This window comes from Mytilus trossulus, chromosome 8, assembly GCF_036588685.1.
Source record: "Mytilus trossulus isolate FHL-02 chromosome 8, PNRI_Mtr1.1.1.hap1, whole genome shotgun sequence".
NCBI lineage: Eukaryota > Metazoa > Mollusca > Bivalvia > Mytilida > Mytilidae > Mytilus > Mytilus trossulus.
This window is the reverse complement of record NC_086380.1, coordinates 30055466-30161832: the sequence shown is the minus strand read 5'-3', so window position 1 is coordinate 30161832 and position 106367 is coordinate 30055466. Positions and strand designations below refer to the sequence as shown.

Below are 106367 nucleotides of genomic sequence, written 5' to 3'. Positions count from 1 at the left end.
CTCTGCCATTTCTAGCCATTCTTTATTCGTTCAGTCTCTAAGAATTTGGAATCAAGTTATTTATTTTTAAAAATTCCCCCCTTTTCCATGCAAGTTAAATGATCGGTCGGACCCTAAACTAATGTTTTGGTCACAATTTCAACGCGTGATGTGTGGTTTGGGAGTTTGGAACTGCATCTAATTAAAGTTGTTACTTGTTTTTAAAAGCTTCAAGTTTGCAATAATGAAAAGTAAGAGAGCCTATCTTTTTATCTTTCTATGATTTTCTTATGGCATGTCCTGCCTTTATATTTCAGCCCTCCCCCTACAAATCAAACAGTCGTTTTCTACTCTAGGTGCTGGCCAGAATTTTTTACCAAAATCAGAATCAAAATATTTTGTTCTAAAAAATATACCCCCCTCCACTCCCAACAGAAAATGCTCAGAGACTGACGACGACTTATAAAATAAAAAGAATAAAATAGGCAGTAAGCGTATCAATCAATAAAAAAAATGCACTTATAATCAAAGCGAGATACTCATGAACAGTTAGGTATCCTAACTTGAAATTAATGATCCCGCTTCGTGTCATACGGCAAATTAGGTGATACGTTCGTGATTCGTACGTTATTCGTGGTCTCACCGGTTACCTCTACTAAGACTTAAATAAACCAAACATTATCAACGTAAAAAAATCGCAAACTTTTGCAAACAGATATTAAAAAGATGAATAAATGTAAAATATTTATATGTTATTTTTTAATTTTATTTGTCTTACTATAATGCCATTTGAACGTGTTATATACAAAATATATCTCTTAATGAATTTTTTATCTATTATTGGAGTGCATTATCATTATACCTACGTATCTATTTATACTACCACAGCTTATAAAAAAGAAGAAAAAAAAGGAAACTAACCTTAGAATTAAATCAAAGATGATGTAACGTTATATTCTCAGAAGGTGAAATGCGTATGTATAAATAAATGTATTAATGTAAAAGTTTCCAAGAAATATACTTATCAGGTTTCTGTAATCATATGAAATGAACCAGATATTGCACATGTTGAATTGGTTCAATCTCTACTTAGTCTATTATCACTAATACACAAGGACAGTAATTGGAAAGCAAATGGACGCAATTATAGATATGGACGTGTTTTAACGAATCACAAACGAAAAAGACAATGAATTGTATAGTTTGTTTAATTTTCATTTGACTATGGAATTATTCTTTTTTTTCGGCTTATGATTGTTGATTGTAACTGTATATATCGTGAGCCTCTTTTATTGCATAAATGTATTCACATATTTTTAAAAACTATTTCGTTTGGTTGAAAGATGATGCAGGTGCATTGATTAGAATTTAGATAATCAAACAAACAGCCCTTCACAAAGCACTTCAACTTGACGCTTTTCAGTCTCATCATATGTCAATTGTAGGTGAAGGATACTGAAAAATTCAGCCCGTGTCATTCCAAAACGTTTTTGGAACTAATTAAACTCATCATAGATACCAGGACTAAATTTTGTATATACGCCAGACGCGGCGCATTTCGTCTACAAAAGACTCATTAGTGACGCTCGAATCCAAAAAAAGTTAAAAAGGCCAAATAAAGTACGAAATTGTAGAGCACTTTGCACCAAAATTCCTAAAAGTTTTGCTAAATTCAGCTAAGGTATTCTATGCACGAGGTAAAAAAGACTTAGTATTTTAAAATTTCAATATTTTGTAAACAGTTAATTTATAAATGTAACCATATCAATGATAATTCATGTCAGCACAAAAAGTGCTGGCTACTGGGCTGGTTATACCCTCGGGGAAATAAATCTCCACAAGCAGTGGCATGCATGGCATGCATTGAAAAGCATACATCCAGATATCACAATTCTTTTAAAAAGTAGATATTGGGTGTCAAAGGGCTAAGCATAACTTCATTCAAAAGCAAAACCCGTTCTTACCAAGATGCATCAAGGTTTGTTTGATAAATTGCATACAGATGTTCTTTGTCCCCTTATGAAGAATTCACAATGTTATAAAAACATTTCATTAGTCATTGATTATTTCTAAGTAAATATGGTGTGAAATTTTTCCAATCAAAGCTGTTACTGCAAATAAATGATGTTATTTAATATACAGCATCAAGGCCATGTATGAAACCCTCCCAATATAGCATTATTACAACACATCTTATCATCCAAACACAGATAACAGATAGATAAGGACACGTGCTTCAGTGGTCATTTTTAACAAACTGTTACGACAACAGTACAAATATATCTTGAACAAAGTATTTCTCCTAACATACACGACGGTAAGAACATATGAATGTTAATGAAAATAGTTTTGCTAGACTTTTATGTCAAACAAAACATTAAAAGAACTATCTAATATAAAAGTCTTAAATTTTTTTACGCGAACTCCAAGGCACATTACAAAAGTGAAAGAACAACGTAACAGTTAAAATGTACCTTTTCGTATGTCGTGAGACAACTTATAATTCCCGTCAGTAGTTGGTTTCTGATCTTAGCCAATGATAATAGTAGAATCATGTTTAAAACATTGTTTTAAAAAGGGAGGGTTTCAAATAAAATATTTATCGAAAAAAAAATGTGTATCGCCTGGAAAAACAAACAGCTTAATAAAATATTTATCAAAAAAAAATGTGTATCGCCTGGAAAAACAAACAGCTTAGCAAATGTCGGTTTTCGTTTTAAGAATTTTTAATAATTGAATAGAATAAGTTGACCCAAGTAGAAATTGGATTTTTTTGTTAGTTTAAACAAAAACGTTATTTGTGGCAGTGTAGATAAATATGTTCAGATCACTCACTACAACTGTTTTAACTATATAAACCTTTTAAGAGGAAAGATACCGAAAAACTATTCACAAAAATAAAATACCACTTATTAGAATGTCCATTTCTAAAATGGCATGTAGATTCAAAACTAACACTGCATAAAATTTTTATTCTTTTATTTATTATTGTTATGCATTATTATTATACTTATACTACCATTGATTATAAAGATAAGAAAAAAAGGAAACTTACCTTAAAATCCAATCAATAATGACTCAATGTTAGCGTCTCAGTGTGTGAAACGCGTATGTATCAATGAATGTAAATATTTATATATATATGTCCACATATATATATATGTAGGAGAAATAAACTTATAAGGCTTTAATGTTAAGACGTCACCGATACGTATCAGCTTTCGAATTCATCTAATCATTTCTTAGTCTAATATCAGGAATGCTTAAGTCCAGGAATTAAAAAAAAATGACCGCGATTACGGATATGGACGAAGCATATGGCATATAAGTAGGACGAAAAAGTGAATATATCGTTGAGTTTTCTTTTGGCCATAGTATTGTTCTTAAAAATAACAAAATTCCCAACAAAATCAAAAAAGGGGAAGTCAGTAAAACACTTTTAATCAATGGAACAAATAAAATGTACTTTTACGTCGTTTATCTTTTAAGTTTGTCTTTGCTGATGTAAATTTTGAATGTTTGCCAGTACTAGATATTTTATTTTAAGCACCATAATAATAAGTGTATCCCATATTCATATTTGAAAAAAGAGTTGTAATAAAATAATTTATCGAAAAAGGTTGTTAATTGCATATAGATATTAACAGATTAACAACTTTGGAAGTTTCTTTTACGACGTCATTGATTGATTAAATAAGATGAAATTGCTATGTTGAACTAAAAAATACTGAAACGTTATCAACTTTCCAACAATATATGGCTTCTTATGAATAAATGTAAAAAAAATCAAAGAAATCGTGTAAGAAGGATTCAGTACTAGAAAGTAATCATCTGACATAAACCAGCTATTGAACATGTTGAACTGGTTCAATCTCTACTTACTCTATTATCACTAATACACAAGGAAAATAATTATATTGCAAATGGACGCGATTATAGATATAAAAAAGATGAATAGGACGACAAACTGTATAATTCGGTAAATTTTCTTTTGAAATGACATTCTTTTTTTTTCCTTCGGTTAATGATTGTTGGTTGTATCTGTGGATATCGTTTGCCTATTCTATAAGCTTCTGCCTATGGTCGTATTGCTATTTTTTTTAAATGTTATGTTGATATAAAATTAATCTGGAATGAAAAATAACAATAATCAACTTTTACGTACCAAATAATACCTTTTCAACTGTAATTAATGTTTATTGATACTGTGGTCTCAAATATGGTAAACACACGAAAATGAATGAAATGAAATAATTAAATTATGTTTCTTTCACAATCACAATCCTTTACTTTTTACAAATCTATATATAGATATCTATACAAATGAATAGCACTGATTCATAAACAGTTGCCCCTTCAATGTATCATAACACACAAATAATTAAAAGTCATCATAATAGGCTCGAATTCCTTATTTCTGTTTTTTTTGTTTTTTTTGTTAGACATATAAAGTAATGTTGTACAATTCGCTACAAAGAAACAATCTAAACTAAGACAAAAAAAAAGGTGTCAAAAGGTAAACGATTTTTTGGTACATTAATCAAACAAAACATACTATGCAATGACGTCACAATATAAGCAAATTAAAAAAATTTAAATAACAATAATTGCTATTAGAAAAGCTTATGGTGAGCATGTACTAAATAACACCAAATACGCAGTAATTATCCCTGAGTTGTTCTGTTTCGCATCCAAAACAGACTCAAATGTGATAAACAAAAAATAAGTAGAAAATATAGTGATTGCACATTATATATTATCTCCATTTTTCGTTTGATTGTTTGGCAACTTAAATCAAACATGAAAGTTCTGTTTTATTTTCTGAACACTTTTTACTTTTAGTCATGATAGGTTATGTATGGTTTCTAAACTTTGAGCAAAAACTACGCCTTTTCCCCTAATCCTTAATAATAAATAATGCTTGATTCGGGAGCTTACCTGTTTACAGAAAAACCTATACCAATAACACCCTGGTAATAAAAACTAACTTGTTAATAGCGTATTAAATGTGAGATACATAATGAATATGCAGGTGGGGATTGAATGTGTCCCCATATTTTTTTTAATTTCTTTTTACTGTTAATTAGTTCCCCATCGACCATTTCTGTTGATTTCAAGTCTTTATGAACATAACAAAGTATATTTATCTGCACCTGGTATCGTTTTCAAATGAAAAAGAAATAAATGAGAACTTTATATTCAACTATTGCGGATTGTTCAGGGCAAATCAATTATTCTAATAGTGGAGCATGATGGTAAAAGGTAATATCAGATTCTTTTTCATACGTTGTCAGAAACCTCTAATTGCAGTCTGTCAAATACTGAAGAAATTATGGTATTCATAGAAGTTTATATTGGCTGAATCTAAGAGCAATGGTATTTAAATTATAGCATTTGTTTGAGGTCCATGTAAGGGAAATTCGATCTGAAAGATATATTGTTAATCAAACAAAATTAAACAATGGTAGGCATCTCGTGAATGAGGATATCAACAGCTGAGAATTCAGCACTTCCTGCTAGGAATTAGGAATTATGGTCCTAAATGCTCTTCAACTTCGAACTTTTTTTACCCTTTTTAACTCTTTGGGATTCGAGCGTCACTGATGAGTCTTTTGTAGACAAAACGCGTGTCTGGTGTATATACTAAACTTAGTCCTGGTATCTATGATAAGATTATTTGATATGAAATATTAAAGACATGCGCATATAGTTTGTTCATTGAATTTTGAATTATTCAAATACTCAGGTTTGAGCTCCTGACATTTTTTACCTCGTCATATTTTAAACAATTGTTCGTTATTTAAGCCTTATAATACTCGTCAACTTCATATTTGTTTTGAATTTTAACTTTTTCATTTGAGTTCTGAGTCTTATGCCGAAAAAGTTCGTCTGAAGTAACAATTTATACGCCTAGTATACCAAACAGATTTTGTATTTACCTTTGAAAAATGTAAAAAAAAAGAAAAATATGTCCCTAGTTTACGGATGCCCCACTGTGGACCTTGAAATTGGGGTAAAAACTATAATCTGACATTATATTTGAAAGGTCATATCAAAGGGAACATGTGAACTAAATTTTAAGATTAGACTTCAACTTCACCAAAATCTACCATGACCAAAAACTTTAACCTGAAGCGGGACAGACACGCAGTTTTCATCAATAAAATCACTCATGCAGTATGTATATAAATGAAAAACTATCATTTATATTTAAATGACCTGTTAACTAATTATTTTTTCAAAACGGTTGTGATCAAATGTGATCATAGGGTGCATTTAAAACCAATACAATGTGTTATTTTGATTAGGAATAACTTAATTAGTATAGTATTCGGGTGTGTTAGTTTGTAGAACGAAAGTACTACAGTAGGTTATGTGTAAGGATATAGTCATATAACATGTATAAACACATGTATTTACATGCAGTTCATGGCAATAACACATGTCACGTCAATAACTAGATTTAACATCGCTGAGTCTTGTGTAGGCGAAACTTGTGTCTGGCAAGACAAATGTAGGCCTGATTACTCTGGTCAGTGTTCTGATATAAATTTTGAAACAATGTCTAGTTTGGTTTTTTTTGGCATTTAACTCAACTAAAATAACGCATTCATTATCAAGATCAATATTATTTTCATAATTCATAATTACCTACGTTTTTTGCACTTTATATTCATTTTTAACCACTTAAATGTGTTAAACTGCTACACTTTACCATTCGTAACTGTTATTTTGATTATTCATCTACAGATCAATATGTATGTATGTACTCGAGATTCTGCCAATTTAGACGCACCCTTTGATTGACTGCAACGGTACAGCGGATCCATGTACACTCCATAAGGAATAATGGAAATGTGTCCTTTACAATAATATCCCATCACCAGAACAATCCCCACCCAACACCGCCCAAGGGAGCGTGTAGGACATCGGGAAGTCTGTTATTAAGGTGGAGGAAGCCAAAGTACTCAGAGAGAACCACCGGTCCACTCGGTAGAAACAGACATACCAGAGATATATCAGAAGATTGATCTCCAGGTCAAAGTAGGGGACAACTTAGACTAACAGAGACCCTCAAAGTACCTATTCTAGTTTAACTCCAGTCTGGGTACCAGAGATGTGTGTGAGAGGATGAAAATTACCCTTCTGATGTACAGATATTTTTGGCATCCCGAGTGAGAATCGATCTCGGGACCTTCAGCACTGTAGCCATCGGTCTTAACCACTAGACCTCGAACTCACATATTTAACATTAAAGTATTTTATTTCATATCGGTTAAGAATAAGCTTCTATTATTGGATAAAAAGAGATCACATGACATTCATTTTTCTTCAGTAATAAATTCAATCGGTCATTAAAAGAACAAAACGAACAAGAAAACCAGTCGTTTACAAACTTTTACTTCATAATAACCGGTGGGGCGTGGTTTGCGTCTAATAATGACCGCTTGGGCGTTGTTCCGGTCTAATAATGACCGTTGTAGCGTGGTTGCTCTGGTAATGACCGGTGGGGCAGGGTTTCTCTGTTAAGAAGAGAGATGTCCCCTTGATAAAAAAAAATTCCTGCTTTCAATAATATATATAAGTTGTTGAATTGTTAATTAGATGTTTTCGTTAATTATAACATTATAGAGACCTTGATTTTAAAAAAGGATTTATAAACTGAGAATTGCACTAATATGAATAGCAGAATTACTAAAACTGGTCTTCACTCCTTGCCATAAAAATAAAACTAATCGAGTTTTCTTTATACATTTTGAAATTATGCGAATTTTCGAAAACATGGTTTCTCATTGAAATAAACATAATAGTTCTTGAAAAACTGGTCATAATCGTGAGACATGGACTGCCCGTATGACAGTGGTATTGACTCGTCTCAGTCATTATCACTATCTTAGTCAATACCACTGACCTGTGGGCACGATAATGACTGGTTTTTTTTAAAACTATTATACAAGTAATTATCTCTAATACAGGGCCATAATTGCAAATTTTAGTTAATTTAGAGCAATTTATATTTAATATTAGAATGCTGTCAAAGAAATTAATGCCAAAAGAAAACCATGTAACAATAATCTTTTACAGATTCATTCTTCTATCGGATTTCAAACAACAAATGCGATACAAAAAAAACTAAAAAACTTTTTGTTCATATGTATTTATTGACTTTGCAATTGATATCAAACAATTAAACAAATACATTTATTAATAGCTAGTAAATAGTAATGTCAACGTGCAAGACAAGGATCACCCACCACTCAATTAGTGAATGGTCAATCATCAACGGCTTGGATCTAAACTTATGATTTAATCCTGCAATAAACGACGGCTGTCTCTCAAGAACATTCGAATTCATCCCCGATTTTTAATAGAAAGATCATTGATCAACTTTTTTCAGCATAACAACTTTAGGAATATCATGTATCTGTCTGTTCTCCTGCAACTTATGAATTAATGCAAGCAAGTTTTCTATTTTATTTTTAAACACCATACTTATATTTGGATCCTATCATCCCTTTTGGAAAATACATGTTTTGCAATAAAATCTTTTCAAGATGTAAAAAAACCTAGCAAGTTTGAATGTTCGTTTGTTAGACTTTTTAACGACTGAAAGACGTTACAATATAGGCAAATTAAAAAAGATGGTTTGTCATTCAATGCTTCTTTTTTCCTACTATCTTCTTTGTTAGCGCCTTTTTACAAACTTTTTGAATGTTTGTCATTCAAAAACAGTAATTGTAAACTGATATGAAAAAAAATAATGAAAGAAGAGAAGGATAAGATAAAGTTTGTGTTTTCAGAACATAATGTCATGTTGACGGTTTATATACAAAAATGTCTCTACATTAAATTTCTATCCATTCTTTATGTGTTTATAAATTTTGTGCTGACATGCATTGTTATTGATATGGTTATATTTATAAACTAACTGTTAACAAAAGTTTGAATTTTTGAAATACTAAGGCTTTCCTACCTCAGGCATAGATTTAGCTGTATTTGGCAAAACTTTTAGAAATTTTGGTTTGTAATGCTCTTCAAGTTCGTACTTTACAATTTTGTTGGCCCTTTTAACATTTTTGGATTCGAGTGCATCGATGAGTCATTTGTAGACGAAACGCGCGTCGGCGTTTATGCAAAATTTAGTCCTGGTATCTATGATGAGTTAATTTACCAGTATACTTGCATATAAAAAAAGAAGATGTGGTATGATTGTCAATGAGACACCTCTTCACACTAAACCAAATTGACACAGAAACTAACAATTTTAGGTCACCGTACGACCTTCAACAATGTACAAAGCCCATACCGCATAGTCAGCTACACAAGGGTCCGAAATGACAATGTTGATAAACTCAGTATAGATACCAGGACTAAATTTAATATATACGCCAGACGCGCGTAGAACAATGCAAACGAGAAAACTAACGGCCTTATTTATGTACAACAAAATGAACGAATTACAAAAATGTAACACACAAACAAATGACATCATCTAAATTACAGGTCTACTTATATTACCACTGTTTATAAACATAAATAGGGAATAAATAAAACTAACCTTAAAAAAGAATCAATGATGATGCAAGGTAAGCCTCTCGGTATGTGAAGTGCATATGTATTAATGATTGTGAAAATATCTAAGAAATCGACTGATCTGGCTCCAGTGTTAAGACGTCATCACGTGATACGTTATTGTTTTAATCTTTACTTAGTCTATTATCACCATTGATAAATATATGAAAATTAATTAAAAAGATAATTCTATCATATTTATCCACAATCAAAAACAGACACTATCGATATAAAAATTTGCGGACAAAACTGTTACAGGTATGTATCATGAACACATAGATATCCTAAATGTATCATTTATACAATGAATCATTCCTTAATATTTAAGTGGACAAATATAGCTATGTTATACATACTGATCACCAACACTTCTTATAATTTAAATTTGGATGAAAGAAAGTGTAGCAGTTAGATAAATAAAACAGAAACCAAACAACTTAAAATAAACAAGACATTAAAGTACAGAGAGGTCGACAGAGGGTCTACTGCAATAAACGGTAGCTTGATCATTCGTTCCGATTTGTACCAACAAATTTGTCCCACGTTGCAAGGTCAGTTCGTACAAAAAAAAATCAAAATCTGATCAGTTCTTTCCGTCTTTTTCAAGAACAGTATTAAACAATATTAACTATCTAAATAGCCTTATTATTTTAATTTTGAATGCTGTAATTATATAAAATGTATATAGACCTAAATATATATCTAAAAAAATCTAAGGTTTATTAATTGGGAACAAAGATATTATGGGAATGATATATTGATAATTATCTCAATTATTTAGGTAAGTGTTTCATGACAATGTAATATTTTAAATATGAATAAAGTTCTAAGGTAGTGTTATTTTCAAAGAAATCGCTATCGTTATAATTTATTATTGTAATTCAATGATGAGCACATAATAGTTGTTTCATCAAAAAAATAATACAGAACATGGGTCAAAGCTTGGGTAATAAATGCTGATCCAAGGCTCCGTGTTGAAGGCCGTACTTTAACCTATAATGGTTTAATTTTTAAATTGTTATTTGGATGGAGAGTTGTCTCATTGGCACTCACACCACATCTTCCTATATCTATTGTAAATTATAATTGAAATCATCTCACATTTACTTTGTTTTTCTTACGTGTATCGTTAGAACTGATTTACACTAGTTGTGTATGTTTTACTATATGAAATTTTATTCAGTTTCCTCGTACGAAACCGTAAGAAAAGTAACTTCACAGAAAGATGGAAAACAAAAGAAACAAAAGTATGGGCTTGGAGATGTGGAATTATAGTACATATCTTTTCATATGTCAACTTCCTTCAAAACAAAGAGAAATAAATTTGGCAAAAAATATATTATAAAAGATTCCTTATTCCATATATTATTTTTATATTCCATCATGAAATCATCGTGTGTTTGGGAAACAAACAAAAATACCCTATGTGGTGCCATAAAGTTCAGATCTTTACCAACATTTAAAAACTCCAAAGATTGTGCATCTTAATTCTTCAGTCATCTGCTTTTCAAAAAGCTCAAATGGTTAAGATTAAATACTAAACATAGCATCATGTCCAATACCACTGCATACATATTTTTTTTTTAATTTCATTTGATAGTTCCTCACTTTCGTGTTGCTTTAGTGTTCTGTAATATGTCTTGTGTACTATTATTTGTCTGTTTGTCTTTCATTTTTTTCAGTCATGGTGTTGTCAGTTTATTTTTTTATCAATGAGTTTGAATGTCTCTCTGGCAACTTTCGTCCCACTTATGAGACGCATCAGTCATATTGGCCCAGATGTCTGTGTATGGTGTCAAGTTCTTAACAATTAAAGGCTATAAAAAGATATATATTTATATTTAACAGTGATTAGCCAAGAATTACCATCAACTCCATGGTTACAAAATCAGGGAGTTTAACTCTGATTGCTGAGATCACTAAAATTCATAGTACTTTCAATCAATAGGTATCCCCGGCTAATGACCATCTAATTATATCATCAAACTCATGCCATTGCAGTTAATTTAGATGACGTGTTTAAGTTTGAAAGAATTTGACTGCGTTATTTGCGTTTTACTTAATCATTACGAAACTAAATCCGTTCCTCGATAGCTACAATGAACCATTTTTAGATTTCTAATAGTACTGTGGATTCATTGATTTTCGTAGGTACCAAATTATGCGGATTAATAAAAACTGTTATGTTCGTAGAAGTTTTATATCGTGGTTTTGCCGATATCTGCATACATGCCTTAAACAAATATCATTCGTTGAACATTTAATTTCGAGGTTCACCTATAGCCACGAAATACAGAATCAGTCTCCAACGATGAATAATGAATCCACACTATCTTAAATGATTTTCCATGTTTGAAATTATTAATATCAGACCTTCGATAATGGCTATTTTTAAAAGGACTTTATGTTGTTTGGTATCATTGGTGTAAACGTTCTTTAACTAACAACTCCATTGTTATTTATAAAATAGGGAGATATGGTATGATTACTAACGAGTCAACTATCCAACCGAGTCCAAAGTATTTAATTATTATCAATTAATAAACTGTTGACAAAAAGATTTGTCTCACCTGTTTGAATAAAATATGAAAAGAGACAATATGATTGGCTGAAACATTGCTTATTAATGAAAGGCTACTGGATTATGACGTAGGGGACAGTGCTAGAAATAATCTAAAATCTAAAAAGTAGTGATAGTAATCCAATTTTTATTCAGCAATTTCAGGTATTGAGCTGGCACGTCATTAACCGGAAGTAATTATTTGATAATGTAAGTTGATCATTGTCATTTTCCATAGTTTTATTATCTTCTTACCTAGTCGAACATCAGACACGGATTTCTTTAAAACTGTGCGTGTTGTTATGTGTATTTTATTCTACATTGGCTAGATTTATGGGGAGGGTTGAGATCAAAAATCATGTTTAAACCCGCCGCATGTTTGTTTCTCACCACAGTCGGGAACCTCTGGCTGTTGCGTTTTTTTATTTTGGTTCATTTGTACATTTCTGAGTTTGGTGTGACGACCATTTTCGCTGAACTATTCATTTCTGTGTTATGGGGCTGGGTTGAATACATACTAATTGGTAGCAGTCGGCTCTTTGGTGGGCTTGTCGTCGTTTTGACTAAGCCCCATTTTCATTCTGAATCTTATATATTTAGTATAAATGATTGATCACAAGTATGTAGTTCCTATTAAACTAACTTAAACAGATAAAGGAGGGACGAAAGATACCAAAGGGACAGTCAAACTCATAAATCTTAAACAAACTGACAACGCCATTGCTAAAAATGAAAAAGACAAACAGAAAAACAATAGTACACATGACACAACATAGAAATCTAAAGAATAAACAACACGAACCCCAGATAACTTATCAATGAAAAGAGTAATTAATTCAAAGTCACAGCATCATGCCCTAGAGGACAAGACATAAAAAAAGGTCGGCAAACTGATATGCACTAATAGAAATGCAACTTAATATCAAATATCAATGATACATAAGATGAAGTTCCTATCAATGTGTATTCTTGTGATACTTGAGTCTTGATTAAATCTCATTCAGGAATATTTCCAAATATTTGATACAAAAAAGTAAAATCACAAAAATACCGAACTCAGAGGAAAATCAATTTGGAAAGTCCATAATCACATGGCAAAATCAAAACGCATCAAAAACGAATGGACAAGAACTGTCGTATTCCTGACTTGGTACAGGCATTTTCAAATGTAGAAAATGGTGGATTAAACCTGGTTCTATAGCGCTAACCCTCTCACTTTTATAACAGTCTCATCAAATTCCGCTACATTTACATGATGCGTTAAATAAACAGTCACAATTAATAAAATAGTCAAAATATGGGTACATCAGTCATCATCGTATAACAATTTTAAAAGGAACAATTTAACAGGACACAAAAATACAAGTGGAAATTATTAGAGAATTTTTTTTTTATTTAATAGAACTAAATTATTGGCTAAATTGTGTTCTTACAACAAGTGTTTTTTTTTAGTAATAAACTTTTCATATTTTATAACCAATCTGGATACCAAGAAATGATTTGATAGATGGTTGCTGCTCACAAGGAAGCTATTAAACCAAGAGCTCCAAATGGTGAACTTGAAATCATCCCTTCGTTAATTATACGGACGCCATCATGAGTTGGTTGACTGTTACAGAATAACAGAATCACAGATGATATCGGATATGTTCCTATGTCTTAACTACAATCAACTTCCCTTTTCACCATGCATGTGACCTACCGAATTAGACTATTTACAGAGTTTTAAATAATATGAGCACACGAAGAGTGTCACATGTGGAGCAGGATCTGCTTACTCTTCCGGAGCACCTGATACCATCAAGTTTTTGGTGACAATAGTGTTGCTTAGTCTTTAGTTTTTATGTTGCGTCTTTTGTACTTTTATTTGTCTGTATGTCTTGATTTTTTTTTTTGGCATGGCATTGTCAGGTTATTTTCTATCTATGAGTTTGACTGTCCCTCTGGTATCTTCCGCCCCTCCTTTAATTTGTCTTTATAATTATATATTTTACACTAAATTATATTCTGTTCTGTATATTCGCTCTTTACTAGCCCTTTATCATCCTCCTACTCAAATGTGACAATCATATACCACAATAAGTAGTTTTTGGTATTTAATTTATTAAAATATCACAGATTATGTTCATATCCATAAGGGTAATCATTCTATCTATTGGAATTGTGTCCATCTACATGATAATACAGTTCATTTGTTCTATCTCGACTGCTATTGCAACTACAAAGGTGGCTACTGAAAAATAAAAATATTCGTATCATAAAGCATAAGGAACAAACATATAATACTTTTGTCAGTTTTAAGAATCATACTAATTGTAATCTGTAAGACAATTTTTATACATTAATGATCTCTCGAAAAATAAATTAATTATGAATTGTTATTTTCATTCAAATGAATTATGCACTGTTCTGCCCAATGAATATAATGTTAATGTGGGTCATGTACCTGAAGGAGAAAACAAGCAGTCAACATAATACTATGTTCAACAACAATGTGTCCACAGTACATGGATGCCCCACTCGCACTTTCATTTTCTAGGTTTACTGGACCGTGAAATTGGAATAAATTCTCTAATTTGGCATTAAAATTAGAATGATCTAATCAAAGAAAACATGTGTACTAAGTTTTAAGTTGATTGGACTTCAACTTCATCAAAAACTACCTTGACCAAAAACTTTAACCTGAAGTGTAACAGACGGACAAACGAACAGACGGACGGACAGACGGACGAACGAACGAACGGACGACCGGACGCACAGACCAGAAAACATAATGCCCCTCTTCTATCCTAGGTGGGGCATAAAAATTCCAATTAAGCAAGACCAACTGAAAGCAGTGCAAATGCTTATTGACAATGCATGTATGTATTACTATAGGTTATGATGGCAAGTCAATTATTTTGATTTAACTTTATGTCTGATTATATGACAAAATGATATTAGAAACTAGCATTCAAACATTTTGAACAGTGCAACCAAACACATTAAACACAAACATCATATTTGTCACACCGAATGGAAATTAGATGCTTTATATATTAAATGTATTCATATCAGAAAGTACTATTCATTTGTAGTTTCAATCAAATTCGTATGAAAAGCAATAACAGGCCTACATCGCATTATACAATTAACTAACAGGTTTCATTAGCAAATCACTGTTTCAGGTAAATAATATGACAGTTGTTTTCCCATTTATTCCGTTAGTTAATAAAGTCTAACATTTTGTTTTTATGAAAGTTTATGGACTTTTCCCTTTTTTTGAATATACCTAGAAGTTGGTTTTTTCTTGTTAACACTTTTTATACTTAATTTATCATTTCATTGCATATTGTCAACTTTGGTAAGAATAGCAAAAATGTCAATATATTTCATATATAATATTATATATTCAGTCTTAAGTATTGAATGTATTTTTTGGGTGTATTTTTGTTTATTAAAAAAATCCTTACGTAAGAGCAATACTACTGAGTTCTTTATTGTCTTGGTAATCTTTGTGGACTTCTCCTGCTAACTTCTGAAAATCTTCATTCACTGGGACATCTAGTTCATTGCCTGTTTGTAAAATAAATTATCAATGTGTTCACATATTTTACATATAGACAAAGCAAAATATAGAGGCATGAACTGTTTTCCAGTAATCATCACTTTTGAACTATATTAACATTGATATGGACAAAATGTAAAATTCACTGTAAAAAAACAACGAGTTTATCGAAATACTAAGGATTCTCTACACTAGAGATAGATTATGTTATCTGTATTTGGCAATTCTTTTCGGCTATTGGGCCTTCGATGATCTTCAACTTCATTCTTTATTTCGTCCTTTTTCATTGGAGCGTTTCTGATGATTCTTTTGAAAATAAAACGCTCGACTGGCATACAAATATTTTAATCATTGGGCCTATGAAGAGTTGTTTACAACAAGACGTAGTTGGAATAAGTTATATGTAATTTTAAATTAAACCACGATTTGACGGTGTAAATGATAATAATAATTATAATACTGAAAGCCCTTTAAAAAATAAAGACATATCAAATATATCACATAATTCCTACATCAATGTACAACCAATAAAAAACCTGGCCTTGAAGAAAACAAAACAAAAAAAGTACATATCTCCATAGAAAAGTAAACTATACATTCTCTATTTGTTTTTAGCTTATTTAATTTTAAACATTTTGGCTACGAGCATAATTGAAAAATATTTCCTGTAGCAGTACTCATCTAGTGCGAAAAATCAATTCTGTTTAATGCCATTGATCAAATTTCAAACTTAAATTATTCTTTAATAGTAGGTTTAATGTGTTTAGAGTTCATAGAAGTTCTCATATAGTATCAAACTCTATCATGTTTATTAACTAAAAACGTGTACCTTCAATCCGATTAGATAATGTATCATATTTCAAAAAGCTTGTTGTTTCCATAAAACCCTGAAATAAAACGCAAAGATTATTCAACTCAGCAGGATATTAATAAAATAAACAAAATAAATCTATGATACCTTTTTCTAAAAAGACGACACTTGTTTCCGGATTAAACTTCATGAATAATGATAAAGATAACCTCACTGATTAAATAAAAACGTTATGGTAAAAACTGTTATGTTAAAGATGAGTTTTCTAATCACATAACATCATCTTCGTCATTTATATGTAAATATAGTTAACTGTTGTCCGGTTAGTTAACTATTGTCTGGTTAATATACTTATAATAAATGGAAGTATTAACGTACAAACAAACATTGTAATAAAAACAATCTCAATAATGACCCCATCTGGATTTAGACGTAGCGTGTAGACGACAAGGAAACATTTCCTGTTGCACAAACAACACTCGTTATATGATACTAAAGTATTGGTAATATACCGTCAGTAAGGTCAGTGATAGGAAGATGACAGGACCGGAAGTTATATTATACGACGAGTAGGGGAATATGAATACTAGTCTATGACAATTGAATAATCATTAGAAATTACGTAACTGTCACTATAACGATTAACTAGTTCCTGCAACCATTGTAAGTTTGTCTTCATAACCTTGTTAGATAATTTGTTGTGTTCGGACGTCACACCTGTTTGTGAAATTGCAAAATAATGAGACCGCATCAACTTAAATAGATAACAACACCAAAGGTTTTGGTTGATGGCTTTAATAACTCAAAACTTATAAAGGGAAAACTATTTAGTTATGTTGTTTGTCATGGGTCATTTTTTTAAAGTTCTCCATCTGAATCAATTAAAAAACTAGACCTTGAAATAAAGTTGGTCCTTTTTTTGTTTAATATATCAGGAATGACAGGCCAAAATAGTAGGGGGAACATATGAGTTTCATAGAAACCAGTAAAACTGTGAGCCATTGCTCACTTATGATACCATCCCCTAAGGGAAAGGATAAACAGGAAGTTGAGGAAAAATAAATCTAAATAAACATCACACGATTGCATATAACATATGAAGCCATACATTAATTTCAGTAAACATAAATTGGGTCGTCAGGTTTCTCGTTTGAATTGTTTTACATTGTCATTTCGGGGCCTTTTGAAGCTGACTATGCGGTATAGGCTTTGCACATTATTGAAGCCCGTACAATAACCTATTGTTGTTAATTTCTGTGTCATTTTGTCTTTTTGTTGAGAGTTGTGTCATCAGCAATTATACCACATTTCCTTTTTTTATATCAATTTCAGTAAGCTTTCATTTGTTCATAAACTGAGAATAAATGTTAAAATATATAATTTCTCAGTTTACGGGAAGTTGACGGTCGATGCACCATAAACCTAATCATACGATAGAGCATATTCAAATGACAATTGGTGACAAATTACAGGCATATCTGATCATAGTTCATAATAAAATGGATTGCAACGATATTTTACTGGGGGCACAGACATACTGACGGACGGAAAAACAGGCGCAAAAAAGTATACTTAAACCACCTCCTTTGGAGCAAGGATATTGGAAGGATCCTGGAGTAAAAGGACAACTTCAATATCTGAATTTTAAATCAATTACAGTTTCTGTATCTTTTTCTTGGTATCCATAATGCTTTGTAACAACTCTACTTCATGTTGGTTACAGATATTTCTTAGCAATGACACATAATAAGTACCCATAGGAAGATTGCCTGTTAGAACATCATTTAATCACACCTTGCAAATACGCTGTTCATAAAAAACTTCAACAATTTTAGTTATGTGTATTTATAATTAAAATCATTCAATGTGATTCCTAAATAGTAATATCATAAAAAAAATAGCAAGAAGAGCTGCAACACACCAAAACGAATGAATAACAACTGTTATATTCCTGACTTGGTACATTAATGTTCTTGTGTAGAAAAGAGTGGATTCAACCTGATATGCTAAACCTTTAACTAGTATGAAAGTCGCATAAAATTTCATCAAATTGACAAAGATGTGTGAATTAAACAAGCAGGAAAATACTGTGCATTCATTCATTTCCGTGGGCATCAATTTTCATGGATTAAGGAAAACTTGCATTTTCAGGGATATTTGATTTCGCGTTTTTGCCAATTTTTGTGTAAAAAGCCTGTAAAAATGTGTTATTCGTTGAACATTTAAATTTGTGGTTCACCGGTACCCATGAAACCTACGAATTTAGTATCAAACGAATAATAAAGAATCCACAGTAGGTAAAATAACAAGATAGGGGTACAGCAGTCAACATTTTGTTACAACAATTATCACATAAAAAACAAAGAAGCATGTAACAAAGATACAAAAAAGGAATATAAACAAAGCACATATAAGCAAAACATGAAAGACAAAAAATTACCGTAGCACAATAAGACAATGATGGTATGTATAAGTACCGAGTCACGTCAAATGGATATCACCAAAAATAGACTACACATTCAAAGCAATATTCAATATCTCAAATAAAAGAAGACTATAAAACGTTATAATGATTGTTAACAACGTCAGTACCCAGAATCTATAATTTATAGTGTATTATTTGTGAAGTAATATGGAATATTTGTCAATATGTCTTGGTACCTTCCGATGAACTTCTTTAGAAAAAGGACGACTTCATTTAACCTTGAAATCAGTATATATCTTTTATCTAATCTAGTTCAAACAAGATGAATCCAAGAAAAAACAGGCATTCATTTAGTGTATGCATGTGGAATATAGGCAAACAAAATGACAACTTTATGATGTAGATCTTGGTTTAGAGAAATAACTCTTTAATTCAGTGATGCGTTTGTGAAAGTCAAGTTTCATCAATACATTATAAACCTTTACCTGAAACAGATTGGAAATAATCTCTGTTACCTAGAAGCTTAGTACATATTGATAAAAATGGTTGACGTAAACGAACTGATGATTTTAAGAGTAATTGTCCTTAACCTAGATCTACCTTTTTAAGATAAGAAATAATTTATAAATTGAATAAAACATTACCTCATCTAGATGTTGTTCTACACTTTCTTTGACATAAAAATCGAGGTCAGCCAACTGAGGTAAAGCATCTTTCCACTGAAATTAAATAACGCTATGGTATATAATTAATGGAAAATATCTGATTTTTTTTAATTTTACGAAAAATAATGTGAAATAATGCGAATACAATTATATGCTCTTCAACTTTGTATTTGTTTGGTTTATAACTATTTTGATATGAGCGTCACTGATGAGTCTTAATGAGACGAAACGCGCGTCTGGTGTACTAAATTATAATCCTGGTACCTTTGATAACTATAGAAAAGGTATAAATAATATACAGATACAAAGAAATCAATAAGAAAACATGAAGATAGGTTACTTGTCGCTGACTGGAAATATTCCAAATCTACCTTTAAAAAGTAAATTCACAAAAATCAAAAAAATGAAAATACTGAACTTAGAAGAAAATCAATTCGGAAAGTCCATATTCACATGGCAAAATCAAATAAAAAAACACATCAAAAACGAACGGACAAGAACTGTAATATAAAACTCGATCTTCAAGCTTGGTATAATCCTGCGAATGCCTATGGAAGCAAAACGTTCGACAAAAACGATTGAAATGTTATTCATTATGATGATAAGTGCGTCCAATTATATAGGTTATCATATATTGACAACGGAAAATATTTTAAACTCATTCAGTCATTGGGCTGAAATGTAGCAAATATAAATAAAAAAAGGCATATGTAACAAAGTCATTCAGACTTAACATGCTAAAAGTTTAAAAATCAGAGTAACCTATCATTGCAGTGAAGCACACACAAACAATTGTTCAATCAACCATCTCCAATTGATATTTATTGTTTGTTTTTGTTGTGCTCCTGAACCACTGTCCGTATATTTTTTTTTGGCAATGATTTTGATTGTCCTTTTTCAAAAATCAATTTTCTTGTTAGGTTAGGAACAATTATAATATTGAAAATATCAACAAGATTTTGGAATCCCCATCAATTGATCTGGTAAATATCTAAACCTTGCATGGTTACGCGTTACTGTAGGTGAATATTTACCTACAGAAACACGTAATTTATCATTGAAACACTATTCTTAACTTATTATTTGATTGATGTCCGCCTAAATAAAATCGGCAACTTTTTCATATTCAAAGACGATTAATTATATGTTTTATATGAGATATAAATTAACCTTTATGGACGAATTCGGATATTTCGTAAATTTTTAACTTCCTTCGCTTATTTAAACATGTTATATGAAAAGAGATATCAATATATTTTAAATCGTGATTTTAGGGTAAATAAGTCGGTTTATAGTTTTATTTGAAGTATAAACTATCCAATTATCGCCCTGACTCCTTAATGCCACGCACATGGCGGATAAGCAGCAAATTATTATTTCCATTTTTTTATTGGTTTGACTGAGATCATGATAAAGAATAACAACGTAATAGTATAACACATACAATTGTCCTATCCTTTCTTTGCAACATATCGTGATGAACTACTTATTTCATTTAGTGACAAATCTGCTTTGCAACACCGTTTTCATCCAATTTGTCCATGTAAGTGATAAAAGGTCTAAATAAATTAATGAATCAAATATTCCCAAGCTTCGTAAATTACAATTTAATAATTTATGGATCTCTTTTAAAAAATGTTAACACGGTTTATCAGCATATAAACATTTAAATATCCTCAAAAAAATCAAAGCATCTTAAAATGTTTTTCATAATGACAATGCATGAGGTCTGTTTAATGTAAAGCGGAAAATGAAAGGCATAATAAAGACGAAAATATGTTAATGCAATATGAATAGGATAACTACTTTTTACTAGACACAAAGCTAGAATCTAAACACGCTATTTCACAAGGTTTATAACTATTTTGATCTTAGCGTCACTATTGAGTCTTATGTAGACGAAACACGCGTCTGCCAATTATTAAATTATAAGCCTGACACCGTTGATAGCTATTTACACATTACAAAAAGATATATCAACCTACCCCGACATATTATTCTAACTTCAGGCCAACCAGTGTTTGCTCTGGTTCTTATATGATATTTGAATGCTTATTTAATATTATTATCAGAATGTAAAAGCATTGACAAATGCAGATTTTATATGAAGTGCGGAAGCAGTAATATTCAAAATGTGCTAACGATCAATGCTTTTGCAATCCTATAAAATTCTTCTGTTAACATTTTTTCTGCGAAATAAATTGTTTAAAATTCATTAACTAAACAGGGGTACGGATAGTTCATGCAAGCATAGCTGTTATATTTTATACCGGGAAAATGATATTAGGGTGTATTGCGATTGTTGTCAGATAATCAAACTTACGATTTCTAATGAAACATATAAACCAATAAACCAATAACGTAACTTTTGCCGCGTGTTTAGTTCAGAAGCAGCAAATACCAAAGTCAGTATTTGGTTTTATTTGGATGGTGACAATGGTGGCTGTTAAAGGTCCACAGGCAATTTAATTCAAATAAAAAGATGTAAAATGGGTTACAATGAGACAACTCTCTATCCAAGGCACAGTGTATGAAACGTAAACAATTATAGGTCATTGTATGGTCTTTAATATATAGCCTTGGATCACACCGAAAGGCAAGATATACGGAGCTCCAAAATGACTAGTGAAAAACATTACATTCAGAACCACAAATATTTTACATTATTTTAATATATATAATTTTTTTATAAATGTTGTAAAAATATCAAACATGCCTGTTACTAGACCGATGACTAATGTTAATTCACCAGGTAACAGTCCTCAGGAAGACATGTCGCCCTATCTGAACACATGGTTCTGAGATAACAAAAGATCTCTCATCAATATCTCCAATGAGAGATTTGAAATATAATATTGCTTGCCAATGAAACCATATGTGATATGTGTACGACAGATGCAGATTGAACTTCTTGAAATTTGAAGCAATTGACAATTTACCAGTATATATATAATGGGATTAGCTTTTGGTACTGACTTTATCTACAACAGTATTCAGCGAGCCCGCTAGGGAAACTAATATATGTACTGTTGAAGTCAGTATCGGCAATTTGTTAAAACTGTATTTATTTCATGTGTTTTTGTTGAGAATATAAAGTAAAACTACTTTTAGTTGTATATAAATGAGGTTGCGTGGATTTTATTGATCAATAGAAGCGAATTGCTTTGAACAAGCGACGTACTGATACATGACGTCATCGACTAGTACTTTCGAGTACAAAGCCCTGTCCATGATCTTAAAAATATTAGGCAGTAAGATCAGATGGGAAATGTACAAATTGCCGATAAACTACATTTAGTCTTCAAAAACCAAACTGATCTTAAAATACTCACCAAAGAATGTACCACAGATTTGTCTCTTGAGATATCATTGTCCAGCAGAAGTATCATTGAGGTCTCACTAGACTGATTTGCAGCTTGACCCTGGATATAAAGGGTCATTTGGTATAAATCATCTTGTTGCGGGGTCCATAAATGATTGGTATCGGATTCATCATCTAGTCCTTGTGAACGCAGGGTAATACTTGACTGGAGAGATGAAGAGCCCGAGTTCTGCAAAGTACTTTGTAAGGAATTAGGCATGGAGTCAATTTCACCTAAATATCTCATTTTTCTATCTAAGCTTGGTCGTTTTAAATGTAAACTATATTCAGATGAGGATTCGTCTGCCGACGATTGAAAATCGAATCGTTCCTTTCGTCTGCTTGTTGATAAAGATGCAATATCGGAAAATGACCCATCCGTTTCTTCTTTACTTCCGGAATCATCAGAAACATTTTCAAACCCTGACTTGGATAATCCTGCTTCCCCATCAGATGAAACTCTCGATGAAAAACTAATATTTTCATTCTTAGTGTGTTGCTTTTTTATTCGTAAGTTCGGGTCGTTCTTATTATTTGCACTTACAGTATCACTCGTTCCCTCTGAATCAACAAATACTTCGTCATAATTTATATTATCTACATTAATGTTTTGTTCATCATCATTTTCATTTCTATACTTACTTTCATCGTTATCTTGTTTGAAATGAGTATTAATTCCTTTTGGAACATTTTGCGTATTTGATAATGTATAAGATTTGACTAAATTGAAATGTGAATCTGAGTTATTCTGAACAGGCATGCAGCCGCATGAACATTCATGTAAACAATCGACTTTAACATCCTGATTATTTGAAAACCCTATTGTATCCACTTCTGAAGTACCATGATTGTGTAGAGTGTCCTTCTCGTGACTTAATTTTCTTGGTTTAAATATATTTTGATTTGGTTGCTCATCTAAACTATCTTTAATATTGCTTCCCAGAGGCCGGTTATTGTCTATTTCCGAATTGTCGTCAGATATTTTCTCATGCATTGAGGATTTCTGTAAAGATCCATTTTCGTTCAAGTTACATTCCAAATGCCCACTATCATCATTTTCATGAACGCCAATAGTATGTATCGTGGCTTCAACAACTATTTTATTGTCAGTTGATTTATTTATAGAACTATCACTATGAACACCTTGAGATTTCATTACAACGTGACCATCCATAATATCGACGGTATGTTCAGGTTTTTCTAAAATACTTTTTTCTATACGTTCGTTGTAATGGCTACTCCCGTGATCACCATCTTCTAGATCGCTGATGGTTTCAATAATATCTTCCTTCCCAATAACAGAAAGTCTACGAGATTCATCCGACGATTCAGATTGCTCGTCATGTGTTTTCCACATTATAATATTTGTACTTAATCTATCATCTTTATGCTCAACAGAATGAATGTACGAGTCTAAAGTTTCTTTTTCAGGAATACTATCCATTACTTTATAAGGACTTGGAGACAGTTTAGTTTTAGGTACGTTCGATTTGTGTACCATACTATCATGCCATACAAATTGGGAAGGGTGATTATGTCTGTCACTGGGTTTGAAAGATTTGTCTATTTCTTTCAATTCGTCTTTCGTTAAGTAAACTGTGATCATACGCATGCTACGAGAGATGTCAAAATCTGAAATTTTATCAAAGATATAATTGAACTAGCCTAAAGAGAACAGATACGGAGCAAAATATAAAAAATAAAATTACTTCTAAATCAGATAAAAAATGGCACTGATCGATATGCATCCATATCTCGATTAACTTTTCCGTTGTTTAAGGAAATAGGAAGATATGTTTGGAGTTACGTTCTTTGCATCTTGGAAATCATTATACCTTCAAATATTAAAGCATGAACAAATAAATGCTGGATCTCTAGCCTATAATTCTTAAATCATATAAAGGTCATTCATTTTAATGTGTATGAAAATGAACAATTGTTGGCTTAACAATGGTTCCGAGTTAAATTTTAATGCATTATCTAGTGAAGAAACGAAACAGAACTCTGAATTGACTTGTTTTAATCATAATGCTGAATGGAGTTAACCTATTGGGAATGCAGAAGAAAAAGAGAGGTGATGCCAGATCGGTGATCGAACACATAAACTACCTAACAATAAACCAATTCTTCAATACTGTAATTCCTAATACAAAGAGTGACAATTTGAAAATAATGCAAGTAAGAAAAATACACCATTATAAAATAGAGGTAGATTTTATGAAATCTAAATTATTATCCATCAGATTTTTACAAAGTCTATACGGGTAATTATTTTGCAATGGCAATTGTCGCAACCAATGTAAATCTGTATTTTCTTCTTATGTAAAATATGAATTTTACTATAATGCTTAAAAACAAAAGTTTGATGATCGAACATATACACAGGAAGATTATTATAATATGCCAATTAAAGTCTCTCCAGTACTAGTTATAAAGTATAAGATATCGTTTCGGAATGTTATCAAATTAATACACTTCAAATTTGTAGTTTATTTGACTTTTCAATTGCTTTATCTCAAGGATGAATTTTATTACTACGAAACTAAATCTTAAATTTGGTATCTATGTTGAATGCATAGCCAAAACATTTCATCAAAGATTAAAAAGATATCAGACAGACCTCAAATCGGAGGAGGCACGTCCCCTGAAGCTTTAATTTGTTATTGTGCATAGTAATGGTTTTGAATAGTCAGCAGAAAAACAGCATCTATTACGACCGCTACACTGCGCTATGAAGCATTAATATGATTAAAACAGTTTACACAATTACTGAATGACATACCAGTTTTGATATTTTTCGACACAAAGGCTCTGTTAAGTACTGTTCATCAAGTTATATAGGCGTGAAGTCCATATTGAACAAGTTTATCATAAAAAAAACTTTTTATGAATCTTATTGGTCAATAAAAACCATTATTCTTTTTAAGCATTTGATTATTTTCTGGGTTAGAAGGCAAACTAGATATATATATATATTAATGTTGTTGCAAAAACTCACCTGTATTTAAATGAATACATGGTAGCTGCAAAGAGAACATATGGTTTAAATCAAATGATTTTGAAGAAAAATAATGCTTGAAAGGCCTTGTCAATATACAACAAATGCTAAAAATATAAACTTAAAATAAATCAATTTCCCAATTCCAACACTAAGAAAATGCAAAATTCCACTTATGAGTAATCATTATTACCATTACAAAACTGTCATTCATGTAAATTAGTACTATAAACTGTTATCACTGATATATGTCTCGCCTTTTTGTAATTTTCATAATGCAAATGTTGAAATCAGTGACGATAAAATAAAAATAAATAAAAAGGCCAAATAAAGTACGAAGTTGAAGAGCATTTAGGAACAATAATGCATAAAAGTTTTGCAAAATACAGCTAAAGTTAACTATTCTTGATGTCGAAAAGCCTTAGTACTTCAAACAATCAAAGTGTTGTTAACTGTTGATTTATAATTATGACCATACCAATGTGCTGTATAGTGTATTACCACCATTAATCAATGCAGTAGGCAGAGCAGGTAATTCTAATGTCAAGGAAGAGAAAAAAGAAGAAAAACCTAAACCATATTGTGAATGTATGATTTTAAGATGAAATTAATCGATACGCCTTAGGTAAAGGAACTTATCATGAACTCTCGACATGAATGATAATTATACGGTTGGAACAACTAAACTTTGAGTTATGTAACTAGCAGTCATCTTTAAGCCGTAATTATCATTAAAATCAGGGATTACCGTGTCATTTCGTGTTTTAATATTATCAAATTACAAGGAAAACAAGCTTCTAGAATGTCAAATGCTATTGAAGGTATAAATTTCAATGGAGATTAAAAATGTTTGAAAATTACCAAATGAAGTACATTCGATCTCAAGCTGATGAAAACTAAAACGCCACATACGACTTTGAATATCGGGCTTTCTTCTATCATTATAACTGGTGTGGTCATAATAATAAATTAACTGTTAACAAAACTTTGAATTTTTGAAATACACAGGCTTTTCTATCTCAGGAATAGATTACCGTAGCTGTATTTGGAACAACTTTACGGAATATTTGGTCTTCAATGCTCTTCAACTTCGTACTTTATTTGGCCGTTTTAAAAAAAAAATTCGAGCGTCATTGATGAATGAGTGTTTTATAGACGAAACACAAGTCTGTCGCAAAAATAAAATTTTAATCCTGAAACATATGATGAGTTTTTGTTATACTCTATCGAGCAACTAAGACCACTTGCTTAACTAAGCCATACACAAAATATAATTTCCAAAAGTCAAGTGATGCTTCTTCTCGTCAGCCTATCTAATGGAATTCTACTACAGTGTATTACATTTATTTCAAATGACTGGGCGTGGAATAATCGGTTCGCTTATCATTAATCTGTACATCTGTAAACTTATCAACAAAGTGTCTGGCTATTACAAATGATCTAGTTTAAATTTTCAATCACTATATTTGTATTCGCTATAAGGTTCACAATTTGACATGATCGTTGATATTCTTGTCACATTGTATTAGTTTGGTATAAATGTTAAACTGAGTATAACTATTACGATGGTAGTTGTAAAATATGCATATGCCTGTCGGTATTCTATATAATTTAAATAAACTTATTCATGAACGTATTTCTATTGGGCCGTGGAGGGATTTTAATTAGGAAATCGTACTTTTAATGTGTTGATTTCCTTTCTTAGACAGCAAAAATGTCCTTCAAAGGTTTTCCTTTAAGATATTATTGAACGCATATTAAAATGTAAGGGAAAATATAATGAAAATACAATTTTGTATTTTATTTTTCAAAAATGTTTCAACAACTCACCTAAAATATTGATCATGATCACAATTGGAAAGGTTTTGAACACTACAATGCAGTATCCAATATTACACTATAGCAAAAACAAATGCAAAAATATTTTGTTCGTTGTCCCATATCTTATAATCAGCTGTTTTGTATTGCTGTTTGGTGACTCTGATGCACGATAAATAAATAAGTTCATAACGGAAACCCTTCTTATCACGGACGTCCTTGAATATACGTTACTTATGCTAGATTAGCCTCATTAGTTGAAAAATTGATAATATATTTATAATGACATTGTTCATTATACATAAAAAAACATATTGCTAAATTCAAAGGCAAATGTAACTCATATGGTTGTTTGGGAAATCGTGATCATGAAACAAACTACATGTATTTAGGTCAAAGTCAGACTACATTTTAATTTGGTATATAGATATATACTAAAGGGTCAATAAAAATAAGTAAAATAAGAGACATTTATTTGGAGAGGAGTATAACACAGACGAAGAGCAAGTTTCGAATACTGACCAATGTCTTCGCACACTGCAATTGTCAATGATAATATATATATATATATATATATAGATAGATTATTGTGTCATTTTCTTTTTCTCTTCATTGTATTCATAAAGTTATACTTACCAAATCATTGTAATAATTTGAACAAAATTTAATTTGATTATTAGGTAATTGGCGTCTTTAATTGATGATGAAATATTAAACTTAAAATTGAAACACCGGGTATCACATTGTATCCATGAAATGCAATTCAATTGATATAATTAAACTCATCATATATACCAGGATTAAAATTTTAATATTTGCGACAGATTCATCGATGACGCTCGAATAAAAAAAATGTTAAAAAGGCCAAATCAAGTACGAAGTTGAAGAGCATTGAGCACCAAACATTTCTTAAAGTTTTGCCAAATACAGCTTAGGTAATCTTTTCCTGAGATATTATGCAATAAGTATATTTGTGCATAATATAATAAATTATGCATGTTAATGGTGCAAGAAAATTAGTACCGTTAATTTTATTACTACCACTGGGTCGATGCCTCTGAAGGTGGACTATTAGTTACCGAGGGTATCACCAGCCCAGTAGCCAGTACTTCGGTACTGGCATGAAAATACGATTTTTTTGTGTTATTAAAATTTGCTGTTACAAAATGATAGAAATTATTAGAAATTAAGGAATGTGCAAAGCTCTGATTACTTTCACGGATTTGGCAATACTTTTTGGACCTTTTGGATTAAAGCTCTTCATCTTTAATATAAGCTTTGGATTTCAAATATTTTGGCAACGAGCATCACTGAAGAGACATGTATCGTCGAAATGCGCATCTGGTGCACGAACATTAGTACCGTTAATTTTATTTATGGAAAATATAGATTTATTATTCGTCTTAATGTCAAGCATCCTGTAAACATCATTTGTATAGTTAAGGTTTATGTAAGGGGTAGAACATTTAATTATGAACATAACAACTCCACTAATGTTAAAGTCATATAGAAATATAACATCTATAATAATTACTTTTAAAGATCACAAATGGTCATTGTACTATGGTGTGGGTGAAATGAATTGGCGATGCTATGTATATCTTACAGTGAATGTGTATAATTAGGAATAACGAAGAATCCCTTGATATTTTCAGGAATAATTTATAATCACTGATGACTTAAAAGATTTTCAGGAATTATGCATAAGCATTATAAAAATGATTGTCAGGGATTTTACAAAATATCTGGAATGAAAAGACAATGAAGAAAAGTTAAATGTCTGGCAAAAAAAATCACATTCAAATCTTTAGAAATATAGATATCGAAATGTTAAGCCATTTAGATTAAAGATTTAACCCTTAATTTCAGTGTCTGCTTTTTTTATTACAACATCCAATTTAAAAAAAATAACGTATCCATAGTACAAGGATGCCCCACTCGTACTATAATGTTTATGCTCAAGGTATCGTATAATTGGGGTCAAAACTTTAACTTGGTATTTCAATTAGAAAGATCATGTTATAGGGAACATGAATACAAAGTTTCAAGTTGCCTGAACTTCAAAAACAGCTGCACCATGAGCGCATTATACGCCCGTCGCGTAATAATAAAGTTCAATAACTTCTAAATGTCATTTCAGAAATTTATAAAAAAAAAACTTAAAGGGCTTTATATTAATAGATATAAACCAGACACCAAAGTTTAATGAACATTTGTCAAAACACTGTAAAGGTATTGTCCAAAAACTGGAAAATCCCTCTTTTTTAATGAATAAAATCCTTAACTCGGAAACGTAAAATCAAACCTTTATCAAAATCTAAATAAAGGGATGCATATAAACAAGTATCCAAAGTTCCTTGCAAATTGGTAAAAGCATTGTTGAGTTCTTGTCCGAAACTTTTTTAATGAATAAAACCCCACGTCTAGGAAACCTAAAATCAAAAATTTATTTTATAAAACCCAAAAGGGAGCTCACGTCAACAGTTACAAATTTAAACAATTCACCAAAGTGTCATGCCAATTTTTAAAGCCTTTTTGAGTTTATGTCCGACATGTTGACAACGAACGGACAGACATATAGACAATTGTTTACCATTATACGTCTCGTAAACGAGCGTATCAAACTACCATGACGATATATACCTGAAGCAGAACAGTTTGATGAACGAACGGACGAACTAACAAACGGACACACAGACCGAAAAATATAATGCCCCTAGGTTCGGCATAGAAAACCTGTTCTTCTCATCGTGAATATGATTTTACTCCACGTTGAAGAGAAAATAAAATATGCATTACAAACTTCTGAGGGTGCCACAAAAGGGAATCAGCAAACTCAATTTGATTTCTTGTATATGATTTGATTAAAATTATAACAAGATCTGATACATTACATTCATGAGCAATGGTCATAATATATGTATTGAGGGAATCTAAATACCTTAATGTGGCACCTTCAGAGGCTTGTTAAAAGTATCTTGTTAAATGTATAAATAACGCAAATCATACCATATACTAGTATCACTTATCTGCCAGCACACAAGGGTAAAACATTCATGACAGAAAGAGAGAAAACTCAATTTCTATTAATAATTGTATAGTTGAATTATGTAATACCTTATATAAATTTTTGGTGTAAAAGTACTTGATGTCCGCCTTGTTTTACGTGATTAGAGAAAATATATCGTTATGAACTTCCAGTCATGTACCTAGAACCTGTTTGATAGCAATAACTATAGTCGAAGTCAGGATTTGCCGTGTTATAGCCATTTTGTTGTATTTAATTATGACATTCAGTTGGATAAAATATCACAGTAGTTATTAAATGATGTATCTCTCTACTATGTGACAAATAAGTGGCAGCCGATACAAAGGAGACAATAAAACAAATATAAGTTGACAGTGATATCAGGTATTTCATCGCAAACAATGTTATCAATATGTTTCTCCAGCTTGAGATCATTTCAAAGTTTCTCTGAATCCATTATAATTTTCAATTTGGTAGGCAAAAATAAAAAAGGGAAAATTTGTCATTTAATGACAATAACTCCTATAATAAGTCATCTGACAGTTTAGAGATGTATGGACAATTTGTAGAGCTCAACTTTTTAAACATTTTTGCTCTGTCAGATTTTCTCTCTTAATAATGGTTTTCAAATAATAGACACAACTTGCTTTTACCCCCTGTTCTATATTTAGCCAGGTTGGTCGTGATGGTTAGCAGATGGGACACACTTCTAAAACTAGATACACTTATGATGATTGGGGCCAAGTTTGGTTAAGTTTGTCCGAGTAGTTTCAGAGCAAAAGATTTTTGTAAATGATTACACAAATGTACGAGAAATTGTTAAAAATTGACCATAAAAATTTTAGTTCCGACTTTTCAGATGATGGTATGATCAAAATGACCAATTAAAACTAAATGTCATTTACCAGCGCCTATATCTATTGAATAATTGATTTATAATTTGTAGTGTCATACACATACGAATTTCTTCATTTAAGATTGTATAGAAACACTAAGACATTGTCTACGTTATAACACAAGAAAATGGCACACAAAAACTGATAGCAATGATCACTTGTCATTTTGAAAAAAAATACAATAAATGTCTAACAAACCTATTTAAAAAAAACATCTGGAAAAATCACTGAACCATATACCTATAGAATCATTTATATGATTAAGAAAAAATGATAGAGGCTCAGAGGCTTGTTTTTTGGCTACACAGCTTTCCCTCATACCGACATGATTTTCCTGTCATAGAGATGATGGGAAGAGTAATCATTAAAAACGTAAAAATCTTACTGATATCCTGTCATGAATCAATATGGTACAAACCAAATAACGATAATTGGAGGCAGTGATTTACCTGCACACATGAAAGATAAACAAGTACCAAACATGGATTAATCAATTCATAGATAATTTGTATGTTTAACTGCTTTTTAACAAAATAATTTGAAAATTGATAAGGATTTAATTAGTTTTGTCAAAATGAAATCAAAAGTCATTAAATTGAAAAATTATAAATAGGTTCCTAGATTTTGGTCTTTTCATCAATATTGATATAGATAGACGAAATTAAAACACTAAACTGACAAATGTGATGATTTCAACTCTCCAATTATTAACTTCCCATTTCTCAGCAGTAATATACAATATGCCCCATTAATACTGACTCTGCATACCTCAATTGATATGTTATGCTAGTTCACTCCATACAATGTACATCATTAACAGGTGTGAGCTACTTTGACAAAAAAAAACACTCTGCATTGAACAGAGTAAAGAGGAAATACTACTTCAATCAAAACTATAAAATTTTAACGTTACAATGCAGATTGGTTGACCAATATGATCTGTCTGTCAAATTTCAGATTTAACATTCTTGTCTTTCATTGTTGCTATGCGTTTTGTCTATATGCCTTTTTTTTCTTTGTTACATATATGATGTGGCTCTGTACTTATACATTCCATCATTGTCTTATTGTACTCATTTTTGCTAATATGCTTGCTTGGTCTATATCCCATTTTGTGCTTCTTTGTTACATATTTGATAGTGATTAAGATTATAACACAATGTTGATTGCTGTACCCACATTGATGGATTTTAACCTACTATGTCTGTTTTGGTTTTTTTTACACATTATTGTCAATATAATGAAATTTGATGTGACTGTCATACAAGTTAGAGGTTTAGCTAGCTATAAAACCAGGTTGAATCAACCATTTTCTACATAAGAAGATGTCTGTACCAAGAAATATGGCAGTTGTAATCCATTTGTTAGATGTGTTCAAGCTTTTTGATTTTGCCATTTGATTAGAGAATTTCTGTTTTGAATTTTCCTTGGAGTTCAGTATTTTTGTTATTTCACTTTTCACTAGCAACATGTTTTTGCAGTCTAAGATCTCTCTACACCAGAATAATCGTCTCATCTATAATTTTCATATTTGTGTCCTATTCCTGATTAAAAAATTTTGATTGGGTGCAGATTCCCATGGCACGTTATGCATGCATAGATAAAGATGCTTACTGTAACAAAACGTCCATTTTGCTCCCTTTAGAGTTCATGCAATGTCCTTAATTTTTGTTTCAAACTTTATTTCATATGTCTTTTTTTTTTTTAAAGATTTAGGATATTTCTGTATTGGTAATTACACTACCGTTGCTGACATTTGAGAGAAAAAAGCTGTTAGACAGACATGAAATTTAGATATGCATACAAAAGCTTGAAAATTGATAAATTATGTTCTGTGACCTATCTTATGTTCATATTTTCTATTTGAAGAAAGAAACATGATATGAACTATAAAATCAAATAAAGGGAAGCTTGACAAAATATACAAGATCTGACAAATTTCCCTAAACTCCCGGTCAAGTCAACATCCTGATTAGGAAAAAACTAGTAACAGCCAATTGCTTTGCGTGTCTAGGTAAAGGTAATATCTTTGGTTATGGTTCTTGCTAGCTGAAGTGTGAAGTCATTTTTAGGTAAGGTAAACTACCCTCCTTTAAAAGAGTAGACAAGTCTGACAGATAACCAATATATCTGTCTGTAGGACTAGACAACTTTGAAAGGGTATACCTTACATAATAATCACTTCACAGTTCGGCAAGCAAGCAAGATAACCAAAGATAACACCTTTACCTACACACTCAATGCAATCAGCTGTAACTTTCTTATCATAATACTGTTGAAGGAGTTATAAAGAGTATCGGTATAAGGACATCATTCGTAATTATAGCTCAACATGCAGACTTCTGGTACGTTTAAGTATTTCACATCCAATTTTTTATGGAAATATTCTTTATAAAGCACACTAAATGTCAGTATTCACAGCAGAAACTAACAAAATCTTTAAATAGACTTATTAAGAAGGGATATTGTTATGATACTGTTGTCAGGTCATCAAAGATTGCATATTTTGGCGTTAATATTGATTCACTTATAGGGTCTTTGCATCGGAACTAAACACATTTATTCAAAAAACAGTTGTTGGCACGACACGGTTATGTTCTTCTCATATATGTTATGATGGTATGATACTAAACCCCTAACGGGAAGGATTGTGCCTGATATTCATCTGATGAAATCATAATCTTTCATAAGTTTAATTGAAGTCTGGAGCTGGCATGTCAGTTGACTGCTAGTAGTCTGTTGTTATTTATGTATAATTGTCATTTTGTTTATTTTCTTTGGTTACATCTTTTGACATCAGACTCGAACTTCTCTTGAATTGAATTTTAAATGTACGTATTGTTATGCTTTTACTTTTCTACATTGGCTAGAGGTATAGGGGGAGGGTTGAGATCATGTTTAATCCTGCCACATTTTTGCGCCTGTCCCAAGTCAGGAGCCTCTGGTCTTTTTTAGTCTTTTATTATTTTAATTTTAGTTTCTTGTGAACAATTTGGAAATTAGTATGGCGTTCATTATTACTGAACTAGTATATATTTGTTTAGGGGCCAGCTGAAGGACGCCTCCGGCTGCGGGAATTTCTCGTTACATTGAAGACCTGTTGGTGACTTTCTGCTGTTGTTTTTTCTATGGTCGAGTTGTTGTCTCTTTTATACATTCCCCATGTCCATTCTTAATTTTATTGCCCATGCAAGCCTTGGTATCACTCTTAGATATAGCAGTAACTATATAAATGTTTGAGTCACTTTCCCTTTTGGTGTTCATACTGATGCATGTGTTTTCCTTAGTTTAAGATCCTTCAAAAATTTATTTGATAGATGTCAAACTTTATTTTACTCAAGGATGGAACCATTTTACTTTCAAAATCATATTTTACTGATATCTATTTTATGGATTTTCGGTACAATCTAACAGTATTTATATTAATTTATACATTCTCTTATAACTAAAATACATTGTTATTTGAACACAGGTTTATTTAGGTACTGCCACTAGCATAATAAACTGATATAATACTATCATAAAATCTTCTAAACTATTAAAAAATATTACTTTTGCTTTTAACTTCAAATTGTAGAGAAAAAACGAATTCTTAACATGAATCAGCAGACACCACTTTAAAACTAAGGCAGTTATTTTTTTTTAATTAAGGCATCAAATTTTGAGCAGATGTTTTATATGATACATTTTCTGCTTCTGTCTATAAAACATATATGTTATGATTACATAAAATAAGGGGTTGCAGTATGATGGCTAATGAGATGGCTTTTAACAACAATAGGTCGCATACAGCCTTCAAAAGCTAGGTGAGCAAACTCTGAACCCCATTGCAAGCAATATAACCTCAAGACACAATAATGTCAAACAATGGACAAAAGTATGCATATAAGATTCGAATTCAGAATTCTGTCTCAAATTTGTAGTCATCCATGGTGACAAAAAGAGCAAATAAAAATATTAAAAGACTAACCTCAGGTTTAACAAGAATCAGTTTACGAGTGAGCTCAGGGGGCATTTGAGTACATAACACTCTGAAAAAAATGTTAATAATTAATGAATGTTGTATTTGTCACAAATGTAGCATTTTAAAACAAGAGGCTTCTGTGAGCCCATATAAGTCATCTGGCTTCTGCAGGCCCTTATTGAGCCTATATCAGTTACCCAGCTTCTGCAAGGCTAATGGTTGATAGCAGTCTTCTGGCTTTGTGATTAATAAGATTTAAACAGCAAGAAAAGTGTGCAATTCAAAATAATTAAAATTAAAACAGTTTGCTCATGTTAGTACAAACTTGTTATAAATCTAAATGGTAATGTCATAAATGACGAAATGTAGATGGGATTATGAATACCCCAATCATAACATATATGTCATCATTTGTATAAGTCAACAATACACCTGGTAATGTTTTTATAATGAATGGTTTCAATCAGATATCTAGACTGTTTAATGTAAGGCTTCAACATTTTCCTTATTTAAAAAAGAAGATGTGGTATGATTGCCAATGAGACAACTATCCACAAAAGACCAAACTGACACAGACATTAACAACTAAGCCCAAACCGCATAGTCAGCTATGAAAGGCCCTGATAAGACAATGTAAAACAGTTCAAAGAGAAAACTTACAACCTAGTTTATGTAAAAAAATGAATGAATTGCTACGGTTACATGGAAATGTTACAATAATAAAAATATTATTGTTACATTGAAGACTAATTGCCAGAATGCAAAGTTGGGTAAGGAACTGATTAATTACGAGTGTAACAATAATTATTGAGGCTACGGTTACATTGCGTTATTGTCACATGAAAAATAATGAATCATATACAGTATGCCTATTTTCAATTCTGTCACCTTTTCATGAAGCAAATACGTGAGATTTTGGCCAAAAATAGTAAAGATAACAAAACAATAGATAAAAGAAAAAAGCAGTCAAATAAGTATGAAAATATAAGAGTTTCACAAGTAAGAGACTTGGCAGCCCTGCAGTTTGTTCCATGTGTAACTTTTTGTCATGATGTTCTGAATTTCATTGAATATGTTATTATCTCTCCTTTTTAATCAAGATTTTTTATAAATACTAATTAAGGCTTTTTGTTAATATTTGTTAAGTTCAATCTTTTACTCACTTGTTTTTGTAAAGTATAGCACCAACATGTACTCCAGGTCTTCTTTGACTAGATTGTAAAATATATGATGCTTGACAAAACAGGTCACTTCCACTCTGAAAATATAAAATATATCTGTAGTAGCGTGTAGCCTTACGTTAATTTTCTCTGTTAATGATATGAAGTCGAAACCAGTCAGATTTTTCTATTCAAATACACAATCTAACCACTAGCTTTTCCAATGTTTTTTCTCCGGTTTTTCGCTAAATTTAGTTTTCTTTGAAATTAGCAAAAAACAGAGACTAAATTGAATTCATGATAAAAATTGAGTCATTTTGTAATGAAATAACATGCCTGTACAGACTTCAGGTGAATTATTTAATTTTACTTTTCATTCATCAAAACACAAAAATGTATATATTACTTCTGAACTGGTATAGATAAAGTATATTTTTTTCAATTCCAAGTGAAAAATTTCTGTTACATCAGTAGACATTGCTCAAAATAAAGTTTTAGTTTTATTGAAAGTGCCTAAAAGTAATGAAGGGATAAAGAAGCATTTCATTATGCATCTGCTGATTTTTACGAAGACATGGAAGATGTGCAATAAATTTTACTATAGATGATTATCAGTTTTAACCACCTCCCCCCTTTTTTTTTTTAATTTTAAACATTTTTAATCGAAAGCTTTTCATATTAATAACATTTGTATCATTGCAAACAAAGGTGAAAATCAAGGTACTTTCTTTCACACTCATGTTATTTGTTTTCTTAAAAAATACATTAAAAATTACAGCACTTTCAGATGTGTTATATATTAAACAACTGTACTAAGCAGTCTTATTATCACTGAACTAGTATATATTTGTTTAGGGGCCAGCTGAAAAACACCTCCAGGTGCAGGAATTTTTCGCTACATTAAAGACCTGTTGGTGACCTTCTGTTGTGGTTTTTTTCTTTGGTTGGGTTGTTGTCTCTTTGACACATTCCCCATTTCCATTCTAAATAATTTTTTTATTTCGTTTCAAACCGTGGGGTAAATTACTGAATCATTTTCACACTATTTCCTTTTTTATATGCTTACCTTGGGTAGGTGTACGGTTGGAACTATCTGAAATACTTGACTTATAAAGTTGTTATAGAAACAACCTGATGAATAAAGAACATCCCATATCTTCTGTAGTGCATCTGCGAATCCTGCATTATCATTCTCAAATTGCTGAAAACAAAAAACAAAATTTTAAAACTTAGCCATATATAGATATAAAAAAATAGTTGGAAAGTTACTCCCTTTGAAGTTGCAACATATAAAACTTTGATACAAATTAAGTTATAAATTTGAACAAAAGAAACTGAAAAGGAAATAGCCCATCCAAATAAAGTGCTTGTTTTTCTTCTTCAAACCATTTTTTATATGTCTGTATTTTAGAAGGCAGTGAAAATCCATTTTTATTTGTAGTATATTTATTAGTTAACTATGGTTAAAAAAATGAAATTTGTATTCCATCAATATCTCGCCTTCAAAAACCAATCTAAACAATTTGAAGATGAATCCAGGTCAAACTTGTATTGAATATTTTTTTTTGCATAATTGTATTACATAATAATATTTCCAACTTATTATAATCATTTACAGATTCTAAGTTCATTTTTATTATTTTAAGGTGGTACCCAACACTTTAACTAAAATTAATTTGGCTCGTTTAATTTTCTTGAAATTTTGACAAAATATTTACATTGACCCTTTGACAAAAATATAAAAAATCTAAAAAATTTGAACCAACCGCTTTATCAGAAAAATTACACTGGTTATATAGCAGTTTGACAAACACTTATTTGATCATTGAGAAGCTTAATATTCCGTTAACAATACGATGTGATTAAAACATTTAGCTGATTTTACAGAGTTATCTCCCTGTAGTGATAGGTACCACCTTAATATCAACAAATTTAGTATGAGTTATTTCCCTTGATCACCAATCAAGAGGGTAAATGGTTGATATTCTAATATGATCAACTAAAATGAAACATGCAGTACAAACAAGTATATGATAAAAGACATACCCGTAGCCAGGGGGTTTCTGGGGGTCCGATTGAACCCCCTGTTAAAAACAAATAGGCACTGTTAAAGTCAATGTTCTGTTCGAATTGTGACTGTTAAAGTTGAGTTTGTGAGTCCAACGAACGGAAAATAGTATTTCAATTACCTGTACTATATTTTGAATACTTCCACAGAACATTACAAATGAATCATGTAAGAAATTCAACTGTTTCTTCATATGAAAGTCGCTGTCATTTAATGATCCTTCTAATCCCTGTAAAAACAAGAATGAAAATGAAGGTGATGACAGGCTTTTGAGATACAACATGTATAGGAAATAGTGGCTAAAAAGGGTAGAAATTTGAGGGGAAAAGGCAACAAAGTGAGACGTGGGAATACTTTTTAAAGCAGGATTTAAGAAACGAACACTCCCATGCCAACTTCCTGGATAAGATAACCTTAAAAAATGTGTGTTGATTTTGTTTGTTTTTTTCACTTTCCCTGCATAATTTTTTTTTATAATTTTTTTTTTTTATTCATGGATTAACAGGCATTTACATAAATTATCTATAGTGGCACATAATAAAGCAAGCAAGAAAAATAAGCATAATCAAGCAAAAAAGAGTAAACAAAAATAAATAACTAATAATACGATATGATATAAATATGGATGAAGTAAAACATTTTCATCAAAAAATATATAGTGATAATGGAAATAACATTTCAGGCACATCTATATAAAATAGTTCAATATTAAATTAATTAATGATTTTATCCCAGGGGTTCCAGTACATGTTATAATCTTTCACACTCATATTTTTTAAGGAAATATGTTTTTCTAAAATCAAATTTTCTTTGATATAGTTTTTAAGTCCCTCTATATGAGGTTTTTCCTCTCGCATCTTTGATCTGTATATAAAATACTTTACTAGTAAAATGACTTTATTTTTTATAAAATTTAGTTTATAGTTATCATAAAGACCAAACATGACTATATCTATATTAAGTGGAATTTCAATATGTGTTGTTTCAAAAATCCAGGCATTCAGATGGTGCCAAATGTCTGCTACAATATGACAGCCCCACAATAAGTGTTCTATGGTTTCTGGTTCTTCCTTGCAAAATGTACATAAATTACACTGTACACGGTTCATCTTTAAAAGTAAAGTATTAGTACCTAAAATACGGTGAATAATTCGGTATTGAAACCAACAGAGCTTGGTATTTTTTGAAATTTTAGTGACACAGTTATGGATTTTTTTCCAATCCCCTATAACTTTATTTAATATACCCTCCCATTTTCCCTGCATAATTAAGTGACATGATACTAATACTGTATGTTGTTTTGTTTTTTACTTGGTTTTAGTTTCATTGACATATATACATGCATTATATTCAAATAAATATAGGTACCAGTAACTGTTTCACCAATATTTAGTTTAACCATTAATATTAGCTTAGAAATATATAATAAGGGATAATCTTCTCTACCATGTAAAATAATGATCCTCTAAGCATAACATAAAATAAGTTTTACAAAATTGAATATTGCCCAAGTTCATTAAGTTTTAAAATAGGATGAACATTACAAAAACATGTCTAAGAATAATACATTCTGAGCATTTTTGAAAAAGGAACTAGTTTATCACAAAACAGATGTGAATGGAAAATAAGATAGCTTATCTCTATGGCTAAGCATACATTCATATTTAATTATGTTTCAATTCTTAACTGTTAAAAATATTTACCATAGTGTAGCTACCAACTCTTTTTAAGCAATACTTCTCATTTTGTAATTTGAAGAAAGTTGGAACAGACTCGCTGATTGTAGCCTGTAGGAATTCAGACAAACCCATCAACTGTCCACACAGGGCACATTGTTCATCTGCATTTGTCTGCAATATTGTAGAACATTTAAAAGTTACAATAATTTAAGAGTTAGACTATTTAAGATCATGTACTCAATAAATAAACAAATCTATTTTATAAAAGTTTTTGGGGGTTGTCAAACAAAACATTGTCAAAAATAGCCAAACACTGTTTCCAAAATCACTATATAAAATACAATTGACATTGTGAATTTTGTTTTTGTTGAAACAAACAAGGCCAGTAAAAAAATTAAAGACTTTATTTACAACAACACAAATGTATATATATGCATGACAAAACAAGATAAATGTAGTTTATACAAGAATTTCTTTGAATTATATTAATGTCTTAACATAATACCAACTGTAAATGTATATGCAATGTTTCCTTTTGCCTCGAATCACTTTTTGAAGTTAATGGGAACACATCAAACAAAGACACATATATATTGATAAGGCTGCTTGAAAAATTAAAACACATATAAAACATAAATCCCAACAATCATATACTAGTATACAATAATAAATACAAACAGGACCATGAATACATGGAGTATAATTTATGTCATACTTCATCATGTTCATATGTTAGCTTTCTGTGATCCATTGCTTGTTTTTCAATGAACATTTTGTATTATACTCACAATTATTGGATAGAAATAGACAATCGCATCTTTCAAATCATCTTCTTCTTTTTTAAGTTTGTTGTGATCATAAATAAAGAATTTTCCCATGCCATTTTTCCTGCGAACAGATTATTGTATATATACATGATATACATGTATATATAAAAAAAAAAAGCAGAACTGCATGAGAATATATATCATTGTATATGAAACTGAAACATGGCAGAAAATCAGAAATTCAGAAGAGACGCATTCAAATCTACAAGCTAATTTAAACTAGAGGCTCCAAAGAGCCTGTGTCGCTCACCTTGGTCTATGTGAATATTTAACAAAAGAGACTGATGGATTTATGACAAAATTGTGTTTTGGTGATGGTGATGTGTTTGTAGATCTTTCTTTTCTAAACATTCTTGCTGCTTTCAATCATCTATATCTATAATGAACTTGGTCCAATAGCTTCAGTGGAAATGTACATGTAAGTGAAAATTTACAAATTTTAGGAAATTTTTTAAAAATTGACTAAAAAGGGCTATAACTCCTTAGAGGGTCAATTGACCATTTTGGTCAAGTTGAATTGTTTGTAGATCTTACTTTGCTGTTTACAGTTTATCTCTATCTATTATAGTATTCAAGATAATAACCAAAAACAGCAAAATTTCCTTAAACCTACCAATTCAGGGACAGCAACCCAACAACAGGTTCTCTGATTCATCAGAAAATTTCAGGCCAGATAGATCTTGACCTGATAAACAATTTTACCCCCTGTCAGATTTGCTCTAAATGCTTTGATTTTTGAGTTATAAGCCAAAAACTGCATTTTACCCCTATGTTCTATTTCTAGCCATGGCGACCATCTTGGTTGGTTTGGGCGGGTCTTGCCATACATTTTTTAAACTAGATACCTCAAAGATGATTGTGGCCAAGTTAGAATAAAGTTTCAGAGGAGAAGATTTTTGTAAAAGATAACTAAAATTTACAAAAAAAGGTTAAAAATTGACTTTAAAGGGCAATAACTCCTTAAGGGGTCAACTGACCATTTTGGTCATGTTGACTTATTTGTAAATCTTACTTTGCTGAACATTATTGCTGTTTACTGTTTATCTCTATCTATAATAACCAAAAACAGCAAAATTTCCCTAAAATTACCAATTCAGGGGCAGCAACCCAACAACGGGTTGTCCGATTCATCTGAAAATTTCAGGGCAGATAGATTTTGACCTGACAAACAAGTAATATCCTGTCAGATTTGCTCTAAATGCTTTGGTTTTTGAGTTATAAGCCAAAAACTGCATTTTACCCCTATGTTCTATTTTTAGCCATGGCAGCCATCTTGGTTGGTTTGGCAGGTCACGCCACACATTTTTTAAACTAGATACCCCAATGATGATTGTGGCCAAGTTTGGTTTAATTTGGCCCAGTAGTTTCAGAGGAGAAGATTTTTGTAAAAGTTAACAACGACGGACGACGACGGACGACAACGGAGGCCAAGTGATGAGAAAAGCTCACTTGGCCCTTTGGGCCAGGTGAGCTAAAAAGGAATAGTTTGACAGCATTAACTAGCTTTACCATGTTAACCTAAATCTAAAATAAAGGACAGACAATCTAAAAAAACACTGACTTTAAGACATGTATGAGTGCAACTTAGACACTTCTCTAGCCAATAAGTCACAATTTGTAAGAGTAAATACACTGACAAAGTCAAAGTACTGCCTTCAATATGGATCCTAATGGTCTCACAATATATTTATATATATAAGGCTAGATTAAAACTGACGTGGAAAGGTAACACATACCCACCGAAAGCTTTACTTTTGTGAAGCCCAGGTGGTCGTGTGGTCTAGCGGGACAGCTGCAGTGCAGGCGATTTGGTGTCATGATATCACAGTAGCATGGGTTCGAATGCTATCACAGTAGCATGGGTTCGAATCCCGGCTAGGGAAGAACCAAAAATTTGCAAAAGCAAATTTACAGATCTAACATTGTTGGGTTGATGTTTAGACGAGTTGTATATTTATATATATACATATATATTAAAAGGGAGATGTATAATTTTCAAGGAAACAACAAATCAAACAAACCAAATGTATACAACACATACTATATAAGCTTTCAACAATGCAAACAACACATACTACATGTATATCATCACTTTGATTCTTGTACATGGTGAACTTAAATTTGTCTTATCTTTATTTTTGGAGTTGGTGAAACTTGATGGGAGAATTAATATTAAACTATTTTTGTCTTACATCAACCAATGTCACAGTGGTGGATCCAGAACTTTTTATAAAAGAGGGGCAGCTGACTGACCTAAGAGGGGCCAGCTGACTGACCTAAGGGGGGCCTCCAGTCATGCTTCAATGATTCCCTATATAATCAACAAAAATTTTCCACAAAAAGGGTGGCCCGGGCGCCTTCCCCCTGGATCCGCCTATGAATGACAATATGATATATATTTCAATATCAACTATTTCTTTGAACATAACGTTAATCTCTTAAGGAACAGCCATATATTTATATATATATATGGCTAAGATGTAGATGTAGATATAGGCCTTTAAATACCGAATCCTAAGATGTTACATCTTAGGATTCAGGATTCAATATTAAAAATAACTTCTTGTATATATAAATGAGCAAATGAACATGCTGTTTTATGATGATGATATTGCTTATTTATATCTAAAAACTTCTGTCAAATTATTACGTTCTTTACCCAACAACGGCCATTTTCCTGTCATATGACTTTCACTTTGTATACAAATTTTGATCACGTGATTTTATTCTATTTTGAGTGAAAGTATAATATAGAACTACATTAAGAATTAACTTCACAGTTGATGTCTGTTTCTTTATGTTAAAGAACATGATTTTAATCATTCTAACTCCAAGGATAATATGATTTATTTGGTTTTCTTTTTAATTTAATTCCGGATTTTTACCCGATTTTGTTTTTTTATTAGTCACCGGAACTGCGGGAAAACCAAACCAAAACAATTCAACGTGCAAACTGCCAAAAGAATACATATTACCAGTTCACTGGCAATTGCAAATTGATTCAAAATTGAAAATGGTATAAGTTTCGTATGAAAACTTTTAATTTATAAGTTTTATAAGTGTTAAACTTGTGCTGTTGTTGAACCTATTTCTAAGCTCTGTCTAAGCCTAAGGGCTATAAAAAAGATAGGCATGATGATGATATTGAAGTGTTATAATTTTTAGCCTGTCTCGCTAAGCTCTACGGTTACCCTAGGGGTTAATGGAGCTATGCTTAGTGTAAGATTGCCCTTACCTTCCTACTAGGTGTCGGTCTCAGCTAACCTTGTCAGGTCTCAGATTTCAGGCGCCTTGCCTTGCTCGCTTCGCAGTAAGACAGGGATGCACTCCAAGTAGTAGCTTGAAGTACTCAATTGTTACCCTTGTGTCATGTGTCCCTTTAGATCCCTCAGTGATGAACCAGTACCTGTTACAGGTAGAACTACAGGCCAATTACACTACAGTATATTTTTTAAATTTTTATCAAAAATATCTTAACAAAAATATTTGATATTGAATATACAATAATACAAATGATTGATTGATTTTACTCTGATCTCCAACGGCTGTTTTGCCTGACCTATTTAATATTCCCGTATCAATAACTAGATATTTGCTCATCCAAGATAGACGAGTTGCTTCAATGCTTCTGAAGTTCGGTCGCTGACAGACTGCCTTTGATCCAAATAAATTGGTTGTCAATTTGTTAATTTTTCCTTTATTTTTTCATTTTTATTAGTTTCATCTTTCTGCCACCCTTTATTTTCTCATATTTGAACAGTTTTCACAGTGACCCAAAGATTTCAGCATTATCATCATCACAAACTACATTTTTGTATCATTTTCTATGTGCAAGGGACTGTGAAATTGGGGTAAAAACTTTAATTTGGCAAACAAAGTAAAAAGATCATATCATAGGGAATGTATACGTCCTAAGTTTCAAGTTGACAAAAACTACCTTGACCAAAAACTTGAAGGTTGAAGGACAGACAGACAGACGAACAAACATTCACACAGACTGAAAAAACACAATGCCCCTAAGCAGGGCATAAAAAGTAACTTCAACATGTTTTCAATACAATAAGATTATGTGAAATCGGTAATTTAAAGGAAAAATATGCACTGATCTTTGTCAGTCATTTGCAATCTTAAAGTACCATACAACCATAAGTAGAAATGGACTTGGAGGCACAAAGACATACACATGTTAACATAACAAAATAAGTACACTGATATTCCTGACTTTTAGATAGTCAATTATCTACCCCAGGCCTAAAATAAAATATTGTTTGTTTCCCCAATCCCGACCGACCCTTCAAATTTGGTGCTACTCGAAATTATTTTTTGTCAAAACTAAGTCAAATATTATTTTATTCATTTTGGATTTTCAGGCTTGCCGGATCTTCCGATAATATTTAAGCTTTTTGGACAAATAAAATTATTTCCCTACCTACCTACCCACACCTGGCTTGGCAGGGTCAGAATTGGGGAAACAAACAATATTTTAATTTAGGTCCCAAGTATAGATTGCCATAGCTGTATCTGACTAAACTTTTCACAATTATTGGTTTTTAAAGCTCTAAAACTTTGTATTTCACTTTAAACATGTTAAAAATAACTTTATTCTCCAATTGTTTTATGGAGCGCTGCTGCTGATCATAAATCTCAGCTTCTGTCGTACAATATTATAAGCCTTGTTTGTTTAGGTTTGATGAGGTTTTATTTACAATCATAAATTATCATTTTTTTTGCAGGACAGAGATTTAGCAGCTCGTAGACAACTACACACAACAATATTTGATCATTGTTACTCACCATGTGGAAAGTATATTGCAGCTGCTAATAACTATGGACAGATTGCTGTTTTCAGGTGCAGTAACATTTATAAAAAAGAAGATGTGGTATGATTGCCAATGAAACAACTATCCACAAAAGACCAAAATGACACAAACATTAACCAATATAGGTCACCGTACGGCCTTCAACAATGAGCAAAGCCCATACTACATAGTCAGCTATAAAAAGCCCTGATAAGACAATGTAAAACAATTCAAATGAGAAATATAACAGCCTTATTTATGTAAAAAAATGAACGAAAAACAAATATATATGTAATACATAAACAAATGACAACCACTGAATTACAGGCTCCTGACTTGGTTTATTTTTTAATTCAGAGTAGTCTGCATGGTTTAAAAAGGAATTTATCATACGTTTAGTAGTAAATACAGTAGTTTTGCATATTTGATTCAAGTCCCCTTAAGCTTATAAATAGTAAGGTAGGATGCCTTCTTTTTGCGGATGATCTTTCAATCCTGTCAGAATCAAAAGAGGGTCTACAAAACAGTTTAAATAACGTTAAATTATATTGTAACAAATGGCAACTCTCTTTGAATACAAACAAAACTAAATCCATAATTTTTAGTCAGTCAAAACATAAAAGTGAAACATCACATATTTACTATGAGAATAAAGCCATAGAGAGTGTAACAGAATATTCATTTTTGGGAATATTGATAAAATGTAATGGAAATTTATCACAAAGTACTTTAGAGCTGACAAAAAAAGCAAAAAAAGTGTTTTTTTGCAATAAAATCATATACTAAATCATTGAATAATCTACCTATAAAAGTAGCAAATAATCTTTTTGATTCTTTAGTTCACATAGTTGTTTCACTGACCCCTGCACACCCTCTTAACTTAATTTGGGAAAAATTGATTGACCATTAGGGATATATGTAAAATCGATTTTAGATTAACAAAACTTGCAGAAATTTTTACCCCCCACCCCCAAACTATTTGATTTAAGTTTTTTTTTATCCTACATCGATCTTTTGATGTCGTCCCTTAATTTTAAACAGTTGTCAAACGAAATTTCGTTATAATATTATTATTGTTACATGTTCATGCTATTTTTTTTAATGTGTTTAACTAAAAGGCTGACTTTAAACTCTTTGTTTTTTTCTAAAAATAGTTTATTTTCAACAACATTTATTATTTTATTTAAATTATTGGATATTTATATAGACCCTTTCAACACTTTTACTTCTTTGTAATTTTTTATGCAAAAGCTATAATGTCAATTTATCTTGTATTAAAATGGGATGTTTTTGATATTTATGATTATTTTAAAGTTTGTCAGCAGCTTTAGCACCAGAAGCTTCAGAAGCTACATGGAAACCAGTCTTTATATTTGAAGGTAAGAAATCAGATAAAAAATAGGGGACCAGTCTTTATGTTTATAAAAGGATGAAAATAGCTTAAAACAAGTAATAATATATATTGAATGATATGGTTGAATAATTAATTTAATGCATTAATAGTTGATTATGTCTTTTTTTTTAAACAGTGTTATATATCTTTCTATGTTTTTGTGATTTGTTCCCTTGGACATCCTTTCTTACATTTGTTTGTACGTAAATAAAACCCATTTTCATTCTCTAACTTTAATTGTGGCAACCAAATGTTATGAAACTTCTACACAATGCTTATCCACAAAACACAGCTCAAGTAAGAATTTTTGTTGCATCACTTTTACCGTTCTTGAGTTATTCACTTTATAACGTTACATGCAAGTCGGTGCATCATATTTGTCCAATGGACACAAACATTCCAAATTCAATATTAAATTCTGTCAATTTAGAAATGTGGTATTCAAATATTGATACTTTTTGTTGACTTTTAATTATTTTTTGTTTTGCTTTATTGGATTGTTGGGTTTCTGCCACATTAAATTTCACCTGACATCTGCTTGTATTTGTAGTTTATCTTTGATTTCAGCCTCAGAAGATGGAGCTATTTTTACCTTAGCATCTACAGACACTTTATTGATAAGGTAGGTGATACAGGGATTTAATCTAAGCTTAGAGGTTTGCATTGTTGGTTCCTAAGCATTGGTCATTATTTTTTCTAGTAGATGGCAGCACTTTTTGTCAAGACTTTCTAACAAGAAAATTTGAAAATACTGATAGTAAAAGAAGCAAATAGTACCAGTAATCTTTGTCTATGAACTGGATGAATGGGATCAACGTTTGAAATGAATGAATTTTATTAAAATGTCCTTTTCTACTATTTAAACAATGATACATGTATTTGTATAACATTTGTATGCATTGCTGCTTTGCTGTTCAACTATATTTACAGTATAACTAATCGCCGTTTTTGAATATGAAAAAAATAATACAACACGTGATCAAACGACGCATGGATTAAACGAGTGCGCAGCACGAGTTAAATCCATAGCGGCTTTCGGTCACAAGTTGTCTTATTTTTTATATTCAAATACGGCGATTAGTTATACTTTTTATTACATTGTCAAATTGCTTTTTTTTTTATGAAATTAATGTACAAAATGTAAGGAACTTTATGTTTTTCCTACGCATGTTTTGTAGGACGTTATCAACGTCTTGACAACGCCTATTGTTGTATGACGTCAGAGAGTGAAATAACCACGTTTATTTCACATGTGAAACTATCGGTTTTTATCTAACTGGGAAATCAATGTAATTCATTGCAACCAATGTAATAATAAGATATACTATGGATATCATTGGAAACTACATCAATCTCCTAGAGCTAACAAGGTCTTTGGTCAATACAATAAAGTCACTAGTCAATATGCAGAAAGGGTTTTCAGTGAAATTGTTTGCCTTAAATTAATGGAGAATAAAGGCTTTTTCCCCTGTAGAAGAATCCCAATTTGAAAAAAAATGGCTTTAAATTATTCTCAAACAGTGCAGTCTCAGTAGTAATTGTGCATAAATACAAACTGAAAAACACTCATTATAACAATTGTCTTGCTCAAATGACTATATGTGGACATTTGAGGGTTTATTTATGTATCATCACTCACAAAATGGAGTCTTATTTTAAAGCAGGGTTTGACTCTTGAAAATGGGTCTGTAAATTGAAGTTTCAGTCAAATTCATGGTTTATTTTAAATTTCCTAATTTGATGAAAATGACTCATATTATCCTCAAAAAGAGGGTACAGGTAGTTTTGAAATAAGCCAACAATATCACTGGTTTTAAATTACTTGTGCATCATATTCTCTAAGAAAATTCAGTCCTAAAAAATGATTTGGAAAACCCAAAAGGTCCAGCTGTCCTTTTAAGAAAGACAATCATATATTCACAATGTATGATAGAAGGAGAATGTGATAAACATCAGCAAGGGAGCAAAACAAGTTAGCTATTGCTAGTTAGGAATATTTGTATTGATAATATGTTTTTCTATTACTTTCAGTGGAGGAAATGGTCCAATAAAGGCTTGGAAATGGGCTGATATCTTAAGTAAGGTAAGTACATTTGATATTATTGGTAAAAAAGGGCACCAAAATACTTAAATCTGCTATCTTATGAATGATATTTACAGATGCTGCAAATTTTCTCAGTAGAAAAGTGCTACCTTTTCTGAAGAAAAAAATCAGCCTTTCTTGATAGATATGTCATTTTATTAAGTCTTCCCCAAATTCATAATAAGTTTTGGGATACCATTTTTCATTAATTCCTTGGTTAGGGTGAAATAAAATTGAGAATGGAAATGGGGAATATGTCAAAGAGACAATGGAACAGACAACCGCAGAAGGTCAACTACAGGTCTTCAATGCAGCCAGAAAACATGTGTCCTTCAGCTGGCCCCTTAACAAATATGTGATAACTAGATATCATTGAGATGGGAGCCATCTCTGTTGGTCCCGCTGTCAATAGCGTGGGGTAAATAAGTTGTATGGATAATCTGATATGAAGCATTATTTGAAGTTATTATATAGTCTCATGTGTGATTTTAATCTAAGATTTTAAGTTAAAACTGATAAATATTCTCAACTTACTTTCATAGTATAATAGTGATATGACTGCATGATGTGAACTCATTGTTGACTACTCTAAGGTGACTTCTGGATATATAGATTGATGTTTATACAATATGTTTAAAGGTGCTGCCCAATTGATATTTGTCACATATTTTTAGAATTATTCCTTCAATATATTATGACCCACCAAGTATAAAGTATGAAATATTAACGGTTCTCGAGAGGTAGAGCGGACACAATATGTTAAGAACAACGAACAGATGGACAGACCCACAGACTAACCTTAGACCTAGGATGCATACATTATGACACATTCTCTGGTGTTGGTTAATATATATGTTGAGTTGAAAATGTTTGTCAGGTATAAAGTATGAAATAATAACAGCTGTCCTCTCAAAATATAGTGTGGATCAAATTTGTTAGCGATGGACAGACCAACAGACAGACAGACCTTTGACCTAGGAAGTTGTACATACATCATGACACGCCCTCTGGTGGTGGTTAAAATGGATGTCAAGTATAAACTTTGAAATCATAATGGTTATCTAGATATGGAGCGAACACAATCTTCACCACAGGACACAGGGTTGTCAACTGAAACCAAAGTTTTTGACCTTGACCTTTGACCTAGGAAGTTGTACATACATCATGACACGCCCTCTGGTGGTTGTTAAAATGGATGTCAAGTATAAACTTTGAAATCATAATGGTTATCTAGATATGGAGCGGACACGATCTTCACCACAGGACACAGGGTTGTCAACTGAAACCAAAGTTTTTGACCTGGACCTTTGACCTAGGAAGTTGTACATACAACATGACACACCCTCTGTTGTTGGTTAATAATCATGTTAAGTATTAAGTATGAAATCATAATGGTTCTCTAGAAATGGAGCGGACACGAAAGTGTTACGACAGACCGACGGACGGACGAACAGACTGGTCACTATAGGGTGACCCGCCTAAAGGAGGGGCAAGGCGGTGCCCTAATGAACGCCATACTGAACTCCAAATTGTATTCAAGAAACTCAAATTAAAAGTAATACAACACTTACAAAGGCCAGAGGCTCCTGACTTGGGACAAGCGCAAAAATGTGAAAGGGTTAAAGCATTTAAATAGTCTATAAAAACAGATTTATGGCGATATATATAGTTACTTTGAAAGGAACAAATTATCAAACAACAAAATTTAGAGGCATACAAATAACAATTTTGCTCTTAACTAAAATTAAAATTTTTCAATTAGGTTGTATGCAGACTTTTAAAATAGTCAAATAACAAAATTAGATTTTTTACAAAAGTGCAAGATTTCCTCAATCCACCAAAAATTGGTAAATAAATGAATCCACAGTATGAAAATTGATACAAGTGAAAATAAATCCCAAGTATTGCATGCATATAGTCCCTATTGTATACCTCCCCTTGACTCCATACATTTGTACATTTGTTTGTACCCAACACTTTCACTAAAATTAATTTGGCTCGTTTAAATTTCATAAAATTTTAACAAAGTATTTACTTTGACCCTTTGACAAAAATAAAAAAATTCAAACAATTTTAACCAACCTTTGTCAGACAAAATACACTGGTTATATAGCAGTTTATCAATCACTTATTTTGATCATTGAGAAGCTTAATATTCCCTTAAGACACAATATAATTAAAACGTTAACTGATTTTACAGAGTTATCTTCCTGTAGTGTTAGGTACCACCTTAAATAAAGGTGTTGATGCTTACCCTTCCCATGTCAGGTTCATCCAAGATAGTGATTCAGCACCATACATTTTGTATTTTTCATATTGAATGTTTGAAGACAGAATGCTATTTATGAAATTCCCTTAAAAGCTTTGTCTATATTTGAGGGACCCTTAAACATGTGATGGAGAGTTGTCTCATTGGCACTCACACCACATCTTCCTATATCTATTAAAGGCATTTCTATTTAGGAAAAAGTTATGATAAACCAATATACAACAATATACAATGAAATTAGTGAAAATTTGTATATTTGATATATGTTGTTATTTTGTTATTTACAGTCCCCAAGAGTGGTGTGGTCCTTAAATATTCCTAAAAAGTGAGTATGAAATACATGTAGAAAATTGGTTGTACGGTTATTGCACCAATATTGGTAGAAACTAGATCTTTAATGGAAAATATTGAAAATGGATGCAATATTGCTGAATCTTACACTCTAAATATTTGTTCCAAATAACCATTTGTTAACAGGGAAATTACTTTGCTTTACAATAAATATATATATACATGTTATATGAATTTGAGACATGTTAGATACATAACAAGCTTTACAAAAATCAAGGTATGGTCTTCAATGTTGAAAGTATTTTTGCATAAAAAATTAACTCACATGCACTGACGATTTTTATTGTATAAAAATAACAATTAATCTATAACTGTCAGAAAAAGCAGATGTTTGATCTAAATTGATCAAATAGCATCTTTTGTTGAGGTTAACATTATAAATATTAGACAAATCTATAAATCATTATAAAACAAAATTTACTAGATAGAATTATTGACTTTTTCTGCTTCATGTTCATATAATTTCAATGTATATAATTATATAAAACATAAAGCTTGTATTTCCTGGAATACTCCGAATAGCAAATGATTAGTTGCAAAATGAAAATATATTATTTCAGATCTTTCTAAATAAAATGATTAATTTAGATGTGTTTTTATATGTTATATAGTGTTGACAGTTTATCTGATCATGTTCTTTGTTTCCTGGTTTTGAAGACAGTACATAAGGTTTCATTATAAATGAATTTTGAGAAAAATATTAAAATTTTGAAATTATATGTATAAAAAAAAGGGCAAGATCAGAGCTTTTCATTGTAAAATTGTGTTTTTAAGAAGTATTTAAGCTATATCATTGATTTGATTTTATGTATGTTGTTGCATTATGATTCATGTAATTTAAAATCGGATATTTCAATTCCAAATAGACACAGAAACTCAAATCAAATAATGTTCATGTATAATATAATTACTTGCTTTGTTTATTGCAATATCTATGTATTCTCAGTCCTTATCAATTATTTGACTTTTCGTATGAACGAAAAGATTTAAATCATTTTTATAATTTCTTTAATTTTATTACAGAGGTCCATTTTCACAGCCTGAAATTAACTCCATAGTCCTTAATACAGAGGTAGGGTATAACCATTTTGTTCCTAGTCTGTTCTGTGTTAAACGAATTTTCAATCTTAGTCTAAAGACTATTGAAGTCAAAGTTGCTTTATTTGTAAACAGAAATCAATTAACAGTTCACATTTACCTGTAATGTATATACCTACTCACAGAGTCTTGTGTTATATACACCTGATCTCTAGTTGGAAATCTGTGTTGCTTGAACTATGGACGTCATACAACAATCACTTTTCCCTTGTGGTGTCAAATATTTTGTGTTATGATGTCAAAATTTTACAGGAACCTTTGTGATGTCCAGAAATGGCACTGTATCACTTAGGCATGGAGCTAAGACACCCCCTCCCCATTTGGCAGGTGATTTCAACTATTTTTTAATCTTAATTGACTTCTGGTAAAATTGCCAGTCTTCCTGCTGAAGTTAGTAGTTCTATCTGGGCACTCTAACTCCACCCACCAATTAGAATTCCCCGTAATATCGCCAATTCTGCTGAAAGTAGTGTAAACCCCAAAAAATCAAACAATAATAGAATGAATGTTAAACTGCAATAATTTAATTTTGGATGTAACACGTCTTCTGATTGGCTGACGTTATTTTGTTATGAGCCCATAGATATAATTTATTCATGTAACCGTGACACCATCAATGTTTTTTCATAGTTTTCTACGGTCTAAAATGAATTTAGATATAAATTATAAGAAATGACTGTAATATTTTTTCTGTCTATTCGAAATAACATAGAAATATGGTGCACACTGTTAAATAACCCGCTACACACGTTATTCAGTGTGCACCAAATTTTTTATTGTTATTTCTTCATAGACAGAGGGGGATAGGAGGGGTCCTGATCCCGATATCCTGGACTTTAAAAAACTTAATCCTGAGGTCCAGATTGAAAGTAAATAAAGTAAATTCCGATGTCCTGAAATCCCGAGCTTAAAAACACCTGGTCCTGAAGTCCAGATAAAGTTCCTATCCCCCCTCTCTATTTGAAAAGAAGAAAAAAGATAAATATTTGTTCTGTGAATAAAAATACAAACTATCTAGATACAGTATCTGTTGTTTGAGTGTTGTAAATACAAAAATGTACAATGTTATGAATAAACTTTTTTTATTTCTCAGGAAGACAAATCTGAAGTGTTTGCTGCATGTGGTGACAATAACATTTATGTGTGGGACCTTGAATCTGGTCAACAAAAGGTAATATATTTTAATGTAGTCTAATTCCTGTACTTACTAAAAAATAACCTCTCTGTGATAGTCTCTGTTTCACTTCCCATATAAAAATTAACACTGTTTGATATAGTCTGGTTCACTCCATAGAATATTGAAAAAAATCACGTTAAGGTGGTACCTGACTCTTTGACTAAAATTAATTTGGCTCGTTCAATTTTCATAAAAATTTTCCAAAGTATTTACTTTGACCCTTTAACAAAAATGTAAAAATTTCAAAATATTTGAACCAACTTTGTCAGAAAAATTACGCTGGTTATATAGCAGTTTGACAAACACCAATTTTGATCATTGAGAAGCTTAATATTCCCTTTACAACACAATGTATTAAAACCTTTAGCTGACTTTACAGAGTTATCTCCCTGTAATGTTAGGTACCACTTAAGGGCCAATTACTACCTCAATTTAAAATGAAGTATATAAAACATTATTGATGATTCAAACTACCCTTAGGCAAGAATTATGACAAAACTAAAAATACCCTAATGAATGTCATATTGTACAATTAAACAATACTGTCTCCTTGTGGCTTTTAGTTCTATTTTTAGAATCATAGTTGCCTATTATTTTCTATTTTTGAGAGAGAATCAAGTTGATTTATTTTGTACATGGTAATTAATGAGACTATGACACTATCATTTCAGATAACATTAAGTGGACATGACAACTATGTACACAGTTTAGCTGTGAAGAATGGAAACACATGTGCTTCAGCTTCAGAAGATGGTACAGTCAAAATATGGGGTAAATACATGATGTAAATAAATATAAAAAAAGAAGATGTGGTATGTTTGCCATGAGACCAAACAAGAGATCAAAAGACACAGACATTAACAACTATAGCCTTAAGGTCATTGTACGGCCTTCAACAATAAGTATAGCCAATACTGCAGAGTCATGTCAGCTATGAAAGGCCCTGAAATACTAAAAGGTTTTATTGAACATTGAGTACTGTTTCCACATAGACAATGTTCAGCACATAATTATTCAATAAAAAGAAGGTTTCTCAATAATTCATACAAACCAAGAGAAAAACCTGAGGGAATCACATGAAACTCTGACAAAGTAGTAGGTCCAGTGAGACCCCTTTTTGGCCCCAAAATATAGCAGTTTTACAAAATTGTTAAAATGTAAACTTTTAGTTATTTTTTGGACAGAAAAGCTTCTGCTACATAAATATGGACTGTTTTTGACGATATAATGCACATATATTTGGTAATAGCACCACTAAGTCATGCTAAATTACTGAAATCTTCATAATTCTTGCATTTTAGTTAAATTTTAGACAGTTTTCGTGCAATACAAAAGTGGCCGCATTCGTGTTCATCCTTTATATTGAAAGGTAAGTTGTATTTTATGATAATATACAACATATATAAAGGTTGAGGATGAACACGGATGCGGCCACTTTCATTTTTGACAAAAAACAATCGAAAAGTGACATTTTTCAGCGTATTTGGTAGATTTTTCATATTTTAGCTTGAATCGTTACGTTTTTTATGACAAAATCGGTTAAATTTTTTTCACATAAACTAATTGATTCCAATAAAATAGACACTTAAGTGTTTAAAAAGTGGTCAAAATCTTTTGTCAGATGAACCTGAAATTTGAGGCCAAAATCGGCCCTTACCGGACCTACTCCTTTAGTGCTGTAGGGAGATTAGAAAAATTGGCATGTGCATGATGCCCCTACACATAATAGATGATAGAAAACGCTATTAACATTAATAATAGATAGATAAGAAGATGCTTTATAAGTGCCAATGAGAGAAATATAGATTCTTACTCTGCAACAAGTGTATTACGATATTTCTCCACTCCAGACCAGGGCTTCTAAAATTTTTCTGAGCCAGCCGGACATTTTATATCTGATCCGAATTTTAATTCATAAGACAAAAGTCACAAAAGGCAATTATGGTAATCAGATGGCCATCCCAATGATTGACATCAAATTAAAATCGATATTTAACTTTACTTTGATATGAATTTGATGTTCTGACATAAACTGTTAAAATTGGCATTGCATCATTCAAAGTGTGCACATCAGCGTGCTCATATCTGCATTAGACTCTTTATTTGTGCAAAATGAAGTTGTCTAGAACTTTACTTTCGTTTTTAAAGTCACATTTTTCAAAACCGGATGTTGACTTGACAATGGTAAAACATGAACTCAGTAGTTCTATGTTAACAGATACGTAAAATCCGTGTACGTTAACATAGAACTACTGAGCGAAGAAGCTCTTTCTACGTTATTTCTTCAACAAAATACTTGAAATGAACGTTAGATACAGGTATCAATGATACTTTTAGAATTTTTGAAGTAATGTAGGATGCATAATTGAATTTCCCACCTGTGCACATGTGCACACGTGTTCTTGTTCATACAACGTAGTGCTGACGATTTTTCATTTAAAACCTTTTTAAATGATTTATCAAATCATGTTTATAAATGTATTTATTATATATTTTAAATGAATTAGATACAAGCTGCTGAAATGTACGAAAATAATTGTGAATTTTTTTATACGATGTCCGGTACTGAAAATAGTTTACCTGCCACCTGAACAGGTAGTTTTCAGCTGTCCAACAACTAATTAGCCTTGATTAAAATTAGAAAGTATTTAAGTAGGGGTTGTTTTGATAGTAATTAATCATCATGTCACTTTTATGACCGGAAATGTATAGCTGTTAAAGGCAAAATGTTGGGTCAAAAAGATCGTGAATTTATATGTTAAAATGACCGAAAAAGCCTTTGAAACTAAAAAGTATATGACCGTTTCATGCTTTGCCCAGCCGGTCTTTTACCGGACATTATACAAATGACCGGCATATATGACCGTTTTGGAAGCCTTGCTCCAGACAGTTAAATTTAATTATTAAAAGCGCGAGGGTTGCCGAGTTATAGTGTCGGAATCTGTTTCTCTAATGCTTTTTATCTTTCTTTTTCTAAGATTTTCAGAAACTTGTGTTCTTTATATGCGACGTCGTCAGGCATTGTCGCTTTTTTTCATGACGTCACAATAGGAAAATTCAGAAGTAAACAAAACATTTAGATGTCATAATCAAATTTCGACTAATCATTTGCTGAGAACAGATTTTTCACTAGTGAGGAGAATTATTTTTCTCACACTGCTCAGGAAATGTATGAATAGTACAAAAATTAGAGAAGTCGCAATCCTGTTTATGTAATATGAAATTGTTCCATTGTATGTTTTTATTTCAGATACAAGGAGCCCCAGTGATGCTGTGCATAGTATAGAACCATATAAAAATGAGGTATTCAGAGGACTATATAAATAAATAAAATTTTAAATGTGTCAAATTGGTACCCACAAAAAATAAATGGATCAGAAGTATGTAGGCTGGTATTTCGTCATATCTTTCTATTTTTTTAACAAGAAAATTTGACTGATTGATTGTTGATGACACTACATCCAATGGGAAGTAGAAATTGCATGTTGAGGATAACATCTCTAAAGAACATGCCACATTTCTTCATTATAAAATTATATGAAGGCTTTTATAATCAATAATTGAATTGCTTTTTTAAAAAAAATTCTTGAAATAAAAGCTGACTGCCATAATATAGCTCAAAGTGATTTTAAAATGACAGTATGCATGTGCAATTTGTTTTAAATAATTTTAGTGTTTCAAAGTATTGGGGGATGTGTTATTATTAATAAGATATAAAAGAAAGGAAACTTAAAAATCCGATAAACACTTAATAATGACAATGAATAACTGGTGTTTAATCACTTTCATTAAGGTGTTCATAATTCTTGAAAACACACACAGAAATACTTTCCCTCATATGTGACAAATAATTAAGACCAATTATTTCTGAAGAAAAACGATGAATGTACTAAATTATAGATTTTAACCATACCATAGCATAACAGACATCTGTCGTATTGTCACAGGTAACAAGAGCATGTAATCACTTAGATTCAATACAAACAGCTGATGAAAGTTTCGTAATTTTAATCTATATTTGTATTTTAGTTGTGTGCAAGACCTAAATTTGGTAAATGGTTAGGATGCGTTGCCATGGATACAACAGATGATTGGCTGGTAAGATAAATACAGTTTATATGTTATTCAGTCTTATAGCAGCTTGTCAATTCAATTTGTATTAAAAAAGATTAAGGTCATATTTCAGTAGGTGTTTTTATTGGCCATAAGTCAAATTACCTGATTTTATCACATGCTTATATTAAAGCAACCCAAGAATAGAATTATTTGCTCTACTTACCAAATTAACCATCAGTTTTAACACATTGTTTAGGCCACACCAATTTAATTTCTTGTTCTACGGATTTTTGGACTTCAAAAATTGGGGCGAGCGAGCGATTTGAAAATTTTAATAAAAATATATTTAATTTGCAAATTTTTGAGGCGAAGCTTAAAAAGTAGAGGCGAGCGATTATAATTTTTTTTTGTAAACATAAAATAGTAGGTTTTGACTATATTAAAACTTGATTTATCACTTGTACCTTGACATTTCTTTAATTTATGAAATATTTTTTCCCTGTTCATGCTGTTCAACAAGAAATAATTGAATAATTAAATCTGGTCTATGTATGTGTGACTGACAATGAGACAATTCTTCATCCAAGTCATAATCAGGTTCAGAACAACCCCTTAATGTTATGAATATCCCTTTTATGAGGGGTCATTATATAAGTTATAATATATTTTTTTTGTAAAAACACTTTAAGTACAAAAGGGCTAAAATTTCCCCAAAGAACTATAATATTTGGTATTAAATGGTCAAAACGTGCCCAAGAATTTTGTAATATTCCTGGACTTTAACCATGTTAACACATTTACTTTAACAGTTTAATATTATTCAAAATATGTGGACCCATCCCTCTTTTAGAAAAGTTGTTTAAAATATAATGTATTTCTCCTCTTTTTGAGTAAAACATTCTAAGTTGTCAAAGGTTTTGTATAGTAGCACTATACAAATCCTTAGTATTTCTATTTTCTTTTCTACTTCAGTAAACATGGTAAAATGACCCCTTCAAGGCCCCTTGTCTGAGGGAAGGTTGTTCCCAACCTGATAATAACAAACATATGTCAAAGTACGGCTTTTTACACAGAGCTTTTATCCCGACCAATCAGCAACCTTTAAGGGACCACAACTTAGTTTTGTACACAATTCGAACAGGAAAACCAACGATCTAATTTATATTTCCAAACGGTAAAATACCAATGAACCACATCAACAAACGATAACGGCTGAACGACAGGTCCTTGAATAAACCTGGACAGGTGCACAAACCTGCAGCGGGTATGATCGTCACCATACATTATAATTGCAGTTGAAGGCAAATCCTTCAGAAGTTCTTTGTACTTTATTTTAACAACGAACATTTTTTATAGGGAATACAAGTTAGGGGGAAAGAAACTAACGTTTTGTTCTGTACTGGTATTTCCGGTTATATCTGAGCACTCCAGGTGAAATAAATTGGTTTCATGCTGAAACAAATATTCTCGCAGATATTTACAGTGTTGTGGGGGTACTGATAGGTTTAAAATCGTTATATAAAGGCTAGACTGAGATTTTATAAACAAATGTTGCGATCTTTTTATAATATTTACAAAAAAACGGTGCGGGAAATGGACATGATTTCATTTCCGGATGCGGGAAGCGGGAATATAATAAAAATAAAAAAATTCTGTTTTGAAAAAAATAAGTGCGGGCGGGTCCGTTGAACAAGGAATCAAATTGGTGTGGCCTTATTTAACTTTCCAAAAACGGTTTTTGGATTTTTTATTCAAAATCTCAAATTTTATTTATTTGAAAAATACTTTGTAAAATTTTAATATGAATAATTAATTAATAGAAATATGAAATAATGAACTATTTTATAAATATAATAATTATGAAAATTTGAAGATTCCTATTTTATGAGCTATCAACTAAAAAACTGACACCTTCCAATTTTTAATGCAAATCACTAACACCATATACAACTGATTTCATATGGCCATAATGGGCTTAAATGTGTTCATGCACCTAAACAATGTCTGGGGAAGTTTTGTGTTAAAAGGTTAACTTTAATGTTCAAAATGATTATATGGTATATTTTCTATTTAAAGATCTGTAAATATAAGAATTAAATGCTGTTTTTTGAAAAATGATTCAAAATGATTGCACCTTTTGAAACTTTACAAAACTCATTGTATAAGGAAAGTTTTCTACAAAAAAAATCTTGGCCTCCATTGATGGAAAATATTTATATTTGGTGTGTAACTTGATAATGTTGATTTGTAGTGTACATGTGTATAAGCAATTTCTACATGTGCTTTGCAGTTACTCCCTGTTTACCAATAATATGAAACACAATGTACAACATTGATTGGACAAGCAAAATTTCCGTTAAATTTCTATTGGCTTAAACTGAAGGTAATGATCAGTTATGTTTCAGTTTTCATTTTTCCTTAATAAATTGCATGCAATAATACAGGTCCAGTCACAGTATTGGTCTTTTTAGCATTTCAGAGGAGAAATGGTAAGACATGTTTGCTTATTTTAGGTATGTGGTGGTGGACCCAGTCTATCTTTATGGCATCTACGATCATTGACAGCAACAACTACATTTGATACACCTGGAGCTTGTCAGCAGTGTGTTATGTTCCATGATGATTCAGTAAGACTTTACATAGACAGATTTACTCTAAATATTCATATTTTTCATGTCTGTTTATCCCAGGACTTGGAAACTTGTGTTATTAATCTCAATGGACTTGGAAACTTGTGTTATTAATCTCAATATTCCATTTGCCAATTACTGATTTGACTCTGTTATTACACACTTTTTAAACAAATTACTTCCCTTTGTCAATCGTAGACTGGTTCCATACCGGACAAAAATGGCTTTCGCAAATGCAAAACATGATGAATTGAAAGTGATGTATCAGCGGTTTAACTTATTTTTCATAAAACATAATAATTTCTGATGTCAAAAGTAATTAGCTGACAAACAAATTAATGTAATTAATGTAAAACATTTGAAAACCTTAAAGATTACTCACATTATGCACAGGTAAAGTTGCGGTTTCTGCTAGCTCTCCATTGTAAATAATAATGTATGTCCGTCATAAGGGAGACAACTAAAATAAGGGATCTCTAATTACAGGGTCAATAACGGGAATTGGCAAATAGCCTATTGAGTAGAACAATTTGCTGCAAATTCTTAATGACGAAACAAAAATATAGGGAGTGAGAGTCAACAAATGTAAACATCGCTCTATCTTCAAACTTATTATATCTTATTGTACATGTTATACATGTGCTGAACTGAATATCCATGCTTTTATCCATGCTTTTTTGTCGATTGTTACTAAGATGACAATCGGTTAGCTTCAGCTTCAAAACATAACCATTAATAGCTGCCATATTTTCACAACAGCAGGAATGAAATATTTTTTGACGAATAAATGAAATGGATGTTTAAGTTAATTATATATGCATGCATCATGTGCATCAGTTCAAGAATTGGATTAACAATTTTTTTTCACAAGTCACTTATATTCATATGATTTTAATGGAACAGCCCTTACAAAATGTTATAATTTCTTAATGATAACCTATATTCTGCTACTATTTTCACATGGATTAAAATGTTATATACATGTGTATTTTATATTTACAGATTATTTCAGCAGGATCAAAAGGTTTCATAAATCACTGGTCTGTTAATGGAGAACAGAGGATGAAAGTTCCCTGTACACCCTCATCTGTGTTCAGTCTGTCTTATAATTCTGCATCAAATAATTGCAAGGTAAATATCAAAGTCTTTTTGTGGAGAACAACAAAAAAAGTCAGAAATGGAAGTTCCCTTTAATAAATGTTATACCCACAGCTGTATTTAGTCTATCATCTTTTAATTCTGCATTTAATAAATATCATGGTCCTTAAATGGGAAACAAAAACAGAAATTGGAATTTCCCTTTTATACCCTTTTCTTTGTTCAGTCTGTCATAGGTAGCAATAAACAGTAAGGAAAAAATTTCAAAATTTGCCCTCATAAATTTTACCATCCCCTTTTCATTGCTTTCTTGCAATATTAAGCTTACTGTTTGTGTCCTATGTATGTTATCAGAATCTTCCATAGATTTTATATTCAGTATATAAAATGGTAAAATATAATTTCTTTTTGGTGTATCCATGGCAACAATCTGCATTTATTTGCTATAAAAATATTGCAACAAGGGGGAAAAGTTGTCACATATCTTCCCAAAATTTGATGAAAATCATATGTCTTTCATCTCATTTTTTTTGTAAAATTGCGTCAAAAACTTGAAAAAAATGTTTGTGAACATTACATTAATTTCTGGACCAATGGCCGGTCGAACTATGAAAATACGGAGAGTCAAATAGGAAATAGCCCATAAAACATGTGAATATAATAATATTGATGTTTTTATAAATCATCTTTGAAGGCTTAAGTAGTACTCTGTTGTCTAAAAATGAATTTTAATACCCAATAACACTCATGTTTGAAAAATCCACTTGGGCCAAAATGCGAAACCAATCTACTAACTGTGTATATTGCTACATTATAATTCTGCATCAAATAATTAAAAGGTAAATATATGGGTCTGTTACAGTAATGGAGAACAAAACCACAGAATTGAAGTTCTATATACATCTAGTCTTTGTTCAGTCTGTCTCTCAAATTGTCAATTCTGCATCAAATAATTGCATTTAGTTAGTTGACAGAGCATAGTGGATAGAAGTCTCCTATACACCCTCATCTGAATGTTTCTATTAAATCTTCATTAAACAACTGGGGTGCAATTTACAGCTGACATCCAATCATCAAATTAACTAGTTATCAGGGTCAGTTAGCACTTCACGATTATATCTGGAGCCTGAAATTGGTAACAATTACTGAATAAATCATGCTCATAATTGTTAATGTTTGTGTCATTTTGGTCTTTTGTGGATAGTTGTCTCATTGGCAATCATACCACATCTTCTTTTTTATATCATCTGGTTTGTATCTATGTTATACTGGTTTGTATCTATGTTAAATAAAACAGTTATGTTTGCAGAAGGGTTGTATTTCCCCTTTCCAGTGTCATAGCTTATAATTAGAATGACTAACGATTATGTCAGTGCAATATTAAATATGAAAATTTTATAGTTTACAGACCCTGAATAATTGATGATACTGATTAAGACTTTCAGTTGAAGAGTTATCTTGAAGTATACTCATTAATATGTTTTTTGTTTATTTATTTTTAGGTGCTGAGTGCAACAGGGAACAGTTCTAAATTGGATATATTTACAAACTTTGGTTACAAAGCATTTTCATTTACATTCTCACAAATATAAAATTCGTAATTAAAATTAGAAAAAATTTAGTAACTTCAGCTTGTCCTTTTAGATTTTTTGTTCAGTATACAACAAAGTATATGCATGGGTAAAAAAGCTGCAGATATTTCTATAATGTGGAACAATACCTGAAAAATTACTAAAATCTGACAATTCAAGACCACCAACTCGGGAGCTACAAACTATATATAGCATGTATAGTGTAAAACCATTCAAGAAGCGGTATGGGCTTTGCTCATTGTTGAAGGCTGTACGGTGCCCTATAGTTGTTAATTTCTGTGTCATTTTGGTCTCTTGTGGACAGATGTCTCATTGGCAATCATACCACATCTTCTTTTTTATATTTATGAAAACTAGTTTACAATCTTAAGGGTCAAGGTTCCATAACTCTTAAATGACAAATCCAGTCAATTCTGACATTGTGTTATAATAATATATGTTATTATAAAATACAAATTTGAGTTATCTTAGGAAGTGTGCGCTGAAGGACATTGGTATACCATAATACTTCTCTTCCATGAACATATACAAATGAAAAGAAATTTGATAAGCAAGGAAACACCCTGCAATGTAGATTAGGAATACAAAAAAAATCATCGTTGTATACAGTGTAAAACTTTCACAAAAGTTTCTCTAAACTAAATACCAAAGGATGATGCATTTCCTTCATCAATAGTTTTTGTTAAGTATGAAAAAATAACCAACTTTCACTATTCTTATTTTATTATTTCTACAATACTAGCATATATAAAACAACAGAAAACAAAAGATAAAATTACCCAGAACAATGTATGATTCCATATACTTCCAAGTATAATTCAAAATAACATAGGCAGATCTAGGGGTGTTGGGGGGCATGCCCCCCCCCCCCTTTGGTGGGAAAAATTTGGTTGATTACATAGGGAATCACTGAAGCATAACTGGAGCGGGCCCCCTCCCTTAGGAAAAGTTCTGGATCCGCCAATGAATAATATTTGTCAATTAATTATACCATGTTTGAATTACCTCTAAGAATTTGTAAATTAAACAATTGAATATTTTTTTTTGAAAATTCATAATTAAATTTGGTTTGAAATAATATACTGTGAATACCAGTATGAACCCTGCTCTAAACACAGATTTCTTGATAACTGATTTTCACAAGGACTGCATACATGAGAGTCTGGATGGGGTTTGCAGAATAGAAAAAAAATGGACAAAGCATTCAGAAGAATGCACCCATCAATACAATACAATAGAAAGAAATGAACAAAAATTATAAAAGATAGAGAAAAATAAACAATTATATTTATATATAATACCATTACATGTATATAGATTAATGGTCAAGAATTAAAAGATAATTACAGAATTGAAGACCAGCTTCATCCAGCTCCTACATAAACCATGTCTGTAAAGAGGGTCTTTATGGGGGACCTTCATGCTGAATAAGGGTAAATAATTGTTATAGGTGCATGTCAAAAAAATAAACACTTCCTTAAAGATGATAAACAAGAATGTGTCCTAGTCCTAAGTACGTGGATGCCCCACTGGCACTATCATTTTCTATGTTCAATGGACGTTTGGGTGAAAAATCTAATTTGGCATTAAAATTAGAAAGATCATATCATATGGAACATGTGTACTAAGTTTCAAGTTGATTGGACTACTGACAACTTTATCAAAAACTACATTGCCCAAAAATTTAACCTGAAGCCGAACGAACGGACAGACGGACTGACGGACGGACAGACAGACGCAAGAACAGTTGGGGCATAAAAACGGATAATTATTTATGACCTCTGACGGACCACATTTACAGTTATTTTGACAGAAACACGATAAAATTTAACCAATTTGACGCTAATGGTAGACGGAAATGACTGTTTGACGCCTGACTGTAAAGGGCATTCATTCCTTCTGTAAGTAGTAAGTACCTTTTCTTAAAATGCAAGGGTTTTAAATATATGAAACAAAATAATTATAAAATTGAAAATCGTCAAATCCTGGGAAATGCAATTTCTTACAATCCTATATCTGACTGATTTTAAAGCTAAAAATTCTCTAGAAACTATTGAATATAGATCTCATGATTGAGGACCTGCTTCCTTTCCCATTTTACTGGAACTTAAAGTAATTCATGTAGATTTAGTCTATATTATTAACAATTTTGGTGGCTGTTTAGTGGTGAAAGGAGAGGAGGGGCATTAAACATATACATGATATATAACTGGTGACACCATGTATTACCAAATTTACCGGTAATCTTATTTAAATTTAAAAAAAATCTGGAAATGAAAAATACACAGACAGGTAAAAACATTGTAAAAAGCCGAAAACACTAATTATTTGTATATTAACCTATATGAATAATGATATAAGATTTTTTTAAATCCAACAGGGACACTGATAATGTCTATACTTAAACTACACACACGCATACACACTAGCAATAACAAAAGAATAAAAAAAAAATCTACTTTACACAAGCTTGATTTATTAAGGAACATTGAAACTAAAAGCATAATGTGGAGATAGTGTTACAAGCAATAACAACCTGTTCCTAAGCACTTTAAACTTTCCATAATTCTCTGAAGTAAATACATTATTTACGAAACATTTTCCAAATGGACAACCCTGTGGCTCTATTCACAAAAAAATCCTTTTAATGACTGAAATTGATAGGAAGTTGTGCTGAAATGTTCAGAACTTAAGAGTAAGATTTTTTGTAAAATTAATCCCAGATCTACTCCTTAATATTTAGCTGAAACATACTCAACTCATAGTAAAAAATTGTGAGTTACTGTATTACCACATATTGACAATATACACCTTATAAATTTTTTTGGCGTTTACCGGTCATCACACTCACAGAAGTTTCCATATTATTTTTTGTTGTAATATAAAATGTTCAAATGAAATTCCAAACTACAAAAAGTGAAACAAATACATGTACTTATATGTATTTTAGCTATAAAAAGGAATAATACCTATCAACTCAAAGCCAGAACTTTGCTTTATTGCAAAATTATAAATATTGTGCTGCAAAACTGACAAGAAATGTATAATGGAAAACGTGATGCAAAAACTATAGATAAGCTGGAGTATAAAAAAAAAAACAATTTGAATTTGGAGTTTAAGTATTAAAAAAAATATTTGTCTTTAACTATTTATTATTGTACACATATAGTGTTGGATTCTTTGCATGCAAATGATTGCAATTGATATTAATGTGTAACTATTGACCTTTACGACCTTAAAAATAGCAGTATTTTATTTTGCACCAATGATGTTAATAAATAAACAGTTTGGAATTCAGCATTTCAAAATCGAGCGCATTCTGGGTAAAATTTTCCAATAGTACAACAGTATGTTGAGATTGGTTAAACAGTCCTTAAACAATTGATATAAAACCAATGGTATATATATATATATATATTTTTAAGTACCAACAATCCACAAAACTATACAATCATAAATGGTAAATCATAAAGAAAAATTTATACTTTAAGGATGTCTGCTGGTCATGTTTTTGAATTCTTGTCATATTTTCGATTTTCTCAGGTTTTATCCATCCAAATGTATTAAATTTTTTTTTACACGACACCCCACTTTTGTCTTCATAAATCTGTTCAATAGATCATTTCAGATTTAGTGATCCGGCGGCATGAAATCCTTGTTATTTTTTCTTGGTTTAAAGGGTAAAAAACAATTCCAATGTTAACAAATAGTAAAGTCTGAAGAAAACCCTTTTCCCGCCATTTTCTAAATGTCTCGTATTTTGAAAACTACACACGAGACTAATGATTTTATTACTTTATTTTGTTTAAATATCAAAGTTGTTTTCATTTTAAGCAACCACATGAAATCCTTGTTATTTTAAATTAGAGCAGCAGACATCCTCAAGAACCTAAATCAGAAAAAAATATTCAATATATACAGTATATTAGATATAACAAATCAATGAGTACAAATGGAGTATTGATAGGTAATCATAATTAAAAAAACAAAACAATATACCGGTACTATATGTACAATCTGATTCAAATATTTCAATCTGATGTGCAAATCCTTTTATATAATTATATACATATATATACAAGTGAAATAAAACTGCTAGCTATGGATAAAGCAAACTTGAGGTATTAATGACCTGAAATTTTCATAAATCTAGGTTATGATTCAACCACTGTAAAAAACTTTTATTTAATTTAAGTTAATTGTGCACTATAGAACTGACTTTAACATCCAAGTTCATGGGATTCCATACCATATTATCACACATCAATTTTTCAATCAAACAAGTCTAATGTCCTTTACAACTGTAGATCTATTTCAATCCAAATACTTTTTAACATAAATTCCATTCCATTCCTATAAATCCTGTGATTCCTTTTTTCGACAATCGTTATCAAATATATAAATTATTCTATTTTTAGGTTGCCATCAATTTGTTAGATTGGTTAAGACGTACACAAAACAATCATGTGATATTCACAGTTCATAAGTCAATTAAATGTCACTAATTCACTGTCTATATCAGTTCAAAAAGGTCAAAAACTACACCAAATAAATATATCATAACAATACATATATCCTCACTCCTTGTTTTGAATATTTCATGTTGAAAACACTCCAATTGGTATGGCCGACTTTGTATAAAGCCCTTAATTAGCCATGTAGAATAACAATAAATAACGGTTACAGATAATCCTAAACGGTTAAGCTATTTTCTTCACTCAGCAATTTTGCAGGGAATCAATTTATTTTTTTGAAACGCCAGACTAAATAATGCGAGGAATTATTTTCTTCATTGGGTGTGATTTATCCTGCATACCACTACACTTGTTATGTAGTGATATACAGTGATCCAGTTATCCCGGGCAGAATGACCAGCACCATTGTGATTGGATAACTACATGATCAGGTGACCTTGCTCCAATGGAGGAAAGATGGCACATCTTTAACAGGAACATTATGTGTGTGTGCCTTCAATCTTAGATTTCTGTCATCTGTTAATAGGACTACATCACGGTACAGCCTAACAGGTCCATCTGTAAAGAAAAGGAAGAATTGGTTCAATGCCAGTTGCAATGGTTTTATAAGATTAGAATAACTCCAATCAGAGATTTATAAAGCAAAAGATGAAACAATCCTTAATTTTATGGTCAAAGTAAAACATGTCTGTCATTTCTTACCATCCAAGACCTCAAATTAAGGTTGAAACTTTTTTGTGAAACCAAAACAGAAGAAAAAATTTGAGAGCTCATATTCAATTGGGCAAGCTTATTTGGTTGGGTTGTTGTCTCTTTGACACATTCCCCATTTCCATTCTCGATTTTATTTAATTCAAACTCGATAGACTCTACCAACAAGTTGAGCCTTTCAGTACTTTGAATATTTTGATTTATGGATATTCTTGTGTGATGCAAAAGTCTTCACTATATTGCTTTCTGATCGGTAAATACATTTTAATTGTAAATTAAAAAAAATCCAAATCTACAATAATGGTGAATTTCCTGATTTTCAGGCAAACTGCAATACAGATGGAAAGCTAACAGTTGCTTATACATGCCTTTGAACATATTTGTTAAAAAAAATTATTCTTATGTGATCTTTAATATGGTTTATAATGATGCAAAACAATCAAATCATGATATTAGATATACTATTTAAGGAATGACTGTAATATTTTTTCTGTCTATGAAGAAATAACATAAAAAATTTGGTGCACACTGAATAACGCGGGTAGCGGTTTATTTAACAGTGTGCACCACATTTTTTATGTTATTTCCAATAGACAGAAAAAATATTACAGTCATTTCTTATAATTTAATTCTAAATTCCATTTTAAACCGTAGAAAACCTTGAAAAAACGTTGATGACGTCACGGTCACATGACTGAATTATGTCTAAGGTCTGGTAACAAAATAAAGTCAGCCAATCAGAAGACGCGTTACATCCAGAATTAAATTATTATAGAATAAACTGACCTTTCTCTTTTGGCATAAACTCTCTGGCTTTATCCTTACAGTAGTGTAAACAGCTAGACAATATTATGTCATCATTGTTCCCCTAAAAAACATTAAAGTTTACCTTCAAAGCTATTCAATAAAACATAATGACAGGGAGGTCAGGTGGAACTTAAAAGTAAACAGTGATGGGAGCAGAATAACGTGGTGGCCTTCTGCTGTATTCTTGTTTTTTGGTTAAGTTGTTCATATATTTCCCATTTCCATTCTCAATTTTATGTTAATATCTTTTTTGTTGCCTTCTAATTTCATTTATGTTAAAAGGAGTTAAGGACTGTTTATAGAATATGTGAATAGATCTAGATATGTGTAAAATTGTTGATATTTTCCATAGTTTGGTATCTATACTCATATTAGAATTCAAATTGTTCAAGCATCTTCTAATATTTTTACCCAATGACTGGTTCATGAGTAAAATCATGACGTCATACATATATTATAAACTTACTGTTCCATTTTCACTTTCTTCACTCCTAAATGCAATAGTTTCTAATATGTTTCCTTTAGATGTTTGAGTTTTTAAGTGAGAATTTTTCTTCTCAAATTCTGCCTCCAGAAACTGCACACTCTCCTCTGATGTTTTTCTAACTCTGTTAGCATGTTGTTGTGTACTGTATTGTCCATCTTTACTGCCTTTGGCCAAACCGTCTAATTCATTTATCACTAAAAAATTTTAAAAACATATAACTTGATAATATAACTTTTGTTTTTATCGAAATTTGATTAAAAAAATCTTACATACAGAATTTCCTCAATTCTTAATTTCCTACTCAATCACTGAAACATTCTTACAGTAAGTTGCCTATAGGTGTTACTGTAAAAGTTTACCTATAGCTCAACCTGTTTTTAAAATTGTCAACACAATAGGGACATTTAAATTGACCAGTTGGTATTGTTAGATTTAAATCTACCTTGATGCTACCTGTAAAGATTTTTATTCACCTAACCCAAAGTTTCAGCATGCTTTTTTCTTGAACTTTTTCTTACCTAGGATTTTTCTATTAAAAAATTGATAGGGAAGAAAATAGTTTTTGGTTTTAATTGTTTTAAATCCCTGATATTTATGATTTATCAAATTTTTACCTAAAATTCTAAATCACTAAAAGATTAAATTAAATATGTATTACTATGTTTGAAAATTTAAACTTTATTTACACACTAAATGCTTCTTTAAAATTCTAACCCTTATACATAGTATTGTCCAGCTGCCAGTGAAACAAGAAATAGCTGTTCAGGTGTTTACAGTTTAAATTTTCAGAGGGATATGTTGTTCATTTCTTCACATGACCCTTCAAGATTCTCATTTTGGATTATTATTTGCAATGTTTGAAATCTTTTGGTGTCATTGTGCATACAATATTGGATTTATTTCATTTGAATTCACTTCTTAGATTTTTTATGGCAATTTTGCTTCTTAAAATGTGATGTGTTTTTTTCAAGATGTTATTGTCATGAAGGACATCAAGGAGGAAATAATTCATTCAAACTGTTTTGTGGGGCTTACATATATTGTTGTACATGTAAAATTAGAAAATAATTTTGGAGTATACCTTGCTGTGTTTTTTCTTTAAAATCTATTATAATATCAGTGGGACTTTTGTGCATAAAATTCTGTGTTCAATCAAGGAAATTCAAATTTTCATACGATGGGATTTAGTTATGTTAAAGATTAAACAAATTCAAAACTGGAATTCAAGTAAGAGATATAGTGCGAGTTCATCCAACATGTTTCTGTGGCTTTAAACGTGATTTTAAAAACATTCATTATTAGTTTTGGGATCTATTACAAACTTAAGATGATTTACCATTTAAATGGGATCTTGGAAATGAAATAAAATGTTGAATTAATGCAGTGGATATAGTCTAATCTAGTGATAAAGTGAAAAATGAAAGTAAAATATAATATTCCTAACGTGAGGAAATGTTTTAAGTGATTCATGTGAAATTGGAAATAGTAATTATAAAATTCTGGATCAAATATTGTTTGATTTGGAAATTTATCATAGGAAAAGAAATAAAATGTTTACTGTGGATATAGTAAAATCAAGTGATATATAGTAAAAATATAAATAAAATATTACAAAATATTTGTAAAGTGAGGATATCTATTTGGAATATAGTAATGGAATTGATAACAAAATAACAAGATTCTGCACCTGTTAAATTAGGTTGTATATCATGGGAAGTTAATCAGAATTTATACTATGGATTTAGAAAAAAATCTAGTGAAGTAGTGAAAAATGAATAAAATTGGGAATTATTTAAAATCTTTGGAATTCTGGATGAGATTTCAAATATTAGTGTTAAAAAATAAATAAAATTGTTTATTCAAATATGATTTTGATGTTTCATAAAGTGAGTGAAATATTATGACTGGATTATTTAGGGTATAAACACTGCAAGTAGTGGCTATACAAACATTAAGATGAAATGTAGTGCATTTAAGGCCATGCAATTTTAAACAAACTGCAAGAAAATATCATATATGATATAGTCATTCTTGTTTGGCTTGATCACTCCTAATATTTTGAATGACAGTAAAATAAAAATCTCTCAATAGAATAATCCTAGGTAAGAAAAAGTTCAGGAAAAAAGCATGCTGAAGCATGCTGAAACTTTGGGTTTGGTGAATAATTTTTTTTACAGGTAGCATCAAGGTAGATTTAAATCTAACAATACCAACTGGTCAATTTAAATGTCCCTATTGTGTTGACAATTTTAAAAACAGGTTGAGCTATAGGTAAACTTTTACAGTAACACCTATAGGCAACTCACTGTAATAATAATAACAAGAGGCTCTCAAGAGCCTGAATCGCTCACCTTAATTCTTTTGGTTAAATCTCTCATCAATGATTATTTTGGCTTTTCAATTTATTTAAATGTTTTTTGGATCGTCCTATTTTCTTCAAAAGCCAAAAAAAATAATCATTTTCTCCTATGTTCTATTTTAGCCATAGTAGCTATGTTTCTTGACATACAAGGAAATAAAATATAAAATTTAAACTAAATACTCTGAAACTCATTTAGCCTAAGTTTGGCTGAAATTGATACAGCAGTTTCAAAGGAGAAGATTTTTTTAAAGTAAGTCAACATGATGAACAAATTGCGAAAAAAAGTCCTTAAAGGGCAATAACTCCTTAAGGGGTCAATTGACAATTTTGGTCAAATTGACTTAATTGAAGATCTTACTTTGCTGAACATCATTGCTGTTTACAGTTTATTTCTATCTATAATTATATTCTAGATAATAAACAAAAACAGCAAAATTTCCTTAAAATTATCAATTCAGGGGCAGCAACCCAACAACAGGTTGTCTGATTCATCTGAAAATTTCAGGGCAGATACATTGTAGATCTTGACTTGATAATCGAAATAATCCCAGGTCAGATTTGCTCTAAATGCTTTGGTTTTTGAGATATAAGCCAAAAACTGCATTTGACCCCTATGTTCTATTTTTAGCAATGGCGACCATGTTTGTTGATAGATCATAACTTCGGATACAATTTACAAACTAGATACCCTAAGGAACATTCAGTTAAAGTTTGGAAGTATTTGGCCCAGTAGTTTCAGAGGAGAAGAATTTTGTAAAAGATTTTTAAGATTTACGAAAAATGGTTAAAAATTGACTTTAAAGGGCAATAACTCCTAAAGGGGTCAACTGACCATTTCCGTCATTTGACTTATTTGTAAATCTTACTTTGCTGAACATTATTGCTGTTTACAGTTTATCTCTATCTATAATAATATTCAAGATAATAACCAAACACAGCAAAATTTCCTTAAAATTATCAATTCAGGGGCAGCAACCAAACAAAAGGTTGTCTGATTCATCTGAAAATTTCAGGGCAGATAGATCTTGACCTGATAAACAATATAGCCCCTGGTCAGATTTGCTCTAAATGCTTTGGTTTTTGAGTTATAAGCCAAAAACTGCATTTGACCCCTATGTTCTATTTTTAGCAATGGCGACCATGTTTGTTGATAGATCATAACTTCGGATACAATTTAGAAACAAGATACCCTAAGGAACATTCAGTTAAAGTTTGAAAGTATTTTGCCCAGTAGTTTCAGAGGAGAAGATTTTTGTAAAAGATTACTAAGATTTACGAAAAATGGTAAAAAATTGAATATAAAGGGCAATAACTCCTAAAGGGGTCAATTGACCATTTCCGTCATGTTGACTTATTTGTAAATCTTACTTTGCTGAACCTTATTCCTGTTTACAGTTTATCTCTATCTATAATAATATTCAAGATAATAACCAAAAACAGCCAAATTTCCTTAAAATTACCAATTCAGGGGCAGCAACCCAACAACGGGTTGTCTGATTCATCTGAAAATTTCAGGGCAGATAGATCATGACCTGATAAACAATATTATCCCATGTCAGATTTGCTCTAAATGCTTTGGTTTTTGAGTTATAAGCCAAAAACTGCATTTGACCCCTATGTTCTATTTTTAGCAATGGCGACCATGTTTGTTGATAGATCAAAACTTCGGATACAATTTATAAATAAGATACCCTAAGGAACATTCAGTTAAAGTTTGAAAGTATTTGGCCCAGTAGTTTCAGAGGAGAAGATTCTTGAAATAGTTTACGACGACGGACGCCAAGTGATGGCATAAGCTCACTTGTCCCTTCGGGACAGTTGAGCTAAAAAGCCAACTGGTTAAACTATTGTGTTCAAGTAAAATCAGTTATATAGATCTGTAATTTAGGCAAAGTTGAACAGATTTTGTAATCTGATAAAAATAAAGATTCTGGTACACACTTTGCTCACAAGGATCTCCAACACTCTGTCTGATAATAACTACATCAGCTTATGAAAATTCAGCGTTCAGATTTTTCAAAGTATGTATCATTGATTAAGGTGAATTCAATATTTTTCCTTGAATACCAATTTTCATGGGTTTGTGGGTACAGGCAACCCATAGATTATTAAAAATGTTCAACAAATTATGAATTTTCTATAGGCTTGTATGCAAGCAATGGCAGAACTACTAGATGAAATATCCACACAAAAACTGGTATCCAAGAAAATAAACTCTTCTTACCAACTAATGGTACAGTAATTGTGAACTTCTTTGACAGTATCAGTTTCTTAAGGCCTGGAAGATGGTCTATAAAACAGTTAGTATCAGGTACCAGGAATATTGGATGTATTTCTACTTCTATACAATGGTGGCGATTTTTGTCTATTATTTTCTGCAATAAAATAAACACATTATTATTATTAAATAGTACTAATATCTGTCATAACTAACAATAACTTTTCAATCAATTTTCTTCCATAATGTAGTAAACGTTATCTTGTACATGTTTCTTGGTTTTTCCTCTTTATAACTATTTCAAGTTTTACCTGTATATTTTCCTTATTTTTTTCTTTGTTTTGTTTAATCTGTTTTAATTGAAAAAAAAATAGATTTAAGATCAGATTTTACCTGTATATTTTCTTTGTGTTTTTCTTGATCTTGTTTAATCTGTTTCAAATGAAGTTTTTTCTCTTTAAGGTGTTTGACATGGTCGTCATCACCACCATGGATTATCTCCTCTTCACTCTCTATAATTACATCTCCATCCTGTCAACAAACAAAAACATTTATCACCATACATCATCATATAAGATCATCAAAGGTTTTTCAAACGAGGGGATGTTTCTCAGCTACAATTCATTGAAGGGGGACATCCCACCAAGTCATTATTCTTTTAACTTGTTCAATTTTAGGATCAATATGGCTTATATCTTTATCCTGTAAATTTTCCTTTAATTAAATTAGTTATTTTTTTTTCTAATACATATCTGTGCATTTGTTGACAACTTTCTTAGACTTGGTGGAGTTTGAGGTGACAAACAGTAATTATATTTTACTCAAGAAGTTGTTATTACATTTTGATCTGTTGATGTTCTTATGGAGGTACTTAACACTACAGGGAGATAACTCTGTAAAACCAGCTAAACATTTTAAACTCTTTCTATTTTTAAGGAAATATTAAGCTTCTCAATGATCAAAATTAGTGTTTGTCAAATTGCTATATATATATCCAATGAATTTTTCCTTGATATGATTGGTTCAACTTTTTTGAAATTTAAAAAAAAACTTCAAAAGGTCAAAGTAAATATTTTGTCAAAATTTTATGAAAATTAAACAAGCCAAATTAATTTTAGTCAAAGTGTTGGATACCACCTTAAACAAAACAAACAGCAGTTTTAACACACGGGTCAGAAGATGAAAAATTTATTAATGTTGTTTCTGTTGTGTAGCAGTCATATACCCCCTATGCCTCTTATTATTCACTTACATCGGACCATTCCTCAGCTGATAATGAAGGTTTCTTTTGTTCCTCTGTTTCCTCGACAGATAAAGCTATGGAGTAATACTGTTTTGTCTCTACATTATAGGCTAACATTGGAGGTTCTATACCACACAGATAATCACCAAACAACTGTAGCTTCTGTATTCTCAAACAGTCCTGAGCAATCTCCTAAAATATCATAGAAATAAGTATTAGACCGTGGGTTTTCCCGTTTGAATGGTTTTACACTAGTAATTTTGGGGCCCTTTATAGCTTGTTGTTCGGTGTGAGCCAAGGCTCTGTGTTGAAGGCCGTTCATTGACCTATAATGGTTTACTTTTTTTAAATTGTTATTTGGATGGAGAGTTGTCTCATTGGCACTTACACCACATCTTCCTATACATATATTTGAGAAGTAAGAAATGCTGTAAAGGAGTTTTTTTAATGATTCATTTTACTGATATTTCAGCAAAAGATTTCATTAATTTCTGAATTTTATGAGTATTTTTGTATTGCCCTGCAAGTGATATGCTGTAAGTAACATGAGTCTGACTGACACATATCATGCAAATATTTCTGATTTTATGATCGACATTTACTCTTAAGATTAAGATGGTTAGAATAATCATTTTGACACTGCCAATGCTTTATGCTAGCAACTTCTTTAAGCAAGGATCTCAAATATTTTACCATTTAATCAGTTTGCATATTGCAATTTGGTCAAACATTTTAGAAAGTTGGTAATACCAAAGCCTTTCTAAAGATTGACACTAACATTTATGTATATCATCCTTTACAAAATAGCTCTCCGTGATACCATAAGTATTTAAAAAATACTCTATAAAATAAGTAAGCAGGACATACCTTGTCAACCAGTTTATGTACAAATGATATTTCTATTGGGGCACTGAGCAGGGGAACAAATCCAGACAACATGGAATCTTCCATTAGTAACACTGGCTCACAGCCTAAAAGTAGAAATGCAGCATGCAATATTAACTTTAACATGGAACCTTAGCATTTTGCAACATGAATAAATACATAATAGATTGACATCTACCACAAATCTAAATTTGTTTACAAGGTTACACAATATTAGTTAATTCTCTTTAATGTCATGCCTTCTTGGGACTGTTCTTCAGTTTATTTTATAGAATCACTATCTCTGATTAACAGTGTAAATTTATAACTAGCAGCTTTTAAAACAAAATACTACACAAGGATATGGTAGGAATCTTAATAAATTTAAACTAGAGGCTCCAAAGAGCCTGTGTCGCTCACCTTGGTCTATGTGAATATTAAACAAAGGAAGCAGATGGATTCATGACAAAATTGTGTTTTGGTGATGGTGATGTGTTTGTAAATCTTACTTTACTAGTCTTGCTGCTTACATTTATCTCTATCTATAATGAACTTGGCCCAGTAGTTTCAGTGGAAAATGTTAATAAAAATTTACAAATTTTATGAAAATTGTTAAAAATTGACTATAAAGGACAATAACTCCTTAGGGGGTCAATCGACCATTTCGGTCATGTTGACTTATTTGTAAATCTTACTTTGCTGAACATAATTGCTGTTTACAATTTATCTCTATCTATAATAAAATTTAAGATAATAACCAAAAACAGCAAAATTTCCTTCAGATTACCGATTCAGGGGCAGCATCCCAACAATGGGTTGTCAGATTCATCTGCAAATTATAGGGCAGATAGATCTTGATCTGATTAATAATTTTACCCCGTGTTGGATTTGCTCTAAATGCTTTGGTTTTTGAGTTATAAGCCAAAAACTGCATTTTACCCCTATGTTCTATTTTTAGCTGTGGCGGCCATCTTGATTTGATAGTCGGGTCACCGGACACATTCTTAAAACTAGATACCCAAAAGATGATTATTGCCAAGTCTGGATTAATTTGGCCCAGTAGTTTCAGAGGAGAAGATTTTTGTAAAAGATAACTAAGATTTACGAAAAATGGTTAAAAATTAACTATAAAGGGCAATAACTCCTAAACGGGTCAACTGACCATTTTGGTCATGTTGACTTATTTGTAAATCCTACTTTGCTAAACATTATTGCTGTTTACAGTTTATCTCTATCTATAATAATATTCAAGATAATAACCAAAAACTGCAAAATTTCCACAAAATTACCAATTCAGGGGCAGCAACCCAACAACGGGTTGACCGATTCATCTGAAAATTTCAGGGCAGATAGATCTTGACCTGATAAACATTTTTACCCCACGTCAGATTTCCTCTAAATGCTTTGGTTTTTGAGTTATAAGCCAAAAACTGCATTTTACCCCTATGTTCTATTTTTAGCCGTGGCGGCCATCTTGGTTGGTTGACCGGGTCACGCCACACATTTTTTAAACTAGATACCCCAATGATGATTGTGGCCAAGTTTGGTTCAATTTGGCCCAGTAGTTTCAGAGGAGAAGATTTTTGTAAAAGTTAACAACGACGACGGACGACGGACGACGACGGACGCCGGACGCAAAGTGATGGGAAAAGCTCACTTGGCCCTTCGGGCCAGGTGAGCTAAAAAGATGTGGTATGATTGCCAATGAGACAACTATCCACAAAAGACCAAAATGACACATACTTTAACATTTATAGGTCACCTTACCGCTTATTATCATTGACCAACCAGTTTTGCACACAAGGTTCTTTCGCTAATAGTAATACAATTGTCATTTTGGGGCCTTTTATAGCTGACTTTGTTACATGGGTTTTACTCATGGTTGAAGACAGCACTGTGACCTATGGTTGTTTATTTCATGATATTTGGTCTCTGGTGGAGAGCTTTATGGTGGGAAATAAACGTATTTACAGTTTTGGTATTAAGCTGTATTGTGCCTCCGAATGACCTTGTATCACCTCCGAATAACCTTTTGACGTCAAGCAACAATCACATCTTAGTTGTGACGTCAATTGTTTTGAATTATGAGGTCAAAATTTACAGAAACCTGTGTGATTTAATGAAATGGCGAACAAATTTGCATACAAGTTTAAATACGTCTATTGTACCATATCTTATTTGTATACTATTAACAAGGCTAAGTGTTACTTAGTATGTAAGAACTGCTTCTGTTCTGGATACCAAAGGCCCTTGGTGGCCCTTAGCTTTGATGTGGAAAACTAAATAGTATGTGCAGTATTATTTGGTGTTTTTTATGAATCTATTCCATGGTTTTATTAGTTATCTATCTACAAGTATATATTCTACTAACCTTCCTTCCTTTCTGTATATAGTTTAACATGATTAATATCAATATCCTTCAATATATTACATAATCCAGCTGTAGCACTCCAGACATCTATTTGTACACTGAAATAGACCATTCAAATATTGTATGAACATAAAAGTATACAAAGTGTCCATATAACTCCACACATCTACTTATGTACTGAAAATGATCAATACAAAAAACCTGTGTAAATTACAAAACATTAACAAATCATAGGTCTCCGTATAAATAATTTTGTAATGAAACAGAACATTATCCATTGTATCAAGAGGAATACTGTTAATTCAGAAATTATTTTGTGCTTTTATTATTGTGATTTTTTTAAAGAATTGACAATAAGACGAGATTAATTATTATCTTACCTCCTATACATTTCTAGGAATATGATTGGTTAAAAGCGACCTCATGGTGACCGTTTATATTCCATATTAGGTTAGTAGGGAGGCGTGGAGTATTTCAATACACGGTCAGTAGTGGATTTACGACTTAGGCACTGTTTGATTATTTAAAAGTATTGAAAGTTCTGTTGAATGTTGTTATATCAAGGTTGTTGATGACAGATATTTATTGTTAACATCAGTTTTTTAGTGCAGACCAATTGAAGAAGGTTCTTAAAATTGAACACTTGGACACATTAATACAGAAATAAGAAGATGTGTTATGATAGTAAATAAGAAGATGTGTTATGATAGTAAATAAGAAGATGTGTTATGATAGTAAATAAGAAGATGTGTTATGATAGTAAATAAGACCACTTTAGTCTAAATTCAACAAATAAAGATAGTCAGTAAGGTAAATTTGTTACATAGTGTGCTAGTGTCCTAATATGATATATACAGGGTAAGTAAATTCCATATGGGGTTCGCTCTATGTAACTAGTATTATGATATCAGAAAAATCTGCATACAGATAAATGTAATAGATATTAGAAAGCTAGTTATTTGCAATAGTTGTACAATTGCACTATTCACATTAATAAAAACTGAAATAATTATTAATTTATAGGAACGAAACTTATAAATCAGAATTGATACATGTGATATATGATATTGATCCATATATAGAAGGTATTTACTTACCCTAAACTTGGATCTAGAGTTGCAGGGGGAGGATTCCAGTATTGAGAGTTACAGACCATCCAGTCAGTCCAGATCTTGACCCCAGGAATGAGTTCCTCTAGTTCTGCATTACATAATTTGGTAGGATAGTCTGAAGACTTTAGGTGGATTTTGAATTGCTCTGAACATCTCTCCACTAAAATACCAAACATATACAGTCCAAGTTCTACAGCTTGTTCTTGTAGTTCTGATCTAAACCCTGATGCAAGGGAAGTATCTGTAAAAAACAGAAAAAAATATTAACAAATAAAACTGTTGGATTTATTCTACAATGCAAAAAATGAAAAAAAATGACAAACAGCAACCCACGTCAACCACTAAATTACAGGTTCCTGACTTGTGACAAGCACATAAATAATCTATCAGCGATCAAATTCAAACCAGAATTTTTAAACAAACAATTGAAACATTCCTACAAATCATAGTTGGCATCCAAAATTAAGTACCTATAAATTTACAGTCCTCAATAAAAAAAAATTGTTGTTCTTTTAATTTTTGTAAATGTTATTATACATTAATACTAATATTAGGAAATATTTGAAGAATCATCAATTCGGTTCTATAAATGCCATACCCAATTTCTTTGACTGAGTTTAACATGAAATGTAAGAAAAAAGTTTCAAATTGTTACCTTTAAGAGCTGTGTTGTCAATAGCAAACATATTGATAGCTATCAGCTGTAACAACCGTGATGGTCCTATAGCATTGTACTTCAGTAAGGCTCGGAACTCCTTCAACATCTGGGCACAACATTCAGGGAAACTTTCTCTCCTAAAATTTAATATTTATTTTATTTACTTTCATGTTTGGAAGTATTTTAAATAGAATTTTTTGTGTAAAGGTGTGATTTCTTGTATCTTTAATGAAATCTTTTGAAATTAGAAGAGAAAAAACTATGCGACTGAAAATTGATGTATTAAAGATGCCTCTGGGTGAGGGAATTTCTCGCTACATTGAAGACCTGTTTGTGACCTTCTGCTGTTGTTTTTTCTATGGTCAGGTTGTTTTCTCTTTGATACATTCCCAATTTCCATTCTCAATTTTACCACTGGGGCATAAGATGAGTTGCTATCTTTACCAATTTGTTGTTCAAGATTTTGTTTGTTCCTAACTATTGTTTTGATTGTTTTAGCTTGTAAAGTCTGCTGACGGTTTCATTAAATAGATAATATGTTTCAGATTATCTATTACTGCTGTAACCCTGACCCTTGACTACAATAGCAATGTTTTTCACCCAATGTGCATTATACTACATATTGATTTAAGACTCAAATGATATTGTTCTGAAAGAAATTTGAAACAAATATTGTACTCTTTTTTATAGGTAATGTGACCTTGCATTGCTCATTAATCTAATGACCCAAAAATTAATATGTGTATTGGTACTTTGAACTTACCCAATCTTGGTGAACAATTTACCATGGATGTTTAAGAAACTCAGCACAAATCTTTTGTTCAACTAAAAGCAAAAATAAACACAGTAATATATAGAATCCAGTTAATAATGAAGATAAATTAAGTCTTGCTTGCATATAAACACTCAAAACTCCAATAGTCAAACTAAATTGGTATGGCATTTTAAAACCAATGTAAAATCAACATTTTATAAAATGACAAACACAACTCTTAAAAATAACAGAACAAACAAAAACAAAAAAAAACTTTCATGTTCCAAATGTATACTTACTAAATTTTTCCTCTGTAAAATAGTTGACATGATTATAATATAAGTCTCTTTAAGTTTGAGAATTCTAAAATAAGTTTTTTTTCATTTCATATTTGATAATGGCTGTAATCCATTAGTATGGTGATGGATATGTCAGGGTGAGGAGAACATTTCAGGTAAATTCAGAAGTTTTGTAGTGTTTTTTTCTATTTCAAAAATTGGGGTTGGGAAGGTCAAGTAAAGATAAGAACTCAAATTCTAGACTTTTGATTGCATTATATGGTAATAATACAAGCAGCAGTTTCAGATATCTCAGTAATTAATCTTGTTTTTTTGTTTCATTTTTCAACAATAAATTAATAAATAAATAATAAATACAAGATAAATATTTCTAATTTACAATAACATTTTTCAAAGACTTTAATTTAAGCTAACAATACCTCAACAGCATCCATCTTTTCCAGATCTTCACCGTCGCCATCTTGTTTATGAGCCTCTGAACTGGTCCCATCAGTACCTATCCAGATTTCTATTCTTTCCCCATGTTTATGTTGTTGTTGTTGCTGTTGTTGTTTTGGGTTCTTATGTTTGTCCTTTTCATCTGATCTTTTCTTCTCAGCAGCCTCAGCCTTAAAACAAAGATGACAAATTTATACTTTAAATTAATAAATGTTTCTTCTAAAAGTTCAGTACCCTCTTTGTTTCTTGTCTGACAGAAATATGAATTACAAATTTTCTGAAATCTGATCAAAATTTTATATATTTTTACAATCTAACATACAGTTTATGGCCTTAACCTTCAGTCTGAAAATTGTACCCTGCTTGTGACAAACCTTCTAATTATTGTAGAGAAACCATAGAATTATCAACAAAATATAGCTCAAACTGGTACCCAGGATACAAAACTAATACAAACTGTTATAAAATGAATATTTATATGAGTAGGCATCTAGCCTAATGTGTGCAGGGCCTTACTAGTTAAATAATTTGGGCAACATTCAAATAACTATTACTACTTGAAACATAATATATTTTTCCTATTTATAAGGTAAGCTGGTCGTCCTGATAACACCAGCACTTTTTCTTCTTATTTCAAAATGGAAACCATTATATCTACCTTTTTTCTTGCTTCATCAAACAGTGACATTAGACTTTCTCTAGCTGTTAAGAACGGGTTACTAGCTGCTAAACTTCTCATGTAATAGTACACAGCATCTAACTTTCTTCTCTTAATAATAATAAAATTTGCTACAGTCAAACAATGGATATACATTTGTGTACTAAGAAAATACATAGAATTAAAATATTGAACATGTTGAATAAGAGCACCTTTTTAGAATACAACACATGTTTTGAAGATTTTTATTTTTTTTGTAATCCTTTTTAAGCTTAAAATTTCAGAACAAATGCCAATTGTTTCAGACTCTGAGGATACAAGGGCATACTCATTTGATAATCAACAACAAAAACCCAATAGAAACTTTCAGCATATTGTGAATACAAAATTTTCTCTTCATACAAGGAACACTAGAAAGATTATTTAAAAAAAATACTAACTGAATTTGGTTTTGTCCATAAACATAAAATATTATAAACAATTTCCTAATATTCACTTACTGTATACAAAGCCAATATGGCCAGTTGATTGTATGGTCTTCCATTCTTTGGTGCCAACAACTGAGCTTTGGTGTACCAACTGAAATAAAAAAAAATATCGCTATTTTGTGCATTTTTCCTTTGATCTTTTTTTGTGATAATTTTCATATCATGCTTCTCGCTTGAGATGGAAAAATTATCGCTAGTGACTAAGGAGGCCACGTGGCGTTGCTAACGAAATTGACATGAAATTGACAACGTTGTCATAGGTAAAATAGCGATACACAGATTATCATTGGTCATCTCAGCTCGATTGCTTTTCTCACTTTCGCTGTACCAGCTCAAGCCAGAAAATCAACCTCGTTGAGATGATCAACGATAATCTATAAATATTATACAATGCAATCAAGATTCTACCTGTATTCAGTGAGTTATATATAAAATGTGATTAATCCATCATGCTTATTGCACTATATATTAAGCAATTTATTTTTTGTTGTTTTCTAATTTCATGTAATTTAAATAGCGTCAGCAATTTGATGTTTCCATGTTAATTGAAATATTTAATTTAGGTCAAAACACTATTGTGGATTCATTATGATTGTTGGTTTCTTAACTTTCAGTGAGGGATCCTTTAAAAAGTTCACATCATATGAATGTATTAAGTTTCAAGTTGATTTGACCACAACTTCATGGTTTTTTAATGAACACTGGAAAAAACGGAGTGTAGTTAGGGTATACAAATGGTTTTTGTTCTCCATAAATTCAATTTGAATGTTTTAAAAACTATCAAAGTCTTACACATCTACTTGTATACGTACATTTCTATCCAAAGCAGCTCAAATGAAAATAGTGTTATTTGACTTTTTTAGAAAAATCTCCCATCTTTATCTACATACCAAACATAAATCTCTAATTGCTGTATTGTGAGGTTTAACATTTATAACTGTATGTTGACCTCTAGATGTCTATTTTGTTATTTGTGTTTTTGGGTTGCTGTCTTATTAGCATGTAACCCACATTACTTTATATTCATATATATTCTTACTTTCTAGCCCTTCCATAGTTAACTTTTCCTGATTCATTCATCTGTTCTCTGTAGCGAGCTATATCTCCCAGACAGATCATATTCCTCTGACTACTAAGCAAGGCCAGCTTTACAAAACGATGAATATTTTCTGGAGGTAGATTGTGAGTGTCTAGGAAGTCATCCAACTTGAATCGGTAGTTTTTCTGCAATTTCTGAATTAAACCTTCATAAAATGCTGTTCCCTGTAAATAAAGTAAAAGTTTATAATTGATACAGAAGTTGATATATATATATACAAGTCTAAATTGAAAACTACGTTCAAACCTATGATTGCGTTGGATAAAAACCGCATTTTTTATATGTGTGCATGTAAAACAAATTTCGTTGTAGAAGTATCTAAAAACAGCACAAACACCATTTTCCAAAAGACCAAAAAAGTGAAAAAGTATATTTAAACAAAACACATTTTACTAACAGGTCCAACAACTGATGTTCTTTAACCCTGCTGACTGCCATTGGCGATTGCCAAATAAAATTGATCACAAGATGTAACAAAATGGATCTTAATATAAATTTAATACTAAACAGAAAAACAAATTTTAACTTGTGGCCGCGATGTTATACCACAAACATACGGTGTCAATATATATATATAAGCAGTGCAGGCGATTTGGTGTCACGATATCACAGTAGCATGGGTTAGAATCCCTGCGAGGGAAGAACCAAAAATTTTGCGAAAGCAAATTTACAGATCTAACATTGTTGGGTTGATGTTTAGACGAGTTGTATATACATTATGTACACAGCCATGTATCACCATCATTGATGGCGATCCGATGGATACATCTGTTGTAGGGTTGTCACTGACTCAGACGTACTTATGAATATAATTATTTTCTGTGACTGTATCTTTCATTAATTTGTAGGATCCTTTACTATAGATAATTTAGCTGATCTGTAACAATAACATCTTCATGCCTTATATATCATGTACTGTAGTACACCGCTAGATTAAAACTGACGTGGAAAGGTAACATATGGCCACCGAAAGCTCTTTTTTTGAGAGCCCAGGTGGTCGTGTGGTCTAGCGGGACGGCTGCAGTGCAGGCGATTTGGTGTCACGATATCACAGTAGCATGGGTTCGAATCCCGGCGAGGGAAGAACCAAAAATTTTGCGAAAGCAAATTTACAGATCTAACATTGTTGGGTTGATGTTTAGACGAGTTGTATATACATTATGTACACAGCCATGTATCACCATCATTGATGGCGATCCGATGGATACATCTGTTGTAGGGTTGTCACTGACTCAGACGTACTTATGAATATAATTATTTTCTGTGACTGTATCTTTCATTAATTTGTAGGATCCTTTACTATAGATAATTTAGCTGATCTGTAACAATAACATCTTCATGCCTTATATATCATGTACTGTAGTACGCCGCTAGATTAAAACTGACGTGGAAAGGTAACATATGGCCACCGAAAGCTCTTTTTTTGAGAGCCCAGGTGGTCGTGTGGCCTAGCGGGACGGCTGCAGTGCAGGCGATTTGGTGTCACGATATCACAGTAGCATGGGTTCGAATCCCGGCGAGGGAAGAACCAAAAATTTTGCGAAAGCAAATTTACAGATCTAACATTGTTGGGTTGATGTTTAGACGAGTTGTATATACATTATGTACACAGCCATGTATCACCATCATTGATGGCGATCCGATGGATACATCTGTTGTAGGGTTGTCACTGACTCAGACGTACTTATATATATATATATATATATTCAAACACAAATATAAAAGTTAACCAAAAGACCAGAAAAAACTGACCCTACAAGAGAGGTTACCTATGATCTGAGGTTCAAAATGTAGAAGTTATCACTATAGTGGGAACAAGAATGTATCCATAGTACATGGATGCCCAACCAGCACGATTTTCCATGTTTAGTGGATCCTGAAATTGGGGTCCAAAACTCTAATTTGGCATCAAAATTAGAAAAATCTTTTCTTAAGGAATATGTGTACTACCTGGTAAGTTTCAAGTTGATTGGATTTCATTTTTATATAAAAACTACCTTGATCAAAAACTTAAACCTGAAATACATATTTGAATACCTGACCTGAACCTTACCTCATCTAATATTTGAGTTAGTCTGGTCTTAGAATCATCTTCTTCAGTCATGTGTTTTCTGAATACTTCAATTACTTGGTAGAATACAGCTTTCCACAAAAGCTGATCTACATTATGTTTGGTAGACTGATCAATGTCTATCAGGATCAAATGTTCATAACGTTTGGTCAGTTCTTGTCTAAAAATAAAAATAGAATTTTAGCCTTATTTTCAATATTATGTTATTTTTAATTCCTTGTAATAAGCTTATTGTTTTTATTGCTTTTTCCAGTCAGGCATCCATGAGACTTTTTGTCTTTTTCTTGTTGTTTATATCTACTGTAATTGATTGATTGATTAATTATTGTTTTTTAAACTAAACTCTCTACAATTTTTGCCTTAATGACCTGCAGTGAGTTTTTATTGGTGGAAGAAGTCAGAGTAACCAGAGAGATTCACTGACCTTCAGCGTTTACATCTAAATTATAGTTTTATTATTTGTATCTCTGGTTTTCTTCACTGAATTGATTAAAACCTTACTTTTAAGGCCCATTTAGATCCCAATCAAGAACAGTGCAACCTGTGTAATCCGACACACAGGGGGGACCAGTAAAAATGTCTGATTAAGCAGAATGTCAGAATTCTCAGGGTTTTTCTGCAAGGATAGGTACATTTTTTTATTATGAAAATGTGTTGGTTAAAGCAGGATGTTGGAATACTCAGGTGTCGGATTAGGCAGGTTACAATATATGTCTTCCCCACAATAAACACCTAATGATGACCCTTATGTACCTGAAGTTGTTTTATCAAGATGCTATTCTACTGGTTTTTGTGTTATTTTTTTTTTTTGCATCCTTGATTTTCAAAAAAGTTCTATCTACATTTTCTCCCTTCCTTACAACGAAAACTTATTACATTCAATGTAACAATTACAATTACAATTAATGTATTCAAAATATATAAAAAAAAAAAAAAAAAGTATTTTGGTAACCATTTTTTATACTAACTCAAAGTTGACACTTGACAGACCAGTATAAACAGCAGATTTACCCCCAATCTTCTGGCTATAAAATCTTACCTTTGATTAGCCAGTAGAGACAAGCTTTCACCATTTAATCTTCTGGCTACCAAGTTACCAAGCTGGTTATCCAGTCCCAAACATTCATTTAACATCTTATCAAACATAATTTCTCTTTGTTTCCTGCAATATCCATCAAATTTCTTAATATATTACTTACTAACTAAGACATTAACAAGAGATGTGTTCATAATTTCTTTATAAGTATCAAGAGTATAAAGACTTAAATGAATCAAATAATAAAGTAAAATTAACACGAGTCATAATGATGAAATTCAAGCTATTATTAATACATTTGTGTTTTGAGTCTTTTTACCATATATATTCTACTTTTTTTCACAGCTTTTGAAAGAAAAGAGGTGTTAATTTTAAATGTGTGAAAAATCTGAAGTTTTCCCATCAATTTCCAATTGATCATATCTCAAAACAAGGAAAGAACCTGTCCCAACTCAGGAGCCTGTAATTCAGTGGTTGTCGTTTGTTAATGTGTTACATATTTGTTTTTTGTTCATTTTTTTACATAAATAACGCCGTTAGTTTTCTCGTTTGAATTGTTTAACATTGTCTTATCGGGGCCTTTTATAGCTGACTATGTGGTATGGGCTTTGCTCATTGTTGAAGGCCGTACGGTGACCTATAGTTGTTAATGTTTGTGTCATTTAGGACTTTTGTGGATAGTTGTCTCATTGGCAATCATACCACATCTTCTTTTTTATATTGACCTTTGATTTTTTTCAGCTTTTTAAGGTACTTTATTTATCTACTACCAATTATAATATGCTTGTTATTTTGAAACAGAGGAGCCAATATCATGAACATCCTTATTAAAAATTTAAAACTTAATTTTATTCTTACCCTCTAATCATTTCATAGTACTGTGGTGGAGGATAGCCATAAAAGTAACCATGTGGTGGCATCATCTGAGGTGGCATAGGTGGACCAGGTGGCCCATACATTCCTTGGTCAGGAAACTGAGGTCCATAATACTGAGGACCATACCCCTGGAAGGGTGGATTCTGTGGATAGGCTGGGGGTGAGGGAGATTCCATACCAGCTGGTTCATGGAACTTCAAAGTTGGCGAACCTGTTTCTTGGAACTTCAAATTTGATGAAGCTGGTTCCTGGAACTTCAAATTTGAAGATTCTTGGATAACTATAGGCTTGTTAGGGTTCTTTGGATCAAACAGTTGTTTCTGTCCTGCACTTGGTCTTTGGTCACGTACTGAATCTCTGTTGTGGGACTTTTGAGATGTTTCTTTATCCTTTTCTACATGAGAAGACTGTTCCTCTCTCTTATGCTCTTCTGTTGTGTGAACATTTGAAGGTAGTTTTATTAGACCCCCACTATGAGTTTGAGGAGATGTCTTTTCAACCTGAGGACTTTTATTATCTTTTTCCCTCTCACTATTGTTGCGACTTCTTCCACCTTGCCTACTACCAAAATCCCTGTTCCCATGATAATCACCTCTTCTACTGTTTGCTTCCCTGTTACTATGGTAATCATTTCTTCTGTCGCCATGATAACGATCTCTCCCCCAATCTCCATGTTCCTTGTTACCCTGACGATCTCTATTCAAATCTCCATGTTCCTTGTTACCATGGCGATCCTTATTCAAATCTCTATGTTCCTTGTTACCATGACGATCTCGATTCCAATCTCCATGTTCCTTGTTACCTTGATGATCTCTTTTCCAATCTCCATGTTCCTTGTTACCACGACGATCTCTGTTCCAATCTACAGATTCCTTGCTACCACGACGATCTCTGTTCCAATCTCCATGTTCCTTGTTACCCTGACGATCTCTATTCCAATCACTAAGATCCTTGTTGCCCTGACGATCTCTGTTCCAATCTACAGATTCTTTGCTACGACTACGACCACCTCTACCTCTCCCAACATTCCTACCACGAGAAGATTCCTCTTTATTGTGTCCTCCTCTGTTAGGTTGGTCTTTCCTTTGCATATCTATACTTTCTGGTTCTTCACTTGGCCCTCTGCTTCCAACCCTCTGACCTTGACTCATATCCAAGCCATGCTGACGCCTGCCTCTACCTCTTCCTCTACCAACATTTTTTCCTTGCTGCTTGCCATCCCCTTCGGGAACAACAACTTGTCGCCTGTCACTTCCTATTGTCACTTTGATATTCAAACTTTCTGGCTCATTTAGTCTTTCTCGACTTGAACCCCCACGTAAGCTAGAATTACTATTTTGTCTTTTATGTCTTCTGTACGATCCATACATATCCTCATCTCCATGGTTACTTCTAACACTCTGTACACTTGACACACTAGAATCCCTACTTCTCCTTCCATTGGATTCCCTGGACTGTCTCCTTCTCCTTCCGCCAGTTGAACCATTACTTAGTCTCCTTTCCCTTCTGTCATAACCCCTGTAATAATCATCATTGTCTTGCTTATTTTTATTATCATGGTTCCAACGTCTGTCCCACGAGCCAGCATTCCAGTTCTCGTTTCTGCCTTCTATTGAGCTACCTTTATTTCGCTCACCAGAATTTCTCTTATTCCTTCTAGGGAATGTACCAGCATTTTGATAATTTCTCTGTCCAATGTCTTCATTTTCTTTCCTACTAGATATCTTATCCAGCAGTTCAACAGATCCTGCCGGTTTGATGTGTTCCCAGTCAGGAGGAATATCCTGTATATCATCTATAGGCATGTCAGCTACCATTTCACTCCAATCCATGTGCTTGTCTTCCTTATTCCAATCCACACTACTTTCTTGTTTTTCTAAATACTCTTTTAGCTTCTGAGTTTCATTGTGAACTTGCTTTGCCATTTCCATTTCAACTTCCCTATCCCAGGAGAGGATTCTTTCCGTCGTTTCCTCATCAATACTGAGATCACTGGCAGTACTGACATCACTACTAAAACTTCCTGCTCTAGGACGTCTCATGTTTGTTGAGTATCTCTTTGAGCCTTGCTTTCCACTACCTCTTGGTGGCTTCTGTGATAAGTTTTCCACGGTTAGTTTTGAATCTGATTGATTATCGTCCTTTCTCTCAAACACCATTGTCTGAATGACATTTCCTTCGTCAGATAAATCTTCATCAGGTACACGCTGGTTATTATTCTGAGCGGGCTGAAATTTGCCTTGTCTTCTATCAGTTCTTTGTGGTTTTGGACTTGCAGAGAAACCTTCCTTTTTAACATTAGAATACTGGTTTCTTGTATCACTTTTACTGCCCTTATAATCTCTGTAATCACATTGTCCTTTTTGTGAAGGTTGCCTTTGATACTTTTCTGTACTTTGAGTTTCCGATTTTGACCTTGAGGCGGATGGCATGTCTTCTACGCTCTGTGCCTCAGCCGTATTAGATCTTGATCTAGAAACTTGTTTTGATTCACCATCTTTTGAAACAGTAACTTTTATGTTCTTGATATCATCCAATTTTAAGTCAATTTTTCTATCGTTTGTATCGGAACCTTCATCAATAAACAAGGGCGTTACATCGCCCACTTCGCCCGATGATTCTGTATCTTCATTTTTATTCTGTTGCATTTCCAGTATCTTCCCTTTAGGTACATATCTCTGGATTTCTGGTCTTTTTCTTCTTGATTTAGATAAATCATGTTTCTCATTCAGATTTATATCTTTAATTCCATCATTAATCTAAAGAATAAAAAATAAATTTACTATTGTTATTATAATTCTGAAAAAAAATTCAGGAAACTTTGTTATAATATTTCATTACAGCTGCATGATATAATCATAAATTAAATTGGCATAAATGTAGTACAGTACAGTTCAAGAGTACCAACTCTCCCACACCCTACACCGAGGAAAATGTCGGAGCCACTCCGACAAACTCCGATATTCCTCCCAAAATGTTGGGAGGAATTTGGGAGTAATCTCTCCCAAAATCAGGTAAATGTTTATTGTGATAACGAGCTCACTCTCTACACCGAGGAATTAATTGCCCTTATCCTACTTTGATGTATACCGGCACAAGACTGAATGGGTAATTGGATTACCTGACAGGTAAAGGTTGAAGTAATAAAGAGTTATATTTCCGGTCTACTGTACCAGTTTAAGTGTCAAACAGGTGTATAATTTTAAATGTCTTTTATACTAATTAAATTTTATTTGTGGTAATAAAAACTAAAGTCAAAATATTTTCGTATTTTTTGTCAGCCCATCTAAAAATATCTTAACCTTAATGTACTTGCTTTAAAAAAAAACGATTATAAAATATAGCGGAATATGTGAAAAACAAAATATTCTACTTCAAAGTTAAAGTCTTTATTTAAAAATTATAAGTCTAAAAGTTTTATATATGCAAGTAAAAAGGAAAATTTATTCACCATTCATTAGACAAAATGATTGCCCCGTATTAATTGTGTAAATCTACGGCATTTTCTTTTTACGATTATCTAACTACTGGAATGAATAAAAGATTTAAAAGCAAAATGTTGTTGTTAATTCTTTCAATTGTATTTAAGTTTTATAAAAAATGAAAACTACTTAATTTTGACCTCGATGTCTTCACCAGTAAATTAATATTTTATTTACGAAATGAGCATACTTGTGTAAAAATAACCTGTAACTTTCGCTAAATTAATCTGAGCTGTTAAATAAAATTACGTGTTTGAAAGTTTTGTATATTCAAGTTAAAAGGAAACTATTATTCACCATTCGTTATGCATAACAATTACGGCATTTTCGTTTTACGATTTGTTGGCAGTACAGCAGAATAATAATACATTTTCGTTACAACAGGAATACTTCCAGCTGCATTAATTCGTCTTTGTTTAATATTAACTTTCGCACAATGAATGTAAATTTGTGTATTTTCAACAAAAGATTTTAAAAACAATTATTTGCCGTGCGAAGACAATTCCACGATACACATCTCAGTTATCAACAGTTTGGGTTGAACTTGAACTTGACTTACTTAACAATGTTAAATGCTAAAAATAGTTAACATCAATGTTATCCACAGCACGAGTTTTTTAAAGGGCGGGAAAAAATATCGCGTACTAGTAAACTCAGGTGACCTTTCTGGCCGACCGTGGGAAAGTCCATTCAAGGTTTCTAAAGTTGCAGAACGACATTTTTGTGCAATCGTATTGAGGCTCCAGAAGGTCCTTTTACAATTGATTTAACGGGAAAATATAATTCTTATCCGAATAAACGTGAACACATTTTTAACTATTTGAATTTTAATGTTTTATCTTTCAAAAAAGAAAGTACATTAGTTATATGTCCATGGTCAATAATATAGATTTACAGTTGGTGATGTATTAATTGAAATTATGATGGAAATTGTCCGGGGTGACTGATTGTATTCAAATGACAATAATCATGATAATACGATAAAGAAATGCCAATTGTAGGCGGTTGGGAAATTTTGAAAATAAAATGATGACTGATTTAACTGGAATAGAATATTATGATGGGCAATTATGAGGTTTGATAAATTTTATTAATAATTAAAGGATTAGTGACCTATCGGATAGCGATAAGCGGATTACTTATCATCACAACTTTTAACATCTTTTGTAAACGTAAAATGATTGAGCGTCATAAACTTGTCAAACACCGGTAGAATTATAGTACATTTATAATATAATTAATGTGAAAATATTTTTCACTTGACGAAATTGATATAAATACTTTCGTCAATTTGAAAACCGTTCCGTAAAATGCGAAAATGACGAGCACTATCAATATCACTTGAAATTATTTCATTGTCAACAGAGTTGTCATTTAACAGTTTCTGTTCGTAATTTGAATTATTCAAGTCTGTATAAATGTACCGAGGTGGTGAAACATCATATTTTACATTGCTCAATAAATTAAGTTTACTTGATAATCCGATGAATCGGGTTACCGAAAAAAAACATGATTTTATTAGCCAGTTGATTTTTTAATAATGAACAATTAATGCGCTGATATTGCTTATTGAATAAGTTATAAAAGAAACTAATTGTGGCAAAATCGTCCTTGCTGAAAGAACACAATGTATGACCTGACCGGACTGTAATAGAAACACAAAATAACAATTTTCTTCATACTTTTTCGTATGTACGTTCTATTTTTAAAGATAACGGCATAAGACACAAATATAAAAGATAATAATTATATCTTATTCTAAATGATATTGTCACATCTTTATCTGTCAAAGAAAGGAAAACATTTGTTCAATTTATAATACCGTGATTTTAAAGCACACCTGTGCAACCAAGATCGATTAAATGTTCAAAGGTAAATTATCTGGGTAATCCAATTATGTTGTCACGCGTCGTTAATTTGAAGTACATCCGATGGGCAATAAACCAATTAACAGCCACGCGGTGTTGGGAGAGAATCTTTGGAGGATTTTAGGAGTGAAATCCGCGGTACTCGGTGTGATTCCGAGAAAATCGGAAATCGGAGAAAAAAGTTATCGAATCGATATTTTTGAACAGTACTGTAGATGTGAGATATTTATTAAGGCCATAAAAATGCTCATTTTTGAAGGCTGTACTGCAACCTATAGACTATAATTGTTAACTTTTATGTATGTCAGTTTTTCTCTGTTTCGAGAGTTGCCTAATTGGCAATCATACCACAAGGGTCTGGATGGGGGATGGGGGGTCTGTTATTCTGAAAAAAAATAATTTTCACCCCTTTTTTCTCTAATCTTCAAAAAAAAATTAACCCCTTTAATCATTTAACCCCATCCAAACCCTCATACCACATGTTCTTATTCTTTAAAAATAATTTGTTTATACCTCTCTTTCAATACTGTTTTCTTTACTGTTTGTGGTAGAACTGGTACTGTGTTCTTCTTCCTCCCAGATTTCCCCTTGCTCATTTAGCTGTTGTTGGCCACTGTCTACATCTTCTACTGGATTTTTCTGCTTTAAAAGACTTGGTGGACGATATATTCCTATTTCTGGTCTTTTTGTTTTTCTTTTTTTCTCTGAAAACATAAGAGCATTTTTCTTATTAACACGATTATCTAATTCAGTAATTATAATAAAATCACAAAAATCTATATATTTTAATTTATCATGTCTATAGGCTAAAAAAAGTTGCACCAGTTTAACATTTGAACACATGTCTTTGATGATTAAGGCAATCAGCATCCACCTTTTAAACAAGTATTAGTACAAGTTTAAAGCAGATCATAATTGCATGCCAAATAACAACAACAATTATCAATCAACTGCAACTTGATAATCTGAGTTTTTTCAAATGGTATGTATACGTAATTCCCTCAAATTTTATACTTTACAATCAAATTAATACTGATCTGGTTTACAAAAGAAGCATATCACATGGTCTATCACTGTGGAATTTTCAATTTTAAGTCCTTAATATAAAAAAGAAGATGTGGTATCATGCCAACGACTGCTTTTAAACTAATGTGTAAATGAGGCAAAATCATTATTCAAATTTCTGAAATAATATTTCTGAAACGCTGGATGGTTTACATCATGTTTATTCTTGCTATTAATTGAATCACAAAATAATACAGCTTGTTGTTCGGTGTGAGCCAAGGCTCCATGTTGAAGGCCGTACATTGACCTATAAGGCCAAAAAAAAAATAGGTGTGTTTCCTGTTGCATGCCCCAAAAAATTAGGGTCGGTAGGTAGGTATTTGACTTCAATCTGTATCACACAAATGCTTACTGTATTAAAATTTTATTTGAAATCAAACGTTTAAAAGATGCCATTCAAAGGCTTTACTAAACAAAAACCGTTTCCGGAAAAAAACGAAAAAAATCCAGATTTTTTTTTCCGGGGTCGGCGCCAAAAAATTAGGGTCGGTCGGGCGACCGGAAACACACCTATTTTTTTTTTTTGGCCTAATGGATTACCTTTTTTTTTAAATTGTTATTTGGATGGAGAGTTGTCTCATTGGCACAGTCACACCACATTTTCCTATACCTATTAGCTCATCAGATGGACAAAATTCTCTTAAAACCATTTCAGTTTGAGCTTTTGCCTTTAACAAATCTGTTTTCAATGTTTTACAATTCTGGGGATTACTAATCATTGCTAATGAATCAGATGACTGTGATGAAGAGAGTGAGGATGATAGCAACTTTGACTGTTAGAAACAACAATGTTAAGCCAATTAAAAATACAAGATTTTAATCAATATCAATTATATTTTTCTTTAATTAAGCAGATCCATCATCTGACATAATCATTATCACCATGGGCTTTGCTCATTGTTGAAGGCTGTACAGTGACCTATAGTTGTTAATGTCTGTGTCATTTTGGTCTCTTGTGGATAGTTGTCTCATTTGCAATCATGCCACATCTTCCATTTTTATATGTTTACCTTGATTTGTCTGTGAATGTTCATAATTGATCATAGTTCAAATTAAAAATTTACATAAAGTCTTGGGATAATTTATAGTTTACCTTCCATGTAAAAAGTATTTAGGGTACATCAAATTTTACTCATTTTATATATAATTTACTAGAGTTGAATTCATACAGTTTTGGTAATATTAGGCAGTAAAACATAAGATGAAGAATTGATAATTTTCAGTTTTTCACCCTTTATACCTGAAATGAAAATCAATACAAATCAACTCAAGAAGTTCAAGTATAATAAAATTTTATTAATGAATAAATATGATTGGATGTGGATCTTTCCCTATATTATCACCATGTCATTGCTATTCTCAAACAACTTCAAATACAAGCTTTAAGTTGAAGTCTGGATCAAATGCATAAATGTAATCAACATTTACAGAAAATCCAACCATGCTACGAATTTAAATCAAACATTTACATTATGCTCATTAAAAAAAATGATGTTTTGAGAGGACTGAAACAGGGTCCAGGAGATTCCCAGAATGCAGGATTTTCCACCATTTCAAAAAAAATTACGGAGCCCTTGAACAGGCTTAGGTTTCTACATGTACGAGCAAGCTCGTTGTCGCGGCCGGCTTCTCCGTCCCCGTTATTGGGCCTTCTATTTTTTGTTTCTATCCTCCTACTTCTAAATTTTTACTTATTGAAAGCCCTGTTAATAGTATGTAGATATTTTCTTCTTCTCATTCCAATATTTTAACTAATTAACAACGTAAACAAACATTTGTCCATTCTTGAAATTTGTTATGGTAATGACTCCCTGTGCCCCATGTCTTATGACATGTATGACGAACCTCTTAGGGAATAAGATAACAATAACCTTTCTAAGATTTGGTAAGTTTTATTTTCAATTGACAAATCTAAGCCATATTCATTTCTTTTTTACGAGAGGAAACCTAATAAATTCCCAAATTTTCGGTTTTGCCCGCTTTTTTGGCCTCAGTATTTGTTGTGTTAATTTTTGATCAATTGATATGATATCCAACTTCTTAATTTAGACCTCAATGAACTATGTGTAAATCACAGTCGCTAGACAGTAAGATCTTCGTTATAATTGAGTACTTTCGTTTTGTCAAGCAACGTTTTTTGTCTCTCATGTTTCATGTTGTGAAACTGTAACGCGTCGGGTGATCATTAAAAACTAGGTTTTCGGTCAAATACTGGATAAATTATGATTTATTACCATTAATTTTGTCCTTTTGATGGCTATTAGGTTTATTTTCAGACTTCCTTTCAACAATATTTTCCAATTCTCCGTAAGTAATTTTTACAGTTTTTAATTTGGCAGCCATTTTCAACTGCCGCCATATCGAATCTCCTACACAAAAGAGTTCCTCAGCAGAGGTCTCACTAATTAGAAACAAGAAGCGCCAAGAAGCGTCGTCAAGAAGCGAAAAAAGGCGACAAGAAGCGACAAGAAACTTTTTAAGAAAACATATGATTTTAATTAAAATTACTTATTCCAAATAATTATTAAAAGAATATGCAAAAGAAAACAATTTTAGCGACATGAAAGTTAATATTGATAGAAAAAAATTGAAACATTTATTTACATGATATTTTATAATTTATTGATTATGTATATCAGCATAATACCCTGTCGTATTATGATATATCTTTAACTTGTGTTTTAAAATAATAATATATTTATCGTCTGGCGTAAATGTCAAATTTTATTTATCATCTTAATAATATTCTTTCAGTTAATTACCCCTTACCCAGAGGGTATACCGGTATTTGACTGAGCAGGCTGATTCGATCCACAAAAAATCATTTTAACACAGGTAAAAAACGACAATTAACAGACAGTTTTAATCTATTATATGAAATTTAACAGACCTAGCAATATCCAATCTATGTTGTTTTATGGGGCACTATATATATATATATATAGCTGTCAAATTCATGTTCATCGATTTTTCTCGAATTCTCATATTGATTTATAACCATGTATAATAAAATTAACGGTACCAACTTTTTTGCACCAGATGCGCATTTCGATAAAACATGTCTCTTCAGTGATGCTCGTGGCCAAAATATTTGAAATCCAAAGCTTATATAAAAGATGAAGAGCTAAATCCAAAGGGTCCAAAAAGTATAGCTAAATCCATGAAAGAAATCAGAGCTTTGCATGAGGGAGATACATTCCTTAATTTATAATAATTTATAATATTTTGTAACAGCAAATTTTAATAACACAAAAAAATCCGTATTTTCATGCCAGTACCGAAGTGTGCTGGTGGTATGTACCACAGGATTGTGTATGCGTCTACTAGTGTGATTAGGGCTATAGGCTCTCTATCACCGCTGGCTAGCCTGCTTTGTGGGTGAAAAGAAAGCCGAGTGCGTAAGTCTGTCTGCCAGTACATAGCCTCTACACTATTCAAGACTTCTACAATGCCTCCCCGCGACAGCACATGGTAACTAGGATCTAGCATTCTAGGCATTATTGTAGAGGATCTCGGAGCAGCAAGGGCCCTAGAGATGCAGTGTGTAGGCCCACCGGCGTGTGGACACGCCCTTGCACTCATCAACCTTGTCCCAACTATGGGTAAATAGTACCGCTGCCTTGTGGTTAGATCTGGGAAGATCAAAAGGCTATGGGAGCAGACCCAGAAAGAAAAGCCGGGAAGATGGAACTCGTCAGCCATGGCAGGCAACCATCTATGGGAAGGAAAACCTAGACAACAAAACTCCATCCTACAGGTAGTAGGTTTCTCGTATGGCTAATCACCAGACAGAATAAAAAAATGATGATTACGGAAACCCAAAATACATTTAGAAATCAGCATGAGGATAACACCTCTGCTGAACAACATGGTTTAAGGGACATGACGCTGGTGGATGAAAGCCCACGGGAAGTCCACAAGCTAACACCCTTGTGTACACCAAAAGATAATATACTTCTAGGCAGTTGGAATGTAAGAACTATGTATGCCACAGGTAAAACTGCAGAAGTGGAGAGAGAAATGGACAGATACAATATAGAAATATTGGCCTTAAACGAAGTCAGATGGCTAGACAGTGGAAAGCTTACACTTCAAAATGGCAAAGTATTATTATATTCAGGCAGGAATGATGGAATACATCAGGCAGGAGTTGGAATGATGCTGTCAAGTCGAGCAAAAAAGGCACTGATTGAATGGAAGCCAATCACTGAGAGACTAATGTATGCCAGATTCCACACATCAACCATTAAAATAAGTATCATCACTGTATATGCGCCGACCAACGATGCTACAGATGAAACAAAAGAAAGCTTCATAGAACAGCTAGATAGAGTCATAGCAGGAACACCTAAACATGACATCCTATTAGTAATGGGAGATTTTAATGCAAAGGTTGGAATGAACAATGAAGGTCATGAGAACATCATGGGAAGGCATGGAATAGGGAGAAGAAACGAAAATGGAGAAAACCTCCTTGATATTTGTCAAAGGAACAACTTAGTCATTACTGGCACAATCTTTCCACACAAAGACAAACACAAAGTAACATGGATATCACCAAACAAGAAAACAGAAAATCAAATAGACCATATCCTGGTTACAAGACAACACAGAACATCAATACTGGACACAAGAGCTATGAGAGGAGCAGACATTGGCAGCGATCACAGACTCCTCAAATGCAAATTAAGAATCAAACTTAAGAAATACAAAATAATAACAGATACTTCAAGAAAGAGATTCGATACCACCAAACTACAACGTCCAGAAATAAGAAAAGCATTTTCAATCGAGTTGAAGAACAGGTTCCAACTCTTAGACGAGCTAGAGGACATAGAAACATTCTGGGAAGGTATAACAAAATGCTATAAAGAAACAGCAACTAACACCCTAGGTTTCAAAGAGCGTGGGCAAAAGCCCTGGATCTCCAATGAGTCATGGAAACTTGTAGATGAGAGAAGACAACTAAAGGAAAGAACTAACAGCAGTAGATCAGAACGAGTTAAGAACAACTTACATGCCAAGTACAGTGACAAAGACAAGGAGGTGAAGAAAAGTATGAGAAATGACAAAAGGCAATGGACAGACAACTTAATAGAAGAAGCAGAAAAAGCAGCAAGCAATGGCATGATGAAAACTGTATACGAAGTAACAAGAACAATTTGCAATGAAAAACAGAAACCACCTCAAGTCATCAAAGATAAGTCTGGAAATCCATTATCTAGCCATGATGAAAAACTAAAAAGATGGAAAGAACACTTTCAAGAAGTCTTGAACAGACCTGAGCCTGAAATACCAGTTAACATCAATTTAAACTATGAAATCGAGGAAAGAGGTATAGATACAGGTCCAATCACGAAAGAGGAAATTTCAAAAGCATTGAAAAGATTAAAAAATGGGAAGTCAGGAGGTATAGATGGCATAACAGCTGAGATACTAAAAGCAGATTCAATAACAACCATCAAGTATTTACATAAACTGTACAATATGATATGGATTGGAGATGAAATACCAAAAGATTGGAATAAAGGTCTGATAGTTAAAATAGTAAAGAAAGGTGATAGAACATGCTGCGATAACTACAGAGGCATAACACTACTTTCTGTGCCAAGTAAGGTATTCACTAAGATCATCATCCAAAGAATACAAGAAGGAATAGATGAAGAACTGAGACAAGAACAAGCTGGCTTCAGAAGGGGTAAAAGCACTACAGAACAACTTTTCACATTAAGAAACATCATTGAACAATGTTCAGAATGGAATGCTCCTTTATACTTCTACTTTGTAGACTTTGAAGAGGCGTTTGACTCCATCCACAGGGAAAGCTTATGGTCCATCTTAAAAGCTTACCACATTCCAGACAAACTCATCACAGTTATAAAACTCTTTTACGACTCATTTGAGTGCGCAGTCATAGACGAAGGAATACAATCGGAATGGTTTAAAGTAAAAACAGGAGTAAAACAAGGATGTGTGATGTCTGGTTTCTTATTTCTATTAGCCATTGACTATGTCATGAAACAAACGATTAAAGACCATGAAACAGGAATCAGATGGAAATTTACCACCAAACTAGAGGACCTTGATTTTGCTGACGACCTAGCACTACTTTCTTCCAATTTCCAACACATACAACTGAAAACAGATAAACTTCAAGAGAATGCCAGCAAAATAGGACTTAAGATTAACACCTCTAAAACAAAAGTAATGCGGATGAACACCACAAATAACAACCCAGTGAAGTTAAATGAGAAAGACCTAGAAGATGTCGATACCTTCACTTACCTAGGAGGAATAATAACAACAAAAGGTGGATGTGACAATGACATGGACAACCGGTTGAAGAAAGCTAAAGGCCAATTTAGCAGGCTAAGAAAAATTTGGAGATCATCAGTACTGTCATTTAAAACAAAGGTCAGACTATTTAACAGCTTAGTCACATCAGTCCTTCTATATGGATGTGAAACCTGGAAAACCACCGAACAAGACAAGAAGAAAGTAAACACCTTCCAAAACAGATGTCTAAGACAGATACTAAAAATAAGATGGCCTGATAAAGTATCCAACGAAAACCTTCACTTAAAAGCTGGAACAAAAAAGCTAAGTGATGATATAATAGAACGAAGATGGAGATGGATTGGTCATGTACTAAGGATGGATACCAACAGAATATGCTCAGTTGCACTCACATGGAAACCTGAGGGAAAGAGGAAAGTTGGACGTCCCAAAACCACCTGGAGACGGACTGTAGAGACTGAAAGAACATCACTTGGATGGAACAGCTGGGCTACAGCAAGAACAACAGCTAAAGACCGTGTAAAATGGAAAGAATGTATCAGGGCCTTAAATGCCGACCGGCATGAAGAGGATAGGTGAGGTGAGGTGACCGAAGTACTAGCTACTGGGCTGGTGATACCCTCGGGGACTAATAGTCCACACATTCATCCAAATTATAAAAAAGTCTAAAATCAAATACAGGACATGGGCTTCGAATACCCCCGATGGTCATATAATAAATATCGATATGATATAGTATGACAATATTTACATTTTGCTAGTAAAATCTACTACCAAGAACACATTTTGTTATCCCTACACGTTAACTCAGACACCAACAAGCTGCAAAGGATATAATAAGGAAAACCACTAGCTACCCTGCTTATTTGCGGACTCGATACTAAAGAACTTGGTTACAATATTTACGAGCACTCAAATTATCAAATACTCTGATAATATCTTTAAGAAAAGTGATAAGTGTAACGCTTCCTTGTAACTGTTTTCTCTGTTCAATAACCAAAGATCAATCAACTAATCACCTCACCTTGTGGAACGTATCCAAGCTTTAATTGAACAATTGAACACACCCACAACAAATGGTATTTACAAAAGTTGGCAATCCGTGAATTGTAAAATCATTATAAAACACCACCAAGTCTGACAAAGTTTAATACTGATCAGTCATGAATGGTGCTTATCTCGGGGGCATTTAGGCATGTTCTTATTACTACTACTGTTTTGATATCTCTGCTGGTGGACAATTAGTCCGCGAGTATACCATCAGCACAATATCCAGTACATCGGTTTTGACATGAAAATACAGATCAGACTTGGGGTCAATTACATTGGAATGTAATTAATTAAATTACACATTACATTGCAAAAATGATCAATTACATCAATTACACATTACACTGTTTTTGAAATGTAATTAATTAAATTACAATTACTTTACTGAAGTAATTAATTAAATTACACATTACATTTCGTCATGGTAATTTTTAACAATTTTATACATTTATAAATAATGCATGTGTAAAATATTCATGTAAGCATAGTTTAAGCGTTGCATTTGATAATCATTAGCTATTTTTGATGTTTTGTCATTTAGTCTGAATCTCTCTGGTCTGAACACTTTGACATCAATTCTAAATAGCTTTTCGATAGGAGCTAATGCAGCAGATTTTGCCTGATCAGAACATGGAAATTCTGTGATCAGAAGATCATCATATTGAAAGAAGGGGGAATTGGTTCCTATTGACCTCCCAATACATCAAGGTATATTTTGACATCTCAGAAATGAAGTCATTTAATTAAATTAAACATAATATAAATAAAGATATTATACATAAATCATAAATATTTCTTTTACATTAAAAATATCAAAAAGTGTGCTTGTCACAATATTGAAAATAATTTTTAGTACAAATAATGTATGTATAATGTCTAAATTTTAGCAATATTTTGCTAATTAGGTAAAAATACATGTAACAGTGGCTTTGCCTTGACATTGTAATCTGATTAAATGCCGTTTGTTTTTACAGCTGTTAATTTTTATTTCTATAATCCTTTTGTGTATACTAATTTGACAAAATGATTGTGTGCAGTGATTTTAAATTCTAAATGAACTGTATAAGAAAGATTTTTCACAGTGACACTTTTTTTTGTTTTTGTTTAACAAGGTGATTAGTTACTTATCAATCTATTAAGTTAAAAGATCTTTCTTAAGAACTGAACACTACGGTGTTTATATATCTCAACTTGTACGATTCGCTCGTGTATGTAACAATGTTTTAGATTTTAACGAGAGAAATTTATGTATTACTGAAAAATTATTACACCAGGGTTTTCGATATCACAAACTAGTCAAAACATTTACTAAATTTTATCATCGGTATAAAGACATCATTCGTAAATATAGCTCAACATGCAGACTTTTTATACGTTCAGGTATTTCACATCCATTTTTTATGGAAATATTCTTTATAAAGCACAAAGGTGTCAGTATTCACCTCATACACTTACAAAACCTTTGAATAGACTTATTAAGAAGGGATATAATTACGATACTGTTGTCAAGTCATTAAAGATTGCATATTTTGGCGTTAATATTGAGTCACTGATAAGGTCTTTGCGTCGGAACTAAACACATTTATTCTAAAAACAGTTGTTGGCATGACACGGGTTATGTTCTTCTCATATATGTTATGATGGTATGATACTAAACCCCTTACGGGAAGGATTGTGCTTGATGTTCATATGATGAAATCATAATCTTTCAGTCAGTTTAATTGAAGTCTGGAGCTGGCATGTCAGTTAACTGCTAGTAGTCTGTTGTTATTTATGTATTATTGTCATTTTGTTTATTTTCTTTGGTTACATCTTCTGACATCAGACTCGGACTTCTCTTGAACTGAATTTTAATGTGCGTATTGTTATGCTTTTACTTTTCTACACTGGTTAGAGGTATAGGGGGAGGGTTGAGATCTCACAAACATGTTTAACCCCGCCGCATTTTTGCGCCTGTCCCAAGTCAGGAGCCTTTGGCCTTTGTTAGTCTTGTATTATTTAAATTTTAGTTTCTTGTGTACAATTTGGAAATTAGTATGGCATTCATTATCACTGAACTAGTATATATTTGTTTAGGGGCCAGCTGAAGGACGCCTCCGGGTGCGAGAATTTCTCGCTACATTGAAGACCTGTTGGTGACCTTCTGTCTCTTTGACACATTCCCCATTTCCATTCTCAATTTTATTTTTTACAGAGTTTGTCTTTAGTGCCGTGTGGAGGCAGTAGAATGCCTCCCCGTGCTTCAGGTTTATGCTCTTATAATATACTAGATTATGGAGTGTGTGTCCGAGCCGGAACTGCTCTAGTTCATTACTTTAGGAATGTTTATCAAAAAGTAGTATTTCAATATTCAGCCCCATTCTACTAATTGGTCAGCCATCAGTCCTACCCTGATATACACTATCTTTTTCGGGTAATTAATACTGATAGCGTTTGACATTTTCAGCTAACAAATTTATCACTTTTACTTAACTTAATTATTGTATGCTGGTTCATATTCTGGACGACAATCTTTGCTCCTTTATTATGTAATTCACTAACAAAACAATTATGAAGCTAAGAAACGGGAAAATACTAAATACTAAACTTGTTCAAAGGGTATCTACACGTCTCAATCTTCAAAATCGGTTATCTAAAAATACTACCATCGCTAACATTTTTAACAATAAAAATTGTGGTTACCCTTCTATCGATAAGTGTCATGCCAAAAAATGACTTACATGTCCCCGTCTTTCCACCAACAATACAGTAAGGTCCACGTTTAATGGTCGCACATTTTCTTTAAATTTTGAAACTGATATTACTTGAAAAACAAACAGTATTATTTATTTACTCACATGAAACAAACCGGGATGTGGTATTCAGTACGTAGGAGAAACTGGAAGATATTTATCAAAACGCACTCAAGAACATCTGTATCGTTTTAAAAGACCTAATAAATTCAAAAGTATCATTTACCAACACCTTAAGAAGCACAACCATCCTTTTAAATATTTAGCAGTTCAACCTTTAGAAGTAGTAAATAAGCAGCCTGGTGAATCGCATTCAAAGTTTGTACGATCACGGAAAACAATTGAATTAAATTGGATTAAAAAATTACAGACAGTTTATCCTCTCGGTCTAAATGATAATATCATGGGAATTGGTAATATATCTAGAACCAATTCCGTTAACATTTTGGATATTGTTTCTAAAACTGTTCGTAAAAATCTTTCTCACGGTTGTAGAACAAATCGCAATCAAAGAAAATTTCGGGCCAATCATACCAATATTTCGGACCTAATTTCTATTTCAAAAAACAACGGCAGACATTATCTGTTAACAAAACTCTGTTCGTTACCGGTTAATAAGTTAAATAAAATTTTGGAGGATTGCAACACAATTTCATATAGCAGTCCTAAGTATGAAATTGTTCAAATTATTATGGCATATTGTTATTCTAAATTATTTCCCAAAATTGATCGCCCTGAAGATCATAAAAAACATTTTATTTAAATTAAGTATGTCAATAAAGGCTTTGATTTTGTAAATATTGCCGGTATATTTAACGACCATTCTGTTAAAGAACAAATTCCTGGATATTTTGACAATACTGAACTACCTCTTATTTGTTATATTTACAAGAAATCTACCCGGAAATTTGTGTTTAATTATAGTCAATTGTGTAAAGATG

General features: G+C 31.9%; 3 protein-coding genes across 4 annotated transcripts; 1 reads left to right on the top strand and 2 right to left on the bottom strand.

Moving 5' to 3' along the window:
* Positions 1–13936: 13936 nt before the first annotated feature.
* On the bottom strand, positions 13937–44048 carry LOC134680793 (putative uncharacterized protein DDB_G0282133). 2 transcript variants are annotated; one of them, XM_063540025.1, is made up of 13 exons: positions 44019–44048; positions 41321–41420; positions 40557–40703; positions 38975–39082; positions 37852–37986; positions 36789–36883; positions 35632–35692; positions 25920–25944; positions 22893–24553; positions 19540–19614; positions 16489–16546; positions 15565–15667; positions 13937–14345 (listed from the first exon to the last, which is right to left on the bottom strand). In XM_063540025.1, exons 1-13 carry the CDS (start codon positions 44030–44032, stop codon positions 14261–14263), a joined length of 2667 nt encoding a protein of 888 aa, XP_063396095.1. In that variant the 5' UTR covers positions 44033–44048; the 3' UTR covers positions 13937–14260. The 2 variants fall into 2 exon arrangements, with proteins under 2 accessions (XP_063396095.1, XP_063396096.1); XM_063540026.1 differs by having other exon boundaries at positions 44010–44035.
* Positions 44049–44266: 218 nt separating this feature from the next.
* LOC134680792 (THO complex subunit 6 homolog) lies at positions 44267–63951 on the top strand. The gene is made up of 14 exons (XM_063540024.1): positions 44267–44375; positions 46093–46208; positions 47473–47537; positions 48119–48173; positions 49583–49634; positions 52191–52228; positions 53278–53326; positions 54446–54523; positions 55201–55300; positions 57780–57832; positions 58559–58627; positions 61099–61212; positions 62218–62346; positions 63816–63951. The coding sequence occupies exons 1-14, from the start codon at positions 44373–44375 to the stop codon at positions 63903–63905; spliced, it is 1011 nt and encodes a 336-aa protein (XP_063396094.1). The 5' UTR covers positions 44267–44372; the 3' UTR covers positions 63906–63951.
* A 3993-nt stretch (positions 63952–67944) lies between these two features.
* Positions 67945–97723, bottom strand: LOC134680791 (telomerase-binding protein EST1A-like). Its single transcript, XM_063540023.1, has 20 exons — positions 97582–97723; positions 94796–94986; positions 88915–91691; positions 88060–88182; positions 87003–87180; positions 84890–85113; positions 83863–83941; positions 83363–83473; positions 82686–82874; positions 81977–82038; positions 81211–81350; positions 80541–80796; positions 79444–79541; positions 77076–77179; positions 76218–76400; positions 75359–75496; positions 74972–75122; positions 70365–70579; positions 69878–69959; positions 67945–68938 (listed from the first exon to the last, which is right to left on the bottom strand). Exons 1-20 carry the CDS (start codon positions 97688–97690, stop codon positions 68808–68810), a joined length of 5541 nt encoding a protein of 1846 aa, XP_063396093.1. The 5' UTR covers positions 97691–97723; the 3' UTR covers positions 67945–68807.
* Between the last annotated feature and the right edge of the window lie 8644 nt (positions 97724–106367).

Bases quoted from the DNA above. Each gene is read 5' to 3' on its own strand.
- LOC134680793 (XM_063540025.1), bottom strand. The intron at 39,083-40,556 runs GTAAATATTTTT...TTGTTTTTACAG, and splicing joins GAGTTGGTAGCTACACTATG to GGATTAGAAGGATCATTAAA. The intron at 24,554-25,919 runs GTGAGTTTTTGC...ATAAAATTTCAG, and splicing joins ATGTATTCATTTAAATACAG to ATTTTGACATCTCTCGTAGC.
- LOC134680792 (XM_063540024.1), top strand. The intron at 52,229-53,277 runs GTGAGTATGAAA...ATTTTATTACAG, and splicing joins TCCTTAAATATTCCTAAAAA to AGGTCCATTTTCACAGCCTG. The intron at 58,628-61,098 runs GTAAGATAAATA...TGCTTATTTTAG, and splicing joins ATACAACAGATGATTGGCTG to GTATGTGGTGGTGGACCCAG.
- LOC134680791 (XM_063540023.1), bottom strand. From the start codon at position 97,690: ATGGCTGCCAAATTAAAAACTGTAAAAATTACTTACGGAGAATTGGAA. The intron at 82,039-82,685 runs GTATTGTTAGCT...TTTTGCTTTTAG, and splicing joins AAAAGATGGATGCTGTTGAG to TTGAACAAAAGATTTGTGCT. The intron at 80,797-81,210 runs GTAACAATTTGA...TGTTTTTTACAG, and splicing joins TGACAACACAGCTCTTAAAG to ATACTTCCCTTGCATCAGGG.